The sequence below is a fragment of the Vipera ursinii genome (genome assembly GCF_947247035.1).
Source record: "Vipera ursinii genome assembly, chromosome: 7".
NCBI classification, from domain to species: Eukaryota; Metazoa; Chordata; class Lepidosauria; order Squamata; family Viperidae; genus Vipera; species Vipera ursinii.
The window spans coordinates 3,830,872-3,935,050 of record NC_139521.1 but is presented as its reverse complement, the minus strand read 5'-3'; the positions used below and the strand labels follow the sequence as shown (position 1 = coordinate 3,935,050).

Below are 104,179 nucleotides of genomic sequence, written 5' to 3'. Positions count from 1 at the left end.
AGATTGTATCAGGTGCAACATCTCCAGGGCCTGGTGGAGTCATGGTACCAGTTGGCTGCCCCTCTTTCATTTTCTCTCCCCGGGGGGGGGGGGGGGAGGGCGTCCTCTGTGGGCCCACCGGACCATTGGAACCGTTTACCGGTGGAGCTCCGGATGGCTCCCGACCTCCGCTCCTTCCGCCGTGACCTGAAAAATTACTTATTTGAACCAGCCGGCCTGGTTTGATGGGTGTGGGGTATTTTAATATTCATTTTATTAATTGTTATTGTAATTTGGGGCTACATTATTTAATTCTTTCTTAACTTTTGTACATTGTATTTTTATTGTATTGCCCTGTACGCCGCCCTGAGTCCTTCAGGAGAAGGGCGGTATAGAAATTAAATCATTATTATTATTATTATTATTATTATTATTATTATTATTATTATTATTATTATTATTATTATTATTATTATTAAAATCTCGACCTTGGTCGGTCGCTGGGAGAATCATCGGAGAGCTGCAAGGAAGGGGCTGGGAGGCCAATGGGTCCGAGTTCCTGCTCAGTGCAAAAATCCAAGTCACAGCATTGGGAATAGATGATGGATCGATCGATCGGTTATTCACTTACTGTAGGAAAGACGCTTTTGCAGAATTGTTCAGCAGGGAATTCTTTGGGAGGGAGGCTCCTGGCTAGCTGGGGGATTCTGGGAATTGAGGTCCACCGCTTTCAAAATTGCCGACCCGTTGGACACCTTCTGATCTCAAGACCCAGATTGTTGGGGGCAATTAAGCTGACTTTGTAATAATGCCACTTGGGGGGTGTATGAAAGCCCTAATAAGCAGGCATATACATAGAATGAAGGCTACTGCTAAGCTTGTAAGCCGCCCTGAGTCTTCGGAGAAGGGCGGGATATAAATAGAATTAAAATAAAATAAAAAATAAATAAAGAGGTGCTCCTTCAGTTTGTCCACATTGCTTCTGGACAGTTCCAACAGTACGTAATAAATAACACCGACATTCCTACCCGTAGGACGGCGCAGGACACTTTTAATTAGAATTCCAGAATAAGAGAGGGGGGGGGGAATGTACCAATTGGAAATCACTGTCCTGGGTGTGCATCCACTGAACACAATGCAGATGTGCGACCGTTGACTCTCGATAAACACTGAAATCAGTGTAAAACCACGAGTGGGTCAGGAAATGCTACATGTCAGGATAGGTAAAGGCAGTGCTTTTTTTGTAAACGAAAAAGGTGCCGGAACTCACACATGTTATACAACCCACCTTGCCTACCCTACAAGGTTCCATCCCAAAAAAGGTGCTGGAACGCCGTTCTGAGCGTTCTATGAGAAAAAAAGCCCTGGGTAAAGGTTCCCCCGCACACGCGTGCTAGTCATTTCCGACTCTAGGGGCCGGTGCTCATCTCCGTTTCAAAGCCGAAGAGCCAGCGCTTGTCCGAGGACGTCTCCGTGGTCATGTGGCCGGCACGACTAGACGCCAAAGGCGCACGGAAGGCTGTTACCTTCCCACCGGAGCGGTCCCAATTTTTCTACTTGCATTTTTACGTGCTTTCGAACTGCTAGGTTGGCAGGAGCTGGGACGAGTAACAGGCGCTCAGGATACCAGATGTTATTTTGGAGCGAAGTGTTAGCAAAGGAGACTGGTATTCTTCCCCCCCCCCACCAAAGAAAATAACTGAAAAATACAAAATGCAGACTTTGAGAAGATTTATTAGTGGTTGTATGTATCGAGAGAGATTTCTTTTAAAAAAAGTGCATAGAACAAGCCCTTTATTTCACAGCAAATCGTGTAGTAAAGGATTATTACATGGCACAGATCTTTGTGTTAAATCCAGACAATTTAAACCACTAAAATCCATCACAGTGTTATCATTTATTTATTTTTTTGCCCAAGAGAATTATTTTAAATTAAGGCATAAAGAGCTGATGCAGTTTATATGTGAATGTGAAAATGTCAATTCTGACCTCTAAACTTTAAACGCTGTAGAAATTCACTAAGTAGAAAAACTATGTTTAGGATCTCCCAGATTTTTTATTTTTTAAAGTTTAATTGGTGTCAGTAGCTGGGGTTATATAAAAGCTGCAATGTCAGAAAAAGAATTTCTATTACCTTTTCTGCACGGTATTTTCACAATTAAAATCCCCCCCTTTTTTCCCCCCACTGAAGACCTTGCTGGCAAGAATGGTTCCTAAATTCTGCTAATCCTACCATCACCCTATAAATCAGCTTTTTAAAGTCTTGAAAATAGTCATCATACTGTTCCACATTATGTCTAGCTTGCACATTTAAAGTAGAAAAAATAAAGAGATGTCAATAAACTGACGTACGTGCTGTAAATTTACCTTGTCCTGTAGTAATGCAAAAACTGATTATTTTGTTTCTCTGTTTCATGGTCTTGTTTCATAAAATGGCACCAGGGATTCCTACTGAGAATTTTGTTTGAATTACTCCTTGCTTTAAAAGGAGACTGCACTGGCCTATACTTGCTAATGAACAAGCTGCATACTAATGCACATCTTGCTTCTTCAGTTTCTCTCTGTCCAAAATGTTATTATCAGCAGTCCTACAATTTATTCTCGAGAACAAAATAAAACTAGGCTATCGCCATTCAGCACCAAGACACATAACAGTTTCACGTTAATTTAAAAGCTGTTCTGCCCCTTAGAAAGGGGCATTTCATAAGGTTGGTAAAGATGAACAAAACTTGCTTGAAAGTTGGTTTTTTCCCCCCATTTTTCATTTAAAAAAAACATAGAAAGGTTCCTTTATGAGGAATCATAAAATCCCCCAAATGCACTACTACAATTCTTAGAGCAATTCTCAGAATTCTTTAACATTACTCCACGGCAAAAGACTAGATCTCCGAAACCCCCCCAGAAGGGCATTTTATGAACAAATGTCGGGACAGACCCAATTTGTTGCCGCAGTTGTTAATACAAAGGGTAGATTCCTTGCTTGAAATAAATTGACCAAGCATAGTTATTAATGGGAGGATCCGTTACCAAGCTTGCTGAGATGTGTAAAAAACCGAAGAAATGTTTTAAGCCCTCGTCTAACTAGGTAGCGGATTAGCGAACTAGCTTTAGTTACAGGATTTGGTTCAAATATATTTCCCATCCTTCAAATCCGGTAAGAATTGGACTCGTGGGAGTTCAAAAGTTAACACCGATAGCAAATTCTACCTGCCTGTAATTTACACCTTCCAGTTTTCCAAGCAACAGGTCTCAACCAACTCGCTACCTTTGAGCAACTTTCCCTACAATATTTTTTGCCGGGGGCAGGGGGGGATGGAATGAAACGGAAAAGTGACGTTCAACCACCGCATTGTATTTGTTAAGACTGGTCTCATGGCTCTCCTCTAAGAATTAAAGGTAACACACAAGAGGTCTGTGTACCTCCTCCAGTTTGTTTCACTGCCGCACCTTGGTGGAACAGGTCGAGTGCAAAGTCACCAGTGAATTTCTGGGATTAGGGATGAGTGAGAAGCTATGACGCCAGACTCTACTAAGTCCACCCTCCTAAATTATTTGGATCCAGCAAAAGAGATTGAAATGTTAAGGCTTCTCTAACGACTAAATGGAGGACTTTTTAAAAAAAATAAAAAAATAAAGGCCAAATAGGCTTGTTAAAAATGAATTTGGCAGGTTAGGTGTTTTTCAAAAAACGGTCAAGAAAAACAGGCGGAATTCCTCGTGGCATTAAAGACGCAATGTTATGCACGCTTACTCAGCAGTTACTATCAGCAGACTTAGGCTGTGTTTGGCGGCCCGAACGGTTCTGAAACTGCTTAAAACGCAGAGCGTTTGCATAGCTTTAGACGCTGGAAGGGTATTCACACAAAACGTCTCAAACCACCCTGCTATTGTCCTTGATAGCAATTCAAGGATTTAAAAAAAAATACAGCAGGAAGGCTTAAATTTCGTTTTTAATGCGTGCCGTTGTGCCCAAAGTAAAAAAAAAAATGACAATAAAGGTTATCCATCTATCCAGATTAATGCGCGAGAAAGTAAATGTTCACAAGGCTTCAGGTTTCGTCGCTTTGGGGCGACGAAAGGCCAGTTTGAAGAAGCCAAACGACAGCGACGGCCGTCCAACCCTTTGTACACCTCGCGTGTTCTGAAGGAACCGAATTATAGTTTGAACCAAGTTAAGGCTACAAATAGGGGCAAGTGTGATTTTGAACTCTGCGGGAAGAGGGGATTTTGTTAATTGGCTGGCATCCCAGTTAGCGTGAATACCCACACTGGAAACATTTTAAAATGGCACCCAAAAAAATGGATCTGTAGGTGATTCTGTATACCCAGACTGTTATTTATGCCCTTCGGTTGCTTCATGATGCAGAAGATAACTTTTAATTGTTGGAACTTCTATTTCAGGGGTCTTCAAACTTGGCCCTTTTGTGACTTGTGGACTTCAACTCCCAGAATTCCTCAGCCAGCGTGCACGCTGGCTGAGGAATTCTGGGAATTGAAGTCCACAAGTCACAAAAGGGCCAAGTTTGAAGACCCCTGTTCCATTTGTAGAAGGTATTTGCAATAATAACAATAATAATAATCCTATACATTCCCTTCCCAAAATCACAGGTATGCTCACAAACAGGGGTTAAATGTTTGATCCCTGTATTTTGGGGAGACCCTATGTAGCTGATTGGTTACAGTACACAGAACATTTAATTTTAAAAATGGCAATCGCTCAAGCAAATCTTAATGTGTTTTTTTAAAAACCGGGTGAACCGTTGGCAGATACGCTGTTGGTTTCCATTCATAAAAAAGAGCTGTTTTCAGCATGAAATTTCTCTGCAAACCTAGTTTTACACTAAACCATATATAGATTTGGACAACATTGGACCAAAATGTCACCTGCATAAGTAAGTCTTAGCCTTAGGCGCACAGAATAATTCAATGTTTGATTTTAAAAACTGGTCTTATGGTTGTAGCAGTAGCTGCTTAACTGCGTAATTTACCATACTGCAAGAGCGGGATGCCTTTTCTTACAACTAGAAGACATGAAGTTATTTCTGTGGACTTCAACTACCTGTAGACTTCCAACTCCCCGAATTCCCCAGCCAGGAATTCTGAGAGTTGAAGTTCAAACGTCTTAAAAGTTGCCAAGGCTGGACTTCCGCCGTTGCGATCATTTTCAGGAAAGGGAATAACATCAACATGTTCAGCTTCATAGAAGCTCAACATGCCAATTTTGCTTCTCTTTTCTAACAGGCAGACTACTCAAAATTTAGGAACCCCATTTGTGGAGTGCAAAACTCATGCTGTGTTTGGTTGTGTTTGGTTGTGTCGATGTTCCATCAGCGTTTGAATAACATGTAAAACATCTTCATCTAATGCAATCCAGAAGTTACTTTTGACCACAGGAGCTTTCAAACAGTTGCAGTGAAGGAGACCGTCCTACTGATGCATAGATTGGCATGCATTATGCTCTGGTTTTTTTTCTTTTGACTTGAGAGGTTTGTTCCAAATAAAAACCACAAACCCAGGTCCACTGTATAAGGGTGGTGCTGGTTTTTCAAAGTAAATTTTAATTATTCAGGGATTATTTGTTACCTTCCTCCCTCCCTCCCTCTCTCTCTAAATAAAATGGCTCATTGATAAAACTTAAACTAGTTTTACATCAGCTTTCATAACCTGATGTCATCTACGTTGCTGACTCTGCCAGCTAGGAATATGACACAATATTCAGCATCTGCGAAAGGCACTAATTGGAGAAGGCTGTGGAATACGCAAACTTTTTGAAAATGGACCCAACTGGAAACCTTTGTGGAATTTCCCCAGAAAATGGGTGTACAAAGTTCACAGAGGAATGTATTGTAATTTTTAATCTCTAAACAGATAGGAAAAGAACCCACCCACTAGTTTGAAGAGGTTCAACCGATTATCAATAGAGAGGTTTAACTTTTTTTCTTTAAATATCGCAGTGGACAGAAGTTCGACACCCAGCGTGGAAAGGCTGTCGCTTCCCACCACGTTAAGTTAATCCATTTAAGAAACAGAAAAAGAAAATGGATATTTTATGTACAGAACAGAACTCTACTGTACAACGATAAGGAATGCTGTGATCACGTTCTTTCTTTTGGTCAATGAAGATAAAACTTGTTGAGCTTTCTCAGGAAACTTCAGTCAACAGCTGGAGCCGGTGGATCTTGTCCCTGTGTGTTAAGAATGGAATTAGAAGTTTCTGAATTTTTGCAAAAGAGGAGGTGTCGTCCTCTTACAGATCCTCATGCATCTTTACCAATTTTTAATTCAGAGAGTAAAAGAAATTACAGGTAATCTCCCTCTATCATCATTATCTATCTTATCTTATCTTATCTAATATAATCTATCTATCTCCATCATTATCTATCATCACCTATCTCTTATCTCTCTCTCTCTCTAATCTATCATCACCTATGTCTTTATCTCTATGTATGTATGTATGTATGTATGTATGTATGTATGTATCTATCTATCATCACCTATCTCTTATCTCTCTGTATCTATCTATCTATCTATCTATCTATCTATCTATCTATCTATCTATCATCACCTATCTCTTATCTCTCTGTATCTATCTATCTATCTATCTATCTATCTATCTATCTATCTATCTATCTATCTTCTAATTTATCATCACCTATCTCTTATCTCTCTGTATCTCTGTATCTCTCTCTATATATATCTAATTTATCATCACCTATCTCTTATCTCTCTGTATCTATCTATCTATCTATCTATCTATCTATCTATCTATCTATCTATCTATCTATCGTCACCTATCTCTTATCTCTCTTTATCTCTGTATCTCTCTATCTATATATATCCTGCCTTTATTATTTTTACAAAGAATAACAAAAAATCTTCCCTCCTCCTACTTTCCCCACAACAATCCCCCTATAAAGTGAGTTGGGCTGAGGCAGTGACCGGTCCAAAGTCACCCAGCCGGGGGGATTAGAACTCAGGGTCTTAAATATATGGTTTAAGAATAGGTCCATTCGTGCACATGGGTGGCAAAGGGAGGAATATACATCTAAAAGCAGAGATGCACTAAAAAGACAGTTGAAAGGCGACAATGAGAAATTCTGAATGTAAAACAAGCAATTTGGGGGTACTGCAAAGAGATGGGCTTGGTAATAAATGTACAAGAAAGAGCCAGACAAAAGAAAGAAGAGAAAGCAATCGCTGTAGGAAGAAACGAGATAGATTTATCTCTCAAGTGAATGATCCCGGCAACTTTAAGATCTGTGGACATCAACCCACAGAATTCCCCAGCCAATCAATCATTGCATGGCCAGGGAATTCTGGGAGTTGACATTACAAGAATTAAATTTGCCAAGCTTGAACTAGAAAGTCAACAAAGCAAAACAGGATATAGGGGCTACCTGGAACAAAAGGGAAAGAATCTTATTAAGGCCAAAGAAGTATGTGGACTAATGGGAAGTATGAAAGAGGATGCATGTAGAATGATTGCTGCCAAAATGGAAAAATCAGGGCATCAACCTATCACGGTGAGCAGATTTACAAATGCAAACTGGATATGATAACGATGTTAAACCGTGTGGATTTTATAAGGAACAAATGGTGTTGGATAAGATATTGTTCACTTCAGATGAGACATTAATTAAGAAAATGTATATATATATATTTATTAACGTGGGAAATGGAAAGCGAACAGGTTAAAAAGAAACAATGTTAAGATGGGCGAAAAGTTTTGGATGTAATACAGAATGAGAAAAATGGCAAAATTTACGGGGGAAAAATTACAAACGGACAATGTCAACTTCTTATAAAGAAAATTTATACAAAAAGTTTTACAGACGGCACTTGCCACCAGCAAGACTAGCAAAAATGTTTAAAAATATGTCAGACAGATGTTGGAAATGTCAACATAAGTCAGGCACGTATTATCACGTTTGGTGGACATGTGATAAAGTAAAGAATTATTGGAAAAAGATACATACTTGGCTAGAAAAGATGTTGGGAGAACATGTAGATTTTAAACCCGAACTTTTTCTACTAGGTATAATGCCAGGAAAGACTAACAAACAAAGCCTATATTTGATTTTGCATGTCAGAACAGCGGCAAGAATTTTATTTGCGCAATATTGGAAAAATGAAGGAATACCATCAGATGAAGAAATAATAATGATGATAAAACAATACCAGAGTGCGCAGAGATGGACAGACTGACTATGAGACTGAAAGAAAAAAAAAGGAAAAAAATGGAATATTACCAAACTTGGGACTTATTTTATCGATGGCTAGAGGAAAGAATAAAAGATTAGGAATTAAATAAGTAAAAGTAATCTCAAGACAGCACGTTGATTGAAAAATTACTATTGTTATGTATGGGAAAAAATAATAAAAACTTTAAAAAAACGAAGTATAAAACCAGAAGGATGAAAAAAAAAGATTGCTTGCTAAAAGGATATGAGACAGATTGTATGGTGTATGCAGACAGAGAAAAAGCAGCAAAGAGTAGAGTTCAAAGGGAACAAGGAAGCTTTAAAAAGCTAAAAGAGGAAGGGAAAATGAAGAGCTGTTTAGATTTGGGGGGTGTGGGGGGGGAATATCTGAGAAATCAAAGTGGCTAGCAAGGAGCTTTCAAGAGAATGAAAGGAATGCCATTTAGAATCCTAGCCTTATCCGTTAATCAGGTTATCACCGATAATGGCTGAAGGGAATTATTCAAACAGCCCTCTCTGTTTTCTTGCAAGTCCCGGGTGAGACTATAATCCACCCGTGCTGAGTTAGCTTTGTGTTGCACGGTTTCGGTAAGACTTATTCCGTGGGATGTCGTAATATTGCATTGCTGTTTGGTAAAATTAGTTAAACTGCATTAGAGAATTTTCGTCACCAGGGCTTGGGAAGGACAATTTCCTTCCCATTCTGCGCTACCCAGCCAAAAAAAACAAATGCCTGGGGGAAACAGACTCACGTTATGCGGGCGGGACGGCTTTTCAGCACCAATCGATCTCCTCAAGCTGGTAGGCCTCATCAAGAACAAAACCAGGGCTAGGACCAGCCAGCCCACCATAATCATGGTGACACTGAAGTCATGGTCAGCAGATGGATTCGGTCCCGGCACTAGAAAAAAACAACACGACACACAAAAGGGCAGAATTAACTTCAGACCCGCCAACGAATTATCGGCAAGGAAACTTAGTTGGGGACAGGGTGGACTTGTGAACCAGGCAGAGTATCGACATAATGCTAGGAGTCCAGGTTGTGCTTTGTCTAGACCAGGAGTGTCAAACTCACGATGTCATGTGACGTCGCGCGACGTATCGGAGCTTTTTCCCCATTGCCGTCAATGGGGTGAGCGCGGTTTTGTCATGACGCGTCCGGCCCACGGGCCAGCAGTTTGACACCCCTGGTCTAGACTACCTTACGGTGCTAAGAGGAGTTGAACATCAGCAACTGGATATGTTAGACTCCTCGTCCTAAGAGACGTCATGCTAACGCTGCCTAATCAGGATTCCGTGTCTGCGGAATAGTCTCAGCTGCTATCAGGCACAAACCAACGGAGGATCACATGCTGGGTTACGTATCCTGTTGGTTTGTCCTGAAGGCGGTTAGTGTGATTCTATTGTTACAGAAAAGGCTGCTCCCTCCATTAATGTTGCTCTGGGAGCTGGAACAAAACTCCTGCTTTGCTTTCCACCTTAATTGGGGCCAACGTTTATGAATATCCAAGGCCCAGGTGTCTCCCAAACGGCATTTTCCGGTTCATTTTGTTCTCCAGGGAGATTAGAGAGACCGGAACTGCTCCGAGAATGCCATCGGCAGGGACTCCGTTGTCAAGACCGCCCAGCCGTGTTCTTCCCTTCTGTGGACCAAGCCGAACATTCAAATCGGGCCATCCTCATGATGCTTCCAAAGAACACCGAACCCATGACTGATTAAGGGATCGTTCGGGGACGAGTCATCTTCTAATCTCGAAGGACAGCAACCCAGACTGTCTGCAGTTAGGATCCCTGAAGCTCAGCTCTTAATCCTACGTTGATTTGCTACAACCCTCGTTAAAGGGACGGCATGGGACAGAAGCCAACAAAAAATAGCAGTTAAGAAGCACTAACTGAGCTGCAGAATAGGGACGCGTCCAGAACAGCTAACGCTATCGCTCCCGAATGCTTCTTCCCTGTCTCAGAGGTAAGAACATAGTCTAGGGGCTGGAAGGGACCTTGGAGGTCTTCTAGTCCAACCCTCTGCCCAAGCAGGAGATCCTATCTCAGTCCAGACAAACGGCTGTCCAATCTCTTCTTAAAAAGCTCCAACGGCGGAGGCACCCACCACTTGTTCCACCGATCGTCCTCACCGTTTGGAAGTTTCTCCTTAGTTCTAGCTTGGCTCTGTCTGTAATGGTCTCCCATCAAATCTCTGGTTAATATAAATCCATAGTCTAACAGAGCGAAAGAGCTCGCAGGCGAGCAGGATAAGAGGGGGGGAAGGGCCACTAGAAGAGGGCTGGGACTGGGTTAGCGCAGCGTGAAGCCCACCTGAAGGTCAGAGCAGCGAAGGCAGTTGAAGACCTCTACGCCTCCAATGCAAACGCACTCAGCAAGCTGATGTTGGGTTCTCTCGACTGCGGGACGGTTCCTTCACCGAGACGTGGGAACAAACCCAGAATGATGGCCGTGAGCAGGCGCGCACCACAAACGGAGTGGGGCTTGCGCCCACCTGATGCTCACTAGCCCTGCCCCGTTCTTGCGCCTTGATTCTGTGGCCCCGCGGCGGCCGTTTTTGCACCTTGCAGCGCAACGGCGGCCCGTTTTTGCACGGTGCAGCAGCGGCCTGTTTCCACACGCCCGTCGCGCCGTGGTGTCCATTTTTTGCGCATTGGGGCGCGGCTGGTGAGTCTTAAATAGATAAATACAACATCTGACATGATACCCTATGTGGGTTTTTGTTGTTTTTTCAACTCTTGATGTTTCCCCCCTCCCCAAAGTAGCTCTGACTTCATTCTTCATGAAGAAAGGAGCAGATAGGACCCCAACCCATCCCTTGGCAATTCTTATAGGTTTGCTGCCAGGGTTAATAGTACATGGGAGGCTGCTTGAGAGGAACATAGCAATCGAATCTTAGTCACAATCCAAACTCAGACTGCGATGGTGAATCACTATTTGGGCGTGAACCACAAGCGCCAGGCGGCTTTTCCACTTCACCTTGGTTGACTTTCAACTGAGCATCTATCTATAAATCCCATCTAGCAAACTTGGCAGGCTCTGGCTTTCGTTTCCTTCCACCCCCTTCCTTCCGCTAGCTCCATCTTCCCCAACTATGGCTGTAAATTAGAGTTGCAATCCCACTGAAGTGATGGAAGTGATGAGGTTGGCATGGGGAAAGCTGAGCTAGCTTGTCAATAGGACACCTTATGCTAACGCGTAAACAAGAGGACTTTTTCTTAATTCCAGCATCCTGGCCAACCATTCATGGCATTCCGAATTAGCGGCCACAGATTGCATTTTTGGCCTGTGGATGCATGTCCAAGTAAAAGAAAGGTTACAATTATTATTTTTTTAATCTTACCCTAAGGATCCTAAACGGCTTAAAAGCAAGGCAACTTATTTTTAATCTTCATAATAACTTTCCCCCTCGCCGATCAACCAAATTAATCTATTAAATTGATTAAAATTGCAACTATGCAACAAAAAAAACAACAAAAACCTTTAATTCATCTAGATTCATGGTATTAAAAAATTACTGCTGGAAGAGACTGTCGTATGTAGCGCTAAAATAAATACTAATTTATAACTGAAGTGAGGATTTATCAAGAGATTGGATGAAGCAATGTTCTCTTCCACAGTCCACAAATGTCAGCTCTACTTTCATGTGCTGATGATGCCATATTATTAAACAAAATATAGGCAGTCATATAAAAGCATATGATAAGACTACTTTCTCAGTTATTAGTCAACAGAAATGGGAGGACTACCTCCTTAGAAATCGACAAGACCTCTGGCTAAGCAACGCAGCAAAAACAAACAAAAATGAATACCAGAAATGAAATATAGACAGAAAGCAAAACTGGGTGCCAAAATTTTAAGCATCCCAGGCTTCTTTCTGAATGCAAAAAGTCAACAGCAGACCTCGGAGCTATTTGCATATTCCAAGCCAGGCATATACTGTATGACAGCTCTCTGAATGAAAAGACTGTTTGTCAAACGTATGAATGAGGCTTTCAGCTTTACCAAGCAAAGGTATTACTTTGTGGCATGCGGAAAGAAAGAAAGAAAGAAAGAAAGAGGGAAGGAGAGAGAGAGAGAGAGAGAAAGAAAGAAAGAAAGAACTACTTTGTGGCATGTGTCAAGAAAGAAAGAAAGAAAGAAAGAAAGAAAGAAAGAAAGAAAGAAAGAAAGAAAGAAAGAAAGAAAGAAAGAAAGAAAGAAAGAAAGAAAGAAAGAGGAAAGAAAAAGAAAGAGAAAGAAAGAAAAGAAAGAAAGAAAGAAAGAAAGAGGGAGAGAGAGAGAAAGAAAGAAAGAAAGAAAGAAAGAACGAACGAACTACTTTGTGGCATGTGTCACGAAAGAAAGAAAGAAAGAAAGAAAGAAAGAAAGAAAGAAAGAAAGAAAGAAAGAAAGAAAGAAAGAGTACTACTTTGTGGCATGTGTCACGAAAGAAAGAAAGAAAAAAGAAAGAAAGAAAGAAAGAAAGAGAAAGAAAGAAAGAAAGAAAGAAAGAAAGAAAGAGAAAGAAAGAACTTTGTGGCATGTGTCACGAAAGGAAGGAAGGAAGGAAGGAAGGAAGGAAGGAAGGAAGGAAGGAAGGGTACTACTTTGTGGCATGTGGCATGAAAGAAAGAAGAAAAAAAGAAAGAAAAAAAGAAAGAAAGAAAGAAAGAAAGAAAGAAAGAAAGAAAGAAAGAAAGAAAGAAAGAAAGGCAGAGGGAGGGAGGGAGGGAGGAAGAGAGAGAGAGAGAGAGAGAGAGAGAGAGAGGGAGAGGGAGAGGGAGAGGGAGAGGGAGAGGGAGAGAGAGAGAGAGAGAGAGAGGGAGAGAGAGAGAGAGAGAGAGAGAGAGAGAGAGAGAGAGAGAGAGAGAGAGAGAGAGAGAGAGAGAGAGAGAGATGAATGTGTTAAGTTCTGTGGCAGGCTAGGATTTTCAGACCTGACTCATTTATTTGTAACAGCAGAACAGACATCATTCTGACTTCAGCCACACCACAATTTACTTGCTTCCTCCACAAATTTTCCATCATGAAAAAGTCCATCAGGGAGCAAAAAAATTACAGAAGGATGAGTCAGAGGCAAACAACTAGCAGATGATTTGGGCCATAATTTGTTAATCTTACGATAATCTACTTTATTATAACTTATTATCACAATTAGCACGATGTACAACCAAATTATCATTCTATGAAAATTTATTCTGGCAACCACTATAATGTATTACAATTATGGCCACAATTAGCACAATCTCCAACTCTATCGCCATAATTTATTGTTACAATAATCATAACTGATTATTCTGGTTACATTTACCAACCGGTAAAGGTTGTGATTGATATCTTGGAACCAACCAAGAAACAAACCCAGTTTCAAAATCTTTGCTTAAGATGCTGTTATATGATACAAACATCAATGTATTCCCCCCCCACTTCAGATTAATCATAACTAATTAAGAAGATGCCTGTGTTAATCAGAACAGAGGAAAGACAAAAGGTGGCATAACTTATTTTGGCTTAGTGACACTGCATTTGTTCTTCAATCATTGTTTCACATTGTAACCATCTACAAATACTAATACTAATAATACTAATAAAGTTGGAAGGGACCTTGGAGGTCATCTAGTCCAACCCCCTGCTCAGGCAGGAAACCCTATATCATTTCAGACACATGGCTGTCCAGTCTCTTCTTAAAAACTTCCAGTGTTGGAGCCATTCACCGCTTCTGGAGGCAGGTTGTTCCACTGGTTAATTGTTCTAACTGTCAGGAAGTTTCTCCTTAGTTCGATTCATAGTAAATATTCTCGCCTTCCAATTACTTACATTCCTGAAGACATTCTGTATCCGTGCAGTAGGACTGAGATTGCCGTAACTGAAATGAAGACAACGACACGAGTTTAATTAGATTTCACCAGCTTTGAAGCTTGTTGGACAATCTCCAAAGATTAAAATACACCGGAGAGTGAAACGTCGTTTATAAGAAATCCATTTCTGCCATCAGTCGTAATCGCCAGCCCTGCGGCAAAAGGTGGCTGGTGCCTCTTATCCCGTAAGTTCCCACGAAGTGTGGACACTCACAGAAATGGAGGTATTCCTCAGAATTTCTCACTATTCACAGCAGAGCCAATGAAAAATTTCGGAAAAAAGCTGACATTGGCCAATAAAGTTCAACGCCTCCATAAATTGCCCCCTGCAACTATGCAAGTTTATTGCTATATATAATTGGGAAATGTTAGGAACACTAATGATGATATCTTTTTTTTTAATTAAAGAGTTTTACAAAAACAAGATTTTACAATATATCCCCAAATCCCCCCACCCCAAACCCGCCCACTTCCCCCCCCACACTTCCCAGAGCTAAATACAGGATTATAGTTATAATAATCATATTCTAAATAAAAATTATGCATAATATACAATTAACAAAATGCTTTAACTCCCCTTTAACATAACTGCATACAAAGTACCAATAACAATATCCCTCTAAAATCTACTCATAAGCTAAATGGAACTTTTTAGTCCCATATTTATTCTGAATATAATCTATCCATCTCCTCCAAACTGAAATATATCTTTCCTGTGAATGATCTTTCAAGTAAGCAGAAATCTTAGACATTTCTGCAAGATTCGAAACTTTAAGCACCCATTCTTCTATAGTAGGCAAACTATCCTTCTTCCAATATTGTCCCACCAGTAACCGTGCTGCTGTTACCATATTCAACATCAAATTAGTTTCTTTAACATCGCAATCTACAACAATACCCAATAAAAACAATTGTGGAGAAAACTTTATCTTTCTCTTAGAAATCTTTTGAATGTTCCACCAAATTTTAATCCAAAAAGTTTTTATATTTCTACAAGTCCACCACATATGAAAATGGGTGGCTTCTAAACTACATCTCCAACATTTAGACTGTAAATTAGGATACATGTTAAGACAACTTCTTGGGATCCAGATGCCATCTATAAAACATTTTATAAAAATTTTCACTTAAGTTTTGAGCCTGAGTGAATTTAACATTTCTGACCCAAATTATCTCCCAAGTGTCCAACGAAATTGGTTCCTGAATATTTTGTGCCCACTTTATCATACAATCTTTAACTAATTCCATTTCCGAATCGGAATTGGACTAATGATGATATCTTTATATGTGCCTCCTAAAACTCTTAACACCGATTCTGTTCCAGGGCAAAACAGGACCTATACACAGCACAATCGTTTCTTGTGAACTGGGTCCCAAACCCTGCACTGCTTGACAGTGCTCCTAATAATAATCTTTATTGATGGGTGCAGAGTTCCAAACACACGTTATACCAAAATGCAGTAAAAACAATCTAGAAAGGGATTGGTTAAAATATAATTTAGAGTAAAACAGAAATAAAACACAGTTTTAAATGAAATTGGGATACAATTCCATTTCTGAAATGAAACTAGGACCAAAGACGGCAATTGAAGGTGTAGATAGATAAAATACGATAAAATCATATTTCGCTATCACCCCTACAACTCACCCCAACCAGTCTCACCTAGGCTGATTTTAGCCGAACCATTTTGCTCAGCTACTGTAATTTTCAAATTCTGGCCGCACATAAGTTATTTTGACGTGGGGGGGTTTTACAGTACTCATTTTTCAGCCAGGTGGTCCTCACCTTACCACCATTTTAGTGACCAAAGTTACAAAGACCATTTTTCACACTTAATGACCGTTGCAGCATCCCCGGGGTCACGCGATCAAAATTCAGATGCTCGGCAATTCTCTACTGTTGGAAGGAAAAAAAAAAAAACAACAACCAAGAAAATCCTGTACAGTTGTGTCTATTCTATCCCCAGGAATGGAGCTTGACTTTTTATTGCTTCTAAAGAGTCCATAAACAGGCTTCTACCTTACTGTATGTAGGTTTTCTGTTCTTTTAAACAAAAGAGGGCAATATTAACATAAATTTAAGCTGATGGAAAACCATATGGCTGCATTAGCAAACTCTCTTAGAGAGCTCCTTTCATTTGTTACACTCTGATTCTTAATTCCATCCTCACCACCATCAGGAAGAATCCCAATTGTGCTCTTCGGAATTAGCCAGCCGAAATTAAATCAAAGTAAGACACAGCGACTATATATTAAGATTGGAGACGGTGGGCCCGTCTTTTGAAAGAGCAGCACCATCACTTGGAAAAGTCTTTAGTAAACCTCGTAATATAATAATAATAATAATAATAATAATAATAATAATGATGATGATGATGATGATGATGATGTTGGAAGGGACCTTGGAGGTCATCAAGTCCAACCCTCTGCCCAGGCAGGAAACCCTATACCATTTCAGACAAATGGCTGTCCAATCTCTTCTTAAACGCCTCCAATGTTGGAGCACGCACAACTTCTGGAGGCAGGTTGTTCCACCGGTTAATCGTTCTAACTGTCAGGAAGTTCCTCCTTAGTTCTAGGTTGCTTCTCTCCTTGGTTAGTTTCCATCCATTGCTTCTTGTCCTGCCTTCAGGTGCTTTGGAGAATAGCTTGACTCCATCTTCTTTGGGGCAGACCCTGAGATACTGGAACACTGCTATCGTGTCACCCCTCGTCCTTCTCTTCGTTAAACTAGACATACCCAATTCCAGCCACCGTCCCTTATGTGTTTTAGCCTCCAGTCCCCTGATCCTCATTGTTGCTCTTCTCTGCAGTCTTTCCAGAGTCTCAGCATCTTTTTTACATCGTGGTGACCAAAATTGGATGCAGCATTCCAAGGGTGGCCTTACCCAGGCCTTGTAAAGTGGTATTAACACTTCACGGGATCTTGATTCTCTTCCTCTGTTAATAGCTTCTTAATGTAAAAATATAGCTTTTCCAGAGGAAAAACTCGCCACATTCGGGATTCTGTAGCTCAGAATCATTTACATGCTTGTTTGGACAACATGCAAGGACTTTCCAAGAATTTTTAAAGTTTAGCATAGCAGAGATTGAAAACATGTTTATTTCCCTTCTTCTTTGGGAATGGCAGAATCCAACGTTGTGTGTGTGTGTGTGTGTGTGTGTGTGTGTGTGAGAGAGAGAGAGAGAGAGAGAGAGAGAGAGAGAGAGAGAGAGAGAGAGAGAGATTTGGGTTTGCACAGAAAGAGTTAGAAACGAAATATAAATGGATTCTGAAAGTAAGGAATTTTTGATTTGTTTTTTCTCTTAAAGACTATGCAATCCCCTTGCTTCAGGGTGGGGTTAGGGCGTGACAGATTGGAGCTGAGCGTTTACCGCCGGGAGTTCAGCTGCAGACAATTACTCTTGGCAGCCAGGGAGAAAAATATCTCCCAGGACCGAGGATTGAACTCACGGCCTGCTGATCGTGAGGCGAGAGCTCCACCTCTAGGCCGCCACGCCAACTCCATCAAGGTAAGGAATATCACCTTGAAAAAAAAAGAAATAGGTTGCAAAGTTGAAATAACAAAGCGGCAAGCGGGATTTGAACTCACGGGCTTCCCCCTGACGGACGTGCGACAAATACAACTTACAACAATTCATTTAGTGGCCAATACCAATAAAGGTAAGGGACGCGGTGGCTCAGTGGGTTAGGACACTGAGCTTGTTGATCAGAAGGTTGGCAGTTTGGCGGGTCGAATCCCGAGTGCCGCTTAGTAGAGTGAGCGCCTGTTACTTGTCCCAGCTTCTGCCAACCTAGCAGTTCGAAAGTAAGTAAAAATGCAAGTAGAAAAATAGGGACCACTACGGTGGGAAGGTAACAGCGTTCCGTGCGCCTTTGGCGTCTAGTCATGCCGGCCACATGACCACGGAGACGTCCTCAGACAAGCGCTGGCTCTTCGGCTTTGAAACGGAGATGAGCACCGGCCCCTAGTCGGAAACGACTAGCACGCATGTGCGGGGGAACCTTTACTTTTTACCAATAAAGGAGAATATTTGTAGCTCAGGATGGAAATGAGGGATCCTTGGTTCTCACTGAGCTTGTTTTGTTATAGACGTTTCATTACCCAACTAGGTAACGTCATCAGCGCTTGCTGAAAATTAAATCTCAAGGATTCTTGGTGGCTGTAGGGGCTCTGAGAACATATAATTCCTACGGGAACACCAAATTGTGTTGCGTGGACTTTTGCTATCCCAAAAATACTAACACGATCAAAGATTACCATTTCCCACCCCACTTTATTTTGTGTGATTTATGAAAGCCAATTTCTATCTTCCCCTAATTTATTTTTTTTTTCAGCACGTGGAAAGAGGGCATAAAAACTTCTCCACAAAGCAGCCCAAGGCTGGACAAGAAGCAACGGTTGGAAACTCATCAAGGAGAGAAGCAACCTGGAACTAAGGAGAAATTTCCTGACAGTGAGAACAAATAACCAGTGGGACTACTTGCCTCCAGAAGTTGTGAATGTTCCAGCGCTGGATGTTTTTAACAAGAGATTGGACAACATTTCTCTGAAAAGGTATAGGGTTTCCTGCCTAAGCAGGGGGTTGGACTAGATGACCTCCAAGGTCCATCCCAGAAGAAAAATACATTCCTCGCTTCTGCAAACACCGGCTACAGACAGAGGTTGCAGCCCCTGGATTTTCTTTAAATCACATCCGAGCAAAATAAATCTGTCACGACGCTAGGACTCCTGAAAATGGTGCAGGAGGTTTGCGAACAATTGTTCCAGGTGTAGGAATGAGAGAGTTACAGCAAGTAAGGGAGAAGTCCCCTGAATCCCCGAAGCGTAACGACTACAGCTTCCGTGAAAAAAAACCTCACTGCTTCATTTCACTTTTCAAAAGTTTCATATAAAATTTCAGGAACTAGTAAGACCATCGGAGCGGAACAGCTCAGCTGCAAAAGGCTGGAGGACTCGTATCTCCTCCCCGAAAAGAAAAAAATATCTCTTCACGCCCTAAACTTGTTTCCTACTTTTGGGGGGCGAGGGGGGGTTGGGGTAGTTGCTTGGTAGTTCCCAGTGCACCCTACTACCTTCCAGAAGTGTCTCAACGGACATTTGCCTTCCTAATCTCAGCGTGTAAAAAAGGGTGTCAGGTCCTGGGTTGCCTTTCTGGAGATCAAATGGAACTGTTTCTATAATGCAACCTCCTAGCTACGCAGTATATAGATGTGAATAATAATAATAACAGCAGCAGCAGCAACAACAACAATAATAATAGTTGGAAGGGACCTTGGAGGTCATCTAGTCCAACCCCCTGCTCAGGCAGGAAACCCTCTACCTTTTCAGACAAATGGCTGCCCAGTCTCTTCTTAAAAACCTCCAGTGATGGAGTATTCACCGCTTCTGGAGGCAGGTTGTTCCACTGGTTAATTGTTCTAACTGTCAGGAAGTTTCTCCTGAGTTCCAGGTTGCTTCTCTCCTTGGTTAAGTTTCCACGCATTACTTCTTGTCTGCCTTCGGGCGCTTTGGAGAACAGCTTGACTCCCTCTTCTTTGGGGTAGCCCCTGAGATACTGGAAGACTTGCTATCCTGTCACCCCTGGTCCTTCTGTTTATTAAACTACTAGACATATCCAATTCCAGCATCCGTTCCTCATCTGTTTTAGCCTCCAGTCCCCTGATCATCTTTGTTGCTCTTCTCTGCACTCTTTCTAGAGTCTCGACATCTTTTTTACATCGTGGTGACCAAAACTGGATGCAGAATTCCAAGGGTGGCCGTACCAAGGCGTTGTAAAGTAGTATTAACACTTGACGTGATCTTGATTCTATCCCTCTCTTAATGCAGCCTAGGATTGTGTTGGCTTTTTTGGCGGGTGCAGCACGCGGCTGGCTCCTATTTAAGCGATGGTCCACTAGGATTCCAAGATCCGTCTCGCTTAAAAAAAAACAACCCTCCTTTGGAGAAAAGCCAATTTTGTAAAGACAGTAGTCCCCAACCTTTCCACTTTGGCAATCTAGCCCAGCGCCAGGGGTGTGTGTGTGGGGTGTGTGTGTGTGGAATGGCAGGCACACGTATGTACACATAGCTCTAGTAGTGCGAGCCCCTCCACTTGTGCAAGTGGACCTTTGCACGTCATGTTTGCCCATAGCTCCGTGGCCCGCTTTCAAACAGGCCATGGCCCAGGGTGGGGGGGGGGTGGGGGACCCCTGTTATAAGAGATTAAAAAAATAAAACTTTACTTTAAAAAAAAGTAAACTTAAAATGGGAAACCCCTTTTTTAAACTTCAAAAAGTCGTGAAAGAGGAAAGAACGGTGCTCTTCAACTCACAGGCAGCAACTTAAAAACAACCGCGGTGTAGGGCCTGCCTTAAATGTCTCGTTTTCAGGAAGAACCTCAGTTACGTTACTCGAATTACTCAGAGGTAATTTCATGCACCCAGTCTAAAAGAAAGAAGGCACGCTGAGATTTAAATATCTTAATTCTATAATTTACACAAAAAAACCCCACCAATAAATATGGAAAAACAACACCGCGCAAAAACGTAACCTAATCTTAAGGTAAATTCCTAGCTAGGTTTACAGTATTGTTATTTTTAAAATCCGGTTTCTCTTGAAACAGACAGATTGTGATTGCCGCAGTTTGCTTTTTTTTCCTAAACAAAATATAGATAGGTATTATTGTTGGAAGCAGTTCAAAAGCTGAGTGGTGGAAAAATAAGGATGCCGCCAGCAAACTGGCACTCCCCTGCGCCGCATTAACCATTGGATCATTTTGAGCTGATGCTTCGTACCAGGTCGATGTAGAACGGTGAATAAAACTGGGAAGCACTAGATAATTTAAATGGCTACGGAGATTCTCAGTCATCCAGATCACGGATGTCCCAAAGGTGCTTTTTTTCAGGAGGCAACTGGACTTTTTCTTTGAAGCCAGTTCCTTAAAAGACTCAACGACTCTCTGAAAGGAGGCCAAGGACCAGCTCTCTGCAAGGAGTATAAATCTTTCCTGTCAGAGCTGAAGAAGCTTCTGGGATGGGAAGTGAAAGGTCTTCAAAGGAAAACAAGAAAGTCCAGTTGCCTCCTGAAAAAAAAGCCCCTTTGGGACTGGATAATTTACTTTCAAGTTCCCTGACTGACTACGACAACTCTCTTCTGTTCTTCGCTCGGTTTTGCTCATCACGCCTTCTCTTTCCCAAGTGCTGCGGTACACTCGTCCTTGCAACCGGTGGTGGGATTCAGCCGGTTCGCCCCACTTCGGCAGAACCGGTTGCTAATTTTTTTTGTTGCCCAGGCCCAGAACGGACGTCTGGAAGCGTCATCCAGCCAGAGAACCGGTTGTTCGCCTATTTGAATTCCTTCCTTCCTTCCCTCTTTAAAACATCCTGTTTCCTCCATTTCTCTGCTTGAGATCTTCCTTCCTTCCTTCCTTCCTTCCTTCCTTCCTTCCTTCCTTCGGATTCAGCACTTCGCACCACTTCAGCAGAACCGGTTGCTAATTGTTTTGTTGCCCAGGCCCAGAACGGACTTCTGGAAGCTGCATCCACCCAGAGAACCGGTTGTTCGCCTATTTGAATTCCTTCCTTCCTTCCTTCCTTCCTTCCTTCCTTCCTTCCTTCCTTCCCTCTTTAAAACATCCTGTTTCCTCCATTTCTCTGCTTGAGATCTTCCTTCCTTCCTTCCTTCCTTCCTTCCTTCCTTCCTTCCTTCCTTCGGATTCAGTCACTTCGCCCCACTTCGGCAGAACCGGTTGCTAATTTTTTTGTTGCCCAGGCCCAGAACGGACTTCCGGAAGCGTCATCCAGCCAGAGAACCGGATGTTCGCCTATTTGAATTCCTTCCTTCCTTCCTTCCTTCCTTCGGATTCAGTCACTTCGCCCCACTTCGGCAGAACCGGTTGCTAATTGTTTTGTTGCCCAGGCCCAGAATGGACTTCTGGAAGCTGCATCCACCCAGAGAACCAGTTGTTCGCCTATTTGAATTAATTCCTTCCTTCCTTCCTTCCTTCCTTCCTTCCTTCCTTCCTTCCTTCCTTCTTTAAAACATCCTGTTTCCTCCATTTCTCTGCTTGAGATCTTCCTTCCTTCCTTCCTTCCTTCCTTCCTTCCTTCCTTCCTTCCTTCCTTCCTTCGGATTCAGTCACTTCGCCCCACTTCGGCAGAACCGGTTGCTAATTTTTTTGTTGCCCAGGCCCAGAACGGACTTCCGGAAGCGTCATCCAGCCAGAGAACCGGTTGTTCGCCTATTTGAATCCCACCACTGCTTGTAACGTAAGAAGCCGAGAAAGCTAAACGAGCAGCCCGTTTGCAGGGCAAGACTCGGTCGACAAATCTGGTGAAAATCCCAGCGGGCAACCATCACACACACACACATGCGCGCGCGATCCAGACAGATGTACTTGCATGCAGATAGTCCGCAAATTACAACCGTTCATTTAGGGACCGTTCCAAGTTACCACGGCACCGGAAAAAGTGACTTGAGGACGGCTTTTCACGGCTACGACCACTGCAGCCATCCCCACGGTCACGGGATCAAAATTCGGACTCTTGACAACGGACCCACAGTTCTGACGGTTGCGGTGTGTCCCGGGGTGTGTGTGTGTGTGTGTGTCCCCTTTTGCCACCTCCCGGCCAGCGAAATCAAACAGGGAAGCCAGATTGGCCCGACCACCGTGTTGCTAACTTAACCATTGAAGTGGGTTCACTTAACAGCTGTGAAAAGGCAGGTCGTAAAATTGGGACAAGGTCCACTGAACAACTGCCTCGCTTAGCAAGAGAAATTTTGGGCTAAATTGGGGGTCGTAAGTCGGAGACCACCCCTAGCTGAAAACCTCCTTCCTTTGATAGCTGGGGGAGGTAGGGCTTCTAGATATCCACCGTGTTTCCTCCAAAATAAGATCCCACTCTTTTATGACTCATGGACTTCAACTCCCAGAATTCCTGAGCCAGCCATGCTGGCTCAGGAATTCTGGGAGTTGAAGTCCATGAGTCATAAAAGAGCCGAGGTTGCCTACCCCTGCGCCTATCATGATTTTTTTCCAGGATGCTCGTAATATAAGCCCCAACCCCAAAATAAGCCCCAGATCGTCAGCCAGATGGACGCGTCTAGTACCGTATTTCCCCGAGTATAAGCCCTAAGGCGTCTCTTGGAGCAAGAATTAATATAAGACCCGGTCTTATTTTCGGGGAAACACGGGATATAGAACTAGAGCAGATGGATGTCTTATTTTCCCCCCTCTATCCCCTCCTTTCCTTCATCCGTGCGGGAAGGTGGGAGGAATCTTCTGAACATCTTGTTATTTGCATTTTGCTGCATCGGGTGGAAAATCTGCTCTGATTTGATCGGAAGGCTCTCCAAAGCAGCCAACTCCAAAGACCAAGAATATCGTTCCCCCCCCCCTGCCCCCGCCGATTCTTCTTACCAGATCGATCAACTTCCTCATGGCGTGCTCATGCGCGCAAATACACTCACAGGGGTCGAAGCCGCCTTCCGCCATGTTGTGGATGGACCCGGAGCGTTAATGGACCCTAGAGAGAAACGAAAGTGGCTGTGTTTATTTCTTTATTTGAGGGTTTTCTATTTGTTTTTATTCGTTCGTGTGCTTGTATCCCGCCTGTGCTGTTTTCACAAATAACGTATCCCAAGGCGGCAAACGTATCCCAAACACCTTTCCCTTAATTTTTCCCTGTAACAACAACCTTGTGAGGTGGGGTGGGCTGAGAGAGGAGGACTGGCCCAAGGTCACCCAGCTGGCTTTCATGGCTAAGGCGGGACTAGAACTCACCGTCTCCTGGTGATTAGCTCAAAGTCACCCATCTGGCTTTCAGTCTTAAAGTGGGACTAGAACTCACCGTCTCCTGGTGATTAGCCCAAAGTTACACAGCTGGTCTTCAGGTTTAAGGAGAGACTAGAACTCACCGTCTCCTGACAATTAGCCAAAGTCACCCAGCTGGTTTTCAGTCTTAAGGAGGGACTAGAACTCACCGTCTCCTGGTGATTAGCTCAAAGTTACACAGCTGGCTTTCAGGCTTAAGGAGAGACTAGAACTCACCATTTCCTGGTGATTAGCCCAAAGTCACCCAGCTGGCTTTCAGTCTTAAGGTGGGACTAGAACTCACCGTCTCCAGGTGATTAGCTCAGAGTCACCCAGCTGTCTTTCAATCTTAAAGTGGGACTAGAGCTCACCGTCTCCTGGTGATTAGCCCAAAGTTACACAGCTGCTCTTCAGGCTTAAGGAGAGACTAGAACTCACCATCTTTCATGTCTAAAGTGGGACTAGAGCTAACAGTCTCTTGCTTTCTAGTCTAGTGCCTTAACCTCTAGTCCAAATTGGCTCTCTGGCTGCCCCACTTGCACACGGTGCGTCTGGGTGGTGTGAAGCATTAAAGATCAGCAACAAAACCCACACACACACCCCCGGCAGTGACAAAATACAATAATACAAGTCCTTTGATCCTCTCCAACCTGCGGTCCCCAAACCTACGGACAGAACCGTATCTTCAAGGATTTCAGAAAAGGATGGGGGAGGTCAACTTGATTCCCAAAGGAATGATGTTCCAAAGGGTTAGGCTTAGCCACTGCAGAGAAGGCCGGGATACAAATAAATAAAATAGAAATAAAATCTGTTTTATTCCTGTAAGCTGTGCTTTTTCCATGGGAGTTTGCTAAGGAATAGCCAATGCCTGATTTTACGCCTGTAGCGGAGGCTTCAGCAAGATATCAGAAAAAGTACAGGCAAGCAACATGCCTTCTGCAAACTACAAAAGAACATAACGTTACTTTCAGGATGTCGCTATTTAAGGAATCCTACTTTAGAGTCTAACAAACAACAAAATCCTGGCTCTTTACCGGCCGTTTCCTGCCACACCTGTTTAACTAGTATAAAACAAAGGAATTAAGGTAAATACAAAATGGAACGTGGCCATTTTTTTATTGTGCAATAATCAATCGCACGGATTTTTCCAGCCAATTCTTAGTTGCAAAAGTCATTTTGTGCTGAACACCATTGCAGGTAAGCCTTGATTTGCAACCGTTCATTTAATGACTGTTTGAAGTTACAGCAGCACTGGAAAAAGTGACTTAACAACCCCTTTTCAGACATGGCCCTTGCAGCGTCCCAGCGGTTGCGCATGATCAAAATTCGAACGCTTGGCCACAGGTTCATATTTATTTATTTATTTATTTTTATTTTAATTCCATTTATATCCCGCTCTTCTCCGAAGACTCAGGGCGACTTACAAGCTTAGCAGTAGCCTTCATTCTATGTATATGCCTGCTTATTAGGGCTTTCACACACACACACCCCCAGCGGCATTATTACAAAGTCAGCTTAATTGCCCCCAACAATCTGGGTCCTCCTTTTACCTACCTCGGAAGGATGGAAGGCTGAGTCAACCTTGAGCCTGGTGGGACTCGAACCTGCACTAATTGCAGGCAGCTGGTGTTACTTAAGGACGTGACTTCCCCCTTTTGCGACCTTCTGACAAGCAGATGTCCACGGGGGAAAGCCTGATTGACTTAACCATGTTACTTAACAACTTAACAAATGTGGCAAGGAAGGTCGTAAAATGGGACGAAACTCCTTTATCAGCTATCTCGCTTAGCGACGGAAATTTGGGGCTCTGTCGTGGTCATCAGTAGAGGACCATCTATATTTGTAACGGGCAAACTCCTACGGTTTCAAAACAGCAAGACTTTAGCATGAGTTAAACAAGTAGGTCAACTTTTGGGCGATTAAAAGCAGCTTTTTTAATTATTTCAGCAGCGAATTCAGTGCTAAGGTCTATACGGGTCGTCCTCCACTTACAATAGTTCGTTTAGTGACCCTTCAAACACACAACAGAAGTGGGAAAAGTGACTTAGGGCCATTTTTCACACTTACGACCATTGCAGCATCCCCGTGGTCATTTGATCCAAATTCAGAGGCTTGGCAAATGACTCGTACTTATGACAGTCGCGCTGTCCCCGGGATCACGTGATCCACTTTTGCGACTTTCCGACGAGCAAAGAAGCCAGATTCATTTAACAGCTGTGTTACTAACTTAACAACAGCAGTGATTCCCTCAACAGCCGTGACAAGGGAGGTCGTAAAACGAGGCAAAATTCACTTCACAGCTGTCGCCCTTAGCAACAGCAATTTGGGGGCTCAATGATGGTCCTGTGCCGAGGACCACCTGTAGTCTTTAGACCACCTTTAATACGATGGAGGCTCGTCCTCCATCGTATTAAAGAAAGAATCACAATAGATCAGACCTGATTATACAAATTATACAAAGGCAGAAGAAGCAACGGATGGAAACTAGTCAAGGAGAGAAGCAACCTGGAACTAAGGAGAAACTTCCTGACAGTCAGAACAATTAACCAGTGGAACTCCTTGCCTCCAGAAGTGGTGAATGCTCCAACACTGGAGGTTTTTAAGAAGAGACTGGACAGCCATTTGTCTGAAATGGTATAGGATTTCTTGCCTGAGCAGGGGGTTGGACTAAATGACCTCCAAGGTCCCTTCCAACTTTTATTATAATTATTGTTGTTATTATTCAGTGGAATAACTTGCCTCCAGAATTTATGAATGCTCCAACACTGGAGGTTTTTAAGAAGAGACCGGACAGCCATTTGTCTGAAATGGTATAGGGTTTCCTACCTGAGCAGGGGGGGTTGGACTATATGACCTCCAAGTTCATTATTATTATCATCATCATCATCATCATCATTTGCCTGAAATGGTATAGGGTTTCCTGCCTGAGCAGGGGGTTGGACTAGCTGACCTCCAAGGTCCCTTCCAACTTTACATTATTAATTATTATTATTATTATTATTATTATTATTATTATTATTATTATTATTATTATCATCATCATCATCATCATCATCATCATCATCATCATCATCAAATTGAGGAACTAAGCCAGTAACATCCCATGTATGCTGAAGGGTAAGAACACAAACTGTATCTTGATTAACACGTAAGCTGTTCTGCTTGGCACAGACAGCCCTAACTGAAAATCAGTAACTGTCCTAAATTAATGAGCCATTGTCGGCAGCTCTGTCTTGAAATGGACGTTAGTTTTGCATATATTACATAGCACCGCTGCTAAATATATTGGTGAAAGTAGGAAATGAGACATTTCTCGTAAGACAGAACAAACTTTCATCAAAAACAGTCTGTTATGGTAAGACAATGCAAATTACCGGGTTACGGGGCAAAGCTGTCCCACGGTGCGGCTTAGGTCTTAATACCTTGCGCAGTGAACTGGACAAAAATGTATTTATATCCGGGTGGCAATTATGGACCGACAAGAGTTTTCATTCCACCCATATTACTGCTGCACCACTGAAAGAATTCAAGGTTTGTCCTGACCTTGCCAATCAAAGCCTGGGATAGAATTTGGATTATCATAGGTTGCCCGATACCTTTCTGTCCTTGATTTCATCAAAGCCAATCAGCAAGGCACATAGATTTTTTTTTGGAGGGGGTGGGTGGGAAATAAAATGCAGCAATTAGGATGGGGCTGCTGCAACTTTTTTGAAATTCTAACCACAGATGTATGGAAACCTCCCCTTTTCCCCTCAGCGTGGCTGGCTCAGGAATTCTGGGAGTTGAAGTCCACGAGCCACGAAGGGGCCAAAGTTTCCCCCGTGCTGGCTCAGGAATTCTGGGACTTGAAGTACCACGAGCCACGAAGGGGCCAAAGTTTCCCCCGTGCTGGCTCAGGAATTCTGGGAGTTGAAGTCCACGAGCCACGAAGGGGCCAAAGTTTCCCCCGTGCTGGCTCAGGAATTCTGGGAGTTGAAGTCCACGAGCCGCGAAGGGGCCAGTTTCCCCCGTGCTGGCTCAAGGATTCTGGGAGTGGAAGTCCACGAGTCGTGAAGGGGCCAAAGTTCCCCCATGCTGGCTCAGGGATTCTGGGAGTGGAAGTCCACGAGTCATGAAGGGGCCAAAGTTTCCCCATGCTGGCTTAGGAATTCTGGGAGTTGAAGTCCACGAGCCACGAAGGGGCCAGAGTTTCCCCCGTGCTGGCTCAGGAATTCTGGGAGTTGAAGTCCACGAGCCACGAAGGGGCCAGAGTTTCCCCCGTGCTGGCTCAGGAATTCTGGGAGTTGAAGTCCACGAGCCACGAAGGGGCCAGTTTCCCCCGTGCTGGCTCAGGAATTCTGGGACTTGAAGTCCACGAGCCACGAAGGGGCCAAAGTTTCCCCCGTGCTGGCTCAGGAATTCTGGGAGTTGAAGTCCACGAGCCACGAAGGGGCCAAAGTTTCCCCCGTGCTGGCTCAGGAATTCTGGGAGTTGAAGTCCACGAGCCGCGAAGGGGCCAGTTTCCCCCGTGCTGGCTCAAGGATTCTGGGAGTGGAAGTCCACGAGTCGTGAAGGGGCCAAAGTTCCCCCATGCTGGCTCAGGGATTCTGGGAGTGGAAGTCCACGAGTCATGAAGGGGCCAAAGTTTCCCCATGCTGGCTTAGGAATTCTGGGAGTTGAAGTCCACGAGTCACAAACGAGCCAAGGTTCCCCACCCCTGGTCTAGTGATTAAGGCGCTGGCCTAAAAACTGGGAGATTCTGATCCCATGAGATTGTGGATTTTAGTCCCACTTGAGGCGTGAAAGCTATCCGAGTGGCTTCGGGCTACTAGCTCCTTCTCTCTCAGACCAATTAGCCTCAGAGGATTATGGGATGGAGAAAACAGGAGAAGGAAGGAGTAGCAGACATGCGTGGCCCGAGTTATTGATGAAAACAATTCAAGTGAGATATCAAGAAATAAATATTAAGAGCGCGTCACTAAGCCTGTGACAATGTTGGCGGAGGGAAAAAAAAGTATTTTTAAAAAGTGGCCCTTAAAGATGCAGTTCTACAAGCACATGCACAATGTAAAGATATGAAACATAGGGCTTCTAAGGCTAGAACTCTCTTAAGAATTGAATATCCTTATCTGTTGAGCCATTTCCACACAGTTCAACCCTGAATTATAAGTATTCTCTTCTATCGGCACCGTTCTGCATTGCTAGCAGTTGTAGCCTGTGGCATATGGCTATGAAGTCTGGCATGTTTGGAGGGGTGTGTGTGTGGAAAAATAACACAGAAAAATCCCCCCCTATTAAATATTCCCCCTGCTTTCCTCAGGCTTCACATCTGTTTACAGGAGCAGGATTTCAAAATATCTTAAAAGAACCAAACTATCTTCCCACCGGCCGCACATCAAGAGTCCGTTCATCTGCCTATCACGCTCCCGTATCTGATATCCTTCAACTTCTTGGGCTGTGCAGGTAAGATCCCTTGCAGAAACTAGAACCTCCAGTTACAAAAGCAGACAAGATTTTACTGAGAACAAAAAGGTTCAAAAGAGTTTCCCACCTAGTAAGCGTTAGCGTGAATAGATCTGAAGATCTTTTCCATTTTTAGGCCCTGCAGGCAAAGGTCCCACCAATTCAAGATGTATGAAAGGCCTCTTCTTAAATGACCTGTGTGTGTTCTTTGGCTAATTTATCCCCAGTCACAATTACTAACTGGACTTTTTTTTTTTAAAGAAGAAGTTATAGAGTTGAATACACCACCCTTTGCAATAAAATCTTCCTCTTCTAACCACCTCCCCCCCAAAAAGTGTCATCAAGAGCAAGACCAAAATAATGGTCAATCTTTAAGGTCCACATATGGTGGACTTGTAAAAAAGTTAAAGATTTTTGGATTAAAATTTGGTGGAATATGCAGAAGATATTTAAGAAAAAGATAAAATTTTCTCCACTATTATTTTTGCTGGGTATTAATTACTATTGACTCTACTGCTATAGAAACTAAATTGATGTTGAATTTAATAATGGCAGCAAGACTTTTGGCAGTGCAATATTGGAAAAAGGATTTGCCTACTATAGAAGAATGGACTTTAAGAGTTTCGAACCTGGCAGAAATGGCGAAAATCGCAGCATATTTGAAAGACCATTCGCAACAAAGATATATTTTGGAATGGAGAAGATGGATTGATTATATCCAGAATAAATATGGGACCAAAAAGTTTCATTTAGCATTTGAATGAGTATTAGATTTAGAAGATTTGTTATTATTTAGCTATTTTTAAGGAGAGTTATAGTGCGATAGGACTCGAAGTGTTATTATAGTTAGTTTGCATATTATAGTTTAAGATTGTTATGGTCAATACCCTGTATTTGCTCTGGGAAGTCGGGAGGGGGGGAGAGGGAGGGGTTTTTTATGTTTAAAATGTATCTGTAAAACTTTTTAATAAAAAAAAAGAAGTTAGACTCAATTGGCATTTGAGGACACGTAACAATTGTATGCGTTATAGAGCTGAATACACCGCCCTTTGCAATAAAATCTTCCTTTTCTATCCACCTCCCCCCCAAAAAGTGTCATCAAGAGCAAGACCAAAATAATGGTCAATTTTTAAGGTATCTGTCCATTTCTCTGCCACATGTGCACATACACATCCAGATGCGTCCCCATAAGACAATTCCTGCAGGTCGTAGTCGAGAGAGAAGGAAATTATTTTTTTGGTTCAAAAAAAAAAAAATCTGAAAAGAAATAACTTTTTAATGTCATAGGTATTTATTTACAGGAGGACAGTTCCCAATAACATGCCGCAAAGCTCTTTTTTTTCATCTTTCTTCCTCAAGTGCACACTATGCGCTAATCATTCTTTCCCATCCCTTCCAACTGGTTATACTGGTTTGTGTTTTTTTTTAAAAAAAAACAATCTATAACTGTTAGCATTTCCTGAAACCAGTTCCAAAGGGACCTTTTATCATATGTTAATTCCAGTCATCCAGAGGGAAAGAATGCCCCTTACCTAGCTAAAAATAGGAAAAGTACTTTTTCCCCTCCCCCCAGGAATAAAATAAAATGGGAATTAAGAGGAACAAACAGCCAAATCAGAATGAGAAAGGTAGGAAAGGATAGGATAAAATTCAAGGCAAAATAATAAACAAACAAAGAAAAACAGGTCCATTTCTGATCAGAGGGATTTTAAATTTTCTGGATCTGTTCCTATCCATTCTTGAAAACCTTTCAGCATGTCAAAGCGTCTGGCGAATTATTAAAAGGAAAGCAGGCAGGAAAAATGCTTCACTGGTCATCCCGGAGAGTCGGTGAGCTGCTTTTGGCTACAGCCCAGAAACTTCACAATTGGCCCTGTTGAACCGCTGCAACTTTAGACTTGAGTTTGGGCGTGTGTGTGTTTTTTTAAGCAACAATAAACAGGAGGACATTTCAGAAGTCCCAGGAGACAAAAAAAATATATATCTGAGATTCAAAATTGTTCAGGCACAAAGATAAGATAACCTACTGTCATTGTTTTTTGCTTAACTGTGGGCACAACGGCACACGTCGAAAATGAAGTTTAGTTGCCCGCTCTCAAAGTGGAACACATACATGACACACACACACCTAACCATACTATACACACACATGCATAGACCCACACCCCTTCATATACATAACAAATATTAAATACTGTCCCATCTTGAATATATAACGGGAGGAGGAAGCCTCGAGAGTTCACAAGGTTAACGCTGTACGGAACGAAACTATGGCTGAACCGGGATGTTCTGCTTCGGATACCACGAAGGGAACAAGGATAACAGGTTGTGAAGAGGCTGTGTCGTGTCCCACTTCACGGTCACATTATTTTTAAGAGGCTCTGCCTGATCGTTTGGAATAATAAAATTATACGGTCAGTTTAAACTGTTCGGGCCTCAGGACGGATGGGAAGTTTACTGATCCAGGAGTGAAGTTCATTCTGGAAAGCGTGAAGATGGTTATCAGTGCAACGAACCTGCGACTCAACCTGGATGATTGGGGGACCGGAGACTAAAACATATAGGGAACGGTTGCTGGAATTGGGTATGTGTAGTTTAATGAAGAGAAGGGTGAGGGGTGACAGGATAGCAGTCTTCCAGTATCTCAGGGGCTGCCCCAAAGAAGAGGGAGCCAAGCTATTCTCCAAAGCACCTGAAGGCAGGACAAGAAGCAACGGATGGAAACTAGTCAAGGAGAGAAGCAACCTAGAACTAAGGAGAAACTTCCTGACAGTTAGAACAACTAACCAGTGGAACAACCTGCCTCCAGAGGCGGTGAATGCTCCAACACTGGAGTCTTTTCAGAAGAGACTGGACCGCCATTTGTCTGAAATGGTATAGGGCAGGGGTCGGCAACCTCGGCTCTTTTATGACTCGTGGACTTCAACTCCCAGAATAGCTGGCTCAGGAATTCTGGGAGTTGAAGTCCACGAGTCATAAAAGAGCCGAGGTTGCCGACCCCTGGTATAGGGTTTCCTGCCTTAGCAGGGGGTTGGACTAGATGACCTCCAAGATCCCTTCCAACTTATTATTATTAGTAACTCCAGAGGGCTCAACCGCTCGGCTCAGCGCGTTTAATGGTAGAATACTTACAGGTATTAAATAATAAGCAATGCCTTACTCTTCTTTCTAGAGTCGGGTCTGCGTCTCACGGCCTTTCGCGCATTCTGCAAGGATCCCTGGTGACCTCACTGAGCCCAGAGAAATACCTCGCTTTCGAAAGAATGCCAGCAAGGCGTTTATTCAATAAAACCAGGGGTCTTCAAACTTGGCCCTTTGATGACTTGTGAACTTCAACTCCCAGAATTCCTCAGCCAGCGTGCCTGGCTGAGGAATTCTGGGAGTTGAAGTCCCCAAGTCATCAAAGGGCCAAGTTTGAAGACCCCCTAATGAAAACAAACCAACCGCTTGTCAGCTGCGTAACTCGATTTCGAAGTTGCAAAAAAGGAAGAAAAAGAAAAGAAAAAAGAAATCGGAACGCCCAAGAACCAAAACGCCAACTTCTTAGCCGGCAAGCCAAAAAAAGAAAAAAGGCCGGCTCCCTTCTTTTAGATCGGGATGCCGTCGGGAGGAAGGGGGCGAACGGCGATCGTTAAGGATCGCAAAAGGCCAGATCGCTTGTTTGAAACCCCTCCAACTTTCCATCGGCCGGGCGTCTTTTGCGCCGGGGACGACTGGATCCCTTTGGGGGAGGAAAGCGGGAGGGAGGGAGGGAGGGGGTGGGAGAAAGCAACGGGCGAGCGAGCGTGCAAGCTGGATGGATCCGGGATCTGTTCCAGCGGCGGCCGAACTTTTGTTCCGAGGGTCCCGCCGCGCCCTTGCTTGCTCCACCCCGGCAGCCGCGGGCTGCACCGCATCCCTTTTGAACGGCAGCCCGAAGATTTGGGGGTCGAAGGAAGCGGGAACCGAGCCGAACTCACCCAAGTTGGCGCCGGCGGCTGCAGCTGCTGCTAATGCAATGGGAGGCGGCTGCAGAGAAGCCCGGGCGCCTCCAGCCTTCTCGTGTTTTGCTTGCAGTGACCACGTCAGACTCTCCGGCTGTTTTTTGCAAAGGAGACCCGGATCTGCCGGCTCCCACAAAGGGGAGGGGCTTAACGGCCCCTCCCTCCCTCCCTCGGGGCGGAGCGCAGCCGCAAGCCCCGCCCCTTTGCAACGGATCCCTTCCGCCTTTGCAAGTAGGGGCCGGCCTTTTTTTTTTTTTTTTCCCCAAGAGTCGGCCTCCGCATGCAAATTGCGCCCCGAGGCAAGGCGCTGATTGGCCTGTTCGGTTTTTTGTTTTTTTTTTTACTCTCGGCATCAAAGCTCGGCTTTCCGCTCTGCCTCGGCTCTTTTAAGGACTCGTGGACTTCAACGCCCAGAATTCCCGAGCGAGTTGTGCTGGCTGAGGAATTCTGGGAGTTGAAGTCCACGAGCGCTAAGAGAGCTGAAGTTGGGTCTGCAACCTTGACGACTTGGTGGACTGCTGGCTGAGGAATTCTGGGAGTTGAAGTCCACGAGTCCTAAGAGAGCTGAAGCTGGGCCTGCAACCTTGCCGACTTGGTGGACTGCTGGCTGAGGAATTCTGGGAGTTGAAGTCCACAAGTGCTAAGAGAGCTGAAGTTGGGTCTGCAACCTTGACGACTTGGTGGACTGCTGGCTGAGGAATTCTGGGAGTTGAAGTCCACAAGTGCTAAGAGAGCTGAAGTTGAGTCTGCAACCTTGCCGACTTGGTGGACTGCTGGCTGAGGAATTCTGGGAGTTGAAGTCCACAAGTGCTAAGAGAGCTGAAGTTGGGTCTGCAACCTTGACGACTTGGTGGACTGCTGGCTGAGGAATTCTGGGAGTTGAAGTCCACAAGTGCTAAGAGAGCTGAAGTTGAGTCTGCAACCTTGCCGACTTGGTGGACTGCTGACTGAGGAATTCTGGGAGTTGAAGTCCACGAGTCCTAAGAGAGCTGAAGCTGGGCCTGCAACCTTGACGACTTGGTGGACTGCTGGCTGGGGAATTCTGGGACTTGAAGTCCACGAGTGCTAAGAGAGCTGAAGTTGGGTCTGCAACCTTGACGACTTGGTGGACTGCTGGCTGAGGAATTCTGGGAGTTGAAGTCCACAAGTGCTAAGAGAGCTGAAGTTGGGTCTGCAACCTTGACGACTTGGTGGACTGCTGGCTGAGGAATTCTGGGAGTTGAAGTCCACAAGTGCTAAGAGAGCTGAAGTTGGGTCTGCAACCTTGACGACTTGGTGGACTGCTGGCTGAGGAATTCTGGGAGTTGAAGTCCACGAGTCCTAAGAGAGCTGAGGTTGCCTTTGCAACCTTGACGACTTGAAAGACTTGGTGGACTGCTGGCTGAGGAATTCTGGGAGTTGAAGTCCACGAGTGCTAAGAGAGCTGAAGTTGGGTCTGCAACCTTGACGACTTGGTGGACTGCTGGCTGAAGAATTCTGGGAGTTGAAGTCCACGAGTCCTAAGAGAGCTGAGGTTGCCTCTGCAACCTTGACGACTTGGTGGACTGCTGGCTGAGGAATTCTGGGAGTTGAAGTCCACGAGTCCTAAGAGAGCTGAGGTTGCCTCTGCAACCTTGACGACTTGAAAGACTTGGTGGACTGCTGGCTGAGGAATTCTGGGAGTTGAAGTCCACCGAGTGCTAAGAGAGCTGAAGTTGCCTCTGCAACCTTGCCGACTTGGTGGACTGCTGGCTGAGGAATTCTGGGAGTTGAAGTCCACAAGTGCTAAGAGAGCTGAAGTTGGGTCTGCAACCTTGACGACTTGGTGGACTGCTGGCTGAGGAATTCTGGGAGTTGAAGTCCACAAGTGCTAAGAGAGCTGAAGTTGGGTCTGCAACCTTGACGACTTGGTGGACTGCTGGCTGAGGAATTCTGGGAGTTGAAGTCCACGAGTCCTAAGAGAGCTGAGGTTGCCTTTGCAACCTTGACGACTTGAAAGACTTGGTGGACTGCTGGCTGAGGAATTCTGGGAGTTGAAGTCCACAAGTGCTAAGAGAGCTGAAGTTGGGTCTGCAACCTTGACGACTTGGTGGACTGCTGGCTGAGGAATTCTGGGAGTTGAAGTCCACAAGTGCTAAGAGAGCTGAAGTTGGGTCTGCAACCTTGACGACTTGGTGGACTGCTGGCTGAGGAATTCTGGGAGTTGAAGTCCACGAGTCCTAAGAGAGCTGAGGTTGCCTTTGCAACCTTGACGACTTGAAAGACTTGGTGGACTGCTGGCTGAGGAATTCTGGGAGTTGAAGTCCACGAGTGCTAAGAGAGCTGAAGTTGGGTCTGCAACCTTGACGACTTGGTGGACTGCTGGCTGAAGAATTCTGGGAGTTGAAGTCCACGAGTCCTAAGAGAGCTGAGGTTGCCTCTGCAACCTTGACGACTTGGTGGACTGCTGGCTGAGGAATTCTGGGAGTTGAAGTCCACGAGTCCTAAGAGAGCTGAGGTTGCCTCTGCAACCTTGACGACTTGAAAGACTTGGTGGACTGCTGGCTGAGGAATTCTGGGAGTTGAAGTCCACCGAGTGCTAAGAGAGCTGAAGTTGCCTCTGCAACCTTGCCGACTTGGTGGACTGCTGGCTGAGGAATTCTGGGAGTTGAAGTCCACAAGTGCTAAGAGAGCTGAAGTTGGGTCTGCAACCTTGACGACTTGGTGGACTGCTGGCTGAGGAATTCTGGGAGTTGAAGTCCACAAGTGCTAAGAGAGCTGAAGTTGGGTCTGCAACCTTGACGACTTGGTGGACTGCTGGCTGAGGAATTCTGGGAGTTGAAGTCCACGAGTCCTAAGAGAGCTGAGGTTGCCTTTGCAACCTTGACGACTTGAAAGACTTGGTGGACTGCTGGCTGAGGAATTCTGGGAGTTGAAGTCCACGAGTGCTAAGAGAGCTGAAGTTGGGTCTGCAACCTTGACGACTTGGTGGACTGCTGGCTGAGGAATTCTGGGAGTTGAAGTCCACGAGTGCTAAGAGAGCTGAAGTTGGGTCTGCAACCTTGACGACTTGGTGGACTGCTGGCTGAAGAATTCTGGGAGTTGAAGTCCACGAGTCCTAAGAGAGCTGAGGTTGCCTTTGCAACCTTGACGACTTGAAAGACTTGGTGGACTGCTGGCTGAGGAATTCTGGGAGTTGAAGTCCACGAGTGCTAAGAGAGCTGAAGTTGGGTCTGCAACCTTGACGACTTGGTGGACTGCTGGCTGAAGAATTCTGGGAGTTGAAGTCCACGAGTCCTAAGAGAGCTGAGGTTGCCTCTGCAACCTTGACGACTTGGTGGACTGCTGGCTGAGGAATTCTGGGAGTTGAAGTCCACGAGTCCTAAGAGAGCTGAGGTTGCCTCTGCAACCTTGACGACTTGAAAGACTTGGTGGACTGCTGGCTGAGGAATTCTGGGAGTTGAAGTCCACCGAGTGCTAAGAGAGCTGAAGTTGCCTCTGCAACCTTGCCGACTTGGTGGACTGCTGGCTGAGGAATTCTGGGAGTTGAAGTCCACAAGTGCTAAGAGAGCTGAAGTTGGGTCTGCAACCTTGACGACTTGGTGGACTGCTGGCTGAGGAATTCTGGGAGTTGAAGTCCACAAGTGCTAAGAGAGCTGAAGTTGGGTCTGCAACCTTGACGACTTGGTGGACTGCTGGCTGAGGAATTCTGGGAGTTGAAGTCCACGAGTCCTAAGAGAGCTGAGGTTGCCTTTGCAACCTTGACGACTTGAAAGACTTGGTGGACTGCTGGCTGAGGAATTCTGGGAGTTGAAGTCCACGAGTGCTAAGAGAGCTGAAGTTGGGTCTGCAACCTTGACGACTTGGTGGACTGCTGGCTGAGGAATTCTGGGAGTTGAAGTCTACGAGTCCTAAGAGAGCTGAGGTTGCCTCTGCAACCTTGACGACTTGGTGGACTGCTGGCTGAGGAATTCTGGGAGTTGAAGTCCACGAGTCCTGAGAGAGCTGAGGTTGCCTCTGCAACCTTGACGACTTGAAAGACTTGGTGGACTGCTGGCTGAGGAATTCTGGGAGTTGAAGTCCACCGAGTGCTAAGAGAGCTGAAGTTGCCTCTGCAACCTTGATGACTTGGTGGACTGCTGGCTGGGGAATTCTGGGAGTTGAAGTCCACAAAGTCTTAACGTTGTCGCCAGACCCCCTGGCCTAGGAAGAGGGCGCTGGGAGGTTTCGCTCTTACGTCCGTTTCCCCCCCTGCCGCAGAGCGGAGAAGGCTGCTCCGGGGGCCCCAAACACGACCCCGCTTGGGTCCCCTTGAATCCACCGGCCGAAGACAAGGAGCCGAGGAGGGAATCCTGCGAATAAGGCATTGAATAAGCAACGTTGGTAATAAGCAAAAGAGCTGAGGAAGCTTCCGGGATGAGGAGCGAAACGTCTTCAAAGAGAAACAAGGAAGTCCGGTTGGAAAAAAGTGAAAAGCAAAAGCACCTAGCAAGCTTAGCGGAAGGTACACTTATGCTTCCAAAGGTACAGCCGGTAGCGTTGCAATCCACACACAACTTCCGAATAGGCACAAGGAATGGCTGTCCAGTCTCTTCTTAAAACCTTCCCGTGTTGGAGCATTCACAGCTTCTGGAGGCAGGTTGTTCCACTGATTAACTGTTCCAACCGTCAGGAAATTTCTCCTTAGCTCTAGGTTGCCTCTCTCTTTGGTTAGTTTCCATCCGTAGTTTCTTGTCCTGCCTTCAGGGGCTTGCGAGAAGAGCTTGACGCCCCCTCTTCTTTATGGCAGCCCCTCAAATATTGGAACAGTGCTATCATGTCACACCTTAGTCCTTCTTTTCATTAAATTAAAGGTAAAGGTTCCCCCGCACACACGTGCTAGTCGTTTCCAACTCTCTGTTTCAATGCCGAAGAGTCAGAGCTTGTCCGAGGACGTCTCCGTGGTCATGTGGCCGGCATGACTAGACGCCAAAGGCGCACGGAACGCTGTTACCTTCCCACCGGAGTGGTCCCTATTTTTCTACTTGCATTTTTACGTGCTTTCGAACTGCTAGGTTGGCAGAAGCTGGGACGAGTAACAGGTGCTCACTCTGTTACGCAGCACTCGGGATTCGACCCGCCAAATTGCCGACCATCTGATCGACAAGCTCACCGTCCTAACCCACTGAGCCCCTCGTGAAATTAGACATTCCTAATTCTGTAAATACGAAGGATGGCTGGCTGAGGAATTCTGGGAGTCGAAGTCCACAAATCTGAAAGTTCCCAAGTTTGAAGACTCCTGATTTAGCTTTCCTTTCTGTCATGACAATTAATACATAAATGCAGTTCTAGATCAGGCCCATCTAGCAACAAAATGATTAGCCAGTGGGATGCCTGGACACAACACAAGTGCAACAAAGTTTGAACAGGGGGAAAAAATGCAGTGATCCTGACCATACCCATTAAAAGCCTTATTCTCCATACATCCGTCTAAGCCCCTTTTAAAACTGTCCATTACTCCTCCCCATAGGGGGAAAAAGTTTATGTAGATCAAATGTTCCATGTTTAAAAATTCCTTTATTTGTCCTAAATCTCCTCCCATTGAGCTTTATCTGATGGTGTCCAATTTTTATACATCAAAAGCATGTCTTTATTTATATTGTCATATTACAGATAAAAAGCTAGGGGGATTATTCTACTCGATTATGTTAGTTGAAATGAGGACTTTGTAAATCATGGAGTTCTCTTATCAGTTTAATTAACCCAATTTCTATCATAGTTTGGGAAACCTAATTATTTCTTTTCTTTGATACCAAAAAACATAGTGATGATATCTTTAAAGTTTCATGTCACTTGGATCAGTTATTAAATAAATATTTGTGGAAATATAATCATTTGCCACCTGGATCCATCTGATTGACAATCATTACATGATCCCAAGTTTCTATTTCTCCCAATACACCTAACATTTTCTTTACTATTTGTAAAATAAGGCTTTGACTGCTCTGGCATTATAACTATTCCATTCTACTGTGGTCTTTATTTGCTATCTCATCATTTGGTTGTTGTTTTCCAGCTGGTCAGTGACTGCGATCCTACTGCTGTATTCCCACTGCATACAGTATTTTGTGGAGTAACTTTTAAGAAGTTAAACTCATACTCAAAGATATTTACTTATAAATACATCGTGGCTGCAATTGTAAGACATGCTTATGCAGGGGTTAACTGAGCCATAATTTACTCAATTCAATTGTCTAGTCAACAGATTAACTTAATTACATGGACTGCCTTTTTACATACTGCTTAAACTAAGATGTAGTTTACTACTTTATGGTTCCACGTAGTGTACAAGCATAGTGAGGGAGAAAAAGTGAAATATGTAAAGAAAGGAAAGAAATGAAGTTTTTCCCTTGCTCTGTCATAAGCCTGCAATTCTCCAAAGGTGCCCCTAAACACACACACAGATTGCTAAATTTACTGAAGTAGATCCCTTGGTTTTCTGGTGGTGATTTTGACTTATAAAGAGCAAGAACGCAATCTTGTGAAATGTTCTTGTTGTAAATCCCAATGAATGCAGCAGTATTTCTAAAAAGACATATCCATATTGAATTGTTGCAGAGTGCTTTGCTGTCTTGGAAGTAATCTCTTTTGAGACTATCTTTTGCACAGCCCTTACTGTGCAATGTTATTTATGTTGGTCATTAAGCAGAACATACACAAACAATAAAGAGCAGAACAGCCTAAACCATCCCACGATGCAAGCCAATTCAAACATGACATTGGCTTAGCTAATCCAGTAAAAACAAAAAAAGAGAACAAATTTTGCTTAAGGGCTTTTATTACCGTAAGACTGGTTTGGTATACAGAATGTACAGTATAATATGCCAATTGTTAAAATAATGTACAGGCACATTTGTAAATATATAATTACAATTTAAGAGAGAGAGAGAGAAAGAAACACTACATTATTCCAGTATTCTTTTAGTTTCACCACAGTCTTCTGGGTCTTTTAATTCTCATAAAATGCCTAATTCTTGTGATGATAGAACACAGCACCTGTTGCTGTGCAGATAAATATTGCTTCACTTTTTAAAAAAAATATAGAATACATTCTTATTGCTAAAACCCTTTATCAGGTGGTGATGCTTCCAGTTTTTCTAAGTTCCAGCATTTAAAATAAGCATGTTCACTCCAGAAAACTGCTTCATTATAGTTTGGCTATGTTCTCACAACATGTTAACCTACGCTGCATTAGTTTTTCTACCAAAATAACCCAAAGCTCTAGCCAATCAATTGTCACTTTTCTACACTCCTATGTTTCCTTCTATTCTTTAGCTTTCTTGAAGGGTTCACACTGAGGATGGAGAGGAACACGACAATAACAACTGATCAAATCCCTACCGCTCTGCTGAGGGAGCCTTGGGGAGAGAGGATTCAAATCATTAACATCCTGTTTAAGGGCGACTGTTTCACTTCTTGAGATTGAAATGCAATAAGGGGTCAGATAATCAGCCACTACGTGTGAGTGAAAGCTGCTTTACACATTGCATCAAGACAGGGGTTTTCAAATTTCACGTGTTCCCCCCCCCCAAGGCTACGGAACCTGTTCTCTAAAATAAATAAATAAAATTTTTTCCAGATGAACAAAACTCCCGCAATACAACATTCACTGCGTTTGAGTAATTGCTGGATCTTTTTGCCCTTCGGCTCTCAAGGAATTCCACCAAATTCTTACATAGAACAGCATTTGAGAAACCCTGCGGTAAAAGACGTAACTTGGGACCGGGAATGTTGAGTGGACCCATCCCATCCAATCTTGCACTTTGGTGCTCTCTGAGCTGGGTTGTTTTCTTGCAGACGTGTTATTACCCAAGTAGGTAGCATCATCAGTGCTAGATGGAAATGCTCTCCTTTTAATCTACAAAGGCTTGCCTTGTCTCTGTTGGTGGTTTGGGGGGGCAATGAAACCTTTTCAGGAAAAACAACGAAGCTCAGAGAGCACCAAGGACCTCTCAAATATAGCCAATATTTATGAGCTCAGTGTTCTGGAACTGTAGTTTCACAACCTGAATCTGCTGACGGCTAAAAAATTTACATTACTGTTACCCTAGAGCAGGGGTGTCAAACTGTTGGCCGCTGGGCCGGTTGCGTCACAACGAAGCTGCGCCCACCCCGGCTTAGGCCAGGGGGAAAGAGTTGTGATACGTTGCGACACGTCATGGGATGCAGCCGGTTTGACACACACACACACCCGCCCTAGATTTCCCAAATTGCAGGTCTGTAAAATTTTAATTAAAAAAAAATATATCCGACTGAAGACTTCATTGGTTTCACCTAAGAAATATCACAAATACAGCTTTATTCAACTGAAGCATTTTGAACTCTTTTACAAAAGTGGTGTGTTGAGTGTTCAATTGAATTAATGTACAGTATTCTGCCAAAGCACTGCAGCAGCTACATTTTACTTCACGTACGGTAGCATTTTACTTTCCAACGTACAGTTATCTCTTATCCAGAGGCCAAAACTTCCCCTCTTGATTCTTTCATTACAAAGAATCAAACTGCTCCATCCTCTTCTGGGTTTCAGGAGACCAGTTAAGATTCGGTTATTTCATCAAGCGCCACCGGAGGACAGCATGCTGCAACTGAAGATTTGACCTTGCTGGATACATCTTTCGGTACGTATTTTGTACAGCTTTGATACTGCATTTAATTATTTTTGAGAAGGCGGGACTTGTTTCTGTGTTAGCCAATGAGAGCATTTGAGTAGGTGTGCTGTTACCCAGGATAAACAGAGGCGGGAAATGTGTATCTATAAACCTGCAGTTGTGACTTAATTTTAAGCTAAGCTACTAAAACAAACATTGCTGTTATTAAAAAGGTAAAGTTTCCCCCGCACATGCGTGCTAGTCGTTTCCGACTCTCGGGGCCGGTGCTCATCTCCGTTTCAAAGCCGAAGAGCCAGCGCTTGTCCGAGGACTTCTCCGTGGTCATGTGGCCGGCATGACTGGATGCCAAAGGCGCACGGAACGCTGTTACCTTCCCACCGGAGTGGTCCCTATTTTTCTACTTGCATTTTTACGTGCTTTCGAACTGCTAGGTTGGCAGAAGCTGGGACGAGTAACAGGCGCTCAGTCACTCGGGATTCGACCCGCCAAACTGCCGACCTTCTGATCGACAAGCTCAGCGTCCTAACCCACTGAGCCACCGCGTCCCTAACTTGCTGTTATTAAAACACCCCCAAAAGCATCCTGTGCCTTCGCTGAGCCAACACTCTCTTGTCTGGGTTAGAAAAAAGTACTTCGACTTTTAGATTTAGTAACCGGTGGTTATTTCTAATACTGGCAATGATTTCAACAAAACGTCTGGGGTACCTGTTGGTTAATGTTGTGTATTATTATCTTGGTGGTATCTTAAGTCTACTTCACTTCAGTACTTCACTTCAGTGCTTGCAGGAAGTGCCCATCCAAGGTAATGCCAAAAAAAATTCAGTTAGGTTTAGTGTTAGGGCTTCCGAATGGTGAACTTTCTGCTGCTTCAGCTACTCTGGTGGATTCGCGTCATTGTTATAACTGTATGACCCACACTCACATTTTCAGTTCATGGGTAGAGAAATCAACATTCTTCCGTAGAATGTCCTGGCGCAAGCTAGAATGCATTGTTTCTTTCAGGATTGTAAGCCACTGGCGCTCTTAAGGTTGCAGAGCTTTTTCTATTCAGGGATCGCTTTTATTGTTCTTTTATTGAAATTTTACCATTTCGTTCGTTTAAGTACTTCTCTCACTAGTGCCCGAAAGTTCCACTTTTCTATCTCCTGTTTTAATACTCTGCTGGATCATTTAGACCAGGGGTCTTCAAAACCTGGCCCTTTTATGACTTGTGGACTTCAGCTCCCAGAATGCCTCAGCCAGACAAGCTGGCTGAGGAATTCTGGGAGTTGAAGTTCACAAGTCATATATAAAAGGGCCAAGTTTGAAGACCCCGATGTAACTTGACATAAGTGGCCATATATACTTTTGGGAAGCAGTTTCTCCCATATTTCCCTTGTGGTGAGCCCAAGAAACAATGATATATCAGGCAAAACAAGAACAGTCTGCAGACTCTTTACCATTATGCCTTATTTTGGGAGGTAATTTTTACTGGATGACCACTCCTAAAATGGGTAACAATTCTCATTTCTTCTGTTTATACTCCTTTTGTCTAATTGCAGAATAACAGAGGGCGAAGCCTTTAGAAATGCTTTTATAGACTTTCCCAGTCTCACCATTATTTCTGAGATTTGCAAAAGTCTGTTTTGATCCAAGCACGGTACACTTCCAAAAACCCATGGGACAAAGAGCAGCCAATCACTGTGGCAATCTGTAAGTATGTCGTTCTTTTACCTTGGAGGCCCCTGAAATTAGCATCATATTCTCAGTTAATTGAATGAAACCTCTGACTCAAATTACCTAAGAGCGTTCACTATTCCTGCAGATATGACACACTACACCAGACATGTCAAACTCGCAACGTCGCGCGACGTATCGGGACTTTTTTCCCATTGCCGGCAATGGGGTGGGCGCGGTTTCTTCGTGACACGTCCGGCCCGCGGGCCGGCAGTTTGACACCCCTGCACTACACTATGCTTATTTAATCAGAAGCATAAATAAAACTCAGCCCTTTCCCAAGTCTTTGGGTTAGGATGCTTCTTGATGTTCCTCTTTTAAGGTTGTAGATGATGTGGAAGAATGGATTTCTAATCTGTTCTCTTGGGACAGTATTGTTCTTTTCATATGCAATATATTCTTTTTAATTTTGTGAACCTGCCAAAGTCATTTTACAGAGTTGAGTTAGATGGCCCAGAAATATGAACAAATAATAGATGAATTTTCAATGACACTGTAGGTCCTGGGGTTCCATCTACTTTTTAAAGTGTGGCTCTAAGCCAGGCATGTCAAACTTGTGACATCACGCAACGTATTTGGGATTTTTCCCCCATTGCCAGCAATGGGGTGGGCACGGCTCTGGCATGACGCATCCGGCCTGTGGGCTGGCAGTTTGACATGCCTGCTCTAAGCTGATGCACACTGGATAATTGAGAAAGCTAAAGAATACAAAAAAAAGGTGTGTGCTTCACGGATTATAGAAAGGCCTTAAATTGTGTCAATCACATCAAGTTGTGATATGCATTTAGAAAAATGAGAAACCCAAAATAACTCATTACCTTCACGTGAAACCTATAAATATCCAGGAAGTATGGGTCGAACATGGAGAAACAGACAGGCTCCATGTTGGCATAAGAGACGAACTGTATGCTGTCCCCTTATTTTTTTTCGGCCTGATTTATATGAATATATATTAAGGGGAACCTGATTGGGAAAAAGAGCATGGTTTTCCAATTGGGAGAAGAAACATCAATGACCCCACACTTTGCTGAAGGTACTAACGTGATGGCCAAAAATGCAGGATCTGTAAGCTCTAGCAATAAAGGTCAAGGAGCACAGTGAAAAAAATGGGACTAAAATTAAATAGAAAGAACATCAACTAACGAAACAGGTACAACAACTATCTTAAAACAGACAATGAAGATGTCAAAGCAGTATACATTTTAGGATCAACCATCCCCAATAAATAATCAAGGTGGTCTTGGGAAACTCAAATGTCATCATTTGAAAGAAAAAAAAACGATCCTTTTTTTAAAAATGGGGCAAGACAGAAATCTATTTTGGCTGGCAGAGAACATCCTGCAGAGGTGCCATAAGCCTCTTTCAAAGGCATGCTCTTGAACAACCACAAACTTGGGGGAAAAACTTTGCCTTCTGAAGAGCCTGAGAACCTGGCTTTGCCAACTGGCCTGGTGTCCCGATGAGGGGATCCAACTTTGGTAGTGGCTAGTTGACTAGTACAGGTGGACCTCAACTTACGACAATTAAGCTCAAAATTTTTGCTGATAAACAAGACAGACGTTAAGTGAACCTGGCCCCATTTTACGTCCTCTCCTGCCACAGTTGTTAAGTGAACCCCCGCAGTTGGTCAGTAACCTGGCCGTTAAGGGAATCTGGCTCCCCCAATTCTCTTTGCTTGTCAGGAGGTCGCAAAAAGGGATCACCTGACCCCGGGACACTGCAACCGTCATAAATACGAGCCAAGTTGCCACGCATCTGAATTTTGACCGGGTAACTTTAGGGATCCTGCAATGGTTGTGTGGGAAATGAGTCACGAGTCACTTTTTCAGTGCTGTTGTAACTTTGAACAGTCGCTAAATGAACCGTTTCCACCTGTATAAGATCTCACCTCCAGCCCATCTACATACACACGCTGCCTTTCTAATCCCCTTTTTGTAACGATTCTGTTTTAGCTTTTTGCTATTGAATTCAATTCTATATTCTATACACACTGCCTTTTTAATCCCCTTTTTGTAACGATTCTAACGTTTTAGCTTTTTGCTACTGAATTCCATTCTATATTCCATACACACTGCCTTTTTAATCCCTTTTGTAACGATTCTAACATTTTAGCTTTTTGCTATTAAATTCCATTCTATATTCTATTGAATTCCATTCTATATTTTATACACACTGCCTTTCTAATCCCCTTTTTGTAATGATTCTAGTTTTAGTTTTTTGCTATTGAATTCCATTCTATATTCTATTGAATTCTATTCTATGTTCCATACACACTGCCTTTTTAATCCCTTTTGTAACGATTCTAACGTTTTAGCTTTTTGCTACTGAATTCGATTCTATATTCTATTCTATATTCCATACACACTGCCTTTTTAATCCCCTTTTTGTAACGATTCTAACGTTTTAGCTTTTTGCTATTGAATTCCATTCTATATTCTATTCTACTGAATTCCATTCTATATTCTATTCTACTGAATTCCATTCTATATTCTATTCTATTGAATTCCATTCTATATTCTATTCCACGTCTGAATGTTTTAATCTTATAACTGCTTTAATTCTCTGACAGTATCGTAAGTCGCCCTGAGGTGCACGGCAGACAGGTGAGCAGCGTTATCAACGTAATGAATTAAATAAAAACGAGGGCAGCTCCCCCCCCTTTCTGCAGGCCTTAGCAACAAGACGGGAGTGCAGTGCAACAACACCTACTTTTGATATTTGTGCAGCAGAGCATCATGCCGAAGGGACTCATCCCTGTTCTCCAACACGCTTATTTATTTAGCGTATGGCTGGTCACACACAGAATTAAAAGCACTTCATAAATCCTCCAGGATTTAATCTACCCTGACACATATGAGTGAGGTACAATAGAATTAGAACGACTCACGGGGTGTGTGCCGACTCTCTGTATAAATGGGGGAAGACATCTTCAGTGCAATGTGATTGCGGGGCTCCCTGACAGACTATCCAACATATAGTGAGGGAATGCACTAATACAGGGGTAGGCAACCTCGGCTCTTTTATGACTCGTGGACTTCAACTCCCAGAATTCCTGAGCCAGCATGGCTCAGCTTGGAAACCTCTCCCTTTCAGCTCAGCATGGCTGGCTCAGGAATTCTGGGAGTTGAAGTCCACAAGTCATAAAGCGGCCTAGGCCAGGAGTAGGCAACCTTGGCTCTTTTATGACTCGTGGACTTCAACTCCCAGAATTCCTGAGTCGGCCTGGTTCAGCTTGGAAACCTCTCCCTTTCACCTCAGCATGGCTGGCTCAGGAATTCTGGGAGTTGAAGTCCACGAGTCATAAAAGAGCCGAGGTTGCCTACCCCTGGACTAATAGAAAATATCCAGGAGATTTTAAGGACTTCCTCTGCGTAACAACGGCAGCTACTGACTGGCTCTCCAAACTCGACATTAAACTCTGAAAGGTTATTTCTGCTTTCCTCTTAGGTTTTATTACTGCTTGGTGGAGCAGTGGGCTAATGCCTTCTTAAGTAACACCAGCTGCCTGCCATTAGTGCAGGTTCGAGTCCCACCAGGCTCAAGGTTGACTCAGCCTTCCATCCTTCCCAGGTAGGTAAAATGAGGACCCAGATTGTTGGGGGCAATAAGCTGACTTTGTAATAATGCCGCTTGGGGGTGTGTGAAAGCCCTAATAAGCAGGCATATACATAGAATGAAGGCTACTGCTAAGCTTGTAAGCCGCCCTGAGTCTTCGGAGAAGGGCGGGATATAAATGGGATTAAAATAAAAAATAAAAAAACACACACACGCACACCAACAGCACGCATGGGCCCGTCAGCCTGCCAACCCCCTCCCCACCCTTCAGAGGGCAGTTAACACCCACCTAGTGCTAGGCCTCAAGCCTTCCCCGGCGTTCATCGGTATCGCGCCGAGCCCGCGCCGGGGTCCGAAAGGCAGACGAAGGCGCCGGCGCCGGCAGATTTCCTCACCAGAGCCTTCTCGCCCGCCATGAGGGAAAAGCCTCCGCCGCTTCAGCTCGGCGATTCGTCGTGGCAGGGGAAAAAAAAAAAAAAAAACCGCGACCCTGCTCGGTCTCCTCAGGGAGAAAAAAAAAAAAAGAGGCGCGTCCTCCTCAACGGCCGGCGCCCGCCTCGCGCTAAAGTTCCAAAGCGACGCCGTCGCCGGCGAGTGACGACACGGCGAGGTCCCTCCCACCCGCCCAATCACTCACTCACTCACTCACTCACTCACTCACTCAGCCCTTTCTGGGGCCCCGCCCACAGCCCGCGCGCGCGCCACTCCCCCCCCCTCCCCCCCGCTCGCCCGGCCAGCCAGCGTTCCCACTATGACGGAGAGGAAGAGGCCGGCTCCGGGAGGCGCAACGCGCATGCTCGGCGCGGTCGCCATTTTGGACGGGCCGCCGGAGCTTCTCCCGCGGTGGCGGTGACGGTTGGCGGCGGAGCTCGGCCCGGCTCGGCGGCGGCGGCGGGAGCGGGAGCGGGAGCGACCTGGGTTTCGGCGGGTCCCGCTGCCGAGATGGCCAACATCGCGGTGCAGCGGATCAAGCGGGAGTTCAAAGAAGTGCTGAAGAGCGAGGAGGTCAGGCTTCCAACAACCCCCCCCCCTCACGGTTCTGCCCCTCCCCCCACCCCCGCGGTCGCCGGTGAGGGGGGGGCTCCGCATCCCGCCTGGGGGCTGCCCGGGGCCTGAGGCGGCCTGCCGGGCCTTTCTCCTCCTGCAGGGGACGGGGCGAGGTCTTTTGGGGGGGGTCTGCCGTGAGGGGAGACCTGTGGGGGGGGGGGGGAAGGGGGAAGCAGGCAGGCTGAGGGGAGTGGGGGGGCAGGTCTGCTTCCCCCCCCATGGGCAGGAGGGAGAAAACGGCCCCCAACCCTGGGAGGGAGGGGCGGTTGAAATCCTTTTTTTTTCCCTTTCGAGGGGCTGGTTTCTACCCCCCCAACCTCCCACTTCGAGGGCTGCTGAGGCCTTGGAAGTGTCAGGGGTGTGTGTGTGTGTGTGTGGAAAGAATATGTGTAATAATTGTCTGCATTGTTCGAAGCATCCGGCGGCCTCAGCAGCTAGGGACCAGGTGGTGGGAGTTCTGGCTCCTCCTGGGGGGAGGGGGAGAAAGCCGGCTTGGGGGCCTTTGGGGCCAATGCTCGGGAGGCTGGGAGTTTTGGAGGCCGTGCCCTAAGGTGAGAAAGGGAGCTGGGAAGGCCTTTGGGCCGGTCACCGGGAGGCTGGGAGTTCTAGTCCTGTATATGGCCCCCTAGAAGCTGGCTGGGGGCCTTTGGGCCAGTCAGCAGGAGACTGGGAGTTCTAGTCCTTTATATGGTGTAGAAACTAGCTGGGGACCTTTGGGCCAGTCAGCAGGGGACTGAGAGTTCTAGTCCTGTATGTGGCGTAGGAACTAGCTGGGGGCCTTTGGGCCAGTCAGCAGGAGGCTGGGAGTTCTAGTCGTTTATATGGCATAGAAACTAGCTGGGGGCCTTTGGGCCAGTCAGCAGGAGACTGGGAGTTCTAGTCCTTTATATGGTGTAGAAACTAGCTGGGGACCTTTGGGCCAGTCAGCAGGGGACTGAGAGTTCTAGTCCTGTATGTGGCGTAGGAACTAGCTGGGGGCCTTTGGGCCAGTCAGCAGGAGGCTGGGAGTTCTAGTCGTTTATATGGCATAGAAACTAGCTGGGGGCCTTTGGGCCAGTCAGCAGGAGACTGGGAGTTCTAGTCCTGTATATGGTGTAGAAACTAGCTGGGGGCCTTTGGGCCAGTCAGCAGGAGGCTGGGAGTTCTAGTCGTTTATATGGCATAGAAACTAGCTGGGGGCCTTTGGGCCAGTCAGCAGGAGACTGGGAGTTCTAGTCCTGTATGTGGTGTAGAAACTAGCTGGGGGCCTTTGGGCCAGTCAGCAGGAGACTGGGAGTTCTAGTCCTGTATGTGGCGTAGAAACTAGCTGGGGGCCTTTGGGCCAGTCAGCAGGGGACTGGGAGTTCTAGTCCTTTATATGGCGTAGAATAAATAAATAAATAAATAGTCCTGTATATGGCGTAGAAGCTGGCTGGGGGCCTTCGGGCCAATGAGCAGGAGGCTGGGAGTTCTAGTCCTGTATATGCCGTAAAAGCTGGCTGGGGGCCTTTGGGCCAGTCACCAGGGAGTTCTAGTCCTTTATATGGCATAGAAACTAGCTGGGGGTCTTTGGGCCACTCGCCAGGAGACTGGGAGTTCTAGTCCCGTATATGGCGTAGAAGCTGGCTGGGGTGTCTTTGGGTCAGTCACCAGGAGACTATGAGTTTGACTTCTGTCTTGGCCGAGAAAGGCAGCTGGGTGACTTTGGTTAGGCCGCTCCCTCTTTCTCAGCCTGGCCCACCTCACAGGGTGGTTGTTGCAGGGAGAATAGGAGGGAGGAAGCCACGTTTAGGTGTGTTTAACCACCTTGAGTTACTTATGCAGTAAGAAAGGCAGGATACAAATCTAAACGAAAGAAAGAAGCCTTTCTCTTTCCATTTATAGGCCCAGCAGTCTTTCATCTAGGTTGGGATGTGTCCTTACAGGTTTGCTCTTCCGTCCAGTTGACCAGGGAATCTGACCAGGTCAGAGGAAAGTTTTTCCACTGGGATTTAAGCTAAAAGTAGCGCCATGTGCCCTTGTTGCTGAGGGTTTATCCTGGCATCATAATCTGGGGTCTTGGGGGAAACTTGCCTTGGACCTTTACAGATTGGTTAAGAGCTTGAGCAAGCCAGAAATATAAATCAGCACTAAGGGAGGGAGGAAGGAAGGAAATTACAAAGACCTGTGTGTTGGTGTAGTCTTATTTAATTGCAGTGAGTAAGCCTTAAACTATGGTCTGTTTGCTGGCCTTCTGTGTACAAAATAAATAGCTTAAGCCAAAAAACAAGTCAACAACATAGCTTAGTGCAGGGCATGGGATGGTGTGTTAAAATGCATGGACTGTGGGCAGCTGTTGCTATAATGCACTGGGAAAATTATTGAAACCAAATGTATTTAAGATGGAGCACATATATTTCCCTCTTGCACAGGTAGGGAAAGAATCAGATGTAATTATAACCTACATAACCATTGATGGATTAAAAGAGCTCTTATTTCATATTTTAAATGTTCATGAGTAAAATTGCTATTTGGATAAGCATTCATTGAGAGGATTTCTTTTATTTTTTTAAAAAAGGGTTCTTCTCAATACTTACATAATGGATTGTAAAAATTGATGGGAGCACACATTAAAAAGCAGTTCTTTCATTTCAAAATATATTCTGTTGATGCTGTGTATTATCAATTAGCATGATATTCTTTCCAAAGGCCCTTTATCTCTTCATTCATATATTTTTAGTCCACTGATATATACATATCTAATATAATATTGGCACAACTGATAATAATAAAAAAGTGAGCATTATAATGCATTAGATTTGTATCCTGGTCTTACTCCAATTTATTCAGAGTGCTATGTATGGTCTTAGTCTGCTATTTTTCACTTATTTTCACAAAATGTGAAGTATTTTGAACAAGATACTACTCAGTATTCAATATTAGTTTATTTTACAACTAAGAAATTTTTATTCCATCCGTGTCATAGACTTAGGGCGGTAATAATTCTGCTTTTCCTCAACTTTAGTAAAATGTCAGCCAGATAGAAATAGATCTTTCCTTCCGATGGAATATATTTTCCTGAAATATAAGCACTGAGCTCTGAAACGATGTTTAATGTTGTAGGTTAAAACAAAGATAATTGAAAGAAAGTAAAATAAGTTCAGGAACTAGCACTGAACAACTTGAAAGCGCTGTTTTTCAACTGTATTGTATAAAAAGATCCAGTCAACCCAATTCTAAATTTATTTATATAACAGCTATAAAATAAATTCCAACAGAGATGGATCACATCATGGTTTAAGGATCTTTAGCTTCCTTCTACGTTAACTTTTCAAGCATGGGGCGTACAGGTGGTCCTTGACTTACAACAGTCCACTTAGTAACTATTCAAAGTTGCAAGGGCATTGAAAAATCTGACTTATGAACATTGTTCACACTTACAACCATTGCAGCACCCCCGTGGTCATGTGACTAAAATCCAGATGCTTGGCAACTGGTTCATACTGATGACCTTTCCTATGTCCCATGGTCATACGTTCACCTTTTGCGACCTGACAAGCACAGTCAATGGGGAAGCCAGATTCACTTTAACCAGGTTACTAATTTAACTGCACTGATTCACTTAACAATAATAATAATAGAGTTGGAAGGTACCTTGGAGGTCATCTAGTCCAACCCCCTGCTCAGGCAGGAAACCCTATATCATTTCAGACAAATGGCTGTCCAGTCTCCTCTTAAAAAAAAACTTCCAGTGATGGAGCACCCACAAGTTCTGGGGGCAGGTTGTTCCACTGGTTAATTGTTCTGATTATCAGGAAGTTTCTCCTTAGTTCTAGGTTACTTCTCTCCTTGACTAGTTTCCATCCGTTGCTTCTTGTCCTGCTTTCAGGTGCTTTGGAGAATAGCTTGGACTCTCTCTTCTTTGGGGTAAGCCCTGAAATTTACATCCATTCCATCCAACTGTGACGAGAAAGGTCGCAAAATTGGGCAAAATTCATTTAACAAATGTCTCACTTAGCAATTTGGGGCTCCGTTGTGGTTTCACGTCGAGGACAACCCTTATACGTTCACTTACAAAACCTGTTTTATATAGCTGGATGGAGAATCACACTTTTAGAAAATTAGGACATTTGAATTCATAATGTTACGTGAGAATGTGATGTCTGTATCTGTCCTCGTTTTGATAGAAACTTTATCAGTAATAATGGGCTGGAATTGTCTTGTTTTTACAGTGGTTTTAAATTCTTGAGATAGTATTCATTTGATTGAAGTAGTGCTGCTTTTCCCCTCAACATTGCCTTCCTAATGTCAGCTGAACAAACTAAAATAAAGGAGCGGATATGTAGCTGTTTCTAAGAGGTCCTTTGTGGTGTCTGAACTTGGTTTGGGTTTCTTGCAGGTTTTCATTACCCAAACTAGGTAACATCATCAGCGCTGCTGCTGTTTCTGCATTACCAACTGTAAAGCAGTTTTAAGTTTGAAAATCGGGACCAAGATGCATGGCACATGATCCGTGCTATCTGGCAATGGATGGAGTTGGTTATCCATCACCCAGTTGAGCATCTTATCTCTAAAAACTAGAGTAAGCTGCTGATAATTTGGAAAAATAAAAGCTGGATTCGTATTGGTGAACAGCAGACTTACTGTCTCTTACCCAACTGTGCTAAAAAAAGATATCTAAAATCTTTTGGGATGTGCGTCTCCTGGTCCACAATGCACCAAAGCAGCCACAAACCATATCATTTCCACCATCGCCGTCCTTTATTGTTGGTAATTGGGTTCTTCTGATAAAATGCTGCTTTTGGATCTCACCAAGAGGTCCAAAGGGCCAAATCATCGTTGAGTCTGTAGACCAAATTGTTCCAGAGGTCCCGGTCCTTATCTAGATGCTCAGAAGCAAACGTTAGTCTTGATGTTCTTTCTGGACAGCAAAGGTCTCCTCTGCAGGTATAATTTGGGCAGCTCTTTCTAGTGGAAGACCTACGTGCTTTGATATCAGTAATGGCAAGAAAGCTCTGTAGGTCACGTGATGAAATAGAATAGAATAGAGCTGGAAGGGACCCTGAAGGTCTTCTAGTCCAGCCCCCTGCTCAAGCAGGAGAACCTATACCGTCTCAGACAGGTGACTGTCCAGTCTCTTCTTAAAAACCTCCAGTGATGGAGTGCCCACGATTTCTGGAGGCAGGCTGTGGAAGGAAGGAAGGAGCTGAAAGGGACCTTGGAGGTCCTCTAGTCCATCCCCCTGCTCAAGCAGGAGAACCTATACCGTCTCAGACAGGTGACTGTCCAGTCTCTTCTTAAAAACCTCCAGTGATGGAGTGCCCACGATTTCTGGTGGCAAGCTGTGGAAGGAAGGAAGGAGCTGAAAGGGACCTTGGAGGTCCTCTAGTCCAGCCCCCTGCTCAAGCAGGAGAACCTATACCATCTCAGACAGGTGAATGTCCAGTCTCTTCTTAAAAACCTCCCAGTGATGGAGCGCCCACGATTTCTGGTGGCAAGCTGTTCCACTGGTTAATTGTCCTCGCTGTCAGGAAGTTTCTCCTTAGTTCCAGGTTGCTTCTCTCCTTGACCTGTTTACAACCATTGTTTCTCATCCTTCCCTCTGGTGCTTTGGAGAATAACGTGACCCCCCCCCCCTTCTTTGTGGCAGCCCCTCAGATACTGGAATACTGCTATCATGTCACCTCGGTTTCTTCTTTTTTGAAATACAATGAAAAAGTTAAATCAATGGGATGTGCTTTTTGACATGCCTATAAATTTTACTTGAACATAGCAATAACTCTCTATAGATTGATTCAGTTTTTTAAAAAGTGTATAGCTACAGTCTTCGTTTCCATTTATCTGGAATAGGTTTCACTAAAAAAAACCCATTTCATGACATCTTTTAAACACACCGTGTAAATGAAGATTTCTTAGAAAAATAGAGTGTCCTAAAACTGGATTAATTTTTAATCCATTTTTTAAAAAATTCTGCAATGTGGCTTTCCCCCAAAAAATCGAATTGGAAAAAATTGCCATTTTCAATCATTGAGGCCTCATAAAGTGTTAAGTAAATAGAAGACGCTGGGCATGATTAATATATTGAGTTCAGCACATCCAACCTGATTTACAGATATGCTCCCTAAGAGCGTTACCTAAAACGGGATATTTACAGCTTTAAATTTGATTGTATCCATTTCAAAAAAAACATGTTAAGGTTTCAGTGAAAAAATACGACAGAATTTTTCTGCAAGGAATTTCCATCTTTTTTAATCCATTCCATACGGTAGGGCTTTTCAAAGCTGGGTTAGACGTTAACAAACTATAATTTGTAACATCTGTGCACAAGGGGAATATACCATTACTGCCCTCCTTCTGTATTTACTAAATACAGTAACTACACGGAAGCTTCCTGTGTAATTTAGAAGTATAACAATTAATGAATAATTGCAGGTGGCTGTTAACATTTTTGGGAATAGGGTGACATGTTCAGAGGATTACATGATTGACATTACAATGTATCATTTGTGTATTTTAATGGTGACCTGCCTTTCAATGAAAAGCTGAAGGCGAGCTAAAACAAGTCATTAAAAGTAGCACCGTACAGCATCACAAACGTAGAATAATTTTAAAAAAGTGGGCAGCAGACCGTGTTTCTCCGAAAGTAAGACCTAGCCTTAAAATAAGCCCTAGCTTGATTTTTTGGGGGGGTTGGATGGGCCTATTATAAGCCCTACCGCAAAAATAAGCTCTGGTTTCGGGGTGAGCCTAAAAATCAAGCCCAGGGTTGGGGGGACCTGCCCCACACGCCCCGCACCCAGTTACCGTTGCAACTAGGCCTGCCTCACCTCACCGGCCCACTTCTTCTGCGGTGCCCCCCTGGCCTGCATTTCACCATCAGGGGCCTTCAGGAAAGGCCTCTGCAGCTGAGAACGGAGCTCCAGATTCAATCCCTAGCTAGGTTCTTGGCTGCACAGGCCTTTCCAGAAGGTCCCTGATGGCAAAATGCAGGCCGGGTGTCTGTTTGCGCCTGCCGCGGGCGTCAATCCGGAGCTCCATTCTCACCTGCAGAGGCACTTCCTTCAGCCGCAGAAGAAGTGGGTGAGCTGGGCAGGGCTGTCGGTGCCGCCATCACGAGGTGAGACCGTGGAAAAGATACCCGCCCCCTCTCGAAAATAAGACGTGCCTCTTTTGGAGGCAAAAATATAATAATAATAATAAGACCGGGTTTTATTTTTAGGGAAACCCGGTACTAGATTAAAAGAGGCAAAAGTATGTTCTGTCAAACTTCTTCAGAGGCCTTCTTCTGTTGCAAAAAACCTGAGGACAGCGGAATCATCCTGACGCGATAGAAATCTGCAGCCTACGTGGACGGCTATATAACATAAAACCTTTAAGGAACGCTAAAAGATTCGAGTTGAAACCAGTGAATTCTATAATTTATGCAAAATTTATGCTATGGAGATGAAACGTACCCAACTGGAATGGATTAAACTTAGCCAAATCTTGCCTTTGCAGAATATCCAGTCGTTGGAAGGCCACTTCCCGGAGGCAATTATATTAACGTTTAAATGGGCCATCTGCAAACTCAAATGTAGAGAAAACCCGTCGACGGTGAAAATAAAAATTAGGGACACGTTGATTATGTTTGAGAAAGGGAGCTTTGCTCTTCAAATGCTGTCCGCGTTTTCTTCGCTAGCAGAATGCCTAATGTAAAGTTGCATTTTTCAATCCCGCTGGTGTCGGATGCAAAATTTTGGAAAATGCAGTTTTCTTACTTGGGAAGAAGAAAACGACAAAAGTTGTCCGTGCAATACAGAAGCTGGTTTAAAGTTTATGACTGTTAGCGTGAAAAATCAGTAGAAGTGAGACCTTTCGCCTTTCTTTGTGTTATATTTTTGGCTGCTGTCCCATGTCGCTTGTCCTAAGAACAAGCGTCCACCGTATTCCCAGGTGCTTATTTTGGAGTTGACCTGTATGTATTTCTCAGAGCTCGTCCGTCTACTGCAAAATGACGCGCCGTTACCTTGCTATGTTCAAAAAATGTTTCAGAGTCTTCCTCGGCTGTGTGCTTCAGTGTGCACAAAGAAACAGTATCCCGGGAGTGATTGGGAAGGCTGCATTTTGTCAACTCAATGCAAATACGATCGTGTTTTTGTTGTGTACCACCAAAGGAGGCCGGTCCACGAGAGGCAGATTATTTTTATGAAGCACTTTCCAAATGAACATCAAAACAGAACAGAGGAGGAATGCACGGTCTACAGGACGTTTTCCAAATATAACCAGGATAGATTTCCTTTCTTTCGTATTATATTTTTATTCAATACAATAAAATTAATTCCTTTCCGTGTATTGGGATAGGTTTTCCATCCGACATACTAGAAATTAGAACCAGGTGGCAACTTTTGCAGGTGTTTGATAAGGTATTTGGGACCGTAAATATTTGGGACCGTCAGGCCCTTGGATCATAAATGCGATGGGAAGACAGCTGGAAAAGCAGTTCAGGTAATAAGGTAGATAGGTTTGCCAAAAAAAGAAAAAAAGGATCATACAGGTAGTCCTCAACGATCACAATTGACTCCCAAATGTCCGTCGCTAATCAAGACAGTTAAGTGAATTTTGCGCCATTTTTGTGCCCTTGCTTGCCACAATGAGTCACTGGCATTAACACAGTTGTTAAGAATCTGGCTTCCCCCATTGAATTTGCTTGTCAGAAGGTCGCAAAAGTGGATCACGTGACCCACAAGTCATAAAAGAGCCAAGGTTGCCTACCCCTGGTCTAGTCTCTTCTTAAAAACCTCCAGTGATGGAGCGCCCACGATTTCTGGTGGCAAGCTGTTCCACTGGTTAATTTGTCCTGACTGTCAGGAACCTTCTCCTTAAATGAATGGCTGTAAGACTAAAGGTAAAGGTTCCCCCGTACATGCGTGCTAGCCGTTTCCGACTCTAGGGGTTGGTGCTCATCTCCGTTTCAAAGCCCAAGAGCCAGCGCTTGTCCGAGGACGTCTCCGTGGTCATGTGGCCGGCATGACTAGACGACAAAGGCACACGGAATGCTGTTACTTTCCCACCGGAGTGGTCCCTACTTGCATTTTTACGTACTTTCGAACTGCTAGGTTGGCAGAAGCTGGGACGAGTAACAGGCGCTCACTCTGTTACGCGGCACTCGGGATTCGACCCGCCAAACTGCCGCTCTTCTGATCGACAAGCTCAGCGTCCCAACCCATTGAGCCACCACGTCCCTTCGGCTGTAAGACTATTTATGCACAAATGTCCCTAAATTTAGTTGTACGTTCTCTGAGAAAGGCAACGAAATCTGTTCTTTTTCTTTTGAATTTATTGTGGAAAAAGCCAGTGCAACTTATTTCCCCCTGTTAGAATGAAACGCTGACTGGCACATCCATAGGCTCTCAATGTATTTTCACATTCTCTTGCACAGAACTATATCCGTTTCGCCAACATTTCTCCAGCTGGTTTTGTTGTTGCCATTGTGCACCCCTGTTTACTTGAAAAGCCTGCGTTCTCAAGGCAGCTTGCAGCAATATCAACATAATTAAATTAACAGCTAGAAACTTTTGACTATGTGCTGGGCAAATTTTTTTCTTCTTCTGGCCTCCAGATTGTAACACCCTGGATCCTCCATAAGCCTTTTTGGCCGTTTCGTTGTTAGGAAGGGTGGATGGGGTTTGTAAGTGAGCCATAACCATTTTATTGATTTTCTGTTTAAAGCAGCAGACAATAACTCCACAACCCCAGAGTTAAAACGTCCAATAAATTGTGAATTAAAATAAATGTGAAAACAAACCGTGTCCACGGAGTTAGAAGGAAGGTCTCAAGGAACAGAGAATGTAGCCGGTTTGGTGGAGTTGTGTCGCTTCTTTTGACGACGGCAGTCTTGCGTATAAGACTGATTTTGTCCAGTCTGTAGGTGATGGTGATGGTGCAAATTACGTAAGTGCATCATCGTGGTGGCTCAGTGGGTTAGGACGCTGAGCTTGTCGATCAGAAGATCGGCAGTTTGGCGGGTCAAATCCCGCGTGCCGCGTAACAGAGTGAGCGCCTGTTACTCGTCCCAGCTTCTGCAGAAGCTCCGGGCGCACTGGAGGCCAGCAATGCAAAGGCACCAAAGCAGCAAGAGGCCACAAAGAAAATGGCACCAGCACAGAGGCAGATTGACCTGCAGAGGTAAAGGCTGGCTGGTTTGGCCTCCTTGGGGAAGAGGGGTGGGGGAGTTCACCAATCACGTTCGAAGGCCCTTTCTGGCTTTATTAGATGGTCGGCAGTTTGGCGGGTCGAATCCCGAGTGCCGCGTAACAGAGTGAGCGCCTGTTACTCCTCCCAGCTCCTGCCAACCTAGCAGTTCGAAAGCACGTAAAAATGCAAGTAGAAAAATAGGGACCACTACGGTGGGAAGGTAACAGCGTTCCGTGCATCTTTGGCGTCAAGTCATGCCGGCCACATGACCATGGAGACGTCCTCGGACAAGCGCTGGCTCTTCGGCTTTGAAACGGAGATGAGCACCGGCCCCTAGAGTCGGAAACGACTAGCACGCATGTGCGGGGGAACCTTTACCTTTTTTAAAGGATGTAAATGGGTGCAAACGGCAAACTTTGCTTAATTATACACTATATCATTTGGTGTACAAATGATACCAATTGCAATGGAATTTTTTTTTCTGCACGGCCAAGAGTTGGAAATTGGAAGTTTTCACCCAAGAAATGTTCAAATAAATTCATGGAGGTCGTTTGACAATTGAAAGCAGAAAGCCTGCAACAGGAGCTGAAGGCTTTGCCCTGGGATAACAAGATAAAACACTAAATTAATATTCACGCTGTTTGTTGTAGCTGTTCAAGGAAATGCATTTCGGTTATTAATCAAATTTATTTAGCTGCCCATCTCCGCCAAAGGCTCAACAATAGATGGAAGAGTTTCTAAGAGAAGACAAGCTGACTTTGAGCTGTGGAAGAAGAAAAATTTATTGAATGTGGACTCTGGGGTGTAGTTTAATGGAGGCTATAAATAACAGCTGCCAAGGGGAATTTTTTATTTTTCACAATCTGTAATTTTGGAAGGAGATATTTACCTCCTTTGCAGCTATAATGTGGGATACTGTAGTATGTTAGTTGATTTTGGGAGAGGGAGGAATCGCCATTAAAAAATGAAAAATGAGTACATTATATTGCTTCTAGCAGGGGTCTTCAAACTTGGCCCTTTTATGATTTGTGGACTTCAACTCCCAGAATTCCTCAGCCAGCATACGCTGGCTGAGGAATTCTGGGAGTTGAAGTCCACAAGTCATAAAAGGGCCAAGTTTGAAGACCCCTGTTCTAGAGGCTTTAAGCATTCATTCCACTGTAGTTCTTTCTTCCTGAGTGGGTGAAAAAAAAAGAACCTAGCATTTGCAGATACACACTCCCAAATAAGTATTTGTAAAAAGTTAGACAGCTTAGTCTGTTAAAGGCCATTAAGACTACTGAGCATCAAATTAGTTGTAGTGAACTAGAGCAACTTGTTTAACAACATTATTTTACACAATAACATTTGCAGTAATGCAGGCTTTGTGCTCAAGCGGAAAAAATGGTGGAGAGTATGGGCTGGCTAGATCAAAACTCGCTGGGAATATTTGGAATGAGCAGGGTTTTATTTATAAACGCGTTTTAAATAATTGTAACGTCGTTGAAGCCTCTTTTAAATGGTGTTAACCAGTAGGACCAAAGAAAATTGATATAAACTGAAGGCCACTTTGCCGAGCACCGAAGGATAATGGGAATCTTTCTCGTCAATTCCAGTAAAAACAACAACAGTGTAAGGATTTATACCACGTCCCCGAGTACTGTTGTGCCCTTCCATTTCCAACACACGCAGGAAAACTTAAGGACCACCTAGAGTGACTTACTAGGAGATGCAGTGGTAGTTGATTTATCGCAAAGGTGCAATTGGACTGTGAGAAACGTAATTCCCAAAACAAATGTGTTTATGCTTCTTAGGAAAACTCGTAGAATCTAAAAAAAATGCATTATTTAGACATAAACGTGTCATTAGTTTCTTAATCATACCTGTAAACATGTCAGATATAAATTAGGGATAGTCACCAAGTTGGGTGTGATGTAAGCAGGAAGCCCGTGGCGAGTATTACATGACTTAAAAACAATAGGGAGGTATAAATGCCTTCCAAAGGAAGATGAGATAATCAGAAGGATTTCCAGTTTCAGCGAAGTGACCGATTAGACTTAGGTTGACATTTGATTTTAATCTGCAAAGGGATTTCAGGAGAGAATTTCCAGTTTTTCCCCTCTGAACTAATCTGGATTCCTTCAACCATACGTAGAATTCCTTTTCCGGCATAGGATATACGAGATGAGAGCAAAGCACGCCTCCGCTTACACCTTTGATAAGCAAATAAAGCTCTACTATAAACACAGTTAATGGAGATTCCCAGCCACCCAGGTTCCTGGTTTGTCCCAAAGGTGCCTTTTTTTTTTTCAGGAGGCAACTGGACTTTCTTTGTTTTTCTTTGAAGACGTTTCACCTCTCACCCCAGAAGCTTCTTCAGCTCTGACTGGATGGTGGGAAAGGGGAGGATTTATACTCCTTGCAGACAGCTGGTCCTTGGCCTTCTTTTAGAGCAGGGCTCTTTCAAACTTGGCCCTTCCTTTGATGACTTGTGGACTTCAACTCCCAGAATTCCTCGGCCAGGCACGCTGGCTGAGGAATTCTGGGAGTTGAAGTCCACAAGTCGTAAAAGGGCCAAGTTTGAAGACTTGTGTTTTAGAGGGTCGTGGAGGCCACTTGGAGGCTTATCCACACCCATTTGCACCAATCAGGTGACCCTGAGGACGCAGGTAAACCTCCAAGCGGCCTCGACGACTCTCTAAAAGGAGGCAAACGACCAGCTGTCTGCAAGGAGTATAAATCCTTCCATTCCTCACCCTCCAGTCAGAGCTGAAGAAGCTTCTGGGACGAGAAGGGAAACGTCTTCAAAGAAAAGAAAGTCAAGTGGCCTCTTGAAAAAGCATCTCTATAAAAACAGTTAAAAAATTCGAGATAAATGATTGACTCCTTTCCCCTTGCACGCTTTCCCCCCCCCCTTCAAGCAGTTTTTCTAATCATTTTATTCGGTTGCTTTTGGTTTGCCTTTACAACAAAGCAGCCCCAGTGATTGAAAAGCGGAGAAGAGTGGAAGATATAAACGCTGTTGCCTGCTACCACTATTTGGGAAACGTTTGATAATACTTATAATTAGAAGATGTTACTATTTTTTAAAATGTGAAGATATTCTCAAGTTGAGGGACGCGGTGGCTCAGTGGGTTAGGATGCTGAGCTTGTCGATCAGAAGGTCGGCAGTTTGGCGGGTCAAATCCCGAGTGCCGCGTAGCAGAGTGAGCGCCTGTTACTCGTCCCAGCTTCTGCCAACCTAGCAGTTCGAAAGTACGTAAAAATGCAAGTAGAAAAAGTGGGACCACTATGGTGGGAAGGTAACAGCGTTCCGTGCGCCTTTGGCGTCTAGTCATGCTGGCCACATGACCACGGAGACGTCCTCGGACAAGCGCTGGCTCTTCGGCTTTGAAACGGAGATGAGCACCGGCCCCTAGAGTCGGAAACGACTAGCATGCATGTGCGGGGGAACCTTTACCTTTATTCTCAAGTTAAACCTTGAGTCTTGGGGATTATATGGATATATATACCCATAGAGTTTGTTTGTCATTCTTTCCTCCAGGGATGTTTTCCAGTAAATTGCTCCATTTACCAGTATAACTTACCCCTTTGACATTTCCTGTTGATTTATGAACATACTGACAAATCCTAAACCTGTTGAGCTTCCAAGCCAAGATCATGTTGATCAGATACTTCTTCTGCCTGTTGAGACATGCCAACTAATATGCATCTCTAAAAATACCAGTTTATTATATTAGAGTAGAACGAGGTTTTTAAGAATGCCCGGGTATGAGGGGGAAAAAATTCCATTATTTATAGATATAACATACAGGTAATCCACTTGTGACTGGATGCATAGTGACTATTTGAAGATATGAGAGACCCAGTAAAAGCCAATTACACCCAGATTCAAAGTTTCAACAGCCACACTCTTCCCCTAGGCATGTGATTGTAGTTTGGGATCACAGAATCACTACTGTTGTTGTTGTTGTTGTTGTTGTTGTTGTTGTTGTTGTTGTTGTTGTTGTTATTATTATTATTATTATTATTATTATTATTATTATTATTGCCAGAAATTGGGATTTACGTCCGGTACCCATCCAAAAATGCACATTGGAGACAATGGGTTCACTTAAACACTGCAGTGTTCACTTAGTAACACAACCTATAAAGAAAACTTATACAAAACGTTGTATAGGTGGCATTTAATCCTGGTGAGATTAGCAAAAAAATGTTTTAAAATACATCTAATAAGTGTTGGAAACGCAAACAAAAACCAGGTACTTACTATCCTATCTGGTGGACATGCCCTAAAGCTAAAAGATTTTGGTCAAAAATACGCATATGGTTAGAGAAAACGATTAAAAAAACATATAGACTTTAATTTAGAATTGTTTTTGTTAGGCGTAATAGTGGGAAACTGTGAGAAAGATAGCGTGTACATACTTAATTTTGCATACATTATTTATTTTATTTTATGTATTTATTTATTTATTTATATTGGGACTTATATGCCGCCCTATCTCCCGAAGGACTCAGGGCAGCAAGAATAGTATTTGCTCAATATTGGAAAAAATGAAAACCCACCAACGGAGGAAGAATTAATTAAGAAAATCTTAAGATTGTGTAGAAATGGACAGATTGTCATTGGAGATAAAAGAGAGAGAAGATTCAGTATACTTTAGGACAAGGGACAATTTTTTATCAATGGCTAGAAAAACGAGTTAGAGAGAAAGGAATGTGATTTATATAGTTTTGGGTCTCGGCTGTTTTCTAGCAGTTTCTGGAAGGATCCCTATGGAACATGTTCTATAGTGGAGAGGTCCCCAACTTTTGGCGCACCAGGGACCGGTTCCGTGGAGAGAGGTTTTTCCGCGCACTGGAGGATGCGTGGTTTTGTGTGCTGCCAGCATCCCACAGATGGGACTTTGCTTGTTTGTGTGGACCGGTTGCTGGCATGCCACAGCCCGGTACCGGTCCACGAACCAGGGGTTGGGGACCCCTGCTATAGTGTGTCAACTAGAATTGAGTATTTGATCAATGTAAAGAGAAATGAAAGGATTGGGCTCATATTTGAAATTAAAAGAAAATTTATCAAGACAAACGTATATGGCTAATTCATCTGTCTAAATTTAAGTTTAAAAAAAAGAGAATCCAATTAATAGTAAACCTCTAACTGTTTTTATTTTTCTGTTTTGTTTTTAAGACGAACAAAAATCAAATTAAAGTAGATCTCGTAGATGAAAATTTTACAGAATTAAGAGGAGAGATAGCTGGACCTCCGGACACACCGTATGAAGGCAAGTAATTTTTTCCCCGCCAATCTTAAGATCTTTCTAATCTTAGCTTGTGAGTGCAATATGTCTCGTTTTGAAAGCTCTTTGCCAAACACCATAAATATTTTGCAAATACAAATATTGTAATTGAACCTTGGAAATAATCACTAATGCAGGATAACCAAGTTGCTCTCGGGTTTATAGTACTCAAGCTGGTGTGTAACTCTTGCCGTTCTTATGGTCTGTTTTTTTGTGGTTTTTTTTTTGTGGAAGCGTGGCTTAATTTACCAGTCAAAATATCTTAAATATTTAAAACGGCAGTCGTTATTCCTTGCCAGTTTTTGCACAATGGAAACAATTGCACAAGGATTCAGTTTTACATTAATAAGACAGCTACAGCCAAGCAAAAAAATATACGGCATTCTGTTTCCCCAAACCAGGTATGCGTATTTCAATTCTGAGAATTGAGAATTCTCAGAATACGGATAGAATTCTAAGAATTAGAAGTCCCAAATTATAAAAGCTACCCCAAATTTCCAGGCCAGATAGCAACCAAAATGGTTGGGTGCTGCACTTGGGGGGGGGACCCACTGTTTATAGGTTGATTTTTTTTCCCACTGAAAATGTCGGACAGGTTTTTCAACTTTTTTTTTCTTTTTTCTTTTCTCACCTTCCCTTCCTTGACTCAGCCTAGCAACAAAATCGGAGGCAGCTGGTGGGTACCTGTTGATAGGCAAATACGTAGAGAGTTTAAAGACATTGAGACCTGCGTCTTTCCGCTCACATAAAATAAGTAGTTTGCTTAGTGAAAAGCTGTCCTTAAAAAAATATATATGAAAGACAAAATGCTTGGAACTGTGCGGAATGTACCATATGGGGAAACACTTTTTTTAAAAAAAAAAAAAGTACAATGCGTCTTCCTTCATTTAAGGCAGGGGTCTTCTAACCCGGCCCTTTTGTGACTTGTGGACTTCAACTCCCAGAATTCCTCAGCCAGGCACGACGTGTGCCTTGGCTGAGGAATTCTGGGAGTTGAAGTCCACAAGTCATCAACTGGCCGAGTTTGAAGACCCCTGATTTTAAGGCAAAGGTGGGGGGAAACGATGACCCCTTTATGACTTGTGGACTTCAGCATGGCTGGCTGAGGAATTCTGGGAGCTGAAGTCCACAAGTCATAAAGGGGTCATCGTTCCCCCCACCCCTGATTTAAAAGACTTGGATGTTCATTTAAAACAGTTAGCAAATAGCTGTGGAAACCTTTTTTTTTCTTCATTTTAATACAGTGGAGGGTTTTTCGGGAGGACCCTTAAGTTATTTTTTTTTCTTCCTTAAAAATAATGACATCCCCATTCAGATTTTTTTCCCCCATTCTTTTTGTGGTTTCTGTGGAGGCCCCTCATATAGGTGGCGGGCTCGATCCTGGCTCCAGGTAGAAAACATCTGTACTTAGGCGAGAGCGTGCCAACTTTGAATGCCTACTCAAGAAATACGGCTATAACGTTCCCGTTGGATGTTCCTCTCGCTGGCAGAGCTTTGCTTTCAGAGAAAGTTCATTCGGGATCCATTTTTTTTCTTTCTTCCGTGTTCTTTCCCTCTTGGCCTTCGTCAGGCTGTCAGCCTGCATGGCTTTTGGTTTTATTTTATGGATATAGCCTAAGGAACGGTGACTCAGAAACGGCCAAAATCAGTCATGTTTGGATGGCCACCATGGCCGTCGTCGTTTTCTCGTTTTTCAGGAGGCAGTTGCCTAATAAAACGGCCTCAGCGTGGCTTCGTGTTGGTTAGACACATCCAATTAAACCCTTTGTTTGGTCAGGGGAAGGAAAAAAAAAGTTCTTAAGGAGAGATCCTTTAGGTCAGGGGTAGGCAACCTCGGCTCTTTTACGACTCATGGACTTCAACTCCCAGAATTCCTGAGTCGCCTATGCTAAGCTGACTCAGGAATCCTTCTGGGAGTTGAAGTCCACGAGTCGTAAAAGAGCCGAGGTTGCCTACTCCTGCTTTAGGTCTTCTGCTTCACCAACCTGTGTGCGTAAGCGAGCAAGATCTCTGGACTTTCATCCGGAAAATGTCATCCCTTTTCACTCCGATCACCTGCCTTTCTGTCTCCGCCTTTTTTTAAGACGAGAGATGACCAAACTTGACAATTTGAAGACCTGTGGGCTTCAGCTCCCAGAATTCCCCAAGCAGCAGGGCTGGTTGGAGAATTCTGGGAGATGAAGTCCACAGGTCTTCAAAGTTGCCAAGGTTGGACCCTGTTCTCCAGATCCTCTCCCAAACTGCCTTCCATCTTTTGCAGAGAAATTCTGATAATCCTTGCGTCCGTGCTGTACGGGGGATCATGGGAGACTTGCTACTCCTAATCATTGTCCTTGTCACTTGTTTTTTTTTGGGGGGGGAGATTAATTTTATGGCATCAGTTTTCTTCTAAATTTGTGTTTGCTTCTTGTCACTGGAACGTTTGGGATAGTCTCACCTTCATTTAATCAAACGGAGGGTTTTATTACAGCTTTTCCGTAAATTGTGCCACGTGCCAAGAGCTTTTCTCCAGGTGGGGTGTAAAAGACAACAGGAAGAAATAAAAGCAATTACTGTGGTATTACAGATGATGCTCTAAAGGGTTTTCACCTCAAGGGGCCTTGCAAACTGAGTAAACTAATAGTTATAATGGCAGGCTGGAAGGCAACCAGTACAATTTCCAGCTACATTGTAAAAAGTGAGTCCATCCTGCCTTAGAACCGAAGCAAACTTTTAAAATCCTATTGTTTTTTTTTTTAACATGAAAGAAAGTTCAATGCTGTGAAAAATTAATGTCTGATAAGTATTTAGTGTGGTTATATGTTCTGGTTTTTATAGGAGGAAGATATCAATTAGAAATAAAAATTCCAGAAACGTATCCTTTTAATCCCCCTAAGGTATGGTGAACATAATTATTGTGAATAATTCTTTGGATTCTTTCTTTAGAGTTGAAACCTTTTTTAGGCAGTGTCTTTTTTTTTTTTTTTGTTTATTTGTCCTGGCTTGCCCCTCCAAGATCTTTCTAATTGAATCCCTGCTTATGAAATGCTTTACTGTACGACAAAACCTCCACTTGTGTAAAAATAATTCGTTGTCTCTGCGATAAGCGTGACAACCTGTACTAATGTCATTTCAATTAAAGAAGATTTTTTTTTAGTGAGATTGCTTCTTGTAATGGTCACATATAATAGCAGTAAATTGTATGTGTGCTTATTTTATGTTTTCAGTGGAACTGGATAGGTGAAAACGTTTATTTTTCTTGGATGCTTTTTTTTTAAAAAAAGCCCAATAGATCAGTGATAAAACTGTAGCAACTTGTCGAAGTAAGGTAACAATAATAATAAAGAAAATGATGATAATGATGATAAGCACCATTGTACAGAATTTCTATATTCTCATCAGTGGGCAGTATGAGAATTGGCGACAACTAATACAACGCGAGAGCTTTAATTTAAATGATCCAGTGAACCTGTACTACTTTCCCTCCGTTCTTACAAATAGCGACACAAATAGGAGGACGAGCGCCCTTTGATAGTGGTTCAGCACACAATTTCATGCATCGCCCACCAAAATCCGGTCCTTGACAGTCCAAATACAGATAAACTTAAACTCAGGAAGGCCACTTAGTGAACAGGACACACCTGCCCTGCCCCCCCCCCTTGACTTGGAAAGTTTGTCCCATACGCTTCCTAGCTGTCCAAAGTCCCAACACTGCTACCGCGCTTCCGTCCGTGTCCGATCTAGAGGCCTCCATTCACAAAAGCTGCCGTGCCAACGAAAAGTTATGCCCCAAGAACGTGTATTCTGGAGCTTGAGACACCCCATCCTCTCTCAAAAGGACAGTGGAATGCAGTAAGTTAGAGGGGCAGAAAGACGGTGACTTAGTTCTCAGTGTGTCCCAGGAATCTTTAGTTTGAAAGATTTTTATTTATTTATTTATTTAATTGATTGATTAAAAGCGAGAAACAGATTTGAGGTGGGTTTAGAACAGGGGTCTTCCAACCTGGCCCTTTTGTGACTTGTGGACTTCAACTCTCCCAAAAACTCTGGGAGTTGAAGTCCACAAGTCGTAAAACCGGCCACCTTTGAAGACCTTTGATCTAGGAGAATTCTAGAACGAGTAGTAGAGCAGGCCTTTTTGTGACTTGTGGACTTCAACTCCCAGAATTCCTCTGCCAGCGTGCCTGGCTGAGGAATTCTGGGAGTTGAAGTCCACAAGTCATAAAAGGGCCAGGTTGGAAGACCCCTGGTTTAGAACTTGGAGAAGTAAGTGTTTCTGATGCCGATTGTCATGAGTTGGCGTGTCATCTCCTCACCAAAATCTAGGTTTAATGTTCCTCTCTTCCCCAAGCTGTTGGGAGGTGAGATTAAGTCTGGTTTTGTGTACTTGTGAGGTCAGCGTGAGACGACTGCGGTTGTGGGCTGTAGCAGCGGGCTCTCTTTTGTCACAGGGACAAAATACAACTCTTGGCAGTATTGAGCCGCACAAACAATATCCGGGGGCAGTTATTCTCAAAAAATCTCAAAAAATGAAGGGTTTTGGGTACGTAGGAGCACAGAACACAAACATGTATTCAAAAAAAAATTTCAAATCTGAATTTGAAGAACCCAGACGTTAGATTATCACTGCTTTGGGGACCAACCAACATTGTCCATTAAAACCCTGTAAAATTGTCCTGCACGGCAAGGATCCCCAACCCATGTGGCCCATTGGGAGCCAGACCGCGCAAATGGCAGGCAAGCACACAAAGCCGCGTTTGTGTAAAGTGACGTGCACACGCACGAAACCATCCCTTCTACAACCACCCACCGGTCCACAGAGTTGGGGACCCCTGCGGTATGGTGCTTATCCATTATGTAAGACCTATTTTCATCACAGCTTCTCTTCTGTTTTAGGTGCGGTTTATTACCAAAATCTGGCATCCTAATATTAGCTCAGTCACCGGAGCTATCTGTTTGGATATCCTAAAAGATCAGTGGTAAGGTTCCGTGCAAAGTTCGGGAAAATCCTGGAAAATAATTGGAGATTATGGGGAATAGCAATTCTTTCTCAGAGACAAGGAGAGACTGTTAGCCATCGTTTACGGTGACGTCTGAAGACTCACAACTGGCGATTGCTTGTCTCCGAACGATTTACCCAAGTGCTTAAACTGTGAATTTTAAATAGCTTTGATCGTAGTTTCCGGAGTCTGATTGCAAACAAAGCAAAAGAGAGGAAGCAGAGAAATGAAGCATTGGGGGGGGGCATTTTTTTAAAAAAAGGGAGTATTTTCATTCGTGTAACTTAATTTGGCCGCATGTTTGAACTACTTCGACGTAGAGAAATTTCGTAGTGTTTTCATTTCGGAACTATAGAAAATGAACGTAAAGATATAACGGCTCCGGATTTCATGCTATAATCTTTTTGATTTTATCTGTAGAGCTGCCCTGGGTGGCCTAATATTGACCGTATCATTTTACCATTAATATTGCCCTCCTAGAGTAACCTCTAACAAGCCACTTACTGGAACGTAGACTATAATTGTAGCCTCATTTTGAACAGAAAAGAAAAATGTAGAAGTAAACGGTGTTAATATCCAGGAAACATCCAGGATCTCTTCCTACCGTATCAAGGAAATCATTGAGGCATAGAAAGAGTTTAGCCAAATGAATTTCAAGCAGAATGCCCTATTGGTGATTTTTGACTTAAAACAAAGATATAGGTGGCGGTTTTCCGCCGAAGGGATATTACAGCGATCTTGACTTCTACTAAGCCCAGGGGTCTTCAGACTTGGCCCTTTTGTGACTTGTGGACTTCAACTCCCAGAATTCCTCAGCCAGGCACAAGTCACAAAAGACCCCTGTCCATGCCGACTCAGGAATTCTGGGAGTTGAAGTCCACAAGAGTTAAGGTTTCCCTACCCCTGACCTAGGTCAGTCGCATCCGATGGGCGTTCACGTTGGGTGTATGTGTGAAGCCTGTTTTTTTTTTGTTGTTTTTTTTCAGGGCTGCAGCGATGACTTTAAGAACAGTGTTGTTATCCTTGCAAGCCCTCTTGGCGGCTGCGGAACCCGACGACCCTCAAGATGCAGTTGTGGCAAACCAGGTACAACTCCGATTCCTTGTCCTTTTAGAAAATCCACTTTAGAGATTTTCAAGGCTCCTTTCCCCCCCTCCCCTTTCTTCTCCCAGGAAGAGGAACTTTAAAAGTCCGGAAACAAGCTAGTGAAAAAGATGCTTCCCCCCACCCCTTTTGCTGGCTTGCATCCTCTTCCCACTTTCTGCCATTCTAATGGCAGAAAGTGAAGAAGAACTAAAGAGCCTCTTGTTGCGGGTGAAGAAGGAGAGTGCAAAAGTTGGGTTGAAACTAAACATTAAGCAAACCAAGATCATGGCATCCGGCCCTCTCAATTCCTGGCAAATAGATGGGGAAGAAATGGAGGAAGTGACATATTTTATTTTCCTGGGCTCCAAGATCACTGCAGAGGGGAACTGTAGCCAAGAAATTAAAAGACGCTTGCTCCTTGGGAGGAAAGCCATGGCAAATCTAGACAGCACACTAAAAAGCAGAGACATCACCCTGACAACAAAAGTGTGTATAGTCAAGGCTATGGTCTTCCCAGTTGCAATGTATGGCTGTGAAAGCTGGACCATAAGAAAGGCTGAGCACCAAAAAATGGAGGCCTTTGAACTCTGGTGCTGGAGAAGACTCCTGCGAGTCCCTTGGACTGCAAGGCGATCAAACCGGTCAGTCCTAGAGGAGATCCACCCTGACTGCTCTTTAGAAGGCCAGATCCTGAAGCTGAAACTCAGATACTTTGGCCACCTCATGAGAAGGAAGGACTCACTGGAGAAGAGCCTAATGCTGGGAAAGGTTGAGGGCAAGAGAAGAAGTGGACGACAGAGAACGAGGCGGCTGGATGGAGTCACTGAAGCAGGAGGCCTGAGCTTAAATGAACTCCAGAAGATGGTAGAGGACAGGAAGGCCTGGAGGAACGTTGTCCATAGGGTCGCGATGGGTCGGACACGACTTCGCAACTAACAACAACAATCCTCTTCCCGAGGAAAGAGTCAGAGTATTACACATTTACACATTTCTCCACACTAGATACAGATTTTGTCCTTTATGCAAGATTTCATGTGGTCTCTCTCTCTCTCTCTCTCTCTCTCTCTCCCTCTCTCTCTCTCTCTCTCTCTCTCTCTGTTTTTTTCCCCTCCCTTGGACACAGTACAAACAAAATTCAGAAATGTTTAAACAGACAGCTCGGCTTTGGGCGCACGTTTACGCTGGAGCACCAGTTTCTAGTCCGGAATATACCAAGAAGATAGAAAATCTTTGTGCTATGGGATTCGATAGGGTAAGCCTCGCTTCTCGTATCTCCCCTTGTTCCCAAGTGCGCTAAAACTTTTATTAATTTTTTTTTTTAATTAACCCAGTCTGTTTTCCTGAGATCCAGAATCACAGGTGGTCCTTGACTTACAGCCGCAACCGAGTCCAACATTTCCACTGCTAACTGAGGCAGTCGTTTAAGTGGGTTTTGCCCCACGTTCTTGGCCCCTTTCTTCCCACCGTTCTGAAGCGAATCACGGCAGCTCTTAACACGCTTGTTCAGTGAATCTGGCTTTCTGATTGGCTCAGCTGCCAGTTGCCACAAGTGCACTGCAACCGTCACGAGTACACGCCAGTTGCCAAGCCTCTGAATTTTGATCACGTGACCCTGGGGATGGCTGCAACAGGTTGTAGGTGCGAAAAAGGGTCCTAAGTCAACTTTTTCCCCCCAGTGCCGTTCTAACTTCGAACGGCGACAAAAACCAATTTTAAGTCCAGCACTTGTCTGTACCAGGGGGGTCTTCCAACTTGGCCCTTTTATGACTGGTGGACTTCAACTCCTAGCATGCCTGGCTGAGGAATTCTGGGAGTTGAAGTCCACCAGTCATAAAAGGGCCAAGTTGGAAGACCCCAGAGGGTCTGGATCCAAGCCCGCAGTTTCATCAAAATGGCCGACTGAGGGAGTTGAAGTCCACCAGTCATAAAAGGGCCAAGTTGGAAAACACACACACACCCCCCCCCGGTCTGGATCCAAGCCCGCAGTTTCATCAAAATGGCCGACTGAGGAATTCTGGGAGTTGAAGTCCACCAGTTATTTATTGCCCTGTACACCGCCCTGAGTCCTTCGGGAGAAGGGCGGTATAAAATATAATAAATAATAATAATAATAATAAAAGGGCCAAGTTGGAAGACACCCCCCCCCGGTCTGGATCCAAGCCCGCAGTTTCATCAAAATGACTGACTGAGGAATTCTGGGAGTTGAAGTCCACCAGTCATTTATTGCCCTGTACACCGCCCTGAGTCCTTCGGGAGAAGGGCGGTATAAAATATAATTAATAATAATAATAATAATAAAAGGGCCAAGTTGGAAGACACCCCCCCCCCCGGTCTGGATCCAAGCCCGCAGTTTCATCAAAATGGCTGACTGAGGAATTCTGGGAGTTGAAGTCCACCAGTCATTTATTGCCCTGTACACCGCCCTGAGTCCTTCGGGAGAAGGGCGGTATAAAATATAATAATAATAATAATAATAAAAGGGCCAAGTTGGAAGACACCCCCCCCCGGTCTGGATCCAAGCCCGCAGTTTCATCAAAATGGCTGACTGAGGAATTCTGGGAGTTGAAGTCTACCAGTCATTTATTGCCCTGTACACCGCCCTGAGTCCTTCGGGAGAAGGGCGGTATAAAAATAATAATAATAATAATAATAATAATAATAATAATAATAATAATAATAATAATAATAATAAAAGGGCCAAGTTGGAAGACCCCCTGGTCTGGATCCAAGCCCGCAGTTTCATCAAAATGGCCGACTGAGGAATTCTGGGAGTTGGAAGTCCACCAGTCATAAAAGGGCCAAGTTGTCGGAGATGTGCTTTCTATTAAGGCCGGGGTGAAAATTGTGTGTGTGTGGGGGGTTCTTCTTTTTAGTACAGGGGCCCCTTTTGACCTCAGTGGCTTTTTTTTGTCTTTCTTGCAGAATGCGGTAATAGTGGCCTTGTCATCAAAATCATGGGACGTAGAGAGAGCGACAGAATTACTTCTGAGTAACTGAGCCCTGTGCAGAAGCTGCTTCAGCGTAGCCCAACCTGCCTCTTCTTGAGGACCGTCACCATCTCTCTTCTTTTTAGGTTTCAATATAGATTCTCTTTTAAAAAAACAAAACAAAAAACTGGCATTCTTGCCTGATGCTATCTAGGCCCTATTGGAGACTGAAAGAAAAAGAAAAAAAAAGACAAAACTGCTCTGTAAATAAAGCTAATTAAACATCTGTGTAAATTTTAAAAGAAACAAAAAAAAACCAAGGGGGGGGGAAATAATAATTTTTTTGTTTTTGTTTTCCTTGCTAAATATTGTAAATTCCTCCAGCTTGGCTAAAATCAAAAAAACCACAACTGGTGGGAGGAAGGAAGCTTGTCTGCCGTTAAGCGTTAGCGGCGCGACCCAAGACCGAGCAGGAATTTGCGTCAGGATTTTTGACTTTTTATTCAGAACACATCAGCTTGTGTCTGTAATTCATCAATCGTTGATGTCACCCCATCCCGGGTTTTTTTGTTCTGTTTTGGTTTGGGTTTTTTTTTTAAATGGACCCTTACATGCCTGTGGACTGACCTTATATTTGCATGCTTGTACTTTACGTAGACACTTTTAAGCAATCGGGCTGAGCTGAACAAAACACCGTTCGAAGTACTGGGGGAGTATTTCATCCTTGTAACTTTTTTTTTTTTTTGCCTAAACGATTTTCCAGGTGGTCTCGGAAAGTCAAAACGTGGGGGGGGGGGCTGACTCTTGATATTTTCCCCCACCTTTGGGGTCGACCACCCTGTACACCCTCCTCCTTCCCAGCCCCTCCCCCCCTCCTTCAGCTGCACGCACAGTGGCAATAATCACACTAGGACCTCTTTGGAATTTGTGGGGTAATCGGTGCCGTCTAGCCTAGCCGTCTCCTCTCGAATTCACCCGTACGAGTGTTTCCACCAATGTAATTTCTACACAATTGTATAAAGGTTTGGTTTAACTTTGGACATAGCACAAACCCCGCGGAGCTGCTGTTTTTATTTCTTCTGCAAGGAATCGGAACCTCTTTCAATAAATTCTGGCTAGAATGAGTTGATTGAAAAAGAACTGGGTCTCTTGGTTAACGTTGAGAATGCCAACACCACCACCCCCTCCTTTTTTTTAAAAAAGGTCGGCTTTGGGGACATAATTGGCAGTTGCTTATAAAGGGTTATGCAAGACCCCCCACCGCGTGTGCATTTTTCCCTAGTTGACATTTGGAGATCATATTGGGGTTTTTCTTTGTTTTTTTGCTGTACACGTATGTTAAATTTCTCCAGGATGAATGCTCCCGCTAAAAGAACTGTATGTACAGTGTATCTTTATATTCACTGAGATCTCTCTAGACCAGGGTTCGGCAACCTCGGCTCTTTTATGACTCGTGGACTTCAACTCCCAGAATTCCTGAGCCAGCATAGCTGGCTCAGGAATTCTGGGAGTTGAAGTCCACGAGTCATAAAAGAGCCGAGGTTGCCGAACCCTGCTCTAGACCAAGGGTAGGCAACCTCGGCTCTTTTATGACTCATGGACTTCAACTCCCAGAATTCCTGAGCCAGCCAAGCTGGCTCAGGAATTCTGGGAGTTGAAGTCCATGAGTCATAAAAGAGCCGAGGTTGCCTACCCCTGCTCTAGACACTCCAGGTTGTTAGTTTTCTATAAGACCAAAACACCGACGTTTTGTTGAAAACTGGGGGTGTGGTGTGTGTGATTTCGGCACTGCCCTGCAAATTCTTCTAAGCGAAATGCGACGGCGCGCACGGAGCATATCGAGTTATTTTCTTCAGTCCAATTACTTATGTACTGTAGATAGAAGTGTTTACATTAATAATCTTGTTTTTAATTGAAGAACAGGCAATTGGGCTACTGATAAGTTTTTGCTAATCTGTCATACTGTTTAATAATAATAATAATAATAATGAGAAGTCAAGGTGGGCGTGCAGGAGTCTCTTCTGCAAGATATTCCCATTGTCTCTTATCTCAGATATTGTGACGCAGAAAATAATAATTATTTGTGCAATATGAAGCACTGCTTTCTCACATCCCATTTCTGCATCCAGTTGATTGTGTGATTTATCTTACAGTCATTTAAATCACTGGCAAAAGCCAAAGGAAATGTGACCTTTTTTTTTTTGTTGGTATTTCTTTGATATTTATTTTTTTTAAAAAAAAAAATTGTTGCTGCTCAACATTTTTGTTAAAATCCTAGCTGGGGCAAATACAGCCCTGACAATTTGCCTTTTGTGTTTGTAGTATTATTTTTTTTTAACGGTCTATGTTTTGATGAGGTCATCGCAATATTATTTACCCTGGTGGTAATTGTGTAAACACAGATTTCATATTTCCTTGTTCTTTACGCATCATTAAAAGAAAGAACTTGGAAAGTAGCTAGTTGGGATAAAATGTCTCCTGCTTTTATACTTCGATAAATCTTTCTAAGGAAAATTCTGTGATTATGTCAAATGAAATTAGAAAGGCCTTGAACGCAGGAAGGTGCTTGTGGCATACATACAAGTAGTCCTGGACTTACAAACAATTCATTTAGTGACCATTCAAAGTTAACAACGGCCCTGGAAGAAAGAGACTTATGGCCATTTTTTCACACGACCTTTGTAGCAGATCATGTGATCAAAATTCAGACGCTTGGCAACTGGCATGTACTTACATCTGTTGCGGTGTCCGGAGGTCACGTGATCCCCCTTTGCGACCTTTTGACCGGCAAAGTCGGGGGGGGGGGAGAGCTGGAGTCATTTAACAACCATGTGGTTTAACTTCCAAGCTGTGGTGATTCACTCAACAGCTGTGGCAAGAAGGGTGGTTAAAATGGGGTAAAACTCATTTAACAAATGTCTCACTTAACAACAGAAATTTTGGGCTTCACTGTGGTCGTAAGTCGGGGACTACCTGTTCGGCTGTGATAATTTCGGCCTACCTTTAACTTATACATAAGAGAGTGGAACATTGGAAGATGGGAACTGTAGAAGTACCAAGTTTCCTTAGCGCTTCAACCACAATCGAATGAATAAAGGTTTATGGAGAAAGGAAAAAAAAATACATTTGGCCTACACTGGTTTAACCAGGGCTGATAACAACCTGGCAATGTGAGGGACTAGACACTTGTGTCGGGCTTGGAAAGCAACTGAGCAGAACAGGTTAAACGCTGTCAGGATAGCAATGACTTGGAAACGATGAACAATGGCTAAATTTCCAGCTTTTTTTAAAAAAATAAGTATAAACAGAGCGACCTTTTGGACCTGGGATGTACATGTGCTGCTGCGCAACGTGCGCGCTCCGTACAAGTTTGCCGTAATTTCTCCTGCACAGAACGCAACCCTAGGCTAGACGGTCCCGTCCAGCTTTGGTTCTACGAGGATGCAGGAATGTTTCCCAAAAAAGAGTCGGGATCGATTAGTAATTCAGAAAAGCTGTTTTTCCCCAGAGACCCTCGGCAAATCTTAAGAAGTGCGAAAACGCATCCCGGAGGCCGTTTCCAAAGTTCCTACTGGATGCCCGCTCTTCTTTCCCTATTACAAGATCCTGTTCAAGGTGTGGAGTACTGTACTACTACCGACTACCACAAATAAAAAGTTTCCCCATTCCAGCTGATCTGTAATCGGAGACCCGTGGTTTTTTCAGCAGTGTTTAGTAGTCATTTTATTGAAAGCTATCGGATTTCTACAATGCGTTAAGTTTTCAGTGATGGGATTCAAATAGGCCAACAACCGGTTCTCTGCGCGGATGCCGTTTCCGGAAGTCCGTTCTGGGCCCGGGCAACAAAAAAATTAGCTACCGGTCCTGCCGAAGTGGTGAGAACCGGCCGAATCCCACTACTGGTTGTTTCCCTTGGGCTTCATTTGGGGAATTAACGGAGCTACGAAGATGCAAGCCAGAGTAGATGAAAAGGTCTAGGCTGCAGCGCGAGTAAACTACGCAAACCAAGGCACAGAGTCAGCATCCTGTTTTGGGAAGGGCAACGGGAGTCTTTTGGCTCCTATTTGACCATTTAATTGCAGATAAATACGCTGCTTCGGCCAGCGACAATTCGTACGGCCCACCTGACTTACCAGCCACGGGGATCTTCTTTGAGAAGGGGTTCAACGGCCTTGTGTCGGTCAACTTCTACAATGGTTTCCATCTCTTGGCGGCAGCCGTGCCGCTCTGGCCCAGATAGCGGGGAAACCCAGCCGAGCAGGGACGGCAGAGGAGGTGGGGACCAAGGCGCACAAAAAGCGGTCAACAGCCTTTCATCCGTCTCCACCTGCAGACCAGGTGGGCTACGTAGAAAGCACATTGCCGGAAGCAAAGGCTGATGGCATTGGAGGAGACGACCATGGGGTGACCAGCAGGAGATGCACCGGGGGGGGGGGAGGGGGAGACAGCAACAAAGGTAAGACTTGAAAGATGTCAAGCTTGCAGGCGGACAAACAAAAGCACAACAACTGGAGTGACCATTTTTGCTTGAAGACTGGAGGGAGCACACCAAGGTAGTGCCAAGCCTGAAGAGGCGGAGGTGGTTGGCTGGGAGTGAAGTGGGCGCGGCCAAGGGTTGGCCCCTAAACGTCCCATTCTGCGAAGAGGAGCTGCCTCATGTGATCCTGGAAACAGCAGTCCAGATCAAGACTAGCAGAAAAACGTGTGTCATGCGGGAATCTCTAAGACGCCGCTCTACTTTCTTGGCTCTAGGTATTCAAGGTGAGCCAAAGCATTTGGGAGGAAGGGAGTTAACAATAAAAATAATAATAAAGTTGGAAGGGACCTTGGAGGTCACCTAGTCCAACCCCCTGCTCAGGCAGGAAACCCTCTACCATTTCAGACAAATGGTTGTCCAATCTCTTCTTAAAAACTTCCGGTGTTGGAGCATCCACAGCTTCTGGAGGCAGGTGGTTCCACTGGTTAATTGTTAATTCTCCTTAGTTCTCGGTTGCTTCTATAATAATAATAGTAATAAGAATAATAAGAATAAGTAGAAGGAGTAGTAGTAGTAGTAGTAGTAGTAGTTGAAATTGGAAGGGGCCTTGAAGGTCATGTAGTCCAACCCCTTGCTCAGGCAGGAAACCCTACACCATTTCAGGCAACTGGCTGTCCAGTCTCTTCTTAAAAACCTCCAGTGTTGGAGCATTCACCACTTCTGGAGGCAGGTGGTTCCACTGGTTAATTGTTCTAACTGTCAGGAAGTTTCTCCTTAGTTCTAGGTTGCTTCTCTCTTTGGTCAGTTTCCATCCGTTGCTTCTTCTCCTGCCTTCAGGCGCTTTGGAGAATAGCTTGACTGCCTCTTTGGGGCAGCCCCCAAGTTGCTGTCCACGTTCCCACTGGAGCCTGAATGGGCCGGGTCTGGAGGCGGGGCTGATGGTGACGATTCCTCATTGAGATGTATTTCTTACTCCAGCGATGGTTGATCAGAGGAGTAATTTCAAAGTTTTCTATCGATCGACCAGGCTCAGTCCCTTAGCTCCGATTTTTGTCTGGAGTGACGGAATACGATTTACGCTGGGAGAGGCTTCTTCGGTTTTGAAGGCCGGGCCGGAAAGAATTGAGACCCAGCGGGTGCAGTCCATAGGAATTTCCCAAAGAGCCCCCAGCCGCACGGATTCATCCTCTTTGGGTTTGGGAAGCCCTGAGGCAGGAAGAGATGCGTGGCCACCGTCAAGCTGAGGCTGAATTTGGGAAGCTGGAATCTCCTGGTCTGCTGATTGATAAAAGACTCAGGTGGGGAGAAGAATTGGGACAAGTGGAAGCCGGTGGCCTAATAGGAAATCTTGTGTGTGTGTGTGTGTGTGTTTCATATCAGTGTACAGGTAGTTCTGAACTTACGACCACAAGAGTCCAAAATGTATGCGGCTAAGTGAGAAATTCATTAAGGGATTCTTGCTCCATGTTACGACTTTTTTCTTGCCACATTTGTTAAGGGAATGACCAGCCGTTAAGTTAGTAACCCGGTCGTTAAGAGAATCTGGTTTCCCCCACTGACTTTGCTGGTCAGGAGGTCCCGTCATAGACATGAGCCAGTTGCCAAGTGTCCCGAATTTCAATCGCGCGACCATGGGGATGCTGCAAGGTTAAGGGTGAAAAACGGCCGTTAAGTCCCTTTTTTCAGCGCCGTTGTCATTTGGAATGGTTCCCTAAATGAACCGTTGTAAGTCGAGGACTACCTGTAGTATCACATCCCCCACCACCACAAGTTCGGTTGGTTGGGGATGATGGAAGCGGTCCACACCTAGAGGACATTAAAAGAAACCTTCTTACTCCTCTTACGGTCACAGTTGTCTGGAGCTGGACAGGCCCTGGCACGTAGACGGAAGCCCCGCACGGCGGACGGCCTTCTCTGCGTAGACCCGAACACACTCCACGTTCTTCTCTTGAAGGGCCTGCAATTCAAGACAAAAGGAGCGTCCTTCAGCAGTTTCTCCAAACAAAATCAAGAGTGGAAAGAGGTCCAATTTTGGATCACGGGACCATGGGGAGGTGTGTGTGTGTGTGTGTGTGTGTGTGTGTGTGTGTGTGTGTGCTGCAGTGGTCGTTAACCGTGAAAAACGGTCCTTTTTTTTTTACTTTTTACTTTTTCCGGTGCTGTTGTAACTTTGGATTGTCCTTAAGTCAAGAATTACCTGTGCACCCCTTTTCCACTTACAAAACGACAAAAGTAAATCCAGGGCGTTCAATCCCCTGCACAGGACCCCACGCCCTCAGCAGCTGCAGCAAAGATGGTGGCGGAGTAGCTTATACTATCTAATTCAAACCGTATGTTCCTTTCTCAGGGGCGGGCGGGTTGGGGGGGTGTCTTTATCTGCCAGCTTATGTTACCTTTACTACTGGGGTTCAAGAAGGGCCGCCCAGCAGTCCCTCCTCCCTGTGCGAGGGTCATCCCAGGAGTTTCCAAAGCTGAGGCTGGGCGAGACTTGCCTCTCTAGGGTGCCACTAATCGCCCTGACTACTAGGCCACACTGCCTGCCATCTTCCTGAAATGGTCTAGGGCAGGGACGGGCAACCTTGGCTCTCTTATAACTCGTGGACTTCAACTCCCAGAATTCCTGAGCCAGCCACGCTGTTTCCAAGCTGAGCCATGCTGGTGCAGGATTTCTGGGAGTTGATGTCCACCAGTCACAAAGGGGCCATAGTTCCCTCATGCTGGCTGAGGAATTCTGGGAGTTGAAGTCCACCAGTCATGAAGGGGCCATAGTTCCCTCATGCTGAGGAATTCTGGGAGTTGAAGTCCACCAGTCATGAAGGGGCCATAGTTCCCTCATACTGGCTGAGGAATTCTGGGAGTTGAAGTCCACAAATCATCAAGGGGCCAAAGTTTCCGCCATGCTGGCTTAGGATTTCTGGGAGTTGAAGTCCACAAGTCCTTACGGGGCCACAGTTCCCCCATGCTGTCTGAGGAATTCTGGGAGTTGAAGTCCACAAATCATGAAGGGGCCAAAGTTTTCCCCATGCTGTCTAAGGAATTCTGGGAGTTGAAGTCCACGAGTCCTAAAAGAGCCAAGGTTGCCTACCCCTAGTTATAGGGTCTCCTCCTTGAGCAGGGGGTTGGACTGGAAGACCTCCAAGGTCCCTTCCAGTTTTTTCCTGATTGATTGGTGGATGGATTCCTCCTCAAGCGCAACAGCAGCCAGCCCACCAGCCTCCCTGGGCCCCTTCCCCGTTTCTCCTTGGCCTCGTGACGGAGGGAGAAATGGGGCAAATCCACCCCGCCGCCCCCACTGCCACCCTCGACGTCTTTCCTTCCTTCCTTCTAATGGGGGGAGAGGGAGGAGAAGCCCCTCTGCTCACCGCTCGCAAGCTTCCCAGGCCGAGGCGGCCGGAAGAGCTGAGCGGAATGGCAGAGTTGCAAGGGACCTGAAGAGGTCTTCTAGTCTGACCAGGAAACCCGAGACCGGGCCGGATTACAACACCCGCCAGCTGCAGGAGGCGAGATGGTGAGGCCTCCCCTTCCTTGCGGGCGGGACCCCGGCCCCTTTCCTACGCCTCACCCCATATAAATAAAATTATTATTATTATTATTATCTCCTCACCGTCCCTCCCGGCTGAAGCCGCCGGCCGCATTGCCTCACGAGGACTTCCGGGTTCGGGAAACGCTCGCTTCCGGTTTCCTACCGAGTTGCCCGTCCCTCGGCCCAGACGGGTGGGGGGGGCGGGTCGGCGCATGCGCCGTCCGGCCTAGACTGGCGAGGGCAAGCAGAGGGGGGCGGTGCCGGGGGGGTGTCACGTGCCCCTTACGGAAGGCGGTCGCGGTTGCCACGGCGACGAAGAGCCCGCCTCCCAGGCGACTTGCTTTTCTTCTCGACGTTCTCGGCCGGCTCGTCCGCTTCCGGGTAGCGTCGTGCGAAGCCTCTTTGGCCAGGCAGGCCCAGCCAGCACTGTGGGCTGATGGGTTTTGAAGTCCAAGCCCCTGAAGACCCCGGCCCAATGTCAGGTGGGCTGCCACACTTTCCGCACCCCCGACGGGGCGCTACTTTGGGTGTGTGTGTGTCTGTGGTGGAAAAGAGTGCCTTGACCCTAAACCAGGTCTTCAAACTTGGCCCTTTTATGACCTGTGGACTTCAACTCCCAGAATTCCTCAGCCAGGCACTCTGCCTGAGGAATTCTGGGAGTTGAAGTCCACATGTCATAAAAGGACCAAGTTTGAAGACCCCTGCCCTAAACCAACACCAGTTGGACATGCGTCCAGATGAGACCCCAAATGCGTGTCTGCAGAGCATCGCTGCAGATATAGGTGGTCCTCGACTTACGACGGCTCCTTTGCTGACCGTTCAGTTACAATGGCGCTATAAAAAAGGTACTTGATACATCATTTGAGGTTAGGTGACCAAAATTCAGATCCTTCGCAACCGGCTCACATTTACGATGGCTGCAGTGTCCCCGGGTCACGTGATCCCCTTATGCTACCTCCTTACAGTCGGCCGGATTCACGTAACTGTGTGACCAACTTAACTGCAGTGATTCGCTTAACCGTGGCAAGGAAAGTCGCAAAACGGGGCAAAACTCACTCGTCTGCCTTAGCAGCAGCAATTTTGGGCATAATTGTGCTCGGGTAACCCTGGCAGTAATGACAACTGGGGTGGACGTCTTTGAGGTTAGTTTCTGGAACCTGAAGGTATCCGGCCAGAGATGCAGGAGTGAGATGTAGTAAATAAATAAAATGCACAAATAGATTCACTTATTCTGGCTGTTCTGCCCACAGAGCATTGGGCTGCTCTGGCAGGAGAGGGTCTTGGTGGAGCAGAGGGCTAATGCCTCCTTAAGTAACACCAGCTGCCTGCAATTAGTGCAGGTTCGCGTCCCACCAGGCTCAAGGTTGACTCATCCTTCCGAGGTAGGTTAAATGAGGACCCAGATTGTTGGGGGCAATTAAGCTGACTTTGTAATAATGCCGCTTGGGTGTGTGTGTGTGTGAAAGCCCTAACAAGCAGGCATATACATAGAATGAAGGCTACTGCTAAGCTTGTAAGCCGCCCTGAGTCTTCGGAGAAGGGCGGGATATAAATGGAATTAAAATAAATAAATAGTCTTTCTGCTACAGTTGCTTCTCCTGCATTCAAATGTGGGGCGCCCTTGCCTTCCGAACAGGACCAGTAGCCCTTAACAACCAGGGGTCTTCAAACTTGGCCCTTTTGTGACTTGTGGACTTGAACTCCCAGAATTCCTTGAAGTCCACAAGTCACAAAAGGGCCAAGTTTGAAGACCCCTGCCCTTAAACTAACAACGGTTTAGCGACCGTTCAGTTACAATGGAACTGAAACATCTTAGAAACGGGGTTCACACTTGCCACCTTTGTAGCATCCCCGTGGTCACACAATCAAAACTCAGACGCTTGGTGACTAACTCATATTTATGATGGTTGTGGTGCCCCGGAGGCCAGATCACCGCTTTTTGCGACCGTCTGGCAAGCAAAGTCAATGGAGAAGCCAGTTTCACTTAACAACCGTGTGACTAAACTAACATCTGCCATGATTCACCTAGATCTGGGGTTCCAACTCCAGCCTGGGTTGCCCAAGAGGAAATAAAAATGAGATCCAGACAGCTGTGAGGAAATAAATATTTATTCCTTAAAAGGAAAACGGTTTGCATTTAGGGGCAGGCTGCAGAGAAACGGCAGCCGATTTCTCTAGGGTTAGCCGCTCATTTGATTAACTTGGAGACACCGATTCTCAGATCGTTTGTGAATTCTGTTAAAAATTTAAGGGATGGAGGGAGACAGCATAGAGAATACATTTGGATACAAAAGGGAAAATAACGATGGAGCGCTTTAAACTGTGCAATCCTAATTTCTATGGAGTTGAGAAATTATTCCGGGAGGAAAGAAAAGAGTTTGAAAGGGTCAATACAAGGCCGATTCTCCCAACAAGTGACAACCCTCACAATCTGACACGCCCAGTCTTCCGCGAGTTTTCCTGGAGTTTCACTTGAAGGAGGGGGGTCCGTTTAAGGCCTTGTCTTGCCCAGATGCATTGCGGGTACACGGCACAGCTTCTATTAGAAGATGTCAAAAAATTACAAGTATACAGATGAATATTTCCCCCCCCCCCCGCATTAGTCCCAGTATAAATCCAATCAATTCTATTGCTGGTGAGCTGGTCTTGGCATCTGTGGGGAATGGGCAAGAAGAGGTGCAGTCTGTTTGATTGGTGAAACCTAGCCCAGGTCCAGCGCTATTTTAAATTTTCAGTAGCTTGGAAAACTCTTCCTGAAGTGACTCTGGTTTCTCGTACTGAAGTCAACAGAGTCAAAAGACAATTGTTAGCGTTACTGTGGGGGAGCCGGGGTTCCTTGTAACGCTTGCTTTATATTGTTGGGAGGAATTCCCCCCCCCCATCCGGGCTCTTCCGGACAGGAGTCTCACAAGCAGCGCAGGAGAGAACAGATAGGACGTGAAGCCAGCTACCGGAAAGATAGGTTTTAATCAAGGAGATTTAAGGTTGAGTGACAATTTAGCGTAAATCCCCGGCTAGCTAGGCAGAATGATCCCCAAGTGTGAGTTCTTATGGTTTCCAAAATTGTCATTTCTAATTTGTCAGTTTGAATTGGTCTTTTCTGATTTGTTGGGTTAATTTCTTTCTCAAAAAGGTGTTAATATCTGCTCCAGGGGGAGGACCTAGAGTTAATGACTCTATTGTTGTGTACCTCCTGGTGCTTCTGTTCTAATTCTTATCAATTTTAATTGCTGTTAGCCCATTCTGCATTCCCTGTGGCCAGTGTTTGTGAAGTGTTTGTTCACTTAGCCTCAGGTTATCACTGATTCAGATTAGTTTGCATTAGGATCTTCCTGTATTTGCCAGGATATCTATTCTTGGGAGTGAGGAGAGGGTGTCCTTTTATCAATATCTACAGCTAGTAAGTGCCGAGTCTGTTCCTGGTTGCCCATTCGGGCTCCGTACTGATATTGTTGGGCACTTTTTTCCCCCAGATCTATTTCGGTAGGTTGCAATTATATCCACCAGCTGGAAAGCAAGTTCTTAACTTCCCACACGGGTGTGCAAACCTTCTCTCCTGCGGAAAGGTTTTCTTGCTAGGCATAGACTGGGTGAGGATCAACAAACCACTGACCGAGGCTCAAAGACGGCTTAATTTCAAAGTGGCTTCCACTCCCGTGGTCAGCAGGCCACCCATGAGCTGTTAGAAAGAATACTTTAAAAAAAAAAAGATCAGTGCTGTAACTAATTTGGGCCACCCCATAATAAGGCAGGACTATTTGCATTCACCTGTATTCCAAGGCAAGAGCTGAACTGTTCCTTCACTTGAACTGTACGGTGTCTGTAATATTTCCCCAATTCTTAATAATTACTCAAAATAAGGTCTTGCAAAGTTGGGCAGGTACATTTTTACCCTTCCCAGAGGCCGTGTTGAGGGACAAAAATGAAACCCACAGGTCCTATTTTAGGATTCTTTTCAAGTTAAAATATGGGTAAAAGGGGGAAAAAGTCACACACCTTTACGTTTTATTTTTTCTTACTGGCCCACGTGGAGTCAACGATGCTGAAATATTCCTGTGATGGGATTATTGAGAGAGGCAGCACAGCAGATTAGGGAACACGACAGAGATTAAGCAGTAACAGCCGGGAAAGCAAATATGTGCCTTTCCCCCTATGATTGAGAGAAAATGACTTGCCCAAAGTCAGCCAGCCCGCTTTCATGGCTAAGGTAGGACTTGAACTCACGTTCTTTTACTTTCTAGGTTGGTGGCTTAAACCAAACTGGCTCCCATCACAAATCTGTTTACCCTTTTTTTTCCCCTTGGGTTTGAGAAAAAAGAAAACAAGCTTAGCACACATTTAGCAACACCTACTTTTCATTCTGTAGTTCCAAAAGCGTTATTAAGGATATATCCAAGTTAAAATGCAAAAATCACTTACATTTCGCTACGACGACATATGCTAGCTTCAGATATTCTGAATCACATTTCTTAAGCTTACAACTTATAAGCTTTTCCTTCCTTCATTTTGACCATTCCTTTCTCAAACTCCCCTTCTTAAATCATTAACTTTCTTACAAGCATATACGCTTATGAAAATCAAGGCTGTAAAGGTGGCAGCTATGCTTATCCATACATTTCGCTCATCTCTTATAACGCAGTTTACAAACACGAAGAGAGAATGGGGCTCGTGTTACTTTTAAATACACTTTTGCAATCGAGTTGGGAAACAGGCTTTGCCTGGGTTGTGGGTTTGCAGTTTCTTCCTCTTAATTAGCATTAAGCGATAAGAAAAAAAAGTAAGTTAACCAGGACTTAATGCAGGAAAATCAGCTGTCGAAATTTAGGACTGATTAAATTATCTACCGGACTGTCCTTCCAGCACTGACAAGACAAATTGCAGATAAGAAACTGTATTTGACCAAGACACTCAAGAGAAGAATTCAAGAATCCATTTCTTGGGGGAAGGGATAAGAAAAGGAAGCGTTTAAAGAAAAATAAGGTCCAGTTCCAAGCCGGGAATAAAATGGAGGGTGCTTACGAAAGAAGGTTCCAGCAACAGCATGCAGTTTTGGGACAGCTGACCAAATGGAGTTGAGAGGGGCTTTGAGATGCCTGCTGAAATGTACTTTATTTATTTAATTGGATTTGACCTATGCTTAAGTGTGCCCTTTGGGTATTCTAATGATTGTTGCCTGACTCCCATTGTGGGTTGGAGGTCTGGTCCCATCCTTGGAGCTGGGTGGGGAATGTAGGTTTAAGGAGTCTTTGTTTTTCTAACCCCATCAGCTCCAGCCTTCTCTGGGAGCTATGGCTGAAGGCGTTTTGCTTATGAACAGCGGGGCCCAAGTCTTTCTGAATGGATTAAAAAAAATATCTCCATTTCTAAAGACTTCAAGCTCTTCAAGTTTTCTCTAGCACAGAGGTCAGCAACCCAAAACAGCAAAGGAGCCACTCAGAACCGGTTCCGTCATACACACAAAAAGGTGGGAGCCCCAAAAGGACGAGAAGGAAGGGGGGGGGGAAGGAAGCAGATCTACTCACCTTTTAGTTCTCCCGTCTCTTCCTCCACTCTACCAAGTGCAGTTAAAAAAACAAAGAGGTTTGTGGGTAGCCCACAAACGGTTTGTGGGCGGTCCCACAAACCAACCAATCAATTTAAACTTTTCACGTTTTTTTGTGAGAAGTTTAAATTGATTAAGTTTTTTTAGTGCCACTTTTTCCCCCCCCAAAAGTAAACATGGCAGAGGGAGGAGGCCTGGCAGCCGCATGGGACGGCTCAAAGAGCTGCATGCGGCTCCGGAGCCGCGGGTTGCCGACCTGTGCTCTAGCAGGAAGACTGGGGCAGCTTTCTTTGTTAAGGTTATTTTTTTTCTCCATTTCTCCTTTAGGGGAAATATTCTATCCTGCCTCTTTTTAATATTCCCCAAAATATTTCATTCTCTTGGGGGGGGGGGCGTTGCTGACTTCCTATAGAAAGAAAAAGGGGAAAAAATCTCTCCACACTGGTCTTGCTGGCCAGGCAAGCCAAGGTGGGAAGATTATTCCTCGTAGCTTAAGTTTTCATTAAAGAGATTTAGAGGGAAGAAATATTTAGCAGTTGCAAAAAGCTCAGAATAGGCTACAGAGTGCAGAGAGATTCAAGAGTCTCTTCTCCCCCCTTTGTTTTCCTCTCAGCCTCCAGCTTTTAATTGGAGGCTAGTAAACACAGGCAAAGTGAAGAAACAGAAAGGAACATTGCTTTCTACGGGTTATTCTTATAGAGCGTCAAAACAGCATAATTAAGTCAGCTTATTTTTGTTACTTCAAACATAAAATTACAATATGCACATGTTATGTATGGGGTTGATAACGCTATTTAACAACAGCTCAACCGATACCACCAGGTGGCGCTGCACCGAAACTGCTGTGACCAGGGGCAGCGTTTCGGCGGGAAATCCAGGTTTAAATTGATTGGCTGGGAGCACACCTGGCCAGGTATAAGTAGGGCTCAGGTAACACCTTTTGCTCACTCAAGCTACCACCTAATGAAAGACGGTTATGCTGTACTCCTGTGCCTGGCGTCCTTCATGCGTTCCAGAAACCACTACACAATAGCACACATCCACAATGATAGTAAAATACTCTTTCCATTTAAAGCTAGAAACATTCATATACTCAGTAGCAACTTAAGTTCTCAAGAAAATAGTTCTTTTAAGGCAGGGGTCTTCAAACGTGGCCCTTTTATGACTTGTGGACTTTAGCTCCCAGAATTGTGTGCCTGGCTGAGGAATTCTGGGAGCTGAAGTCCACAAGTCATAAAAGGGCGTTTGAAGACCCCTGCTTTAAGGATTTTTTTTCTTTTTTTTTACAATTGAAAGTACCTTGGTTTTCCCAAATTAAATTAAATTACTACTATCATCCCCTTAGTCCATTTTTTAAAAAATCCTGTATATTTTGCTTTTTCATTTCCGCCTAAAGCAGGCATTCCCTTGCCCAAATCCAGCCCCCTTCCTACTGGAGAGGCTGGAGAAACATGCGAAGCTGAAGTTCCCTTTTCCTTGTCCCGACCCAACAAATTTATTTGGGGGGGGATTATGTGTAAACCCGAGGAGACCTCCTATGCAAGATACCCAGCTTCCTTCCCAACCGTTCTATTATTTTTTCTCTTCTTCTTTTCTCAGCTCAGACACATCAAACTCGAGAGTGGAGCTAGCAAGCCGAGGAAGAGGTTCCCTCCTCCTGTTTTGAAGCTGGAACCTGAGTCTCAAAAACTGGGGTGCCCGGCCAGCAGCAGGAGACCCATAAAATCCAGATAAAACTATTGGCCTTGTCTCCCAGCCTACAGGGCCCACAGAGGGAAAAAAGGCAGGAAACAAGGAACCTCCCCCTTCCCTCTCCTAGCGACCAATCACAGCTCGGATTCTCTCCTGCGGTGGGCGGCTCCCTTCAGCCGATTGGAAGCTTTGCTGTCCCTCACTGTCCACCAGCCCTTCACGGCTCCAGCCATTACACTTCTTCTTAACCACGAAGAAGATGGGTTGTTGTAAGACTAAAGAAGGTTGTCGTAAAAGTAAGGAAGGCCAACCAGAAGGTACATTATATTCCTGTTCCTATTTCAAGAATGGCGCCCGGGAAGGCCGTGGGTTAGAGCGCCAGGGCAGCAGCCTGGTCTCTGCCCGGCCAGCAGCCAATGAAGGGGACCCCGTATGCAAGATACCCAGCTTCCTTCCCAGCCGTTCTATTATTTTTTCTCTTCTTCTTTTCTCAGCTCAGACACATCAAACTCGAGAGAGGAGCTAGCAAGCCGAGGAAGAGGTTCCCTCCTCCTGTTTTGAAGCTGGAACCTCAGTCTCAAAAACTGGGGTGCCCGGCCAGCAGCAGGGGACCCATAAAATCCAGATAAAACTATTGGCCTTGTCTCCCAGCCTACAGGGCCCACAGAGGGGGGAAAAAAGGCAGGAAACAAGGAACCTCCCCCTTCCCTCTCCTAGCGACCAATCACAGCTCGGATTCTCTCCTGCGGTGGGCGGCTCCCTTCAGCCGATTGGAAGCTTTGCTGTCCCTCACTGTCCACCAGCCCTTCACGGCTCCAGCCATTACACTTCTTCTTAACCACGAAGAAGATGGGTTGTTGTAAGACTAAAGAAGGTTGTCGTAAAAGTAAGGAAGGCGAACCAGAAGGTACATTATATTCCTATTCCTATTTCAAGAATGGCGCCCGGGAAGGCGGCGGGTTAAGAGCGCCAGGGCAGCAGCCTGGTCTCTGCCCGGCCAGCAGCCAATGAAGGGGATCCCCTATGCAAGATACCCAGCTTCCTTCCCAGCCGTTCCATTATTTTTTCTCTTCTTTTTTTTTGCAGCTCACACACATCAAACTCAAGAGAGGAGCTAGCGAGCCCAGGAAGAGGTTCCCTCCTCCCGTTCTGAATCTCCAAAAACTGCCATTGCGAGAAAAAGCGAACAGAAGCAGCATCTTCTCCGGAAATCCCGAATATAACGAGGCTGTATTTCCCAGCTTTGGAATAGGAGAAACCAGGACAGTGATGAGCGTCGGGGGGGGGGGGGGGGAAGGGTATAAAAAACCTGTTGCATGCTTTCATCTGGGTCCGCCTCGTGCGCACCAGTATTTGCAAATCCGTCAATAAACCTTTGCTACTTTTTGCTACCAGACTGCCTTCTTTGCTTTTCTGCTTCATTCCTATCTTGAACATTATCTTGGCAGCTCGCCCAAAGAGCAGCTCCCAAGCGCAGTCCCGAGAGATCCACCTCCACAGCCGGGAAGAGGCTGCCCCATCGTATCCCAAGTAGGCCCTCAACCTCCACAGCCGAGAAGAGGTTGGGAGTTAATGGAGAGAGGTAGACTTGAAAAACAGGTGTGTAAATGCAGAAGCAACCTTTAAAGCCCTACGTGGCTTAGGCCCGGGATATTTGCAGGACCGTCTGCTGCCAGGAACGATCTCCCATCACCCAGTGCGCTCACACAGAGAGGGCCTCCTCAGGGTGCCGTCGGCGAGACAATGTCGGCTGGCGACGCCCAGGGGGAGGGCCTTCTCTGTGGGAGCGCCAGTCCTTTGGAACCAACTCCCCCTTGAGCTTCGGATGGCCCCGGACCTCCGGTCCTTTCGCCGCGACCTCAAAACTTTCCTTTTCCATCAGGCTGACCTGGATTGACGATGGGTTCTTAAAATGTTTTAATTTTTAACTGTGTAGTTAATTTATTTTGGGGCTGTTATTTAATTCTTTTTTAATTTTTGTATTGTTGTTTTTACTGTTGTTAGCCGCCCTGAGTCCTTCGGGAGATAGGGCGGCATATAAGTCCCAAAAATAAATAAATAAATAATAAATAAATAAATAAATAAAGGTAAATAAATAAATAAATAAATGTAAGAGAAGCAGCACCTCCTCCAGAAACCCTGAATGTACAGCAAGGCTCCATTTCTCGGCGCATCGAATGGAGTGCGCTGTTGCCTACCAAAAGCATTTCTTACACGTTTCGTTTTCTATCTCACGTCTCACTTTTGCAGCCATAAGAGGAGACAAAAATAGAAAAAAGGCCTAGTTTTTTTTAGCTCATTTAACATAGTCCAAACCCAAAAGCAAAAATTCAGTGTTTTTTGTTCAAGAACGGAGGCAAAAAACAGATCAGGCTTGGGTAACTTCTGCCATCTGATATCAGAATGGGCCAGAGTGGCTCTTAAAGGGGTGGGGGCTAGTGGCCTTCGAACGTGATTGGTGAACGCCCCCGCCCCCTCTTCCCCAAGGAGGCCAAACCAGCCAGCCTTTACCTCTGCAGGTCAATCTGCCTCTGTGCTGGTGCCGTTTTCTTTGTGGCCTCTTGCTGCTTTGGCATTGCTGGCCTCCAGGGCGCCCGGAGCTTCTGCAGCCGGGGCTGCCCTTTTCCGTCCTCCTCCGGAGGATTTACCCATTTCGGCACTTTTCGTGGTGGCGCCCTGAGATTCAGACTTGGGGGGACGTCCTCGCCGGGGCTTGGGGGGAGCAGGCTGACCCGTTTCATCTGTTTTCTTCTCTTCAGCTTTTTGATGGAAATTCTCCGTTCCGGCTGCGGTCGCGATTCTTTTTTTGCCCCGATCGGCACTGACATTTTCTTGGGGTGCCTGGTCAGAATTAATCTCCTGGAAAAGAAAAGAAAAAATAGTTTTTTGGTCAACCGAGTGTCAGGTGGAAACTGTACCCGTTTCAATCGGCTCGTGGCTGAAATACATTTCCAAGACTGTTGACAACAGCAGCGGCAACCGCCGCCTTGAAAGCATCACCGTGTAATTAATCCAAGGGTATTAATTACTGCTGCCGAGGGGATTCCCCGTCTCTACATCAGGCCCTTTCTAACAGTCTGTTCACAGAATACGTAAGTTGTTCTTTGGCCACATCACAGCGAAAAGGCAGCAGATTTAACATCACTGTGGGAACGTCAAATCAGAACCCAATTTGGTTTAGTGGTTGAGGCACCAGGCTGAAAACTGGGAGACAGAGTTCTAGTCTCACTTTAGGCAAGAAAATCGGCAGGATGACTTTGGGCCAATCACCCGGAGACTGTGAGTTCTAGTCCTGCCTTAGGCATGAAAGGCAGATGGGTGTCTTTGGATCTATCGCCTGGAGACAGTGAATTCTAGTCTACTTTAGGCATGAAAGCTAGCTGGGGGATTTAGGCTGCATCACTATCTTGCAGCCCAATTCACCTCACAGGTTGTCATCATAGGGAAAACAGGAGGAAGGATTATTAGTTATGTTTGCCAACCTTGAGTTATTTATAAAAATAATAAAAGCAGGATATAAATAAAAGCCCCTGTTATTTCTGTTTAGTCTCTCTGATGTCAGATTTATACTGAATCCAGTTTAAAGAGTTCTAACTCAAGTATTACATTTAAGACTGTGCCTTTAAGCAAGTAAAGTTTGTAAGAATTATAATAACATTTTTCACACGCATATCTTTGGAAGGAGATAAACAAGGATACAAACAATTTTCATTCCACACACTGCATTTCTGCAATGTAAAATCAAGACATCTAGGATCTTTAATTTTTCTTTTTATCTTACCCTGTAGCAGCAATGTAGTTTCCTAATGTTTTTTTGACAAATTGCACACGTGCATTTGGTACAGCCTTCTCTGAAAGGATAAACATTCGCTGTGGAAGGAGAGTAACAATTGTAGATTTGCAAGAATGCCTTATTTCAAAGTACAGAACATAGTTCATTATATGAAAGCCAGTTCACAGCAGTCTCTCTTGTTGGCAGGATAAAGAAACATAGCAAATAATATTTACTGGCAGATATAAGCCCATCTGTGTTTAAATAGCTTCAGCTAAGAAGAAATTTTTTGAAACGGTGTGATTAAATAAACTGCAGTTTTCAGTACAAATGCAGAGGAAAATGTAGTTCTGTCATGGAGGGAGAACGAACATAAGAACAAGTTTATGAAATTTATTTGCCACCTATCTCATATCCAACTAATTAGAAATTACCATAGTTTTGTTAAGATGACGGTCCTTAGTAATACCTCCTGTGGTATCACAACTAAGATGCCATTACATCTGCAAGAGACCCTTATCTAGATACTTGTGCATTTGGGGAAAATGAAGCATGAATGGTGAAGGTAATGTATGTACAAAGATACCTCTCTCTCTGTTTGGAGTAGAAGACCTCCAGGGTCCCTTCCAACTGTGTTATTCTGTTATTTATCATGTTTATTATCTATGGAGCACTGTATGACATCAAACAGATTAATTTGTTTAACATGGCATAAATTTAAGTAGGAAGAAGTCTCGTTTATTGTACTTGCATGATGGCAATTATACCGTTTTCTCTCTGCTTTGCCTCAGTGTCCCAGGTCCGTGCAATCATCTTCTGACCTTCTGATGAGGAAAGCCAATGGGGAAATCAGATTCACTTAACAACCATGTAACTAACTTAACAACTGCAGTGATTCACTCAACAAATGTGGCAAAAAAAAAGTAATAAAAGGGGTCAAAATTCACTTAACTGTCTCACTTAGGAACAGAAATTTTGGACTCAATTGTGATCATAACTCGAGGATTATCTGTAATTCAGCCTAACTACACTGTCCAGTTTGAACAAAATTAGGATTAGGTGAGGCGGCCATCCAGTTAATTGGGCTAGAGGGGAATCGTCTTTGGAGAAGCGACAAAAGGAGGCAGCAATTTGGAGCGCCAGCCCGGAAGGAAAAAAGGGAGAAGAGAGCTGCAACATGATGTTCTATGCAACAAGAATTTAAACAAGCATTACCAGTCCTCAACCTATGACTGCAGTGGAGCCCAAAATTTCCATGGCTAAACAAGAGAATTGCAAAGTGTGCTTTGCCCCATTTTGCGACCTTTCTGGCTACAGTTGTTGAGTGAATCACTGCAGTTGTAAAGCTATTAAGTGAATCTGGCTTCCCCGTTGCTTGCAAAATATGATCGCATCACTCTGGGACAGCGCAACCGTCGTTAAGTGCGAACCGGCTGCCAAGGGTCTGAATTTTCATCTCGTGACCATAGGGATGGCGCAACAGTCGTAAGCGTGAGAAACAGTCATAAGTCTCTTTTCGGTGCCGTTGGTCACCAAATGAATGGCTGCAAGATGAGGACTAACTGTACCTTCAATTTCAACCCTGAAGGACAAATATTCTCCTCTACGGATACGCTTAACCTTATTTTACTCTTTTACGTTTCAGAGGAACGGAGTTAGAAGGCAAATATTAAGTTAATACTTATATGTAAGGGTGTAGGTCTAGACCAGGGGTAGGCCATCTTGGCTCTTTTATGAGTCGTGGACTTCAACTCCCAGAATTCCTGAGCCAGCATGGCTCAGCTTAGAAACCTCTCCCTTTCCCCTCAGCATGGCTGGCTCAGGAATTCTGGGAGTTGAAGTCCACGAGTCATAAAAGGGCGAAGTTTGAAGACCCCTGGTTTAGTATATAGTCCAGGGGTAGGCAACCTTGGCTCTTTTATGACTCGTGGACTTCAACTAAGGATTAATTTTATTTTAACTGGGGTTTTATTTATGCAGGGACATATATAATTTTTTTTAAAATTTGTTTTTAACTTTTGTATTTTGGTTTTTAATTACCCTGTAAACCGCCCTGAGTCCTTCGGGAATAGGGTGGTATATAAATGTAATAAAATAAATAAATAAATAAATAAATAAACTCCCAGAATTCCTGAGCCAGCATGGCTCAGCTTAGAAACCTCTCCCTTTCACCTCAGCATGGCTGGCTCAGGAATTCTGGGAGTTGAAGTCCACGAGTCATAAAAGAGCGAGGTTGCCTACCCCTGGACTAGACATATGTTGTATATAGTACGTTTAAATGTGTGTTGTGTACACTTTGAGGGCAAGCAACTAAATTTCATTTTTAATGTGTGCCTGTGTGCCCACAGTACAAAAAAAATGACAATTAAGGTTATCTATCCTATCTGTCTTCCTATCACCTCAGAGCTCATCTAGTCCAACCCGCTGCCCAGGCGGGAGAAAACCCACCCGACCCCCCCAACAAAAATCCCGTTTCAGGCAATTGGCTGGCCGGCCGGCCTCGTCTTTGCCCGGGAATCAAGCCGGATTCACACAATCCCTCGTGTCGCCAAACCCTCAAAGCTTCTTTTCCCTTGTCGTGTGAAGGCCGTGAAGCCACCCCAGGGAAGCCTCGCCTCCCCAGTTTCGGGAGAACAATTCAGAGTCGGAAGGGGACCCTGGGAGGTCATCTAGTCCAGCCCGCTGGCCCGGGGAGGAGACGCGCCCCCCCCACCCACCGCGACACCCTTCCAGACCAAGGGCCGTCCGGGCTCTTCGGCGACGGAGGGCCCTTCTCCCCTCTCACGGCTTTCTCCCCGCACGTTCCTCCAGGGGGAGAAAGGAAACCGCACCCGTTGAACAGCCGCCTGTCCTACCCAACCGGGAAAGCGACGGGCGCCTGAGAGGGGAGGGAAGGCCCCGAGCCCGTCCTTAGCAACCGAAGGGGCTTCTTTCGCCCCCGCCACGGGCTCTCGAGGCCGAGAGAAGCCGCTCGCTCGGCCCCGCTGCTCCCCATCGTCGTCGTCACCCGCCACCTCCATCTTTTCGCCTCAGCGCCAGAGCGGCGGTTAAAATGAGCGGGAAAACGAGAGGCGCATGCGCAGTCAACCGCCTGGCCGTGAAGCGCCTCGGCGTCACGCGCGAGATGGCGGCCCCTAGAGATAGGAAGAGGGCTTAAGTGGAAGAGGCGACCATCCTTCGGAGGGGTTATTTCTTAGCGTAACTACTCATAGGGGAAGGATGACCGGTGGAAATGCAGCGCGGCCTGGCGGAGGCAGGCGCCTCGGCCGGTTCGGACAAAAACTCGATTTATTTATCACGCGAAACGACTCAAGACTTCTTTTTTTAAAAAATTTTATCTTTGGCAAGAAGATGGCTATCGTATTAACTATTGCGGCTTGTGAATTAAGGGGCACGTCTAGAATGGTGACTGCAGCTAATGAATCGTCGTTAATAATGATGGCGAAAAGAAAATCTCAAGGGATTGCCTTATTAAAGGAAGGCACCTCTCCCTTTTCTTGGCTCTGGGGACTCGGTGGGAGCCTTAGCAATGGCAGGGCGGGGCTTGCTGCCCTCGCTCCAATCGGAGCCCGGGGAATCGAGGGCGTGGTGAAGGGGCGGGGCGGGGCTGATGACGATGAATCCCTAATACGCAGGGGTAGGCAACCTCGGCTCTTTTATGACTCATGGACTTCAACTCCCAGAATTCCTGAGCCAGCCAAGTAGGCTCAGGAATTCTGGGAGTTGAAGTCCATGAGTCATAAAAGAGCCGAGGTTGCCTACCCCTGCTAATAGGGATCATTTTAGATTATTTTTTTAATTCCAGGGTTGGTTCATCCGAGGAGCGGTTTCAAAGTTTTCTATCGATCAACCCTGTTCAATCCCATAGCTCCGATTTTTCTCTAGAATATGATTTAGGCTGGGAGAGGTTTCTTCCCGTTTTGACGGCTGGGGTTGGAAACAATTGTGAGACCCATTGCAGTTTTATTTTTATTTTTTCCAAAAAAGATTTCTCTGGTTTCTAGGAATCCCTTTCATCCCTGACAATATTTTTATGTAGGCTGTCCATTATTATTATTATTATTATTATTATTATTATTATTATTATTATTATTATTATTATTATTATTATTATTATTATTATTATTATTATTAATCATTATCATCATTATTATCATTATTATCATTATTATTATTATTTATTCAGTTTATATACCGCCCTATTCCCAAAGGACTCAGGGCGGTTTACAAGGCAAAATTTAAAAACAATCCAATATAAAATTAAAATAAAATTAAGTCTAGCCGCAAAAATTAAATCACAATTTAAAAACATTAAACCCCTCAGTCCAGACCAGATAGCTCAAAGAGCCAGGTTTTTAGGTCCCGGCGAAATGAACGAAGGTTGGGGGCAGTCCGGAGTTCCGTTGGCAGTTGATTATTACTATTATTATTATTATTATTATTATTATTATTATTATTATTATTATTATTATTATTATTATTATTATTAATTTTATTATTATTATTTAAAAAAGAAAATGATTGCAGGCCATCAAGTCAACGCTGACTCTTGGATTTTTCTCCACGTTTATTTATTTACTTCACACCCCACTTTTATTATTTTTAAACAAACGACTCGAGGCGTAAGGTTTTCTCCAGGACCATCTTTCCATGGCTTAAGTCTCCCAACGGTGACCCATGGCTGGGGTTACTTGAGCGCATTCCTCTTGCTGCGTTTTTTGTTTTTTTCCTTTCCACCCTGCCTAGCAGGGTAGATTTCTCAAGAAAGTCGAGCTCTCTGCATTTATATTTCAAGATGAGAACTGATTGTCATAGGCTAATAAAATAACCACTCCAAAGACGGCTGCCTCTTCCATTTACGTCCTCTTTCTATCTCTAGCGGCCGCCATAGCGAGTGACGCCAACACGGTTAACCGTGCCATGCCTCTCGGTTTCCCGCTCATTTTAACCGCCGTCTGATAAAACGCGTGAGATTCGTTTTTCTCGCCATGCACACGTGTGCATAAACTGAACTAGACTGTTGTTTCTCTATGTCGTATAATATATCTGGGTATATGCGTAATTTTGTAGTTATTTTATCTGTTTTGTGTAGTGGAAATTGGAAGGGGTGACCCTTTTTGAGGTGTATGCAATGAAATATCACTTTAACGTATGCCGATTAGTGTACATTCATTTCATTATTCTATTCCATTCATTTCATTATTCTGTTCTATTCTATTCCATTCCATTCTTCAATCCATTCATTTCATTATTCTATTCTATTCTTCATTATTCTATTCTATTCTATTCCATGTTGTGTTCTATTCTATTCCATTCTATTGTTTATTCCATTCCATTCCCTATTCCCTATTCTACTCTACTCTACTCTACTCTATTTTCCATTCCATTCCTATTTCTATTTGGGAATACAAAGTGCTGCCAGGTGTAATGAGAAAGTAAAACCCAGAACTGACATGGGAACTCAGCATCTCTTCGCCACCATCTGCTGTTCTAAGTTGCTCCGGGCATCCTCATTTGGACATCGTTGCTGACCCAAAGGCCATTTGGATGCCCCGGTTCGTTCTGCAGATGTAGCTTAAGCAGAGGCAGTTTTTGCTTCCGTGCGCCTGGAACCCTGTCAGACATCTGAGCCTGCATCACCAGTTCTCTCGGCACTTGGACGTCACTTTGCATCGCAACGATGGTGGCTTTGATAGGAGGAATTAGGCTGCCAACTTTCCGTATTTGCAGACGTATGGAAAACGGACGATGTTTCCGTACCCGCAAAGGCCACCCTTTTGCAAATTGCTCCTCCCTTTTCAAACTTGCCGTGTCGGTGGAGGGAGCTGGCACATGTCACCGTGCGCTCCAGATCCAGCACAGCGGATGCTTGTCACGAGTAGCGAAGACTAGCGAGTAGTGCCCACAGTGGTTGGGGATGATGGAGACGGCCAGGAGACTGGCAAATCGGGTCCTTGAGCCCCTCTCAAAAAATGGAAACCCACCTCCGCGGTCACGTTTAGAGGTGGGGGAAACACACACACCTCTACCTTGTAAGGAGTCTTTTCGATTGCGTGAAGAGACCCCAATGCAAAGAAGAACTCGGGTGGGGAATTCTGGGAATTGAAGTCTGCAGCCTCTTAAAAAAAAAGAGGCTAAAGGTTGGACACTTCTGCTCTCAAGCTTGGAACAAAAACCGCCTCGTTTCAAAAAATAAAAAAAAAATCCCACACGAATATTCTCAGCTGGTTCTGTTCCACTGGGACAAAAAAAACCCGAAACGGGTTTTTTTTTGAGGGCATCGCTGTCTAGTCTTGAAACGTACTTTTTCGAACAGACCTTTCGTCCTGAGCTACAGATAGCTGCTTTTTGGATCAATTCAACTTTGGAGGCTTTTTTAGTAAAAAGGAAAAAAAAATCTGTATTTATCACCATTTCCATTCTGCCTTCTGTTTTAATTGCTTTACGCCGATCTGGCCTGAAATCCTTGGGGGGGCTGCTTTGAACTGTTATCAGTATTTCAGGGCAAGAAATATCCGTAACAAGCTAAGGAATCCCTTATCCCTTTGCTCCATTGTGGCTGCGGAATTCTGGGAGTTGAAGTCCACGAGTCTTAAAAGTTGCTAAGGTTGGACACCCCCGCTCTAGATGGTTGTGTGCACTTGGGGGAAAGCAGAAAGATACCAAATGACACCTAGAAGCATTTATTTTATGCAACCAACTTAAATATGATGGCGTGTACTTAAAAGTGTACACTATATGCTGAACAATGCCTGGGGGGAGGGGGGGGGAAAACAACATTGATGCAAGTTCTCTAAATTAAATGTTAAAAAATGAGAAGGGTCGGGAAGGAAAAACGTAAAACAGACTTAGTTTCAATCAAGGCAACGCTTGAAATCCTAAACATTTTCAATGTTCCTTACAAAGCTGCCAAAAATCCAACTATTTTAAAAAATTGATTTTTTACATCAATAATAAAAATCTGGTGACAAACATTATAAAATCAAATCCTGGGGTGACTTTACTCCATTTAGATTTAGAATATTTCAACAAAACCACAGGAGTAAACCCACTCAGAAGTGATAATATGTTTTTTTTTTTATAAAACGAACAATATGTACATTTATTGCAACTTATATTAAACTAAAATGGAGGAGGAAATTAAAAAAAAAGATGAAATGTCTACTTGAAAAAAATCAATCATCAAATGATTAGTCTCCTACTCTTGATAAAAGTCAGAAAGCAACATGTATAAAAATTGCCACTAGGTGACTTCTTAAAGCAGGAACCAAAATCTGTACATCTTATTTTGCTGGAAAAGAAAAGAAAAAAAAATTATACATAAGTCTTTAAAATGAAAGCAGATGAGAATTCGGTTGTGTAGTTATGTCTCGGATTAAAAATCGTTCGGTAGCCTACTTCTTCTTGAGAGAAAAAAAAAAGAAAGATGATGGGTGATACCCAATTAAGGTATGTGAATTTTTTTTTTAAACAATGCTATAAGGACCTCTCTCTGACTTTCTTTTTTTTAAAAAAAAATGCAGCATGAAAATTAATGGAGTAAAACACTTTTAAACTCCAGATGTGCGGAAACTGGAATTAAGTGTTAAGCAATTTGCTTAATTATTGACTTTTCATAAAAAAAGTCTCTGGGGGAAATAGGGACAGATGCTTTTAGCCTCTCTCAAGAGTTCCTGCAGATTCGTTTTCTCTGAAAGGGAAGCAGAGTTATTCCTTCGGTGTTCAGAGCGGAAAGCTGGATGATCTGAAGTATTTCCAGGTCCTACGTGAGACATTTCTTGGGTTTTGCAGAAGCTGGGACCGTGCCTTCCTTCGGCCCCCCTTTCTTCCTTTTGCGAGAAGCTTTTCTTTTTACCTTGGGGAGGAGGGAAAGGAGAGGTTGAGCTCCCGAAGAACATTCAGTTCAAATATTAGCTTTATCAATAGAAGACCTGCTACGGTAAATCATCAACTGTCTGGATCACCTGGGCGGAGTGGAGATATTGATTTTAAATAGGTGTGAGGGATGATGTTACTTACATAACTTGCACTGGGTGGATGACAAATCGCCGTCAAGTCTTTTGACAGCTTCAGAAAACAACCAAATTCCTTTCCACGGGGCGAGTCTAACTTAAAACATCTTGTTTGTTGCGTTAAAAAAATCCACTGGAGACCGTGAAAGGCAAGTGTTACCGTGTTTGACTGGTGAGGGCTGCAAGTTTTACCTCAGCACGCCTCAACTATTTCAGATGTTTTGGGAAACGGGGGTAAGTACAGGAAGTCCTCGACTTGCAACAGTTCAGTTGAGTGATTGAAGTTGCAACGCTGCTGGAAAAAAAAAGGGACAGGACCGTTTGTCAGCCGTTACCACTGTTGTGGTATCCTCATGGTCATATGATCAAAATTCAGAGGCTTGGCAACTGGCATGTACTTACGACGGTTGCAGCGTCCCGGGGGGGGGGTGTTTCACGTGTTCCTCTTTTGCGACCTTCTGACAAGCAAAGGGGGAAGCCAGATTCCCTTAACAGCCATGCTGCTAACTTAACAACTGCTATGATTCGCTTAGCAAAGGTGATAAGGAAGGTCATAAAACGGGGCAAAACTCACTTAACCAATGTCTCATTTAACAACAGAACTTTGGGGCTCGATTGTGGTCAATAATCAGGGACAATAATCTGATTGTTAAATCCTATTTAACACAATGGGTAATCGAAATATCCCTGCATAAGTTTGTAATTGCTAGCTCAGTTTTTCATATCAGGACTTTCTTATGGAAGACCAAAAAAAAAAAAGGATCTTAGAATCTCTGACAAGAAGTTCACTCTCCAATATTTTATGCGAGAGTAGGCCGCAGTATAAATTTTCTAAAAAAATAAATAAAAATAAAATAAAGGCTAACCACCATGAACCTAGAATAATTCTGAAGCCAAGTTGTAAAGCAAAGGGGAGGATAACTTATCACATACAGTATGTCTGTTTTCTTGCCAATTTTCACAATCTAAGTAAGGGTTATTAGCGTTAGACCTTGCAATACTTTAGATTTGAATTCAAAAATATTTATTTAGTTATATATTTATATACCGCCCTATTCCCTGAGGACTCAGGGCGGTTTACAGGGAATTAAAAATCCAAAATACAAAAATTAAGAACCAAATTAAAAAATATTAAATTAACCCTGTAGTCAGTTAAAAAGAACCCCAAATTAAAAAATTCCTCCTCAGTCTGGGCCCGAGAGCTCGAAGAGCCAGGTCTTCAGGCCCCGGCGGAATGATCGAAGGTCGGGGGCAGTTCTCAGCTCCACTGGCAGCTGGTTCCAGAGGGCAGGCGCTCCCACCGAGAAGGCCCTATCCCTGGGTGTCACCCGCCGGCAGTCTCTTACCGGCGGGACCCTGAGCAGACCCTCCCTGTGGGAGCGCACTGGGCGAAGGGCATTTGATGCCGGCAGCAGGTGTTCCCTCAGATATCCCGGACCCAGGCCATGTAGGGCTTTATAGGTGATAACCAGCACCTTGAATTTCACCCGGAGGGCAACCGGAAGCCAATGCAGCTCACGGAGTAGAGGTGTTACATGGGAGTATCGGGAAGCCCCCATTACAACTCGCGCGGCCGCATTCTGCACCAGTTGAAGCCTCCGAGTGGTCTTCAAGGGCAGCCCCATGTAGAGAGCGTTACAGTAGTCCAAACGGGAGGTCACAAGCGCATGAGTAACTGTGCGTAGGGCGTCTCGGTCCAGATAGGGACGCAACTGGCGCACCAGGCGAACCTGGGCAAAAGCCCCCCTGGTCACGGCTCCTATGTGATCTTCAAAATTGAGCCGTGAATCCAGGAGGACGCCCAAGTTGCAGGCCCTATCGACGGGGGGTAACACCTCACCCCCCATCATTAAGGATGGAATAACTTGGTTAACCCGAGATGCCGATATGCACAGCCACTCAGTCTTGGCGGGATTGAGACGAAGCCTGTTTCTCCCCATCCAGACCTGAACCGCCTCCAGGCATCGGGACATCACGGAGAGGGCATCACTGGGTTGGTTCGGGGTGGAAAGAAAAAGTTGGGTATCATCAGCGTACTGATGATACCCCACCCCAAAACCACGAATGATCTCGCCCAGCGGCTTCATATAGATGTTGAACAGGAGAGGCGAGAGAACCGACCCCTGAGGGACTCCACAAATGAGAGACCTCGGGGCGGATCTCTGCCCTCCTGTCAACACCGACTGCGAGCGGCCCTGGAGGTAGGAGGAGAACCACCGTAAAACGGTGCCTCCCACTCCCAGCCCCCTGAGACGCCGCAGTAAGATACCATGGTCGATGGTATCGAACGCCGCTGAGAGATCTAATAGGACCAGGACAGAGGAGCAACCCCTGTCCCTAGCCCTCCAGAGATCATTCACCAGCGCGACCAATGCCGTCTCCGTGCTGTGTCCGGGCCTGAAGCCCGATTGGTACGGGTCCAGATAATCAGTTTCCTCCAGGAACAGAGGGAGCTGATGCGCCACCACACTCTCAACAACCTTCGCCAGAAAGCGAAGGTTGGAGACTGGACGGTAGTTGTTTAAAACAGCCGGGTCCAAAGCAGGCTTCTTGAGAAGGGGTCTCACCACCGCCTCCTTCAAGGCGGCAGGAAAGACACCCTCCTTCAAGGAAGCAGTTATTACTGCATGGAACCAGCCTCGTGTTCCCTCCCGAGCCGCATAAGCTAGCCAGGAGGGGCACGGATCCAACAAACAGGTGGTGGTGCTCAGTCTCCCCATGATCCTGTCCACATCATCAGGGGAAACAGGGTCGAACTCAGTCCAGATAACGTGCTCAAGACCGCCTGATTCCTCCACATTAGACTCTGCCCAGTCAGAGTCCAAGCCGGTCCGGATCCGAGCGATTTTGTCCGCCAGATGATGACTAAACTCCTCGGCTCGTCCCTGCATGGGATCCTCTCTCACCTCCTGGTTAAGGAGGGAGCGAGTCACCCTAAACAGGGCGGCCGGGCGATTATCTGCGGACGCGACAAGGGCGGCAAAGTAGTTAGACTTCGCCGTCCTTATCGCCGCAAGATAAGACCTTATAAAGGTTCTTAACTGCAATCGGTCGGATTCGGATCGGCTGGATCTCCAACCGCTCTCTAGACCTCGTCTTCGCCGCTTCATCTCCCGGAGCTCCACAGAGAACCATGGGGCCCAACGGGATCTGCGTCGGGTCAGAGGTCGCATGGGTACAACGCAGTCGAGTGCTCTGGTGGCTGCCGTTTCCCAGGCCTCCACCAGGGCATCGACTGGGCTGTGGGTAAGGGTGATAGGTATAGGCCCAAGCGCCCTCTGGAACCGATCTGGGTCCATTAGGCGCCTGGGGCGGAACCACCTGGTCGGCTCCGCCGCCCAGCGGCGGGGGATGGCATGACGGAAAACTAGCCTCAGGAGGTAGTGGTCTGACCATGACAGAGGGGTGATGGACGGAGAACCCCCTCCCAGATCATCCAGCCACTGTCCAGACAGAAACACCAGGTCAAGAGTGTGACCCCCCTCATGAGTCGGGCCCTCAATAACCTGGGTCAGGCCCATGGCTGTCATGGAAGCCATGAACTCCCGAGCTAACTCCGACGACCCTCCCAGTGATGGCAGGTTGAAGTCACCCAGGACTGCGAGCCTGGGGAACTCCACCGCCAGCCCTGAGAGGGTGTCGAGCAGCTCGGGCAGGGCTGTTGCCACACAGCTGGGCGCCAGGTATGTAAGCAACAAGCCCAACTGAACCCGAGGACCACACCTCAAGAGGAGGGTCTCACTCCCGGCCATCTGGACAATGGTGGCCTCCCGGGGAGTCCAAGTGCTGGACTGCTAGGAATGGGAAGGATGCAAAACATATGCATCCAAGGTTGAATTATTTTCCTACGCATCGTACAGAATAAGTTTAAAACTTAACGGAAAAAAATAATTGGTAAGATGAAGGGAAACATTTGTCGGCCCAGATGGTTATAAATGCCCATCTATGATGGAGAAAGAGATGAATTAATGGCAATATTAAGCAGACAAAATTTGCGCTAACCTAATTAACAACAGGGATTACTTGGGAGAAAACAAGAGGAAAGTCCGGGGAAAATCTTGGATGATAAGTTTCAATCCAACAAAAATGAAGGCAAGGATTCCAACTATTACAAGGGGATGAAAAGTTTTCAAATCCAGTGGATACAAATGGTCCATTTCTGAAACTCTATTCAGGTTACATAACAAACTAGAGAATGTACTGAACGTGAACATGAAGGCCTTTCTAAATAAAGTTAACCTACCACGTTTAGACGACATACAAAAAAAACCATTTTTATTTACTCCTCTGTCTGAGGCAGAGATTAAACAAATACGTTTAAAAGTGGCAAGTGTTAAAAACGCCAGGATTGGAGGCGTTGCCTATTTGAGCACTATAAAACAAGTACAGACCTCTTTTTTGGTGCCAAACGTTTATGCCAGGCTGGTTAAGTGAATCAAATGGTGGTTAAGTGAATCTGGCTTACGCCAGATTATTATCTCTGCTTGTCAGAAGCCAGGTCAGGAATATCAGAAAGACCACATGACCCTGGGACACAGCAACCGTCATAAATGCGCGGAGGTTGCCAGGCGCTCAAAATTCTGATCACATGACCTACA

General features: G+C 44.8%; 4 protein-coding genes across 7 annotated transcripts in view; 1 reads left to right on the top strand and 3 right to left on the bottom strand.

Moving 5' to 3' along the window:
• Positions 1-6,011: 6,011 nt before the first annotated feature.
• SMIM14 (small integral membrane protein 14) lies at positions 6,012-33,361 on the bottom strand. The gene is made up of 5 exons (XM_083367716.1): positions 33,217-33,361; positions 23,423-23,528; positions 13,980-14,028; positions 8,933-9,081; positions 6,012-6,164 (listed from the first exon to the last, which is right to left on the bottom strand). The coding sequence occupies exons 2-5, from the start codon at positions 23,495-23,497 to the stop codon at positions 6,132-6,134; spliced, it is 306 nt and encodes a 101-aa protein (XP_083223842.1). The 5' UTR covers positions 23,498-23,528; positions 33,217-33,361; the 3' UTR covers positions 6,012-6,131.
• A 14,029-nt stretch (positions 33,362-47,390) lies between these two features.
• Positions 47,391-75,019, top strand: UBE2K (ubiquitin conjugating enzyme E2 K). 3 transcript variants are annotated; one of them, XM_083367699.1, is made up of 8 exons: positions 47,807-48,122; positions 63,463-63,556; positions 66,389-66,447; positions 68,447-68,529; positions 69,537-69,636; positions 70,760-70,888; positions 72,559-73,987; positions 74,131-75,019. In XM_083367699.1, the coding sequence occupies exons 1-7, from the start codon at positions 48,060-48,062 to the stop codon at positions 72,631-72,633; spliced, it is 603 nt and encodes a 200-aa protein (XP_083223825.1). In that variant the 5' UTR covers positions 47,807-48,059; the 3' UTR covers positions 72,634-73,987; positions 74,131-75,019. The 3 variants fall into 3 exon arrangements, with proteins under 3 accessions (XP_083223826.1, XP_083223825.1, XP_083223827.1); XM_083367701.1 differs by lacking the exons at positions 47,807-48,122; positions 63,463-63,556; positions 66,389-66,447; positions 74,131-75,019 and adding an exon at positions 66,458-67,402 and having other exon boundaries at positions 72,559-72,788; XM_083367700.1 differs by lacking the exons at positions 69,537-69,636; positions 70,760-70,888; positions 72,559-73,987; positions 74,131-75,019 and having other exon boundaries at positions 47,391-48,122; positions 66,389-67,402; positions 68,447-68,530.
• A 7,637-nt stretch (positions 75,020-82,656) lies between these two features.
• LOC310643586 (uncharacterized protein) lies at positions 82,657-94,589 on the bottom strand (the record flags this gene model as incomplete). The annotated part of the gene is made up of 4 exons (XM_083368060.1): positions 82,657-83,340; positions 90,309-90,656; positions 91,579-91,667; positions 94,401-94,589. The coding sequence occupies 4 exons, from the start codon at positions 94,587-94,589 to the stop codon at positions 83,295-83,297; spliced, it is 672 nt and encodes a 223-aa protein (XP_083224186.1). The 3' UTR covers positions 82,657-83,294.
• Positions 94,590-98,236: 3,647 nt separating this feature from the next.
• The window catches only part of PDS5A (PDS5 cohesin associated factor A), a 71,659-nt gene continuing 65,716 nt past the window's right edge, over positions 98,237-104,179 (bottom strand). For both annotated transcript variants that reach the window (XM_083367612.1, XM_083367613.1), the window contains one exon: positions 98,237-99,424. In XM_083367612.1, the coding sequence (XP_083223738.1) occupies positions 99,332-99,424 (93 nt within the window). In that variant the 3' untranslated portion in view covers positions 98,237-99,331. The remainder of the gene's footprint in view (positions 99,425-104,179) is intronic.

What these genes read in the sequence shown, in the direction of transcription:
- SMIM14 (XM_083367716.1), bottom strand. Translation starts at nt 23,497, where the DNA reads ATGGCGGAAGGCGGCTTCGACCCCTGTGAGTGTATTTGCGCGCATGAG. An exon ending in TGAGGAAGTTGATCGATCTG is followed by an intron (nt 14,029 to 23,422) that starts GTAAGAAGAATC and finishes TCTTCATTTCAG; the next exon opens with TTACGGCAATCTCAGTCCTA. An exon ending in AGCCGTCCCGCCCGCATAAC is followed by an intron (nt 6,165 to 8,932) that starts GTGAGTCTGTTT and finishes CTTAACACACAG; the next exon opens with GGACAAGATCCACCGGCTCC.
- UBE2K (XM_083367700.1), top strand. Translation starts at nt 47,532, where the DNA reads ATGAGGGAAAAGCCTCCGCCGCTTCAGCTCGGCGATTCGTCGTGGCAG. An exon ending in AAGTGCTGAAGAGCGAGGAG is followed by an intron (nt 48,123 to 63,462) that starts GTCAGGCTTCCA and finishes TTTGTTTTTAAG; the next exon opens with ACGAACAAAAATCAAATTAA. An exon ending in TCCGGACACACCGTATGAAG is followed by an intron (nt 63,557 to 66,388) that starts GCAAGTAATTTT and finishes TGGTTTTTATAG; the next exon opens with GAGGAAGATATCAATTAGAA.